The sequence below is a fragment of the Solanum dulcamara genome, chromosome 7 (genome assembly GCF_947179165.1).
Source record: "Solanum dulcamara chromosome 7, daSolDulc1.2, whole genome shotgun sequence".
In the NCBI taxonomy this organism is placed as follows: Eukaryota; Viridiplantae; Streptophyta; class Magnoliopsida; order Solanales; family Solanaceae; genus Solanum; species Solanum dulcamara.
The window spans coordinates 15,330,366-15,474,544 of NC_077243.1; the positions used below are offsets into that span (position 1 = coordinate 15,330,366).

General features: G+C 34.1%; 9 protein-coding genes, 2 long non-coding RNA genes, 2 other non-coding genes and 5 pseudogenes across 20 annotated transcripts; 13 read left to right on the forward strand and 5 right to left on the reverse strand.

Moving 5' to 3' along the window:
• The first annotated feature begins 6,548 nt into the window (after positions 1-6,548).
• Positions 6,549-7,716, forward strand: LOC129894974 (homeobox-leucine zipper protein ATHB-7-like). Its single transcript, XM_055970578.1, has 2 exons — positions 6,549-6,965; positions 7,186-7,716. The coding sequence occupies exons 1-2, from the start codon at positions 6,633-6,635 to the stop codon at positions 7,507-7,509; spliced, it is 657 nt and encodes a 218-aa protein (XP_055826553.1). The 5' UTR covers positions 6,549-6,632; the 3' UTR covers positions 7,510-7,716.
• Positions 7,717-11,106: 3,390 nt separating this feature from the next.
• TRNAL-UAG (transfer RNA leucine (anticodon UAG)) lies at positions 11,107-11,186 on the forward strand. Its single transcript has one exon. It is a non-coding gene; the product is annotated as a tRNA-Leu (tRNA).
• A 29-nt stretch (positions 11,187-11,215) lies between these two features.
• Positions 11,216-15,870, forward strand: LOC129895361 (pyridoxal reductase, chloroplastic-like). Of its 3 annotated transcripts, XR_008767769.1 has the most exons (9): positions 11,217-11,459; positions 11,544-11,772; positions 12,373-12,466; positions 12,703-12,826; positions 12,983-13,084; positions 13,526-13,677; positions 13,784-13,877; positions 14,900-15,216; positions 15,717-15,870. XR_008767769.1 is itself a non-coding variant. In XM_055971074.1 (8 exons), the coding sequence occupies exons 1-8, from the start codon at positions 11,331-11,333 to the stop codon at positions 15,083-15,085; spliced, it is 1,098 nt and encodes a 365-aa protein (XP_055827049.1). In that variant the 5' UTR covers positions 11,216-11,330; the 3' UTR covers positions 15,086-15,284. The 3 variants fall into 3 exon arrangements, 2 of the variants coding, with proteins under 2 accessions (XP_055827049.1, XP_055827048.1); XM_055971074.1 differs by lacking the exon at positions 15,717-15,870 and having other exon boundaries at positions 11,216-11,459; positions 11,544-11,760; positions 14,900-15,284; XM_055971073.1 differs by lacking the exon at positions 15,717-15,870 and having other exon boundaries at positions 14,900-15,284.
• Positions 15,871-18,652: 2,782 nt separating this feature from the next.
• On the forward strand, positions 18,653-22,201 carry LOC129895366 (uncharacterized). Its single transcript, XR_008767772.1, has 2 exons — positions 18,653-19,275; positions 21,964-22,201. It is a non-coding gene; the product is annotated as an uncharacterized LOC129895366 (long non-coding RNA).
• Positions 22,202-32,285: 10,084 nt separating this feature from the next.
• LOC129895367 (uncharacterized) lies at positions 32,286-34,560 on the reverse strand. Its single transcript, XR_008767773.1, has 4 exons — positions 34,446-34,560; positions 34,260-34,351; positions 33,595-33,641; positions 32,286-32,508 (listed from the first exon to the last, which is right to left on the reverse strand). It is a non-coding gene; the product is annotated as an uncharacterized LOC129895367 (long non-coding RNA).
• A 15,035-nt stretch (positions 34,561-49,595) lies between these two features.
• LOC129895365 (probable 6-phosphogluconolactonase 4, chloroplastic) lies at positions 49,596-54,291 on the forward strand (annotated as a pseudogene). Its single transcript, XR_008767771.1, has 3 exons — positions 49,596-49,932; positions 49,998-50,133; positions 53,606-54,291. The product of XR_008767771.1 is annotated as a probable 6-phosphogluconolactonase 4, chloroplastic (transcript).
• A 217-nt stretch (positions 54,292-54,508) lies between these two features.
• Positions 54,509-76,325, forward strand: LOC129894545 (pyridoxal reductase, chloroplastic-like). The gene is made up of 8 exons (XM_055970246.1): positions 54,509-54,611; positions 54,755-54,790; positions 54,951-55,009; positions 73,270-73,498; positions 74,088-74,181; positions 74,412-74,535; positions 74,755-74,856; positions 76,206-76,325. The coding sequence occupies exons 1-8, from the start codon at positions 54,509-54,511 to the stop codon at positions 76,272-76,274; spliced, it is 816 nt and encodes a 271-aa protein (XP_055826221.1). The 3' UTR covers positions 76,275-76,325.
• On the forward strand, positions 55,747-63,722 carry LOC129895364 (pyridoxal reductase, chloroplastic-like; annotated as a pseudogene). The gene is made up of 6 exons (XR_008767770.1): positions 55,747-56,322; positions 58,113-58,264; positions 58,368-58,461; positions 59,552-60,713; positions 60,780-60,915; positions 63,255-63,722. The product of XR_008767770.1 is annotated as a pyridoxal reductase, chloroplastic-like (transcript).
• LOC129895360 (F-box protein CPR1-like) lies at positions 64,424-66,264 on the reverse strand. Its single transcript, XM_055971072.1, has one exon. It carries the CDS (start codon positions 66,097-66,099, stop codon positions 64,903-64,905), a length of 1,197 nt encoding a protein of 398 aa, XP_055827047.1. The 5' UTR covers positions 66,100-66,264; the 3' UTR covers positions 64,424-64,902.
• Positions 66,516-72,069, forward strand: LOC129895363 (probable 6-phosphogluconolactonase 4, chloroplastic; annotated as a pseudogene).
• A 391-nt stretch (positions 76,326-76,716) lies between the features above and the next one.
• On the forward strand, positions 76,717-81,236 carry LOC129895359 (probable 6-phosphogluconolactonase 4, chloroplastic). The gene is made up of 3 exons (XM_055971071.1): positions 76,717-77,367; positions 77,434-77,569; positions 80,606-81,236. Exons 1-3 carry the CDS (start codon positions 76,730-76,732, stop codon positions 81,068-81,070), a joined length of 1,239 nt encoding a protein of 412 aa, XP_055827046.1. The 5' UTR covers positions 76,717-76,729; the 3' UTR covers positions 81,071-81,236.
• Positions 81,237-82,030: 794 nt separating this feature from the next.
• LOC129898105 (small nucleolar RNA U3) lies at positions 82,031-82,242 on the reverse strand. Its single transcript, XR_008769021.1, has one exon. It is a non-coding gene; the product is annotated as a small nucleolar RNA U3 (small nucleolar RNA).
• Positions 82,243-87,871: 5,629 nt separating this feature from the next.
• LOC129896770 (ubiquitin-conjugating enzyme E2 5-like) lies at positions 87,872-90,740 on the forward strand (annotated as a pseudogene).
• Positions 90,741-99,696: 8,956 nt separating this feature from the next.
• On the forward strand, positions 99,697-107,533 carry LOC129893868 (rab GTPase-activating protein 22-like). Of its 3 annotated transcripts, none has more exons than XM_055969290.1 (5): positions 99,699-100,504; positions 102,210-102,345; positions 103,050-103,099; positions 105,423-105,476; positions 105,686-107,533. In XM_055969290.1, exons 1-5 carry the CDS (start codon positions 100,350-100,352, stop codon positions 106,908-106,910), a joined length of 1,620 nt encoding a protein of 539 aa, XP_055825265.1. In that variant the 5' UTR covers positions 99,699-100,349; the 3' UTR covers positions 106,911-107,533. The 3 variants fall into 3 exon arrangements, with proteins under 3 accessions (XP_055825264.1, XP_055825265.1, XP_055825263.1); XM_055969288.1 differs by having other exon boundaries at positions 99,699-100,223; XM_055969289.1 differs by lacking the exon at positions 105,423-105,476 and having other exon boundaries at positions 99,697-100,223.
• A 740-nt stretch (positions 107,534-108,273) lies between these two features.
• Positions 108,274-111,136, reverse strand: LOC129894486 (cytochrome b5-like). 2 transcript variants are annotated; one of them, XM_055970203.1, is made up of 4 exons: positions 110,964-111,136; positions 110,747-110,845; positions 108,856-108,922; positions 108,274-108,754 (listed from the first exon to the last, which is right to left on the reverse strand). In XM_055970203.1, the coding sequence occupies exons 2-4, from the start codon at positions 110,831-110,833 to the stop codon at positions 108,504-108,506; spliced, it is 405 nt and encodes a 134-aa protein (XP_055826178.1). In that variant the 5' UTR covers positions 110,834-110,845; positions 110,964-111,136; the 3' UTR covers positions 108,274-108,503. The 2 variants fall into 2 exon arrangements, with proteins under 2 accessions (XP_055826178.1, XP_055826177.1); XM_055970202.1 differs by having other exon boundaries at positions 110,747-110,865; positions 110,964-111,060.
• A 7,513-nt stretch (positions 111,137-118,649) lies between these two features.
• On the forward strand, positions 118,650-119,807 carry LOC129894484 (protein S40-7-like). The gene has a single exon (XM_055970201.1). It carries the CDS (start codon positions 118,793-118,795, stop codon positions 119,414-119,416), a length of 624 nt encoding a protein of 207 aa, XP_055826176.1. The 5' UTR covers positions 118,650-118,792; the 3' UTR covers positions 119,417-119,807.
• Positions 119,808-121,818: 2,011 nt separating this feature from the next.
• LOC129894483 (metal-nicotianamine transporter YSL3-like) lies at positions 121,819-125,717 on the reverse strand. The gene is made up of 8 exons (XM_055970200.1): positions 125,434-125,717; positions 124,994-125,353; positions 124,489-124,661; positions 123,958-124,055; positions 123,732-123,866; positions 123,457-123,646; positions 123,243-123,357; positions 121,819-122,998 (listed from the first exon to the last, which is right to left on the reverse strand). The coding sequence occupies exons 2-8, from the start codon at positions 125,346-125,348 to the stop codon at positions 122,061-122,063; spliced, it is 2,004 nt and encodes a 667-aa protein (XP_055826175.1). The 5' UTR covers positions 125,349-125,353; positions 125,434-125,717; the 3' UTR covers positions 121,819-122,060.
• An 11,307-nt stretch (positions 125,718-137,024) lies between these two features.
• The window catches only part of LOC129895821 (uncharacterized), a 7,774-nt pseudogene continuing 619 nt past the window's right edge, over positions 137,025-144,179 (forward strand).

Consider the following 144,179-nt stretch of genomic DNA (forward strand, 5'->3'; position numbering starts at 1 on the left):
TTTTAATTTTATAAATTAAATAAATATTATTAAATATCTATTTTTAGTACAGTAAAAAATAAAAATGGACGGAGCTGTCAATCCTAATAACAATTTGTTTGTCCGCTCCAAATTGAGCGTTTTGTCCCTTTTGGTCAATCCCTAAATTCGTTTTTTTTTTTTAAAAAAAAAATCAGTTTAAAAAATATGGCCTTTTTCTCCGGAAGTCAAGTTCATTTTTTAATTTCGAAATAATGCCTATTTTCTTAAGCACGAAATCCCTCTATTTTTGTACGAGCAATAAAAGCTTGAAGAGGAATAGATTATGTAAGATATATATATTCTTTACAAAAGTTTTAACATGTGTCGCTCCAAGAAAAATGAAAGTAGAAAACTATTAATTAGGCAATACCTTGCTATAATTGAAAAGGAAAGTCTAATCATGGCCGTTTAGGACAAATTTGGTTGTCATTTTCAGCGTGTTGGTATTTGATATAAGGTGCAATGCACCAGCAAAATTTGCAAGAGTATGGATTCCCACAAGCTAAAAACTACTACAACAGCAATTCAGTGAAATCCCATAATTTGAGGTCTAAATAAGGTAAGATGTACGCAGATCTTACTCCTATCAAGGTAAGACGGATATTTCCGAGAGACCCTCGGCTCAAAAAAAGCATAAACAGAGTCAGATAGGGCTAAGAAGTTCAAAACATTATGAAAAAACAAATAACGCAAATAACGAAAGCGACAAAGATAAAATAGAGTAATAAAAGTACAGAAAGTAATAGAAAGATAATAACAAAAGTCAGAGCACAAGAAATTATAATGCGCTAATACGCCTACTAATACGAAAGAATAACGAGACTATGTACTAGCCTTCTACCCTAATATGGGTCCTCCACACCCTCCTATCTAAGGTCATGTCCTCGGTAAGATGTAACTGCGCCATGTCTTGTCTAATCACCTCTCTCCAATATTTATTCGGCCTACCCCTACCTCTTCTGAAACTATCCATGGCCAACCTCTCACATCTCCGCATTGTGGCATTTGTGTCTCTCCTCTTCACATGCCCAAACTATCTCAGTCGTATTTCCCGCATCTTGTCTTCCACCGAGGCCACTCCTACCTTATCCCGAATAGCCTCATTTCTAAATCTGTCGCTCCTAGTATGCCCACACATTCATCTCAATATTCTCATCTCGGCTACTTTCATCTTTTGAATGTGAGAGACCTTAACTGGCCAACACTCCGTCCCATATAACATAGCCGGTCTAACCACCACTTTGTAGAACTTGCCCTTAAGTTGTGGTGGCACCTTCTTGTCACATAGCACACCGAAAGCGAGCCTCCATTTCATCCACCCTGCCCCAATACGACGTGTGACATCATCGTCAATCTCCCTGCTGGCTTGCATGATAGACCCAAGGTACTTGAAACTACTTTTCTTTTGGATGGCCTGGTCACCAAGCTTAACTTTCGCGCCAACCTCCTGAGGTGTCTCACTAAACTTGCACTCTAAGTACTCTGTCTTGGTCCTACTCAGCTTAAACCCTTTAGACTCCAAGGTATGTCTCCAATCTTACAGTTTAGCGTTAACTCCGCTACGAGTCTCATCGATCAGGACTATGTCCTCTACAAAAATCATACACCATGGCACCTCACCTTGAATTTGTCGCGTCAATCCATCCATCACTAAGGCAAAATAAAAATGGACTAAGGGCATATCCTTGATCCAACCCGATCACAACTGGGAAGTGCTCTGAGTCCCCTCCTACTGTCCTTACCCTGGATTTGACACTCTCATACATGTCCTTGATCACCCTAATATACGCCACAGGTACACTTTTAGCCTCCAAATATCTCCATAGTATCTCTCGTGGAACTTTATCGTAAGCTTTTTCTAGATCGATGAATACCATATGCAAGTCCTTCTTTCTCTCCCTATACTACTCCACCAGTCTCCTCATAAGATGGATGGCTTCTGTAGTTGAGCATCCCGACATAAATCCAAACTTCTCTGAAATAGACATGCCTCTCCTAACCCTCATCTCCACCACTCTTTCCCACACTTTCATAGTATGGCTTATAAGCTTGATACCTTTATAGTTGTTGCAGTTCTGGATATCCCCCTTGTTTTTGTATAGAGGGATCATTAGCTTGACCTCCATTCTTCGGGCATCGTTGCTGTCTTAAAGATGATATTAAATAACATAGTCAGCCACTCCAAAACTACTGAGCTCACGCTCTTCCAAAATTCCCCAGGAATCTCGTCAGGTCCGGTCGCTCTTCCCCAGCGCATCCTACGCACAACACCCTTAACCTCTTTGATCAAAATACTCCTGCAACACTCAAAATCGTGAAGCCTCCCTGTATGTTCCAAATCTCCCACAAGCTAAAAACTACTATCACAAAACTCATCTCGCCGTCAAAATTGCAGGTGGAATGAATAGAATCGCTTTGTTATTATTAATTAGATATTTTAGATTTGAGTTTTATGAAAAAAAAATCTTGATAAAAAGTATTTATGTTTACCTCATAATCGGTGATTCAGATTAGCACTGTATTTATGAATGTGGTTCAAGAATAGGAGTGTGTATCGGTCGATTCGATTTAATTTTATGTATTATCGATTAGGTTTATCAATTTTTGATTTTGAAATACGCTAAATCAATAACAAACCAATAAGATAATTTTTATCGATTTTTGATTTATCGATTTTTTGGTCGTTAACGAACAATTTACCCAATAAGAAAATGCTAATAATATAAATATATGACTTCTCATTTCTCTAACAATTTGGCGCTATACAATGAAACAAACAAATCAGCTGCAAGCCTGCAAATGCTTTGATATACTGAAACAAGAAAGATAATGAGAAATTATATCAATAAGAGCAGATGTAGTATGAAGGCTACAATTACATGTTATATACAATCAAAACATAATAAGAATTTTTTTATGTTAATCAAATTACAGACGTTTACGAACTTGAAAAAGCTACAATTACAAGTAAAATTAATTAAAACTAAAACCAAGCAGTCCAACAAGACAATCTTGAGCAATTCTTAGTTCTTACTTTAATCTTTAGGTTTTGAGTAAAGACTAAAGCGGCCTAGTGCGAAGAAGAAGTACTGTGAATACTGTAGCGTACTGATATAGTGTCTAGTTATATTAAATTATTACTAATATTTAATATTTATGAAGGATAAAGTAGTAATTACTACCGTATTAATGGGTTATCGGTTTACTCAATAACCCAATACTAAAAACGGATACTGAACCGATAACTCGATAATTTTTTATTATAAAAGCAATCAAAAAAAAATAATAACCCAATAACTTTTTTTCGATTTATTGGTCGGTTCGATTTTTGCACACCCCAAATACACAAATTGAGACAACTAAATAACAATATTATTAATTAACGCTAAATTGATTCTCAAACATGATTAAAGTTGATTGACGAAATCAATATAGAAGTATTGACCCAGCAAACAAAGATACAAGTAATCACGGATGTTATTAGCCTGATTTTTCGCATAATTGTCCGGCTATGTCACGAGAAAGTTGTGGAGTGTGTATAAGAACTTCAATATAATGGCTAGTGAGTAATGAAAAGAGCTATATATATTTGACCCTAAATCTTAGGTAACGCCTTGAGTGAATCTCACCACATAACGACCCATATTATTGTGTAACTGATGGAGAGGATTCTGGACTATTCAAAAATGATTGCACTCTTGAGCAGCTTGAACACCCATTACATTTTGAAGCCAACACTATTATTTATATAGAAAATCTAGTAATTTATACAATTATGTAAATTGAGCATCCAATTTTAGTAGCAATTTCAAATTAGAAATAGTTGAGCACCCATAACTAAAAATTCTGAATCTGCCACTGCTTTTGAGCTTTTCTTGACTTGTCATTGGAATGTGTCTGGATCTCGTGACTTCAAAAATAGTCTAACAAAAATAGATGGTTCGAATCTTCAGAGAGGATGTATAATGATATCAAATACATTGTGGCCGGTGCTACCTTTGTTGCATCATCCACTCATGTCTAAACTGTCTTCAATCTTCACGTGTCACCATCAAATACATCCAGCTATCAAGTCTGAATTTTGACACATATAGCTTCCTATTTAGTTGGCCTTATATAACGCGAGTTCAAATTAATCGAAGTTCTAAAAGGAGTATTGAACATCGAATGAAAAAAATCAAAAGTTTGGAATAAAATACTAACGCAATGCCTCTCTTTCGAGAAATTTCTTATAGATTTAAGTCATTTAACATTATATTCATCGATGGACTCAAAAAAACACAGGACATGGTATGTAAGAAACTAGCAGCTATATTATGCTCTTTATGGGTTAATTAATATACAAATACACAAATAATTCAAAAGTCACTCAAAAAGTCAAAAGAGAGGTGAAGTCCCCACTAAAGAAACATGCATGACTTATGAGGTGTCCTTTTCTATCTTATTTATTTGTATTTATTTTTGCCTATTGAATTTCAAAGAATTTCATGAAACTACTAACAAATACTAGTTCTCTCCTTATCAAGAAATAGTTGAATTCCATATAAAACTTACACTCTTAATTTTTTACTTCAAACATATAAAATTTAAATTTTGAATTTGTAATGCTTCTTACTTACCTAACACACACCACAAAAATTAATAGAGAAATCCATCAAGCACGTTTCTAACAAGTAACGAATAGCAACTTCACCTACCACAAAACCATAGCTTCTTCCTCACTAAATTAATAGTTGTCAAGCTTATCACAATTTTGACAACATTGTCGAGAAGGACAAATTTTCAACATTCACGGCTACAAAAAAGATACAATAAAGAAAAGATACCATAAAACATATGACACCTGTATATAGTATAGGAGACGCTTCAAATCTAATAACAACAAATAACCACATCAAAGATCAAACAAACAATTCAAGTAAACGAGGGCAGCACCATTTAGTGTAGGTGATATTAGATTAATTTTAAAATTTAAATTTTAGTGAAGATAAAAATGAAAAATAATTTCTTTTTATTTGTTTAATGATAAAATTATCCGATACTTATTTTGATGAGAGCTACCAATGCCATAATTATTATTATTTTTTTTAAAAAAAGAAGGTGAAGGAGGACCACTTTAAGAAATCAATAGCATACGTGGTATGCTTAAAATCAGAAGAATTGGGAATCTTGAGTCGAAGCTAAAGTCCTAAAATTGGCTCTTTCTTCCTCCTTATGATTATTAATAATACAAGAAACAAAAAGCTATCTTTTTGTTTTTGTAGCTATTAGGCTATCTTATATATCCATTATCTTACTGTCTTTATGTACAGTATAGGACATCTTACTTCCAAAACATCTGTATTTACATTTAAAACAGGATCAAAATTTCCAATTTTTTTGTGTATAGAGATTTCTACATTTAAATTTCAGAATTGCCATACAATACCCCTACAGGTTACCTTAATCAAACTGATATCTCCAAGTAATCTTACAAAAGCCCCGTTTAGTGTAAAGGTTCCATATATTTTTGACATGTTATTCTTAGGAGAAATTTTGATGAAATTGCACTATGCGTTTAGCTCCAAGTTTTTTCAAGTTTTGATGAAATTTCAAAAATATTAGTTTTGTACGGTAAGTTCTAAAAATTATTAAAAATACTCATAAGTTTATATTATTATTTTATAATGAACATGTTCCGTTTAAAAAAATCTTTATAACATAATTGATAACAATCAACAACAACAAAATAACATTATATACAATACATTAATCGAATTAAAAACACATTATTCTTAAATTTTATAGATAAGTTTTATTTAAGAGGGATTAATGGTATTGGTTGATCATATTAACGGAGTAAATTGATAGATAAATATTTAGTTAGAATTAATAAATGATTGGTGTTTTTATAAAATATAAAATTTTGGGGTTATTTTTAAATTTTTAGAACTTCCCAAGTTCTACTTTTTTCTAGAACTTGGGAACTTGGAGATTTTGCCAAAAATATTTGTCAACAAATTGTATGAACAAACACAAATTCCTAAATATTTTTCAAGTTTTTCTCAAAAACTACTTAAGGCCAAATGCTATCAAAATCATTTAACTTTATTTTATAACACAGAAATTACTCAACTACTGTTATTTCACCTACAAAATCAATCAATCAGTTGTATAATTCTTTATCTTAATTAGACAGGTATAATTCTTATCTTAATTAGACAGTTACAATGGAGCTACATCTAAAAATATTTTCTACGTACCCAATGTAATCTAGTTGATTGACTTTTGTGTTAAAGAGCTAAGTGACTTTTTGAGGTATAAGTTGTTAGTGAAGTGAGAGTCTGAGAAATTAACAGGTTAAAAAGCACTGCACAGATGGAAGGTATCAATAAATTTAAAGATATCAGAAATGTCCAAAAGAAATAAGTTGGAAAAAGATACACGACACCTTAGACAATTGGCAAACCACAAGTCCCCATCAAATGAAAGCAACCACAAGCGATATTTGTTACATGAATGACTATATAATAGTTGAAAGCACCTATTTCACCAATTTTTAAACATAATTTCTTGTCAATACAACAAGAACATTTAGCTTCTCTTTCTGAACCTGGAACTCAACAGAGTAAATGGAACCAGAAGTTGAAAATTCTGAGATTCCCAAATTCAAAAAACCGTTAAAGAACAAGTGTGAAAATGTTAAAAGGTTTAGTGATGAGCAAGTGAAGTTACTTGAGTCCATGTTTAAACAAGGGACAAAGATAGAGCCAAGAGAGAAGCTGAAATTGGCAAGAGATCTCGGGTTGCAACCACGCCAAGTAGCTATTTGGTTTCAGAACAAAAGGGCCAGATGGAAATCGAAGCAATTAGAACACGAATATCGGATACTTCAATCAAAATTTGACAATTTAAACATGCAATTTCAATCCTTGAAGACAGAAAAGGAGAGACTGCTCATTCAGGTATCTTTTCCTTTTCGCCGAAAAAATTACACATTATATCAAGGGTCAAAATAACTCTTTATATTTATAGTAGATGTTGAATCGTATTGCCTAGTTTGTTTGTTTACTTCTTTATATACTTAATTTCTTTAGTGAAAATTTTGGCTACGCTGCTATGTTTTACTCTTTTGCATCACCACAAAACTTATGGAAACTAATAAAATTTGTTGTTTTGAAACAGTTGGAGACATTAAATGATCAGCTAGAAAACAACGCTCAAGGCAGCAGAAGCCAAGATTCAAGAGAGAGTGAATTGCACACAAGTCCAGAAAATGGATTTACAGACTTAGAGTTGAAAGATTGTTCAGGTTGCTCCGATTCAAGATTTGGTCACAAGAGTGTAAATGAAGAGGATGATGACACAACAGAAGGAACAGATAAATACTTCACTCCTAAAGAAGAAGCAGAGTTTTGGAACCTGGAGAAATTAGGAGATAATAATTCCTTAGAACATTGGTGTGTTGGCTTAGGTAGTTTCTCCAATTCTAAGTTGTGGGACTTTTGAGCCTCACAATTGTACATACCAACTTTATCAAACTAGTAGAACAGAAGGAAGGAATATATATAAATATATAGATAGATAGATAGATAGATCTCAGTTATCTGTTTTCTTCTTTTCCATTGTGCCCAAGAATCAGAATGTAGCTTTATTAAAAACAGAGGCTTTGCTTGTGAATCCTTGAACAAGATGCTTGATTTTGTTTTATCCCAACCCTTCTTATTGTTCACAAAAAATCTTAGAAAGAGGAAAAAGGTGGTAGCCTGCACGAAGCATCCCCCAATAACGTAGGGTCTAGGAACGATTGCGAACTAAAGGTGTAATATAGGCTGCATATACTAAGGCAACCATCAATGATTGATTTACTATTATTTTTTTTATTTTTCCATTAAAATTTCTCATAAATGTTTGATAGTTATTTTCATAAATATTTTAATTGAGTCAGTGATGGTTCATTCAAAAAAGAATGATCATTGTCAATCTCAAAAATAAGATGAAAAAATGTTTGGGGTATTCCTAGAACTTCAATGAAAATTTATTTGTCACCGTGCATTTTTCAGTGAACTGTTTGATGAAAATAAATGAAAAAATTATATTTTATAGCAATAATTTCCTATTAATTTCCATGGGAGAAGTCTTATGTTTCTAATAGTGATTTCATTGCTTGAACCTGTTACGTATATAAATCATACGGAGATAACATTATCGTTGTTTCAAGACTCTTTCTATTAAAAATAAAAAAAAAGGACTGTATTTTCTTCTTGTGTGACCATAACCAAATTGCCCATCACATGGTATAATTAAACTAAGTAGGCGTTTGGACATGCGATATGAAATCAGTGTTTGGACATGCGATTTAACGCCGATTTCATAACATGATTTCATATCATGAGACGAAATCCTGAATTCTCCAAAAATCATGATTTGGGATTTTTCAAATACAAAAATTGACCCACAAGTTTATATTTTATAAAAATAAACCTACATTTATATCTACTTACCGTTCGTTTCATATGTAAATAAAATTAATTCCTATTTTACCATTTAATTCACCAAATTCATTATCTTTTATCAAATTTTTTGCTACTTCATTCAAATCAACGTTTAATAAAAAATAATTTTTCATCATTATATTGAGTGGACAAGACTCACAACAATATTGATGTATTCTTTATTTGGTAGGATTGTGTTGGTGAGATTGATGGAACATATATAGAATGGGAGGTTCTTAAAGCAGTGCAACAAGCATATCATAATAGCAAAGGAAGAACATCACAAAATGTCTTATGTGTTTGTGATTTTGATATGTGATTTCCCTTCGTTGTTGCTGGTTGGGAAGATACTACACATGATAGTAAAGTATTTGAGAATGCACTTGTTGAGCCAACGTCACAATTTTCATTTACACAACATGATAACTTTAAATTACATCCTTACTAATTTCAATCATTTAGAAAACTCATCGCTTATAATAAGTATTATTTATTTACACAATACTATCTTATTTGTTGGTAGATAAATATTATGGTATTGATGCTGATTTTTGAAACACGAAAGAATTTTTAGTTCCATACAAAGGAGTACACTGTCATTTGCAAGATTACAGAGGAAGGGAAAGAAAGCCTCAGAACGTCAAAAAATTGTTTTACTATAGGCATTCATCTCTGTGCAATGTGATTGACTGAATTTTTGGAGCTTGAAAAAATAGATTTAGAGGCATGATCCATTATGATATTGACACACAAGTGAAAATTGTCATAGCTTGTGTAGTGTTACATAATTTCTTGGGGAGAATACTAAAGGAATGATGAAACATTTACGGTCTATGAACATGAAGATATAATTACTGATGATATTGACCAACAAATGGCTCAAAGTAGCAACGTTGGTTCGTCTTCTATGTCATATGATCGAGAAATGCAAGTTCAACGTGAGGAGATTGTCCGTACAATGTAGGAAGAATATATTAAAGACTAGTACAATACAACTTATGTTTAATTCGATTTTTTGTTGAATTAATTAAGATTTGATCAATAAATATTATATTTTTTTAAGAATAGTTTTCTGATAGCATATTATGCGATTTGATAAATTTTTGTTTATATGGTAAGATTAAATAAAGAATTGGACAATTTTAATAGTTATACAACTTATGAGATTTTTATGTTAATGAGAAAACATACAACATAAAAAGTCCAAATCACATGTTCAAACAAAACTTCAACTTCATCTCATAATTTCATATCATGATTTCATATCGCATTGCCAAACGGGCCCTAAGAGTTCGTTTGGGTATGTGATATGAAATAATATGAGATGAAGTTGAAGTTTTGTTTGAACATGTAATTTAAAATTTTACGTTATATTTTTTTGCTCATAAACATAAAAAAATCATAAGTTGTGAAAACTATCAAAATTGTCACAATTCTTTATACAATCTTACCAAATAAGCAAAGTTCATAACAAAAGTTAATACACTATCACAAACTTATTTTTCTAAAAAAATACAATATTTATTGATCAAATTTTTGTTCAATAAAAAGATAAAATTAATCATGAATTATAGTGTATTACTCTTTAATAAAATTGAACATGGTCAATATCATTAGTAATTATATCATCATATTCATATTCCGTGAAGATTTCATGATTCCTTTGATATTCTCACAAAAAATTATATAGATATAAAATGATGGGTTTCTTTTTAAACTTGTGGTCAATTTTTATACTTGAAAAATGTAAAATCAAGTTTTTTGGAGAATTTGGCATGATTTGAAATTATGTGATGAAATTACATGTCCAAATACTGATTTCATCTCATAATTTCAAATCACGAGATGATATCGCATATCAAAACGCCTACTAAGTTATGTGAATGAAATTAGAGATACTTATCAAGTTTAAGACAACTTCTAATTCACCAGATTAAGAGTAACACCACTGGAGTAGAGATACATGTAGGTACCTCTAGCATATTTGAAGGCGTGTTTTTATTTAATTTCCTTTTTTATCCATCCATTAGTTAACTTTAATCTAATGAGAAGACAATTGAGTAAATTCACTCGAGAAAGATCCAACATCAAGAAACCTATAAATTCTAGCTAGTTTTGTTCCTAATGTCTAATGATGTTGTCTTAAAAAAATTGAACCTTCAATTAATTAAAATGTAATATTTTGATCCCTATATATAAGAAATATATACTCCCTCTAATTTATATTAAGTGAATTGTTGGATTTGGTACACTCCTTAAAAAAATATTTAAGTATATTAATTAAAAATTACTTTCTACTATTATCTTTTTTATTATTTCCAAACTATTCTACTGAAAAATGTAAAGTGGTTCTCATTAAATGAAGAATAATTATGAAAAAATAGGCTCAATAATTTTTTTGAACTTTGAATAATTCACTTATTTTAAATTATGAAAAAAATCTCAACAATCCACTTAATATGGACCAGAGGGAATAACAATTAGGATGTTTATAAAATTGTATTTTCCCATATATAAAACAACAATATAATTTAACATAAATACGAATAATCAAATAATATAACACTTGATGGTAAATTTCTAAAAGATCCACAAAATTAGGTTATTGTACGACGGTTTGGCCGAGTGGTCTAAGGCGCCAGATTTAGGCTCTGGTCCGAAAGGGCGTGGGTTCAAATCCCACAGCCGTCAGTTTTAATTTTTAATCTTTTTCCCTTTTTTGGGTGCTCTTTTCAGGTGAAAATCCGTCGGTCTATCTTCTTTCTTTCTTCTTGGAGTTTTTTCCAGCTGAAAATATCCGTTTTATCCAAAACTTGCCCTTTCCCACTGGAAGCAATGGCTGTCTGTCTCTCAGCTTCAAATTCCATTGCTTACATAAGATTCAGCAATTCAACAACTGATCCTGTTCCATCTTCCTCTGTTTTCAAATCCCTCAAAATTCCCCGTTTCTGGCCATGGCAAAAGGTACTTTCTTGAATGTACTTCATCTCCTTTTGCTAGGCTACACGAATTTCCAGAAAATAAAGGTTAATTGTGTTGAATTTACAGGTAAAGATGGGACCTTTGACAGTATCTCCAATGGGGTTTGGTACTTGGGCATGGGGCAATCAGCTTCTCTGGGGTTATCAAGATTCTATGGACTCTGAACTTCAGAGGACTTTCAATCTTGCTGTGGAGAATGGCATTAACCTATATGATACGGCTGATTCTTATGGGACTGGAAGGTTAAATGGACAAAGTGAGAAACTTCTTGGAAAATTCATTCGTGAGTTTCCAGGTGACATTGCTTTGTTCTTGTTTCTCATTAAAAGTAGGAACTATGTCATCAGGGAAAAGAACCAATTCTTGATTTTGAACATTTCACGGGCTAATTCATTAGGTAGTTTTGAATAGCTTATCATATACATTTTCTTTTTATAACTGTCTAATGTCGGGTATATACTATCCTCCCCATGCTACACTTGTGGGATTACATTGGTATGTTGTTGTTTTTGGTGTCTAGGCCTCCTCTAATACTTTTACGTCATTCTCTTTAGGAACTAGGAGTAGAATTACATTGGTGATTCGGGTGAGCCAGTCACAGGACACTTATGTTTCATCTTAATTGCTACACATTAATGGAAAAAATAGAGCAGCATTGAACTTAAGTTTAGATTCCCAATTTTTCATGTTTTTTTGTATGTTGTTTAGAAGAATTGTTTGCTACTCTCAGTGACTCAGAAATTATATAAATCTGTAATATTCTTTAAACTTTGAGTTACATAATACCTTCCTTTCTTGGATGAATTTCTGTCTGAGCATTTGGTGCTCAGTAAGTTTGTTAAGGTAACCAAAATTTTCTTTTGTTTTCTACGTTTTTGATTTATCATGTTTTCAGGAGACAAGCAAGTGAAGAATGACATTGTGATTGCAACAAAATTTGCAGCATACCCATGGCGCCTAACACCTGGACAATTTGTGAATGCTTGCAAGTATTGCTCATCCTCATTTCTTTTCTTTGAATATTATAACTCCAGTTTTATGGGGGGAAATACATATGTTAGAATTTTCATTTGATTCAAGTTACGTGTTTGTTAGAAGTGCACTAAATTACTCTATCTACTGTGTTATCTAGTACGACAAACTTTTAAGAAAGACATTAGGCTCATAATTTGGTTGTTCCTTATGAAGCAATAAGATGATTTTATTATATAGAACTTTGTGACAGGTCTTCTCTGGAAAGGATGCAAATTGGGCAAATTGGAATTGGACAATTGCACTGGTCAACTGCAAATTATGCACCTCTGCAGGAACGAGCTCTTTGGGATGGTTTAGTTGCCATGTATGAGAAGGTTAATAATATTTTTGGTGTTATTCTGTCGCTCTTTAAAGAAATTCTGAATCTACTTTCTCTGCTAAATCTGGTCTTCATTATCACCTATAGATAAAAATACTTGCTCGTTTCATATTGTTGCATAGAATCAATTTATTATGTTTCTCTCGTGCAGGGTTTAGTTCGTGCAGTAGGAGTGAGCAACTACGGACCAAAGCAGCTGCTGAAAATACACAAATATCTTGATGACCGAGGAGTTCCTTTGCGTTCAGTCCAGGTGCTGAGTCTTCTTCTTACTTTACTTTGTCGTACGCAGTTACCTTTCTCTTAGAAGCAAATACAATTTTCTTACATTTACAATGCTCAAGTTAGATTACATACAGTGTGGAATGCTCTGTTGTTTAAAATGGGTAAAAGCCAACAATGTATGACTTCTCTTAAGAAAATGAAGACAGTCAGCTCTAATAGAACCGACTTAGTACCTGTGCTAGTAGGACGTAGCAGGTATCCAGTAGATTCGTCGAGATCATGCTAGATAGGCTTGATAACTCTGTTATCCCAAAAAAAGAAAAGAGAGAGAGAGAGAGTCGATCATCTCTAATGTTCAAGCATTGTTAGTGGTCATCAAATACCATATGACCAGTTTGTACTTCAATTGTTTCGTATCGTTGCTTGCTTTGGTTCTGCAATTTTAAGCCAGTGACCTTTCCAACATCAGATACAATTTTCATTGCTGAGTATGGGTAGTGATCAGATGGAGATAAAAAATATATGTGATTCTCTAGGCATACGGGTCATAGCATACAGTCCTCTGGGTCTTGGTATGCTCACCGGGAAATATACGCCCTCTAATCTTCCACCTGGGCCAAGGTACACCCTCTCAATTTCTTCCCACGTTTGAATTTAACTAGTAAATGACCAAGTACAGCTCAAGCTATTATTTGATACTTGTCTCAATGTAAAACATCACTTGTAGGGGACTACTCTTTAGACAAATTCTGCCTGGATTGGAGCCTCTACTTACCTCACTGGGAGAAATAGCTCAACGACGTCGGAAAACAATACCACAGGTAAACGCTTTTTGAAATTTTAGTGTAATGCTCTTTCCATCTGTGTTACAAAAATTCTATTTGGCTCTTTTCATACCAACAAGCAGCCACTGCTGGTTCAGTATTCTCATCTAATAGGCTTTTCATATAGTTTGGTGTTTGCAATAACTCAAAACACTGCAGTGGTGTTATTTGTTACATTTATGTAGCTTCTATTTCTTAGATTTTAAGCTTGATGTTAGATCTGCTTGAGAGTATAAGATAAAATAATCTCAGCATAAAATCTACATAAAACTAATATAACATTTGATTATCAATATTTAACAAGAGAACGTGAAACAAGAATGCAAGTTACCAACACCTGGATAAGAACATCTAATACGTAAAAAGTACACGTGAAGTTAACTATTGATTTTGATACTGCCACCCCTGCATAACGAACCTCGTATTATTACTCATTGCATAGCAATGCCTGAACTATTATCCATTGTAAGTTATAACTAGTTCATAAACCAAACAGCCTATAAAAGTGAATACACTACAAGGCTACATACTTGGTATACAACAATAATTCATTTCATATGGTAAAATGGCCTTCCTTCTAGTCACCGCCAGAGTTTTCATAAATGACAGGGTGTTGTGCTAGGTTATACTGATGCTTAAATTAGTTTGATTTGCGATATCAGATGCACTTCTCAATGCTTTCTGGAGTTAACTCCACTGCAATAACTTTCCATCACCTATGTTTGCCTTGTATTGACTGTACATGAGCATTGTTCCTTGATATTTAAGACTCCATCGTTAGAACTTCCTTTAGCTTGGGTTAGTTGCTTCTCCTAGTAATAGACCTTCAGTAATTTCTAATGTTGACCTTTGCAAAGTGGAGCATATCTCTGTATTGTATTGGATTTGCAATAGAATCTTGTAGGATCTTTCTCAACTAGTTTCTCTTCACTAAAATTTACTCCCCACTACTCTGACATTTTCATTGCATGTTGGTAGTTATCCCCTTTGCGGGCAACTAACATAAAGTCACGATGCAGGTAGCTATCAACTGGTGTATATGCAAGGGTACAATTCCTATCCCTGGAGTCAAGTCTGTAAAACAAACTGAAGAGAACCTAGGAGCCCTTGGTTGGCAACTCAGTTCTGATGAATTGCTCCAATTAGAATCCACGGCTCTTGATTCTCCACAGAAGATGATCCAAAACGTATTTCAGACAAAGTGATGACTTCTTCACATAATGGATATGTTTAAGGAAGATATACTTGAAGAAGTTAATATTCGAGCTGAAGGACACCAATGTACACATTTGGATCATTTGCTATTCAGAATAGCTTTCTCTCAAATATATGCAAGGTAGCTTTGTGCACAGTGTGTAATGTATATCCTGTTCATGGAAGTAAAATTTTAGATGCTTGTCTCAAGGTTAAGAGAGTAGGACCACAACACACATACTCCTCAGCTAGTCTAGATATGTCTACTGCTGGTAAGAACAGAAAACATGACCACCAAAAAACCAACTGCCAATAATCATAACAAGCTCAAAACGAGCACTAAATTTTTGTAAATGGAACTGGAGTTGAAACAAATGTGCCACAGTTAAAAAGACAACAATAGATCCACCAATATATGAGCTAAGCAAAAGAGCTAGAAAATCATGCAATTGCCATAACATCTCGACAGGAAATGCAGCTGACTGTCTACTTAATCTTCTTCTTTGGCCTCAACTGCAAAGCAAGTTACAAAAGAAACAGTTGTGTATGGAGTCAAGTTATACATGATACAAAATCTTGCAGAAAATTCTCAAGAAGTTGTGAGTTACATGGTTGTTGTGACCGCATTTCTTCTTCCTGCAGTTCACAGCACGAGGATGCAAACGCGCATAGCACCTGCAGCGAAAATGTGATTATAAACTTGAGTTCTGGATACCTCGCATAGAAGATCGTTAGTTTGCCAGAGTTCAAGGGTGATTCAGTTTTTTCAGGCTACCAAGAGCTCATCTCTATCTTGGTATTTTTATGACTTTCGGGTTGCATCTCCTTTCCTTTAGACTTGTTGTTTGCTAGAAGTTTTGGTAAAATGACTTTCAGGTCCTAGTTGTTAAATTTCCGCATGTTTTGGGTTGATTGACTAGATTTCTGAGTTTATGAAAACTTAGTCTTTATTTCGTTAATTAAACCTACTTCAGCAACTTTAAATGCCTTGTCTCTTTAAATATGTTGAGTTTTAGGTGTAGTATCGGTTCTCCCACTAGAGGGTTAGTGTGGTTGTCAATCACGGTGGGTCAGGGTTGTGACAAAGTTAGTATCAGAGCCCTAGGTTCGTTGATCTCGTTGTACCAAAATGAGTCTAGTAGAGTTTTGTGGAACGGTACAGAGATGTCATATTCTTTTTCTTCGAGAGGCTACATGACTTTAGGAAAAATTTCCTATCTTCTTTCCTTCGTGCTATAACTTGATTCATATTGGTATCTAGTGACTCAAGTATCTAACTTCTTTCACTCTCTTGTCCACATATGGTTAACACACGCTACAATGATGCTTGGCCCGTAGTCCTCGTTGAGCCAGAAGAGGAGCTAGTTGCAACAAGACGTGGCCGAGGTGGGGCAGGAGAAGAGGATGCGGTAGAGGCCGGGGAAGAGCGGCGCCTGCCAGGGGTGAATCTCCAATTGAGGAGATGCCGAGAGAAGAAGCCTATCCCACACCCAGGAAGAGGTAGATGGGAATGTAGAGGTTGAGGAAGAAGTAGCTACGGAACAGGTGGAGGACACCCAAGCTGTGGTTGTTGGTCTTCCCCCTCTGGACCTTATATTGGCTTAGCAGATAATGGATTTATTGAGTAGATTGGATGGTACTGGAGTTATCCCCATAATGCCTGCAGCACCAGCTCCCGTTGCTCATCCATTTGCTGCTGCAACTCCTCAGACAGAGGGAGTGTTAGGCACTGATGCCTTCTTCCGTCCACTTATGAGGCTAGTGATGTCTGGCACTGAGCATGATATGCTGATCAAGTTTCTTAAGCTTAAGCCTCCAGTCTTCCACGATTCTGAGAGTGAGGATGCGTATAAGTTCATCCCTGACTGTTATGAAAGGTTGCACAAGTTGGGGATAGTTCACCTGCACAGGGTTGAATTTGTGACCTTCCAACTGTAGGGTGAAGACAAGCAGTGGTGGAGGGCCTATGTGGAGTGTCGCTCACTAGTTTTGCCTCTACTTATTTTGGTCTAGTTCTATGCTCTGTTTCTGGAAAAGTATGTACTCCGGACCGTAAGAGATCGCAAGAAGGACGAGTTTATACCATGTGTAGAACGTCTGTGTCTAATTGTTCAACTTTATACAAGTTTAGTTTTCTATGTGTGCTCATCCAAAATTGAAGGCTATAGATGTGAATCAAACAACTTAGCTTTTCGGAGGGGACGAATCTATGATTTCGTATGTCTTAACTGAGGCCAAGTTAAAGAACACGTTACTATATTATGCCTAAGAGATAAGTGAAATTTAAATATGCATGCACATAATACATATGTATGTACTTATGCATGTAGTACTAAAATAACAATCATTAAAAAATAACATTAGATTTTGCAACAAACTTATAAAAGGTTATTCTACGTAAATTAATTTAAATAACTTAAATAAAAATCTATAAATACATAGGTTAAAAATATAAATATTATATTATATATAAAAAGATGTTACATAAATGGAAGATTAAAAATGACAAGGATAAAATAGGCTTTGCATAGAATAAAGGGAGGAGAATGACTATTTTTCAAAGTTGAGAAGGATGTTTGATTTTTAAATCAAAGTTGGGGGTGTAAATAATTTTCACCAAATTATAAACTGATTTAATTTTTGAAGTGGCATTCGGGTGACTATTACATGACTAGACACTTTTATAGGTTAATTCCAATTTGCTTATTTCTGATGTCTTGCAGGTAGCTCCTCGCCTTCGACAGAAATCAGCAAGCTTTTAAGAGATATGAGTTCCTCTATTGCATAATTTGAAACACGGGTACTCCAGAACTAAGTTCTGTGCTTACACAAGTTATGCATTATTTTCTTCTCCTTACACTGTAGGAGCAAATTGTTTTCAATAGAAGTCTGCTTTAACAATTAAATTTAATAAATTAGTGTAAATTTCAAGTGTTACGTTCTTAAACATTATTCGGGTGTCATAAATTCTTACAAATGAAATAAAACTAAAGAGACATGAGGTAATTCGAGCCATTATCTAATTATCTGATACAGAACGTCTCTTATTTAACAGTTAGAAATTGGTCGTAGCTGAAATTTGAAATGTAAGATTCTCCCTTTATAACATCAATGTACAGTTTGTTGCCACAAACTGTTGTATTTTCTTTATTCATGATTTGAATTCTCTCTTTTTTTTAATCCCTTAAAGAAATACATGTTATCAGTTCCCCATCCTCTTCCTCTTCCAACACCTCAGCACTACAACAAGCTTCAAAGTGGGCAATACAAGTGTCCCTCTCAATACCTCTGCACCATTACCACTACCTTCGATCTGATGAAATTTCTAATGCATGCCACCGTTTCTCTCCACAACGTTGTATGTCACAAGATCTCTCTTCAGTCATCTACAAAGATGCCAATGAGGTTGAGCTTGAAGCCACTATAACCTGCCTTCACAGGTAATGTTCAATTACATTAGCATGTTTTGACTTTATATTATCCTAGCTGTGCATCATGGCTGATTAGTCCTCTTTTATCTGTCTGTTTATACTTAAGCTTCGCCAACTGAAAAATATTGACCAACTCTAATCTGCTAACTTTCTCATGCAACTATATCATTGAGATTACCAATTTATTTGTATGGTATTTGGTGATTGATGAAAGCTCCTTCGTAGAAAATTAATTAGCTTTTTTTATGGTGCTTTAGTTGGCTGTCTGTTTGAAAACTCCTTATTTCTCAAATCCTCGCCCGCAATCACCCTACTACAACAATTCTTGATAGAGATGTTGTTACAACTCCACCTTTTCCCTTTTAAACTTTCGTTTCTAGGATAGAAATCAAAAGACGTGGAATTTACATGTCTGTTGTTCTTTTATTTATTGGAGTAGTTTCGTTTTAGATTTATTTTACGTGAGACATATCAAAAATCAACTCTCTATATCCTTTACTCAACCCAACAAAACCCATTATCTCCACAAACACTAACACTATTGGGCTCTGCACAAACATTCAACAAACCGAAAAAGCCTCCCTCCGCCCTTATTACACATAACCTTATTTCTAGGGTTTACTAAATCATATATACTTCCTTCGTCTTCCTCTCCCTAGAGACAAACACATGTTTCCTAGCTGGAACAACCAGCTCACGCTTGTTGGCGCGTACACATAGTTTGAATATCTGCCATACGAATCAACATATAAATCGAAGCAGATTTAAAGGTATCCCTTTATCAAAAATTGACAATTTTTTTTACAATTTTGTGCAACTTTTGTCTAATACACTGCCAAGGATTCAACATAAATTGCTAAAATCAAAGCGGATTTAAAGGTATTACCTTTTCCCTTCTCGAAATAAAAAATTGACAGTCTTTTACAAATTTGTGTAACTCTAGTCTAATACATTTGTTTTGTTTCCGCATCTTCTTTAAATTCCTCTGTTTTGACTATAGTTCATTGGGGAGATTCAGAGAGTTGTCTTCTAAGTTCCAAACTGCTTCTATAGGTTGATCTAGTGCCCCTGCACTGAACTCACCATGTCCTGTCAGCATTCCTCCGAAGTTGGCCCCAACCCCAAGTCCCATAGAATTAGGTTGACTTGGTGCAGTGGCATCAAGTCCTGTAGGCAGTCCTGCACGATTGATCTTACCATGCCCCGTAGGCATCCCTCCATAGTTTGCCCCAACACCAAGTCCCATAGAATTAGATTGATGTGGTGCAGTGGCAGGCAGTCCTACACCGCTTAGCTCACCATGAGGCATTCCTCCATAGTTACTCAAGTGCTGATGTTGTCCCATAGGCATATCTACATAGTTACCCATTGAAGTATGCGGTCTCATAGGCATTCCTGCATAGTTAAATCATATTTTGATGTTGTCCTGTAGGCAGTCCTGCATTTCTTCCCGTAGGCATTCCTCCATAGTTGGTCCCAACCCCAAGTCCCATAGAATTAGGTTGACTTGGTGCAGTGGCATCAAGTCTTGTAGGCAGTCCTGCATTGTTGATCTCACCATGTCCAACACCAAGTCCCATAGAATTAGATTGATGTGGTGCAGTAGCAGGCAGTCCTGCACCGCTGATCTCACAATGAGGCATTCCTCCATAGTTACTCATGTGCTGATGCTGTCCCATAGGCATACCTACATAGTTATGTGGTTTCATAGGCATTCCTGCATAGTTAAATCATATTTTGATGTTGTCTCATAGGCATTCCTACAGTGTTACCCATAGAAGTCTGTTGATGTGGTCCCATAGGCATTCCTGCATAGTTCCAGTGTTGATTTTGTGTCCCTGCATTGCCTCCACTGGACATAATATAGTTCAAGAAACGTTAGTAAATTAGTGCTTCTACGGTTACTGGAACAGTAATGTGTATGTTCGAGATTGACAAAAGCTTAGATCCCGGGCTTGTAAAATTGTGTTCTTGCATTCATTATTTATTGTTTCTTATGGATTTTTGATCATAGATTGCACAATTGCAATTCTTGATTCTTTTCAGTTTTAAATCCTTAATTCAGTTTTAAATGAAAAAGAACAGAAAATCCTGGAAAAAAAATCTACCACTTATTGTCACAAGAGAGAACCAGTTCTGCATAATTGCCAATACAACACTAAACCACAAAGTTCATTGAACAAGTTTTTTGACAGTATTTGGCTTTTATATCAGGAAAATTAACAATTGACAGAGTTAAATGCATAAAGAAACATAGCATATCCATGAACTTTGATCAATAAGACAACCAATACTCATAATTTACATCATGAACCCTAGAAATCAAAGTGGGAGAATTCATGAAAAAACTCTTCAATTTAATTCAATAACCATCAAATTATATCAAAATAGATTTATGATCATGCTATTGTCTTTCCTATGATGTCTATGATCATATTTTATGAGAGTTCCATTGAAATATTGACTTAGCACTGAGTGGACCGGGAGGTGACAAATGTCAACTCCTAAGGGTGACACGTGTCCAGCCCCTATTGGTCCACGTATCCATGTCACGGCTCCTACGCTGCCACTTCCTTCCTTAGAGTCATTTGATAGTGTCGTAGCTTATCCGGCTCACATATTAATTTCTAAGGAACTTAAGAGAATGGAACGTAAATGATGAATTTTTGCATCTTTGTCTTTGAGTATTTGGTCTCGTTTTTCATTTTCTTCTTTCTCTTCCTTTTCTTTCTGCTGCTGTGTAATTTTTTTTCTGGCCTTAGCCAATAGGCTGGCAAATTCATCTTCTCTCTCATTTTGAGAGAGGTACTTCGTACAAACCCCCCTCAATTTTTCAAGTCCAAATTCTTGTTTAAGCTCCATGAAGGAAGAACCTAGAGTCTTGGAGAGGTTTCTAGAAGACTCTAAATTCTTATGGAATATTGTAGAGAAGTCTTGAAAGACATAGAGTACTCTAGAATTCTCTAGAATGTGTAGAGAATTCTATAATATGGACTTCTTTGTAAATATGGAAGTATTTGTATAACAATTTTTATTTATACTTGAGCCCCTAAGGAGTAGTATAAATAGAGGGGACAATTTCATTTGTAACAAACCATCTAGAAATTAAGCATTTTTCCAAGTAATACAAAGCCTTTTTCATAAAAGCTCCCCTGTCTTTCTTACAATCTAGCGTTCCCTTAGCGATGTAGTCTTAAAGACTTACTTGAGCTTGCAAGATCGTGAAAGATTCGTGAGTAAGTTGTCAAGTGTCGCACGGAGGTCTTAGTTGAAGTCTACGTCCGTGACAACGTGGTATTTCTTTTTTTCTAGAAGAAAATGTGGTGTAAGGCTGCAACCTGGACATGCTTGTTTTTTTTTCCAAGCCATGGTTGCACATGCCCCACAATTTGAGAGTGTTTCTTGTGGTTGATTAACATCTTCTTGATTAGTGGGTGCTTGTGATTCTGCCATTGCAGGTTCTATTCTTGATGACTTCACTTTCTTGATGGATTATCAGGAGCTTTGATGATTTAGGAGAGAATGTTGTAATGGATTATATTCTTGATGACTTCACTTTCTTGATGGATTATTGTAAACAAGAGTTTTGATGATTTAGGAGAGAATGTTGTAATGGATTATATTCTTGATGACTTCACTTTTTTGATGGAGCTTTGATGATTTAGGAGAGAATGTTGTAATGGATTATATTCTTGATGACTTTGTTTTCTTGATGGATTATTGTAATAGGAGCTTTGATAATTTAGGAGAGAATAGGAGCTTTGATGATTTAGGAGAGAATGTCATAATGGATTATGAGAGAGGTTCTTATAGCTATAATTTTTACAGTCTTCAATTCTTGATTAAAGGTTCTTATAGCTAATTTTCACTAAGTCTTGAATTCTTGATTCACGTGTGTTTATGTTAATCAACGACGATAAAGATCATATTTTTCTTGCTAGTAAATTGTAATCTATTAGAGAAACTTTATGAAAATACAATTTTATTCTTATTATCTCGACAGTATTAAATTACATTTATTTTTGTAATTAAATTCATTTTCTTAAATCTTTGACAACTCAAACATATTTTTATTGACTAGCGTAAAGTACGTTTGCTTTGCGTCAATTAATAAAAAATGTATAGAAAAAAATATATTTTAAAAAAATAGTTGATGTTAAAATATATATGGCATTTGTTTGAATGATTTAGTGTTTCATAACTAAATAAAGTTATATTAACTATGAAATTCTTTTCTACCCGCAAATGCATAATGCTTATGACGAACTATTTCGTCAATAAAAAATATAAAAAAATATAGTTGATATTATTTTTTTCACTAAAAAATTATTAAACTGACAAAACTATCTTCTCACTAATGTTTTAGTTTAATTAGTGACGACATCAATTGTCACTTTTTGTTTTTTATTAAAAGACTTTATTTTAGATATAATTGTATTTTCACTATTTTTCTCTCGATTATTATTAATATAATAGGGGGAAATTTGTTTTTGTACAATTTAATTTGTAGACCTAAATTATGTAGGAAGAAGGTCAATTAAATTTGTATATATTTATGATGATGTAACCATGACTCTAAAGTTATGCGGAAGCCTTTGTAAATCTAAATTGGTACGCCTATTTTTTTGTATTAAATTAAAATGTCCTAAATAATATGTAAGACTATTAGAAGAATTAATAATTAAAGAGGCCTAAAATATATGATAAAAGATATCAGAAGAATTAATAATTAAGGAGTTCTAAAATATATATTGAAGTTAATATAAAGTAAATTTATATACTATCTTTGTTTCATTTTACGTGATACCTTTTTCTTTTTACTCCGTTTCAAAAAGAATGTCGCCTTAATATTATTAGAAATATTTGAACTTTAAAATTTTTCTTTTACCTTAACGAAATAATTTACAATCACATAAATATCTAATGATTGTTTTAGATCATAAGTATCAAAAGTCTTCATTTTTTTCTTAAATACCGTGTCAAGTAAACCAATGACACATTAAATGATTGGGAGGGAATAGTAGAATAGACATTGCAAGAAAGCTAATTTAATATCATTGAGACCTTGAGTACTTTTTACTTCTTTTTTTTTTTGGGAAAACTTGCAATTTTAATGTTATGTCTTCTTGCATGTGCCTATTTTTACTTAATGTACCGAGAAAGTCTTTTATTTAAGAGTGGAAAACTTATTACTAATTTAATATTTCTATTAAAGAAGAATCTCTGGTCCAAATCCTCTCCGGCCATGATGAACCTGTGAACAGTGTTGATTGAAATCGATATTGTTGTCTTAATAGTTTCTCAGGTTCTTCTCATATATTTTAGAAGAAAACTATCAACATTAATTCTCCAATTAAGTATTTCAATATCTCTTACCATATATTTTAGAAGTCTTTTGATGGTTTAAAAGTCTTTATTTTATCAAAATTCTTCTTTTATATTTTCAGAATAATATTATAAATATAATTAAATAATAATTTGACAAAAAATGTGAAAAAAACGATTTTGTCTAAAGTGTAATCTTTTAATGAAGGACAAAAAATTTCAAACAACTTTTTAAGGACCTATATAAATCAAATAATAATAAATTTAATGCATAAAATTAATATATCAATTAAGAAAATATTCAATACGTAAAATTAGTTAATTTTGAAGTCCAAACATATCAGGCACTAATTAAAGTCCTAAATATTTGAGAATTTATAGTAAGTGTTATATAAAGTTAGCTATACATATTTATTTATTACTTAATTCATATATCTTCTTCTTTATTTTTGATCTGTGGATGTTCTTAGTTGTTAGAAGCTTTTCGATACTGTGGATAATGGCCGGAGTTGATCTAAGGCCACTTTCATAGAATAGATCAAAACCAAGCAGTTTGAGGATGTATCCTTAAATGAAATTAGAGGAAAGGTGTTGATGGGCAAGGCTCTAGAGTCAACACTAGATGCAGGTGGGGTGCTTCATTTTAGGGGAAGGATTTGTGTTCTCCGGGTATATGGACTAATTCAAAAGATCTTGTTTGAATCTCATGGTTTACAATACTCTATTCACCTTGGAGTGACTAAGATGTATCAAGACTTGAAACGACTATATTGGTGGTCGGGTATGAAGAAAGACATAGCTGAATATATAGCCAAGTGTCAGAACTGCCAATAGGTGAAGTATGAGCACCAAAGACCTGTAGGTTTGTTGCAAAGAATACTCATTCCTGAATGGAAGTGACAGAGAATAGCCATGGATTTCGTGGTGGAACTTTTCAAGACATTGGGAAAGCATGACTCTATTTGGAGGTTAACTAAGTCTGCACACTTCATTCCAGTTAAGGTGACTTATAATGAAGAAAAGTTAGCCAAACTCTATAATCGCGAGATTGTTCGATTGCATAGAGTTTCGATTTCCACCATATCAGATAGAGGTACGCAATTTATTTCTTAACTTTTGGAGGACCATGCAGGTTGAGTTAGATAATAGATTGGATCTTAGTATTTCATCCTCAGACCGATGGGCAGTCTGAGAGGACAATTTAAGTGCTAGAGGATATGCTTCGTGAGTGCGTGATAGATTTTGGTGGTCACTGAAATCAACTCCGGCCATTATTCCCCCAAATTGAAGGAATCGACTATAATCCTAAATTTATAGGTTTATCATTCAAATAAAAGTTCTACATATCAAGATTTAACAGTTAACTATAACCTTATATCTCAAATTCAACAAATAAGTTTAATTAAAGATAATTATAATACTAACGAATAATATACCAAAATATAGCTAAATAACACAATTAAAACTAATTCACAATTTAACAAATGAAGAAAAAAGAAAAGCGATAGACCTTTAAAAAAAATCGACAACTTCATTTTGTGGCAACATGCTTGTTTTCGTCCAATTTTTCTATCAAAAATTTCCAACTAAAAGAGAAACACGAGAAATTATCAAAATAGGAGAATTTATTATTAATTTTTTAATATGCATAATTCATATATAATATTTAAAATTATTAACTAAAAAAAATAAAGAAAAGTAGAAAGAATGACGATAATCAATACAAGAATATGACTTTAATCAAAATCCTCAAAATAAGAACAAAACATAGAAGTAAGAAGAAGAAGTAGAAGGTATGTTTCTAATAATTTTTTGATCCAAAAATATTACTTAAATAGTTATAGATTTTTTTTATATAAGATGAAGTTCTAATTGATTTAAAAGTGCTAAATATTATAATTTCTTACCTAAATTAAATAATCAAACCTAAAAATGTTACAAATTAAATTAATTGTGAAAGAATTTTTGTCCAAAAGCCTAAAGGACACGTGAGAAACGAAATCAGTGCTGCAATCTTTACCAATCTACTTGTTATCTGCGATCAGACCTACTGCTACAACTATCAATCAGATTAAAAGCCTCATAGCTAACTTTTTCTGGGGGTGGGACAAAGAGAAGAAGAAATATCATTGGGCATCATGGGAGACTCTCAGCTATCCTGTGGAGGAAGGGGGTATTGGCATGAAAAATATACAAGATGTGTGCTTAGCCTTACAGTACAAACAATGGTGGACTTTCAGATCCAAAAAGACACTATGGGGAGAGTTTCTGAAGGCTAAGTACTGCCAAAGAGCTAATCCTGTTATAAAAAAATGGAACAACGGTCAGTCTATTATGTGGAAGCACATGATGGCTAATAAAAGTGATATTGAGCCGCATATACACTGGCACATCAACTCTGGTACATGCAGCTTCTGGTGGGATGATTGGCTGGGTATTGGCCCCCTAGCTTATCATAACAACCATCTACCTAGACTCAACAATAGTAGAGTATCTGATTACATGGAGAATGGGGAGTGGAATGTGCAAAAAATCAGAAAATACGCCCCTCCTCAACTGGTGCAGCAGATACTAAGTACTGAGGTAGACCATCATTCTAACACAGATGATCAAGCTTGCTGGAAGTTGACTTCACATGGTAACTTCACTTCTAAATCAGCTTGGGAAATAGTTAGGAAGAAAAGAGCCAAGACCCTGATTGATAGATGCACTTGGCATGCTAACATTCCCTTCAAAGCATCTTTCTTACTATGGAGAGCTGTGAGACAGAAACTCCCTACTAATGATAAAATTGTCCAGTTTGGAGCAGCACCAGCAGCATGTTCTTGTTGTTACAGACCAGGATTGGACAATGTAGATCACATATTTGTTTCTGGAAATTTTGCCAAGCATATTTGGCAACAATTCTCTAGCTCATGGGGAATAATCCAAGGGACCTGCTCACTGAGAAGCATACTGATGAAGTGGTGGACTGCCAAGTCCAGTAATGAGGCTCAGAAGCTCATATTGCAGGCCACTCCTATCTTTGTATGTTGGCACTTATGGAAGAATAGATGTGCAAATAAGTATGGAGGAAAGAATTCTAGTACTAAGAGAGTTAAATTCTCCATAGTCAAGGACCTTTACATGCTGATGCACACTGCTTTCCCCTACATTAAGTGGCCACAGAGCTGGAAGGAACTGGTTCCTATGTTAGAACAGTGTCAACAAGACATGAGAGTGACCAAAGTTATGTGGATCAGACCTCCATCTTCCATTGTGAAATTGAATACTGATGGGAGTGCATTAGGCAACCCTGGGAAAATTGGAGCAGGGGGAATATTAAGAGACCACAATGGTAACTTAATATATGCCTTTGCAACTCCACTAGGACTGGGTACTAATAACCAAGCAGAGGTGCAGGCAGCAACTATTGGTCTCACTTGGTGTCTTCAACATGGACATAATAGAGTGATATTGGAAGTTGACTCTGAATTATTGACTAAGTGGCTGAAACAAGACCTTAAGCCACCTTGGAGCATCCATAGATATGTTACAAAGTTACAATTCCAGGTCCAACAATTGGAATTTTTTCAGTGCAAACATATATTCAGAGAAGCAAACCATCCTGCAGATACCTTATCAAAATGCAGCCACATGTTCAATGATACACAACACTTCTACAACCTCCAGCAGCTACCACAGGAAACAAAAGGTTACATCAAGATGGACAAGCTAGGAATGGCAAGTTTCAGAAGGAAAACTCTGAAAAGAATCAAACTATCCTATTGACTGATCTCATCCCCAATGCGTAATAGACTAAGTAACTGTATTTTGTTTTACTTCTTCATATTCCACCTAGTTATTTCTTATTGTAAGGGGAGAGTCTCCCTTGTTTATTGCTTCAGTAGAAATAATATCACAATGCTAGAAGTAAAAGATAGAGTAGGAGTGCCCTCTGCACATCTGCACCCTCAAAGAACAAGAACTTCCACCTATCACAACACTCAAGAGCATACAGCAACAACAACCCAGACCAGCAACACAACATCACACACATGGATCCACACTCAACAACCATCAAAAAGGAAGCTTAAGTTCCAATTATGTTTACTGTTGGGTGCCTCATTGTTCAGGTATCATGCAACTTTGAGCCATGGGGTGGAGTTGCAGCAGCTGAGCAACAACACATGGAGCAACTACAGTACATCAACAGCAGGTGGAGGCTCATTCAACTCTAGGAGTTCCCTTCTTGTTGGTTTTAATTTTGCAGGAACAATGTTTAAGGACCAACAACCCACTATAGACCTGCATCAACTAAACAACATCAATTGCAAAAGCTCCATTACATCAGCAGAAGTGAATGTCACTAATCATCAGCAGCAGCAACCTAACATCAACAACATAAGTCAGAGGAAACCTCCAACACTAAACAAGTACATCAGGCAACACCAAGAGAACCCCAAATTGGGCAAGATTACAGCAAATACACCTCCTGTAGAGCCCAAGAAGTTTCAACTCAAATGGATAAATAGAGACGTTAGTCGAGCGACCTTGAAAAAGTTGGCCGACTTAACTCTCAAGATGGAGCAAGTCTCAATTTGGAACTTCCAACTTGTGGAAAAGGCCTCCAAAAGTTGCAGGACAACAGAAAATACAGTAATTGCAAAGCCCAAGAAGTTTCAACTCCAACGAACAATCAAAGACGTTAGTCGAGCGACCTTGAAAAAGTTAGCCGATTTAAGGTTTGTGCATGTTTGTTTTTGGTACTGCAGGCTTGGTTCTATGCATTTGCAGATAGCTGGAGGTACACTAAAACATGGAACACTAGGAAACATGTTCACAAGCCACAACACACAACAACTCCAACAACATGCAGCATACAAGGAGAAACTACATGCCTACAATGGACATTCAGAACTACAGCACAGTTTTAGCTGTGCAGAAGTCCTGGAGGTAGTTTTCCTCTGGTTGTTTTACTTGTGCAGGTTCAATACACAATTGAAATCTCCAAGAACAAGGTCTACAGCAGGGCATGTTAGGACCTCTCTTCAGCCTCCCATTCAAGCCAACTTCTTCCCTGCAACACCTGTAACTAAGCTACAGCAGAGAATGGAGCAAGTCTCAATTTGGAACTTCCAACTTGTGGAAAAGGCCTCCAAAAGTTGCAGGACAACAGAAAATACAGTAATTGCAAAGCCCAAGAAGTTTCAACTCCAACGAACAATCAAAGACGTTAGTCGAGCGACCTTGAAAAAGTTAGCCGATTTAAGGTTTGTGCATGTTTGTTTTTGGTATTGCAGGCTTGGTTCTATGCATTTGCAGATAGCTGGAGGTACACTAAAACATGGAACACTAGGAAACATGTTCACAAGCCACAACACACAACAACTCCAACAACATGCAGCATACAAGGAGAAACTACATGCCTACAATGGACATTCAGAACTACAGCACAGTTTTAGCTGTGCAGAAGTCCTGGAGGTAGTTTTCCTCTGGTTGTTTTACTTGTGCAGGTTCAATACACAATTGAAATCTCCAAGAACAAGGTCTACAGCAGGGCATGTTAGGACCTCTCTTCAGCCTCCCATTCAAGCCAACTTCTTCCCTGCAACACCTGTAACTAAGCTACAGCAGAGAATGAAGTGCAGGGTGAGTTGCACCATGTGGACCTGTCCAAAGGCCTCCAAACTTTGCAGGATGGCAGAAAATAAGGTAGGGACAAGTCCCAAGAAGTTTCAGCACAAACGGACAATTGGAGACGTTAGGCGAGCGACTTTGAAAAAGTCAGTTGCCTTAGGCCTTGAGAGGGTGCCTTTTTCCCAACTTGTGCAAAAAATCACCAAATCTTGCAGAACTAAAGAAAGGACTGTTTGTGCATATCTCAAGAAGTTTCAACTCAATCGGATAATTGGAGACGTTAGTCGAGCGACGTTGAAAATCCTAACAGACTCCAAAGCACTCTTGGAGGTCCTTTCCTTGTTGCTAGCTGGTGCAAGTTCTTTCTTGCCTTTGGTTATTTGTTGTATTGTTGTAGGTTGCTGGATTGATTCATCAACATACACTAACAACAACTACATAGAAGACACCACAGATACAACCATCAACTCCAAGACCCCTGTCTGTCTGGTTGGTTTTTTGTTTTTCTGTTATGGTGCAGGTACAACAACTGATGGGAAACCCTGGCAGATGAAAAGCATCAACAGAGAGACAACATCCTTCCAAGATAGGACCTCACCAACACAGCATCCCTACACCCATACACATTCCATTCCTGCAAAACCTGTAGCAGATCCACTGCTTCCAAAAACTCTTGAACCTCCTTGCTCCTTTAATTGTTATGTGCAGGCACATAAGATAACCTCAAAGGAGTTGCTCAATCCTTCTTTGAAGACAACAAGAAGCTGCCTACAGGTTTGCAACAAACACCACAACTATCACACTTGGTTGTCTATTTGTTTGCTTGTTTGTGCAGGTAAACAAAGTCACAGACAAAGGGACATAACAACCACAATTGCAAGGGCCTCACCTACTCCCACCAACTCTCCATGCATACATGTTTTATACCTTCAACACCTGCAGCAGCCTCCTTTCATCCAAGTATTTTGGAACTCCTTGACTGCTTTCATTGTTGAGAAGACAAGAAGATGGAGCACCAACAGACACAGCACCTTCAGACATACATTTAAGTTAGGGATTCAACACATACTCTGTCTCTCAGCTTCCTTAACTACAACCCCAAGAAAGCTGGCTGCTATGGCTCCATTTATTTCCTATCATTTCACCCCCCTTAGCTGCTATTGTTGTTGCTACATAACTCCTTGGACCTACTTGGTACGATATGACTAAAAAGGGCAAAGATGAAAAGAATTTCCTCAACCCATGCGAGATAGAAGGTTCGTATACTTGTTCTTCTCAATGTAGCTATGCCTGAGTCGTAGCATAATTGAATAGGACTAGTGTAAGTTACTTTCTTGTATTCTCATGGAAGGGGAGAGTCTCCCTCATTTATGCTTTCTTAGTCGACTTGTATCAGGAGGAGTCCTCTCATAGGTTTACTGCTTTCTAGTTATAGTTAGCCCTTTTTGTATTGGGGATGAGTTAGCCGACCTTAATAGGTTAGCCGACTTATGAACCACCATAGGATCGGAGGTAAGGTTTATGTCCCCCTCCTTGTATTTTTATTTTTGATTATTTATGTTAAGGCTTGGGGGTGTTGCTTAACCCCTGACTGTGCACGAGAGGTGGGAGCCTCGTGTAGGGTCTCTTCCCAAAAAAAAAAAAAAAAAAAAGAAACGAATATATGAGGTAAAAAGTTTTAAAATCCTAGAAGTCTCTCCCTATATAGTTAGGACTCATGTACTTTTCTACTATATTATATTATAGGATACCTTAATGTAACTTTATTACCTTATAGAGACCAAAATTTCCGTATACTTAAAGAGTCTTCCAATTATTTTAGGATTGCTATTATAATCAATATTAAATATATTAAAAAGAATGAAATAATAGTTAGAGGAAAATAGAAAAAGATGATTTTGTTCAAAGAAGGGTCTTTTAATGGAGGAAAAAAAGTTTAAGTAATATTTTTAGGGTCTTCATACTTTTAATATAGTATAGATTAATTAAAGAGCTTCTAATATAGAAAAATAAGAGAAGATCATAAGCAATAAAAGTTTATGTCCTTGCCCACATTAACCTACAAGTAACCCCTTACTCTCACCTTTACAATGCTTCACCCACCTACTAACCACGGTTTCACTACCAACTTTGCTTGTTGAGGTTGAGGGCTCGATTTATGCCCCTCAAGATCCTCAAGAACGCCCTAACATCAAAGCACCATGTTACCTTACTCACACACAAGGCAACACAACCACCACCAGCCTTAACCCGTTTACCTTACTAGACATAACCTAATCCTCCCACAACCACACCTCTTAACTAACTCTGGCCTCACGTATCAAGTACAACGATCACTACCACTTGATCAACCCTAAGGGAAACAACTCTCTGCTAACACGCAACCTCCACCCTTAAACATGAAGGTATAGAATGTTACACACATCTCAACGTGGCCTAACAAGGTCCACAATCTTACCCAAGAATGAGTCTATACGAACTCACAGTCCTCAACTAATAACAAACACAAAATCAATGGGGCTCTTTTATAAAGTCTTATTCCCTAGCCAATTAACAGTTATACTCACTATTCCACAAAATAACATATTATATCGGGTCCTCTCATTGGACCATCCACACACATACTTGGCTCTCTCATAGGACCCAAGCTCAATTATATATGTCACGATCCAACTCCGTAGGCCATGACTGGTGCCCGATTTGGGCACCCATACGTACCCTTAGCCCCACTTAGTACATTAATCGAATAAACATAGGTGATGATCAGAAAGGATCTTTAAACGGATCATAAAATAGATATAACGCACGAGGGCCGATAGGCCATAACAAAACACACAAAACCCAAAACATATATACAAAACCCACATCCATGTCTACAGACCTCTACGGAATGATATCCTAGTCATATGATGGGACAGGGCCCCGCCGTACCCTGAACAACGTATATATATATACAACAGAAGGTGTCAGTACCAAAATAGAACTCCGGACAAAGGAGCACTGTCGACCAACATGGTGGATGTCCTAAGCGAGCGGATCAGCAAACCAATCATCTGTACCTACGGACATGTAACGCAGCCCCCGAAGAAAGGGGGTCAGTACGGAAAATGTACTGAGTATGTAAAGCATGGACTGAAATCAGTAAAGTCATTACTAGAGCAAAATGTACAAAAATGAGCAAAATATCCAAAAATATCAAATGTTTATCAAACCACATATAATGGGTTATAATAAGTAAAGTCATTACCGCGATAGAATGTACAAAAGTGAGCAAAATGTTCGAAGATATCAAATGCTGATCAAAACCTCAGATAATGTATACAGAAAAACATATGTCATATCCGACCCCATTATGGGACTCGGTGAACAAAGTGTGATCGCCCTCCCATCATCGGCGCCACGGCACAGCATAACACCAGAGTAGGGAATATCTCCGTAACAAATCATATCATATCAGATGGCCATATCAAATCATATCATATCATATCACAAACATATATGTACATGGCACAGCATAACTCCGTGGCATAATATTTACCACCCCATGTACATGTCATACCTGCCCCCTCACGTCAGGACACAGCGAACAATGCAGAGAAGTATGCACGATAACATATCTTGGCCCAGGCTCAGTGAAGGAAGCATTGAGGCATCCACGAGTGGAGTAGTGAGAAACTATATGCAATTTAAATCATATTTAAGACTCAATGGAATAATCAGAATGAGCTATCATTTAAAAATCGAGACGAGACTCATGTCAAGTACCTTTCGAAAGTTACCCTGGATTATATCAGAATAAATCTTCTGGAATCATATAGACGTATCGAAGCATAATAAAATACCTTTTGGAAATCAAGGAATTGGCCATCCTAATGGCTCTAGGAATAGGAACCTCTTTGAAATTATATAAAAGTCATATTTTTGTTTCATAAATACCATACCAAAACAAAGATTAGCTTTACATACTTATGTCAAAACATGAAAATCGAAAAAATATGCTTTACATACTTATGTGAAAAAACATACCAAAATAAATAAAGGTTTTACATACTTATAACAAATACATGCCAAAAGAAGAGAAAGTATAAGATTTACGTACTTATGACAAAGACATGCCAAAAGAAAGAAAGGTTCGCTTTACGTACCTCTTACGGATTACTCTTAACTATGCTCGCCTCGTCGTCTCTTGAACCTATTTAACATGAAATTAATACTAAGGTTAATAAACTTTCACTTTCCAATTTCTAACTCTACACCCAAGTAACCATAGGAATCATTTCCTTATCTATGTCTCTCGACTAGTTTATTACTAGCTCCGAATCTACCGAAAATCGGGCAGCATCTCCCCTGTAACTTGAACATCCCCGAGTTTTCAACTCGGCCACCATGTCAACAACCATACCAAAAACAACAGCCAGCAGCATGTATACAAATAAATCACTTCAACTTTACACAATACAAGCTCTATACAACTCATTCCAAACTACGGTACCAAATTAGAGTTTTTAACCTTTATTTCGTAAAATATGTAGTCATACCAAACGGAGGGTTGTGTGGCTGCAACCAGCAGCACCCACATCCATTTTTGAGTACTTTACAGTCCTGCAACACGCAATTAAACCACCACCAAACTGCAGCACCACAACAACAACACACTACGCGACTTTGATTTAACTACTACGACTTCCATTTAGTTTGTTTCCAACGTCAAACATCCTTATACATTTTTTTCCACTTCCAGCATATTTTAAGACTTGTAATATACTTCATAAAATCATCATAAATTCCAGTTCAAAATAGAAATCTTTACCTTTCCCGAAATTCACCAAAACTCGCCAAAACTTGCCTCGGAATTTCCTTTAGCGCAGCTGAAACTTATTGGCTGTTTGGTAACGTTTTGGGCTGCCTCAAACCATAAAATTTCATTACTAACATCTTAATAACATCTTGGTATAGCTCATATAATTAATTCTTGGAACGGAATCGGAGAACTTACCTTTTTCTCCTCCCAAAATCGTAGCTCTTTCCTTGTTTCTAGCCTAAGTTTCTCTTCTCTTCTCTTCTTTCTTCCTCTTGTTATTTCGTTTTGTTTCTCTTGAAACCTCTAGATGATTATGGAAATTAATGAGTCATAAGACTCATATATATATATATATATATATATATATATACAACTTTAGGGGTGACACATGTCATCCCCTAAGTGGTGACACATGTCAAGCTCTAAGTGGTGACAAATGTCAAGATCTAAGTGGTGACACATGTCAAGGTTTCATTGGTCCAACACACCCCTCTTCTCCAATCATGGGCTGCCATGTGGCATGTGGGTCCCACATGAGTCTTCTTGAAGACTTTGTGAAATTCCCATTTTACCCCTAGCCTTCCACAATATTACCATAGGCCACTTTGCGAATTTTCCTTTTTGCCCTTTGCCTTTTCTAATATTTCCACACTATTAATGATCATAAATAATATTCATATCCAACATGTATATTAAATAAATTTTAGAAGATGTTCATTCCCTTAACTTTACCACGGCTACCTTAAAACATTCAATCGTATAAAATACGGGATATAACATCCTCCATGAGAAATTCCAATTTTTGCCCCTTACTTTTTCTAATATTTCCAAGTTGAAATTCCAATTTAGTCATAAGAATTTTGTATCCAACAAGATCAACAATAGCCTTGCCCTTGACTTATTACCGTTATCCCGAAATGCCCTAATGTGCAAAATACGGGTTATAACAATATATGTGTCTGTTATATCGAAAAAAGACGGTTTAAAATTAATTTCAACTTTTTAGAGACAAAATCAATTTTAGAAAAAAGGAGTCGCCACTTATTTTTTTAAAGAAATTAAGAAAACTTAATTTAAAAGACTCTAACAGATTTAAGTCTTAAAAATTTAGAGAAAAAGGGTACGAGGTTCATATTACTATTTTAAGAAGGTTTTAGCACTTAAAATAGCCGCTAACATGCGGTTATCCAATGATTTGAAATTTATTTGACTAATTTTGAAAAATATTAATTTAAAAGAAAACGAAGACTTTGAAATTATTTTTTAGAAAAAAAAATAAAAAATAAATAACAAAATTGATAAAACTTAAACATTTGATTATAATATACATGTATATATATATATAAAGAAGTAAAAGTTTATCAATGACTAAGTAAATATAGAAAATTATTTTAAGAATAAATTAACATGAATTGGTTTATCTTTAGGGGAATCTAATTAGGTTAAAACAAATTAAAATTAATAGCTAAGGAAATCATGACCGACATAAATAAATTAATTATTACAAACCGAATCAATAAAATAATAAATAAAAATAAGTAATGAACATATAAAGATATGGCCCGACACTTAGTTTCTGTACGCCTGGACTAAGCTGTTGGGCCACCTGCATTTTGGGCTTTTGGGCCAATTCTGATGTATATCATAACTGTATATACAGTGTATATTAGTGCATACAACCAACAGTTTTCTTGTATATCAGATATATATAAAATTGCATATCAATCAATTTTGCTCCAGCGCCTATAGAAATACTTAGTAAACATGTTAATAATAAATAATATGAATAGTAATAATAAAAATAAAAATAATAACAATAATAATAATAATAATAATACAAAAATAAAACTCGTCTTATGAACATGGGAGACCTTGGAAAGCAACGGTAATTTCTTCATCGGCCAATTTCAACTTGTAATATATAATATATAATGTAAACTTAAATTAAAATTTCCGTCTTTAAAATGGAGAGGCCTCAAAATCCGACGGAGAGATTTTTTCATTGGCCAAAATAAAGTCTGTTACATAAGTAGTAGACATGTAATCATCCCTCCAAATAATAATAATAAAAAAACTATTTAAAACTTATTTTAAAGAAGTGGGTACTAACTTTATTTAAAGTAGTGGTGAATTAACTTTATTTAAAGTAGTAGGGTAATAACTTTATTTAAAGTAGTAGGGTAACAACTTTATTTAAAGTAGTAGGGTAATAACTTTATTTAAAGTAGTAGGATAATAACTTTATTTAAAGTTGTAGGGTAATAACTTTATTTAAAGTAGTGGTGAAATAACTTTATTTAAAGTAGTAGGGTAATAACTTTATTTAAAGTAGTAGGGTAATAACTTTATTTAAAGTAGTAGGGTAACGACTTTATTTAAAGTTATGGAGTAATAACTTTATTTCAAATTTAATAAAGGGAGACAAGATTAATTGTGATAAATGCCAAAATAATTACTACATGCTAGCAAATTTTATAAAAAAAAAATACTATAATTATTTCCTAACAGTCAAATATTTCAATCAACAAATTATGTCTGATTAGCAAAATATTAAACATTTCCCAAATCTAAATCAAGAAAATAAAATATATGTTATCAATTAGCTAATCAAATAGATACTCAAATTAAAAGATATGCATTTAGACAATAGCAAATAATAACAATCTCACCGTAAAAAACTTAATTAAATACAAGAATATAAACATGAACATAATTAAAATGTAAGAACATGAAACCTTAATTAAATACAAGAATATAAACATGAACATAATTAAAGTGTAAGAACATAAATATGAACATGAACATAAACATAAACATAAACATAAACATGAACATGAATTAAAGTGTAAGAATATAAACATAAACATAAACATAAACATGAACATGAACATGAACATGAACATGAACATGAACATGAACATGAACATGAACATGAACATGAACATGAACATGAACATGAATATGAACATGAACATGATCATGAACATGAACATAAACATAAACAACAACAACAACAAAAATAACATAAATATGCTTTGCAATCTTAATCAATTATGAATGAACAAAAAATCTTTGAATCTCGAGTTTATCAAATCATTTGGAGCAAAAAATAAAGAACTAAAGTGATGTAGTAACATGTGAACAATATGAATCTTATAAGCAATAAAATAACAATAATGGTTAGAGTAATTGATCAGCCCAACATTTGTTATGAAAACAAAATCAGTAAAAGGAATCTAACATGAGAAAGATCTAAATCTTCTAAGCAAGAAAACTTATCAAGAACATCAAACACAAGATGTAATCAACCCAACATATACACAATAACAAAAAAAAATGAACTTTTAGATCTAAAAGAACACAACATATATAGTAAAATAAAGTTAAACGAAACCATACTAAGACGAATTTGCAAAAAAATTCATCTTAGACCTCTCGTCTTGTTAGTCTAGCGGCGGCTTGGTGGCTTTTCCTGCGTGGTTCGTCGGAGCTCTCGCCGGAGACGAGTATTCGGTGGTGTGTAAGAGGAGAGAGATTGAGAGATGAGGGGAGAGAATGGTGAGGTTGGTCACCTTGTCTTGTTTTCTCTTTTTGAGAAGATGAAGAGAGTGTAGAGAGAGAGAGAGTGAAGAAGAGAGTTTTTTTTGAGAGAGAGAGATAGTGAAGAAGAGAGTTTAGAGAGAGGGATAGTTGTTTGATAATGGAAAGAGAAAAGAAAAGATATTTTTTATTTATTTATTTTTATTTTTAGAAAAAACTAAAATTTTCAAAAATACAAACCATAATTAAACTAACCTAAATAAAATTTATTTAGTAAAAAATAAAATCTTTTGAGATAATTTTTGAATAATCACATAAATAGTAATCAAAGATATAGTTATATAGAAATATGTATGTTATACTAAAATTTATATAAAGATAAAAATAGTTAAGAATAATATGAATATATATATATATATATATATATATATATATATATATATACATATATATATATATATATATATACATATATTATTTTTTTTTATAAAAGCTAATTATTTCAAAATGTTCGAATTCAAAAAAAATTCGATAGCTAATTTGCGTTGTGGATGGTCAAAATTGGGTGTCAACAGTGTCGGAATGTGACATTCGATCCAAGAATGTGGCGAAATGTGACACCCAATTCAATGACGTGTCGGAACGTGACACCCAATTAAAAAATGTATCGAAACGTAACACCCGATCCTCACAACCACAACAATCCACATTCACAGTTACAATAAGCAACATAATCTATGCTTGTACAACTACTCAGTATCTTGACCTCAATTAAGATAGATAATTAATCTATAGTGCTTATCACAATACTACTCATTTTTGTTTCTACTAGTAAACATACAATTAGTGTAGTTACGAACAGACCATTCTAAATACTAGAATACCACTACCAATTTCCCCAAATTCATCATACAGCTTCCTTACCCAGATCACATCAAGATTGACCACTGAAAACATCATATAATTCCGCCCGTGTCTAGTAACCAAGAGCTTAATTACGAACCCTTTCATTAAATCCCTTTATACTACACAATAAAAAAGCCTAGTCTACCTGGGCGCCAAGTAGCAGTGGAAAGATACATTGGCTCCAATCCTTGGTTCTAGATGTTAGACGGGCAAGACAGACTTGAAATCTATCGGTTGAAAATTCTTCGGGGCTGAGATTCCTTCTTCCCTCCTTTCCAAGTCTTGAACAACCTTTTTGAGGGTTTTTGCAGTAACCGTCGCCCTTCATTTACCCATTGAAAAAAGTGGGGAAATAAGAAATCGCGACTTTAGTTCTGTCCCACTATTTCCTGCTCTGGTGGCAGGAATTCCGCTGGAGCGGCCCCGCTGTGGCTTATTTTTCTTGCGATTTCTCTTGGTCTTAATTAATGACAATTCGGGTTGTTACAATGTGGAGGATTGTTGGGTTCATTGTATAATGTGTGAATGGATAATTGTACATAGAATAAAGGATAGGTGAATTAAAAATGTGAAAGTGCTGCAAGTATGAATGGAGTTATTCCATTGAGATGAATGCAACCTTTCGTATTTCTAGACTACCTTTTCACATATCATGTGTGAATCATTGTACTCACCTATAGGCGATAAATATATGAATCTTTGTCAGATAAAGAGACAAGGTTTTTTGAAAGAATTTCAAAAGAAGAAAAAATACTACATAGTAAGAAAAAGTTTCTACTTTTTCGAAACTTCAAGTGTGATTACAAGCCATTGAGTGGTTCGCTGGACAACTAATTTAAGGTACCTCTATTAGTTTGTCATGATTCATTTTATTCTGGAAGAATATATTCCATAACTTCGGATACTTACGGGGGAATAATTTCCTTAAGAAAACTTTTTGAATTAAGAGGACTTGACTCTTCTTCCTTTCCATCTACTTCTTTTTCATAATTTATATGAAATTTATTTGAAGTTATTTTGTTGGGAAAACGGATTTTGCACAAATAAGCATTAACATAAGATTGTATGTATTTCAATGACATCTTCTGCAACTTGTTAATGTGTCTAATAATATTTATGATATTCTTGTTTCTATGTTTCATGCGTTGGAAGTGTTTCCATTTTTTTCAAATGGCGCTAAGTGTAATATTATTTAATTTTGGCTTTCACTTTCAGCCCAATGGTGATCACTTTTACGACAACTATTTCTAAACAATCTACAATTTCCAAGCTAATCACTTCTTTTTTATGTGACAATGTGTCTGGTTTTCCACTAGTTCAGATAGGTTGAGATAGATTTTAATTTTTAATTTTGACTTTAGATTTTCCTTGAAAGGTTTTGGGTGAAGAGCCTCGAAGTAGGGGTGGGCATTCAGTATTTGGTTCGAAATTTTTCAATTTCGGATTGAGCAATTTGAATCGGTAGTTAAAAGTAGATACCAAATATCAAATTTATAAATTTCGGTTCACTAATCGTTAAATCTAACTTTGGTTCGATATGATAATCGGTAATACCATATTGAAGTTGTAACCGTATTACAGAGGTAATACTATTGGTTCAATTATTTCTATTTTTCTATGTGGAGGCACGATATAAATCAAGAAAAGCAAATTGACACAACTAAAAGATATATGTATTTGGATTGTTATATATAGAGAAAGATAGATAAATAAATATAGATTGAAATAATAACGAATTATTCAGAAATTATTGAGGTTAATTAAACGTGAGCATTCCTATTTGAATGTGGAAAGGAATCCTTTTACAATGACAAAACCAATTAAAAAAAGTAGTCCTATCCTATTAGGAAACAAATTTTGTTTTAACTAGGAGAATCTAATACAGTAGTTATAAATAAAATCACTGGATGTATGTTTTTTCTTTCCATTGAGCAAGCATAGTTAGTTATAAGCTTTCTTCTTCCGTCTTAATTAATTTGCTCTTCGTTTTTTTGCATATCTGTCTGGTTCATGGAGGAGATACTTATGGACATTCTGAGCAGGCTACCTGTGAAGTCACTTGTTCGTTTCAATTGCGTCTCAAAATTTTGGAATACATTAATCTCTCAACCTTATTTTAAAAGAAGCATCTCAATCATGATAAAAACCAACTCAGTTCCCAAAAATTACTTTCTCTCCCGTGGCCACCTAAGGATGTAGATCATAAACATCTTCACTTTTATTCGTCTTCTTTATCCTTGGTTCAACTTCTTAAGGATATCCGCATATTTGATTGCCCTTCAAATTCTAATCCAAGAGATGGTATAAAAGTCTATTGTAGTTGTGATGGCTTATTTCTTATCGGAATTTGGAGTGAACCTCATGTTGAACAACCTTCAATATTATTGATATGGAATCCCTCCACAAGAGAATCTATACTACTTCCCCATTCCAAATTCATGTCACTACAGTTGGCACACTCTAGTAGTGATTATGATTATGATTATGATTATGATTATGAAGATGGTAGTGATGTGGGATCTACTTACAAATTGGGTTATGACCCGTGGCGGACCCAGGATTTTAAATAAGGGGGTTCAAAATCTAAATAAGTAGACACATGAGCTAGTCGAAGGGGGTTCGACATCTATTTTATATACATAAAAAATTATTTTAACCATATATAAATAGTATAATTTTCCGCCGATGAAACCCCTCGGCACAAGGTAGGTCCGCCCCTGGATTTATGACTCTATTAATAATGACTACAAAGTCTTTAGGATGGACATATCTGTGGATGGCGAAAACGAAATTCTCTCACTGAAAAATGGTTCATGGAGAATTATTGAGGAAACCTCCTCGTCAGGTAGGACAGATTGTTCTATGTTGTCTGGTGGGGAATTTTTGGCATTTGTAGATAGAGCATTTCATTGGCTTGGTATCTTATCAAAGTTGTGTGTGGTTTCATTCAATATTTCATCTGAGGTGTACAGAGAGATACCATTGCCAAAGATCGTGTGCTCCCTCACTCTATCCAGGTCCCGAGTTGAAGTTGAAGTTGATGTGGGCGTATAAGTGTTGGGGGGAATGCTTGGTGTTTATTATAAGGATGACAAAGCTTTTAATTTATGGGTAATGAAAGACGTTAAAGATTCTTGGATGAAATTGTTCATTATACCAACCATCGGAATTTATAGAGTCATACCGGTGTATATGTTCTCAGATGATCAAGTGTTGCCCTATTTTCAATTAGATGCGATAACAATGTCAAAATTTGTATATAGGATAATATCTGTTGGATCATTTGGATTGAGCAGTCAAATATGGCCTCTAGATTGTGATGATATTGATGCTGTTACCATTAACGAGGATGGTATTGTTTATACGGAAAGTCTCATCTCTCTGAAATTGGGTAAGTAAATTGGGTGTGTAATCTCATTACTTACTATATTGTTATTTGGTTGAACATACTTCTTTCATGATAGTTTTTTTGAAATTTTACAAAACTAGAGTTATACAAAATGGATTTGTTTTACATTATGAACTTGGCAGAGTTATACATCTGGAATACTTCGACGGTTACTAGCTAGTTAATAAAGCGCACAGCTACCATACAAAATGGATTTGTTGCTCAACCAAACTCACAATCAAACTTCTATCATCTATATTACCTTAAAAGATAAGTGTCATAAACACATCTAAACTATCTCAATTTTTTGAGTTTGATACCTAAACTATTGAAAGTGTGATATTCATACCTAAACTATCACTTATTAGTTTAAGAAACACATTTCAGTAGTATTTATAATATACTCTCTCTACTCTCCCTATCTTTTAAAAATATCCTGCTACACGGATAAAATGTTCCACCTTACAAATATTAACTAAACTATTAATATTAGTTAAAAATTAAGGACTAAAGTATTTCTATCCCAAAAAAAGAAATTATCTTTTTATAAAAGAAATTAATTTTTAAAAAAGGCATTATTTTTTAAAATATAAAATATAAAATATTTTGCTCACGCCCTTCACCACCTCCCCCACCCCACAATCCCTGTCCTTTAATTTTTTTTTTAATTTTTTAAAATTTCTTTTATAAAAATTTAAAAAAAAATTCATACTTCACCCCCTTCCCCGCTCCTTCTTAAAAAATATTATTATTTTTATTTTTTAAAAAAATAAAATTATGCCCACCCATCTAACCCTCTGCTATTAATTTATATTTATTTTTTATATATATATTTTTAATTTTATGTTAGATATATACATATATTTTTAGAAAAATATTTTTTCCTACTTGCGTATAGAATATAACAGAAATAAAAAAAATATTTTAAGAAAAGTCTTGTGGAAAGTAAAAAAATACTTTTCTAAAATCATATGTGTATATCTAACACAAAACGAGAAAAATTTTAAAAGCGGAGGGTTAGGCGTGGCGAAGTAGAATTTTGTTTTAAAAAAAAATATCTAAATTATTATATGAAGGGGGGAGATAAAGTAAGATTTTTAAAAAAAATCTTTTATAAAAGAAAATTAATAAATAAAAATAAAACTAAAAAATTGAATTTGGGTGGGTGGTATGGAGAGAGAAAGTGGTAGAGTGAGCTAAGAAAAATATTTTATATTTTATTTTATAATTTTTTTGGGAGAAGAGATATTAATACTGATTTTAACTAATTCTAATAATTTATTTAATTTGCTAAGGAGAAATATGTTGTTCATGTCGAGTGTGATGTGATGAAATTTCTTAAATCAAAGAGAGAGTGCAGTACACACCCCATGATGAGAGTGAAATAAAAGAGATATGTGTGTTTATCAAACTAATAAGTGATAGTTTAGGTATGAAACCCACACTCCCAATAATTTAGTTATGAAACTAAAAAAATGATAATATAGGTGTATTTTTGACACTTAAAATCCCTAATTTAAATGTTAAATTACCCCAAATATCCTTTTAAGTAATTTAAATATTTTTTTTTTAAAAAAAAGAATAAATAACTCCCAAATGGCCGTGCACACTAAAAGATCTTTTCAGAAAGGGATCACACCGATTAACCAAAAGTTGTCATTTCATTCTCTTTTAAAACCTAACTTTTGTCATTAAAGAAATACAGTGCACCGATTAACCAAATGTTTGCCATTTCTCTTTTAGATTAAATTTTTTAAAACATTACATTTAACTTTGATTGCAAAAACTACGTTTCACATGGCCTATAATGACACATTTTATGACAACAATTGTTTCCATTATAACTCTTCTTCGAAGGTGAATAGCAAAGTCAAAAGACACCATTTTCTCATTTTCCTAAGGTTTGTGCTTAATGAAATTTTTGTAATGATACGACCAATATGATTCTCCTTATACTCCATTTTAATTTTCACTTTAGTTCATTTCATGTTTCTTAGAAAATAATAAATACAAGTTATAGCTCACTAAGTTATCTCTTATTTAATAAAATTAGACTGATTTATTTAATTTAATACTATGCAATTAAATGTATTATTTGGAACAACAACAATAAATATTCAGTGTAGAGCGTATGCAGACCTTAATTTTGATTTCCAAAAGTGACAATTACTTTAAATCATTTTCTAAAGTTAAAATAACTGTTAATTTTAGACATAGGAACAAAGTATATCATATTTTTTTGTGCATTGAAATGATCAAATGCAACCTTAGTAACTCTAATTCAAATATTTTCTTCAATGTTTATCAATGTGGATTTGAATAGTGATATAGAAGTTGTCTTTTTAGTACTTCAGCAACATTTCAATACGTGTTTTGTTAAAATTGACAACATTCTAGGTAAAAGTTTGGTAAACTTTGATATTTTGATACATATTGATGTCATGGATAACATCAAGAACAAGAATGTGATGTCATGAATGACATCAAGAACAAGAATGTGATGCCATGGATGACATCAAGATCAAAATTTATTCCTATAACTATTTAGCTTTTGATTCATTTGAAACACACCTCTCATCACATCTCTCACTTATCTTCTCATACTCTAAGGCATTAGCAAAATGCATTAGAAGAGTAGAGAATTGATAGAGCAATTCTCTTAAATGTATTTGGGATCTTTTCTCTTTCTTTTTTAATATAAAGACAGTTGTTTTCTGGACATAGGATCATTCTGATCTGAACCACGTTAAATATTATTGTTCTTCCTTATTCTTTATATTTTTACGTTTCCGCTAACAATTGGTAATAGAGCCAAAGTTCTGTCTAAGTATGCTTTGTGGTTGCAGCACAGTCTGAACTTCCACATCAAAAAAGAATAACTTTGGTTTCCTGTATTTCCAAATACTTTCTAGTAGAAGAGGAAGAACAAGGAACAATGAGTTCCATGAAATTTAAAATTGATAGATTTAATGGACGTATCAACTTCAGTATAGGGAAAATCCATATGATGGAGTTACTGCGGAGGTAAGGTTCAATCTATGCTATTGACGGAAAGTACCCCGATACCACATCAGTTTCCGAAAAGGAGAAGATTAAAGAAGATACATTGAGTGTATCCAACTTTCCCTTGCACCTAACGTACTTTGTGAAATGAGTACAAGTACCGAGAAGACGGCCAAACAGTTATGGAAAAGACTGGAAGGGCTTTACCAGGACTGGCCAATTACAACAAGGATGTTGTTACAATGGCTTCTTCACACATTTAAGATGGAGTCAGGTACTTTGCTGCAAGACTATCTAGATGCGTTCAATAAACTTGTAATGGACTTACAAATTGCCAGAAATAAAAAGGATGAGGATACATTTGTACATGCTTTTATATTTTCATTGATTTTAAAATATCGTGATATTAAAAATTCAAAGATGTATATTAAGGAGCCTATCACTCTTAAGCAAGTGCGGCAAGCACTTAACTCTTGTGATGTGCGGAGGCATTTTGAAGGAGACAAAGATGACGAATCTAGTGGGCTCTTTGTTAGAGGTCGTACTAGCTAACAGGAAAGGAGCAATTCAAAGCATAGATCAAAGTCTCGTGTGAACAAGAAGAATGTAGAGTGATGGGGCTTTCACAGGAAGGGACATTTTGAATGAGATTATCCTATGTTAAAGTTCAAAGAAAAAGCGAGTGCATCAATTGTTGAGAAGTTACATAATTTTGATGATGAGTATGTACTAACAACATCATGCAATAGTGGAGACTATGACAACAAATGGGTGTTAAACTCCGGTTGTATTCTACATATGATATTTTGAAGAGATTGGTTAAGCAACTATGAGAGAAGTGGAGGAAGCGTAGTAATAGGCAATAATGCGACTTGTAAAATAGTTGGCATTGGTTCAGTTCGGGTTCGTTGCCATGATGGAATCGTGAGGACTATTACAGAAATCCTTTATGATCCTGATCTGAAGAAGAATTTGATCTCCTTGGTACTCTAGATAAACAAGGCTACAAGTACATGAGCGAAAGAGGTACTATAAAAGTGACTAAAGGGTCTTTAGTCATGCTGAAGGCCAAGTTAGAGGATGGCCTCTTCAAACTAGCAGAAAGCACCATTGTTGGCTCTATTAATATATCTACAGTGCAGTTATCTAATGATGACAAGGCAAGATTATGGCACATGAGACTGGGCCATATGAGCGCATGATGACTAGAGATGTTGAGTAAATACAACCTTTTGAATGGTGAAAAAATCAACAAACTTGAATTTTGTGAGCATCGCGTCCCAGGGAAGTAAAAGAAGGTCAACTTCAGCACTGGCAAGCACAAGATGGAAGGGGTTGTAAACTACATCCATTCAGATTTATAGGGTCCCTCTCAGCTTCCATTGAAGGGATAAAAGAGGTATCTCCTCACATTCATTGATGATTTTTTACGAAAGATTTGGGTGCGTTTCTTGAAGGCAAAATGTGATGTTTTTGAAACATTTAAAGAATAGAAGATTTTGGTTGAGAATCAAATGGAGAGAAAAATCAAGTATCTTCGCACAAACAATGGCTTTGATTTTTATAGTGAAGAGTTCAATAATTTTTGCAAGGTTCATGGGATCACAAGACATAAGATGATCAGACACACACCACAACAAAATGGAGTTCCCAAGAGAATGAACAGAACTCTTCTTAAGAAGGCTTGTTGTATGCTCTTACAAGTCAAAATTTCCAAAGTGTTTTGGGCTGAAGTAGTTCATATTGCTTCTCATGTTGTCAATTGATCTCCAGTATCAGCGATTGATTTTAAGACTCCGAATGAGGTATGGTAAGGTGAATCCTCTAACTATTCATTTTGCGAATATTTTGGTGTCAGCTTATTATCATGTTAATGAAGAAAAGCTTGAACCAAGGGCTAAGAAGGTCATATTTGTAGGGTATGTAGATGGAGTAAAAGAGTACAAGCTTTGGTGTTTGTCTTTACTCAAATTTGTAGTTAGTAAAGATGTTACCTTTGATGAATCTTCTATACTTGATCCTCGTAAAGTTTTTGTGGAGTTATTAAGAAACAAGAACAACGAGCAGGTGGAGCTACCAGTGGAGCTTACCAAAGAAAAGGATCAAAAGACTCAAGTTGATAAGTCAAAAGACGCAGATCTTGAAGAACTTCTTGTTAATGAACCATACACAATTGCGAAGAGATGGGACAAAAAGCAAATATGAAAATCAGAACGTCTTATAGAGCAAGCAAAATCTGACTGCATATGCGTTATGAATTGTTTAGTAGTCCGATTTTGTGAGAAATTATGGATGAAAACAAGAAGATTGAGGAACTGGTAACTCAATAACTTTTGTTTTGATGGAAAATATATTTTCTTATTTATCATCTATTGAACTATTTAAGGTGTTTTCTTTAAAGTCTTTTACATAACTGATTTTCTTGCTAGTTTATTGATAAGCAAGAAATTTTGTATAGTGCATCCGAAAAATACATTGCATATGTTATATTTATAATTATTGACGTACATGGTTGATTTTGAATGTTATATATTATGTTGTTTACTATTTGAATTCTTCCTCATATTTTTTGGTGTTTCATTTTCTATTGAACTTTGAATTATTGAATTTAATTTTTAATTGACCAAATTCTATCACATGATAATTAATATGTTATTATTTTTTCATTGGGGTGGGTGGGGGCTGGGATGGGTGAGTGGTTTAAATTTTATTTTATTTTAGCAAGGAAAGTATCAATTTATTCATTTAAGTACCAATCATAATTTGTATTTTTGTGTGTGAGTTTTTTACGCCACAGGTATTACAAGAAGAATTATTATACCAAAAATAACAAAATACACCAGAGACAAAAAAAAGTACATAAAGTACTTGAATTGAAAGTTCCTTGGCATATAAATTATTTACATATTAAGATAGATTTATTATTTGTATAGTTTCACCGAATTTAAGAAAATAGTTTCAAAAACTAAACTTTTGATACAATTGTCAACCTAAATATATAAAAATTATATGTATGATAATTGAATTTGAATTGAGATAAAGTTTTATTTGATAAATATCATTAATTGAAATGGAGACTCTTACTGAAAACTAGAAAATTCAGTTAAGACTACGAATATTCATATCTTTCTGATGTTAAGTGTGTTTGGAAATTATTTATCTCGTATTTATTTAATAAATAAAATTTATTTTTTTGTAAGTATAGATAAGTCCATTATATATAGAGAAAAATATAATAGAAAATGATATCTAAATACTTTAACTGATATGAGTAGTAGTAGTATAATAATTATTTAAAAAATCATTATTATTATTTGATTATCTTTAAATACTTATCTTGATTCAAATATATAGATTATAAGATAAACACGTTATATTTGAAAGAAAAAAATGCAAGGATGAAGAAGAATAACGAACAAATCTTCTTTTAACAAATTAATATGATAATATTTGTATTTAAATTTGAATTTAAATGGAAAAGATTAAATAAAATAATTTTAAAAGTATATGAGAGTAAGCCATAACATTGAATATTAAATCATAGTCTAAAAATATAACTTAGATAATGACGTAACTTAGAGTATAATTAAACACAATATACACAAGTTACATATTAAAATTCTTTATTCATGACTCTACTTTTTCCTTTAAAATTCATATTGAAATTTTATGTGCATTATGAAATTTCTTTTAATTCTTATGATAAGTTAATAATTTTATGAATCTGAAGATTTTTTCCCCCTAAAAAATAAAATATAAGATAAAATTTTATAAATACATTTTTAGAAAGTGTTTAGCTTAAGTTTTAAATTATACACACTTCTAAAATAGTATATTATTTTGGAGTCTTTTTCTAACCTATATTTTTTATTGTGCATAATAAAATTATCTATTCTAATTTATATATTTTGATATAAGAGAAAAGAAAACTGAACTGCTTATCCTTTGAACACAAAATAATAATTATTTTCAAAATTAAATTAGAAAAAAATAAAGTAATTAAAATACAATAGACAAAATGTAAATGGGGGGTTGGGGGGATAAACTATTTTTGATAATATAACGATGTAATTAGATAATATACATATTATTATTTATAAATTTTAAACGAAAGAAATGGGAGAAAAGTAGGATAAAAATTTAAATTGTTTTTGCTAATAAAAAATCTTTATATTATAAATAATATAATAAAAAAAAATATTAAACGCAAAAGCTTTATTGTTAATTACATAATTATTTTCATTCATATTAATTTAGATTAGAGGTAGGGGAAGGGAGGAGGGGGGGAGGAGACAATATTTAGATTTTAAATAATATCATTAAAAAATATGAAGAATACAAGTATTTTCTTTTTACGATTGCATGAATATTTTTTTCATATAAATTGAATCAGAGGTTGGGGTATTAGAGTTATGGGATGGTGGAGGGGTCGTGGGGCAGAGGTACGGAGAGAGTAGAATATTTTTTTAAAAAATAAAAAAAATTGACGGGGGGAGGGAGGGATTTAGGAGGGAGCGTAGACCTTTTTCTTCCGTATTTTCACCTCTCCAACGTTCTCTTCCATTGACCTCTCCGTCCGTTGCTGGAAAACCAGTTTTCTGCTCCCACCCGCATTGGAGAATCTCAGTGTTGTGTACAAATTCCTCGAGATCTCAGTTCAGAACAAAAGCATCAATGGCTGAGAGAGTGACGGGGAAAAGTAGAGGGGAAGTGAAAGTGTTTGATTCTGAAGAGGAACTTGCTGTGTCTCTAGCGAAGTACACTGCCGATTTGTCGGAGAAATTTTGCAAAGAAAGAGACTTTTACTGTGGTTGTTTCTGGTGGTTCACTTATCAAGTCTCTCAGGTAATGATTAATTTTCTTCGTTTCTACTAGTATTATTTTGGGGGTATTGCTAATGTTTGTTGCAGGAAATTGGTGGAGCCACCATATATTGATTCAATAGACTGGTCCAAATGGCACGTTTTCTGGGTGGATGAGAGAGTGGTTCCAAAGGATCATCCTGACAGCAATTATTTGCTTGCTTATGATGGTTTTCTATCCAAGGTATATTTGATTTTATTTTTAATGCTGCCACAGTGTGTAGTTTCTTCATTAGATTTCTACTCATTATATTTCACTGCCGCCTCTGTTTATTTGTTGTTTTCCCCAACTGTTGTGATCTTTTACTTTTTTGGCCGATCAAAATGTGTGACGCAGTAGGTTTATTACACTAATGATTTCTTATAATTTGTTCAATCAGGTACCCCATAGTTTTCTTCTCATTTGTTCAATCAGGTACCCCATAGTATTAGTAGAGTTGCCCAGACACAACGGTTATAAAAAGGGTTTTTTTCCCCCTTTTTCTAGTTACTAGCTATGCCTATGCTAATGGTTTCAATCTCCTAAGAAATAAGTTTTAGGGGAAACATGAACAGAGATTAAAGTACTGAGTATTGATGGAGAATACATGTAGCACTATGTTTGGATGGTTGTTATGTATTGTTTCATAATGTGTCCTATTGTATTGTATTTTATTGTGTGGTATCGTATCGTACTGTATTGTTTTAGTGATATACAATGTTTGGATAAATTGTATCATTCTCTGTCATTTCATAATGTCACATATCCATAATTTGAATGAAAACCTACAAGAAATTGTAGGTTACGGAACAGAACTACTATGAAAGGGTAGGATCAATGATAAAATAGAATTATAAATAATAAGTAAAGACAAAATGTAAAGAAAATAGTGAGGTAACGACTATGACACCAAATCGGTCATTACACAAAGTGGGTCTTTTCGTCGTTACCTAATGATGGATTTAAACGATAGAATACAATAGAATTTAAGTAACAATCAAAACAAACATTGTATTTAGACTAATAATACAATACAACGGGTAAAAACCACCCAAACAAGGTGCTGGAGACTCGAGCTATTAAGCTTCTCATTCATCAACTCCAGATGAAACACTTGGGAAAATCAGATGAGAAAGTAATTATGTTAGGCCAGTGGTAACAAGCAATGCAAGTTATGCTGTTTCTTATATTAAGAAGCTAAGTAAGATAAGCCTGCTAATGATCAGCAAGAACTAAAAAATGTTCTGATGGTCCCTATTAATATGAAATTCACATTAGATTGATGAGATCTATGATTCAGTTTAATGATCTTGAGAGGTGCTTCCCTGCAAGTTTCTTCCTCTCAAGATTCAGTTTAATGATCTACAAACTTTACTTTTCCAAAATCTTAAGGAAGTAAAGATCCTTGTGGTAAGCTGCAACCAAAGTCAGCTGCCTGTTCTTGGATAGAGCAAAGGCAGTTGATGTTGTTTGATTGAATGTGTGGTGACTCAGGTGCAGAAAGGAAGACGGCTTCCCCTTTCTTCTTCTATTTACTTGGGTCAGGGGTGGGGTGTACGATATTTGCTTTCTCACGTTTACCTTTTAGAATTACACAATTTCTGTTGTGATTTGAGAGAAACATATGCTTTGCAATGGGCTAAAATGACAGGAGAAGCCTTCAGTAGTAATTAGATTGCATAAGTAGGAGAAAGGAAAAAACAATTGTCATATGAGACTAAATGAGTGCTTGCCAAAAGCTTTTTGATAAATTATGGGTAAGCAGAACCTACCATTGAGGTGAGGTGGTATACGTAAAAACCTTAAGCCCAGCAACCGATACCCCTATTCACCCCCTTGGGATGTCGCCATTTGGCTTTAGCTCCTTGTTGTTTGACCCTATCTTCTGGCACACTCGATCAATAATGTGCAAAGCTATTGTGCAAAATTAACCAATTTATCAGTTTTAGTTTTTTGACTTGGAAGGGGTGAGTGAAGAAAAGCCCATCTTCCCTTCCTACAAAAAGCTAATCCCTTCTCTTTTTGTTTGATAGAAAATAACACTACCATACATTATGAAACCATGGGAAACCACCATCCAAACATAGTGTTAGTGTCACCCAGCAAGCCACCCCGACCCTACATCCAAAAAAGGTATGCGCCTAGCTCGAGCCTTATGTATTAGTTTAGCAAAGTCAAGCTTTGACTCCCTAAAGACTAAAGAAATGGATTAAAAAGGGGGGACTTATGCAACGGGCTATGCCACCCAAACTAGCTGAGGGAAATCACATCCGTCCCATCGCAAGTACCTACAATGTCATGATCACATTGGTTTACCCTAGTTTCTTTGGTAGTTTAACGTACGGTCCCCCTCCAACCAGAAAAGGTATAAATATGGAAACTTCTCTTCTATTTGGATCGGAGAATTTACGGAGGAAATCGGGTTTTAAATTCCCAGAAACCGCACGACGATATAGCCAAAGGGAATAGGCCACGCCTAAAATCATCCCAAGCGCTGCTAATGTGGCTACTAAGCTATTTCTTTGGAAAGCTCCAACTAAGATGAGAAATTCCTCAATAAAGCTGCTAGTACCAGGTGAACTCATATAGAGAGATTCCGCATGGTGCTCACTAAACCTCCGTAATATCTAATAAGTCAAGTCTTATGTCGGTCATATAGAACACCAACACATAGAAAATGGCTGAAGAAACCAGTCCATAACTTGACATTGAGCATATCTGTCATGGAACCAACTGTGCGGAGAAGCTGTATGTTAAATAAGTTATAGATTCCATTTTCTTAAAATATGCGATGATGTTATGTAATTCATGTAAAAACAACAAAAATAAAAAGAAAATCTTCACACGGTAGAAAATGCTGGAATAAACAGCATTAAATTTTGCTTTTGGTTCACAAAATTCTGATATAAAATTACTTCTTAGAGAACCTGTCAACCCCTGAAGGCCTCCTTAAACAATGACTGAGGTCCCTTTTTTCTTTTGTGCTGGGTGGGTGGGGTGGGGGTGGGGTTGTATTATGAAAAAAGATGGTTATTAGCAAAATACTTCAAACATTTACAATTGTAGAGATTACTTAATGAGAAATGATTTGGAGATTTTTGTAGCTAGAAGAGTTTAGTTAGGTTGAGGTTTAGAGGATCAACTGAAAAGTAATTGTAGCTTAAGCACAATTGTCAATTGTGCATGTTGGGAAACTTAAAGAGCAAGATTGCCCAACTCAATACCATGTGGAGCTGCTGATAAGATCAGCTGGACAATTTATGTTGACTTCACTGAATTCCAGCTAATATAAGGATGAATAAGCAGGTTTGAATTGCACCCTCAATGTTGATCCACTCACTTTCAGTTAAGGCTCTTCGATAACTCTAACAAGTGGGGTTGACGTGACATCTTATTTGGCAGTCTGACTAGCTCTTAAGCATAGACTATTTAAATGAAGATGGTTGTGAAGTAAATTATCAAATTCGTATCAGAAAAAAACGTTTAGTGATGCATGGCTACGAAGGGCATCTTTTTGGATTTCAAATTTCTCATAATACTTGCTTCACATGTGAACTGCCTACATTGTTTGATCTTATTATGAATGATGATAGCTGTTACTTCATCATTATTCTCAGTTGACATCTTTAATTCTGTCTACCAAACATCTAACCTCACCTTTACTTCTCTTAGGCAGATACCTATTCCTGCTGGTCATGTGTATGCCATAAATGATGCATTATCAGCAGAGGCTGCGGCAGATGATTATGAAACTTGTCTAAGGCACTTAGTTAAGAGCAAGATTCTAGACATCTCTAAAGAGAGTGGATTTCCAAAATTTGATGTAATGCTATTGGGTATGGGTCCAGACGGACATGTAGCTTCCTTGTTTCCCGGGCATCCTCTTGTCCATGAGAAAGAGAAGTGGGTCACCTTCATCACGGACTCTCCAAAACCTCCGCCGGACAGGATTGCATTGACATTTCCTGTAATAAACTCATCTGCAAATATCGCACTTGCTGTAGCAGGCGCTGGGAAGGCAGATGTAGTGCATAAATCGCTAGGTGATAGTAAAAGTTCTGATTTGTTGCCTGTGCAGATGGTTTCACCTGAAGGAGAATTGGTTTGGTTTTTAGACAAGGCTGCAGCTTCAAAGCTGTAAGGACAAAGATATGTGAGTTGCATATTAGTGCTTCACTGCTGTGTGTATTATGTTATTCTAATACATTCTCAAGAAGAAGGGTTGTTTTTCCCAGTATTGTCTGTGAGATGTTGAGGTTTCATATGCCATGATCCACTTTTTGGTAGTTTTTTCCTCACTTTATGTAATGATCCTTGACTATCAGAAAGTCGGTAATAAAACTGCAGTTTATGCTGTTATTATATTTTATCTACAAGTTAGGCATGTGAACAGATTGTTTGTATCAATAACAGGGTGTGATATGCCAAGTGCAAAGCAAAGCTAAATTGATCATAAAGTTTAGTAGGTGCTGCCTTTCCTTTTTTTTCCAAGTGATTTTCATTGTTAAAAAGATCTTTCCCCCAGCAAAAACCTAAGCCCAAAGCCCCATTTGCGAAAGTGTAGCATCAAAGAGATAAGATGCAGATCTTCGTGAAAACCCTAACAGGGAAGACCATAACTCTTGAAGTTGAATCCAGCGATACCATCGACAATGTCAACGCCAAGATTCAGGACAAGGAAGGTATTCACCTGTTAAAAATTCCATCTTTTTTGCTTTAGTTTCTTCGCATATTTGAGCTGTGGAACTGAAATGGCGAACAAATGAACTGTTCTCAACTAGTTAGGACTGTATCTCTTATATGAATTTATGGGTTCTATATTTAGGTATTCCATCGGACCAGCAGCGACTGATCTTTGCCGGTAAATAGTTTGAAGATGGGCGTGCACTGGCTGATTATAATATCCAAAAAGGTTTGTATTCGCAATATTAATGATTGTTTTAATGTTTAGTTTGCTTTTTAATTTTTATAAAACAGAATCGACTCTGCATCTTGTCCTGAGGCTCCGAGGTGGGATTATTGAACTGTCTCTTATGGCCTTGGCCAGGAAATACAACCAAGAGAAGATGATTTGCCGCAAGTGAGTTATCCACTTAGCATTTTCCTTTACTTCTTATCTTTATCATTTGATGAACTCTACATGTCAGAAATCATCATGTGGTTGGTTCTTTGTTCCTTTAGAGCTTGTGAAACTTTTAAATTATTGTGGAAAGAAAGATGATTTGCCGCAAGTAAGTTATCCACTTAGCATTTTCCTTTACTTCTTATCTTTATCATTTGATGAACTCTACATGTCAGAAATTATCATGTGGTTGGTTCTTTGTTCCTTTAGATCTTGTGAAACTTTTAAATTATTGTGGAAAGATGTAATTAAACATCAAATCTTTGAGATGGCCCGATCAATAATATTTTTGTGGTAAAATCTGAGTCCTATGTGAATGCAAGATTAGATGGCATTTTCTTGAATGTACTTCATCTCCTTTTGCTAGGCTACACGAATTTCGAGAAAATGAAGTTTAACTGAGTTGAATTTACAGGTAAACCTGGGACTTTTGACAGTATCTCCAATGGAGTTTGGTACTTGGGCATGGGGCAATCAGCTTCTCTGGGGTTATGAAGATTCTATGGACTCTGAACTTCAGCGGACTTTCAATCTTGCTGTGGAGAGTGGCATTAACCAATTTGATACGGCTGATTCTTATGGGACTGGAAAGTTAAATGGACAAAGTGAGAAACTTCTTGGAAAATTCATTCACGAGTTTCCAGGTGACATTGCTTCATTAAAAGTAGTATATTCATGTTTGAAACTATGTCATCAAGGAAAAGAACAAATTCTTTCTTTTGAATATTTCACGGGCTAATTCATTAGGTAGTTTTGAATAGCCTATCATATACATTTTCTTTTTATATCCATGTCTGTGTATATACTATACTCCCTAGACCCCACTTATGGGATTACATTGGTATGTTGTCGTTTTTGGTGTCTAGGCCTCCTCTAATACTTTTAAGTCGCTCTCTTTAGGAACTAGGAGTAGAATTACATTAGTGATTAGGGTGAGCCAGTCACAGGACACTTGTGTTTCATCTTAATTGCTTCACATTAATGGAAAAATAGAGCAGCATTGAACTTGAGTTTAGATTCCCAACTTTTCACAAATTTACAGTTCCTACAGTTCCATTCACAAATTTAGTGCTTCGAGAGAGGTTACGATGGAAGTAGATGCTAAGAGTGCATTTTCTGAAGAGCAGAGAGTTGACAAACTGGAAATAAAGATGGAAGGGAAAGTGGATGCACATGGCACAGAAACGGATAGGACTACAGATACCTCCAATATTGATGGAGTTTCAGTACCTCCAATTAAGAGAAGCACTGAAATTGTTCTTGATGAAATGGTGAGTGAATTTTTTTTGATTAACAAAACTTTTATTAATAAAAAATTGAGCCATTACAAATCAGGTAGAAGCTGACCATCTACCATCTCATATAGTTACCACTAGTCTATTCTAGTAAAGGTCTGAGCCGAGGGTCTTTTGGAAACAGCCGTCCTACCGTGGTAGGAGTCAGGTCTGCGTATACTTTACCCTCCCCGGACCCCACGTTGTGGGATTTCACTGGGTCGTTGTTGTTGTTGTTGTAGTCTATTCTAGTAAAGCATATAACTTGACAGATCCTAGACTAGTCATATAAACAAAACAATTCCTACAAGCTTTAATCTATACTAAGGAAAAGGATTCAGCATGTTCAAAACAGTTTGCCATGCTGCAGTGTTCCTTCCTTGTATGTGCAGATGCATTGCTATGTCCTTACAGGTTCTTGTGACTGTTACTTGGCCCTTCCTGAGTCTCAAAGTGTTCCTATCTCTCCATATGTTATATACAACCGTTGCAAAAGTGCAGCATGTGATTTCAGCATGAGCATTTTTCTTCTTTGCTACCTTACACATCCAGTCTAGTTCTTGTTTCCATGAACCTATACTTCTATGAATTCCCAGCCACTTCAGAGATCTGGACCAGACCTGCTTGCTATAAGGACAGTTGAAGAACAGATGATGAAAGTACTCCTCCTCCTGATTACAGAAAATGCAGTTCATTGGTACTTGAATTCCAATCTTCTGAAGTCTTTCCACTGTAGCTAACCTGTGTTGCACTGCTAGCAACACATCCAGTCTTTCAGCATGAGCATTTTTCTTCTTTGCTACCTTACACATCCAGTTTAGTTCTTGTTGCCATGAACCTATACTTATATGAATTCCCAGCCACTTCAGAGATCTGGACCAGACCTGCTTGCTATAATGACAGTTGAAGAACAGATGATCAAAGTATTCCTCCTCCTGATTACAGAAAATGCAGTTCATTGGTACTTGAATTCCAATCTTCTGAAGAGGAGAGACACAGATGACCCAGTGAGGAGGTGTGAGAGGTTGGCCATGGATGGTTACAGAAGAGGTAGGGGTAGGCCGAAGAAGTATTGGGGAGAGGTGATTAGACAGGACATGGCTCAGTTACAGCTTACCGAGAACATGACCTTAGATAGGAGGGTGTGGAAGACCCACATTAGGATAGAAGGCTAGTACATAGTCTCGTTTTTCTTTCCTATTCATAGGCGCACTAGCACATTACAATTCCTTGTGCTCTCATTTCTGCTATTTCTGTTACTATTTATTACTTTCAGTACTTTTGATTACTCTATTTTATCTGTGATGCCTTCGTTATTTATTTTCATATAACGCTTTGAATTTCTTAACCTTATCTGACCCCCTTTTATGCCTTTTTTGAGCCGATACAATTTTAGAAGCAAATACAATTTTCTTACATGTACAATGCTCAAGTTAGATTACATACAGTGTGGAATGCTCTGTTGTTTAAAAGAGGTAAAAGCCAACAATGTACGAATTCTCTAAAGAAAATGAAGACAGTCAGCTCTGATAGAACCAACTTACCTAGTACCTGTGCTAGTAGGACGTAGCAGGTATCCAGTAAATTCGTCGAGATCATGCTAGATAGGCTTGATATCTCTGTTATCCCAAAAAAAGAAAAGAGAGAGAGAGAGAGTCAATCATCTCTAATGTTCAAGCATTGTTAGTGGTCATCAAAAACCATATGACCAGTTTGTACTTCAATTGTTTTGTATCGTTGATTGCTTTGGTTCCACAATTTTAAGCCAGTGACCTTTCCAACATCAGGTACAATTTTCATTGCTGAGTATGGGTAGTGATCAGATGGAGATAAAATATATATGTGATTCTCTAGGCATACGGGTCATAGCATACAGTCCTCTGGGTCTTGGTATGCTGACCAGGAAATATACGCCCTCTAATCTTCCACCTGGGCCAAGGTACACCCTCTCAATTTCTTCCCACGTTTGAATTCCAGTAAATGACCAAGTACAGCTCAAGCTATTATTTGATACTTGTCTCAACGTAAAACATCACTTGTAGGGGACTACTCTTTAGACAAATTCTGCCTGGATTGGAGCCTCTACTTACCTCACTGGGAGAAATAGCTCAACGACGTCGGAAAACAATACCACAGGTAAACGCTTTTTGAAATTTTAGTGTAATGCTCTTTCCATCTGTGTTACAAAAAAAATTATATTTGGCTCTTTTCATACCAACAAGAAGCCACTGCTGGTTCAGTATTCTCATCTAATAGGCTTTTCATATAGTTTGGTGTTTGCGATAACTCAAGGCACTGCAGTGGTGTTATTTGTTACATCTATGTAGCTTCTATTTCTTAGATTTTAAGCTTGATGTTAGATCTGCTTGAGAGTATAAGATAAAATAATCTCAGCATAAAATCTACATATAACTACTAATATAACATTTGATTATCAATATTTAAAGAGAGAACGTGAAACAAGAATGCAAGTTACCAACACCTGGATAAGAACACCTAATACGTAAAAAGTACATGTGAAGTTAACTATATATTTTGATACTGCCACCCCTGCATAACGAACCTCGTATTATTACTCATTGCATAGCAATGCTTGAACTATTATCCATTGTAAGTTATAACTAGTTCATAAACCAAACAACCTATAAAAGTGAATACACTACAAGGCTACATAGTATACAACAATAATTCATTTCATATGGTAAAACGGCCTTCCTTCTAGTCACCGTCAGAGCTTTCATAAATGATAGGCAGGGTGTTGTGCTAGATTACACCAATGCTTGTATTAGTTTGATTTGCCATACCAGATGCACTTCTCAAAGCTTTCTGGTGTTAACTCCACTACAATAGCCTTCCATCACCTATGTTTGCCTTGTATTGACTGTGTACGAGCATTGTTCCTTGATATTTAAGACTCCGTCATTAGAACTTCCTTTAGCTTGGGTTAGTTGCTTCTCGTAGTTATAGACCTTCAGTAATTTCTATTGTTGATGTTTGCATGTCTGCGTATTGTATTGGATTTGCAATACAATGTTGTATCTCAACCTTTTGAAGTAGCTTCTCTTTACTAAAATGTACTCCCTTTGAACTTGGCACTTTGAAATCACCGGGTAAGAGGTATACTTAATCCATTCATATTATTCACAAACTCGTACTACTCTGACATTATCATTGCATGTTGGTAGTTATTCCCTTTGCGGGCTATTAACATAAAGTCACAATGCAGGTAGCTATCAACTGGTGTGTATGCAAGGGTACAATTCCTATCCCTGGAGTCGTCTGTAAAACAAGCTGAAGAGAATCTAGGAGCCCTTGGTTGACAACTCACTTCTGATGAACTGCTCCAATTAGAATACGCAACACTTGATTCTCCACAGAAGATGATCCAAAACGTATTTCAGACAGAGTGATAACATCACATAATAATAGATACATTTAGGAAGATATAATTGGAGAAGGCAATGAAATCGAGTGAAAAAATACAAATATACACATTTGGATCATTTTCATAGATAATTTGCTCTTTAAGAAGGCATTTTCTCAAATATCTGCAAGGTAGCTTTGTGCACAGGCTAAGAGTGTAGGATCACAACACATAACAATATTCCCTCAACTGTCGTCTAATGTTGCTAAGAACAGAACACATGACCACCAAAGAATCAACTGCAAACTTTGTTGAGAAGATAAAAGAATAAAAACAAAGCTCATAATCATACCAAACTCCAAGCGAGCACTAAATTCTTCTTATAAATGGAACTGGAATTGAAACAAATGTGTGTTGCAGTTAAACAGACAACAACAGATCCACCAAAATATGAGCTAAGTAAAAGTTTGTTTTTTAAATTAATGAGTGATAGTTTGGTTCCTATAAAAAGAAAAAGAACAGGGATGTATTTAAGGCCTTTTCTCCCAATTAACTCAAATATATTTTACAAAAACAATGGCCACGCCCCAGCTATTTTCGTAGTCGCCGGTGGACCAGTCTCTTCATTCTTATATGACATGACAGAGTGCGCACTGCGCCTAGCCTCCTCTCCTCGCGCTCTCTATGCTAACCTTCGCATCTCACCTACTCGATTCTTTCCTCTCCGCCGATCTCTTCCGTTGACCTCTCCGTCCGTTGCTGGAAAATCACTTTTTTCCTCCCACCCGAATCGGAGAAACTCAGTGTTGAGAACAAATTCCTCGATATCTCAGTTCAGAACAAAAGCATCAATGGCTGAGACAGTGACGGGGAAAAGTAGAGGGGAAGTGAAAGTGTTCGATTCTGAAGAAGAGCTTGCTGTGTCTCTGGCGAAGTACACTGCCGATTTATCGGAGAAATATTGCAAAGAGAGAGACGCTTTTACTGTGGTTGTTTCTGGTGGTTCACTTATCAAGTCTCTCAGGTAATGATTGATTAATTCTCTTCGTCTTCTTTTTGAGTATTTTGGATTGCTAAATATTTGTTGCAGGAAATTGGTGGAGCCACCATATATTGATTCAATAGACTGGTCCAAATGACATGTTTTCTGGGTGGATGAGAGAGTGGTTCCAAAGGATCATCCTGACAGCAATTATTTGCTTGTTTATGATACTTTTCTATCCAAGGTATATTTTTGCAGCCCTTCCTACATTATATTGATTTTTATCTATTGCTGCCACAGTGTGTAGTTTCTTCATTAGCCTTTTACCCATTGCATTTCAACTTTCCTCTGTTTATTTGTTGTTTTCCCCAACTGTTGTGCCGGTCAAAATGTGGGACGCAGTAGGTTTATTGCACTACTGATTTGTTCTCATCGGTTCAAATTTAATCAGGTAAGTTTCTGTTTTTCTAATTACGAGCTATGCTAATGGTCTCAATCTCCTTAACAAATAAGTTTAGGAGGAAATGTGAACAGAGATTAAGTGCACTTTATCCAAGTATTGATGGAGAATGCACCTGTATAGTTATGCATACTGTAAACAGATAATTTTCTGCAGTGTCTTAGCTTAAGAAACTAAGATAGATAAGCCGGTTAATGTATCATTTTGGACTAAAATGATATGTGAGACATTGTAGAAGATAACAATGCAAAAATAAAGATGGTCGCCCCGCTATCTCCTTCTATTTACTTGTGGCAGGGGGTGGAGATGTAGGTGTAGGCTGTTTCTCACAGAGATTTGAGAATTTCATAACTTCTATAGGGATTTGCAGAGAAACATATGCTTTGCAATGGACTAAAATGATTGGAGACACCCTCAGTAGTAATTATATTATAGAAGTAGGAGAAGGAAAAATCAATTATCATACGAGGCAAAATGAGTGCTCACGAAAAACTTAAGGTTATGGGAAGCGGAACCTACCGCTAAGGCGTAGGGGTGAGCCATTTGATAGACTTAAAGACCTTGAGCCCTGCAATCGATACCCCTATTCACCCCCTTGTGATATGGCCATTTGGCTTTAGCTTCTTATAGCTTGACCTTATTTTCTGGCACTCTCGATTAATCATGTGCAAATCTATTGTGCATAATTAACCATTTATCAGTTTTAGTTTTTCCATTTTGAAGAGGGAGGTAAAATAACCCATCTTCTGTTCCAAAAAAATAAAGCTAATCCCCTCTCTTTTTATTTGATAGAAAAGCAACACTAGTTAGCTAGATCAAGTTATATGCTTCTGGGCAGCCCAATTCGCAAGCATCCCACGTTCACGCAGGATCCGGAAAAGGGTTGCACCCCAAGGGGTGTGATGGAGACTGTCTACCCTAATGCAAGCATTAATGGTTGCTTGCATGGCTCAAACCCGTGACCTATAGGTCACAGGGAGACAACTTTACCATTACTCCAAGGCCCCTTCTATGGTCACTAAAGCTGTAAAGCATCCTTGCAAATAAGTGCAGTAAGGCCTCACTTGGAAGTGGACCTTAGACTTTCTGTGTAGAGGGGCGGGGGGAGGAATCGACTCTTCATAATGCACCAAAAAGACAAGCAACTAATATACATGACTATATCTATCATGAAACCAACTGTGCTGATATGATGTATGTGTCAATTAAGTTTTAGATAACATCTTCAGAGGTAGGTGATGACATTACTTCACCACAATTTTTTTTTAAAAAAAATACTCACTGTAGAAAACAGAAATGAAGTTGTTACAAACATCATTAAAACTTACTTTTGGTTTGCACAGCATATACATAAAATCCTGATATAAAGAACTTGTCAACCCCGAAGCTCTTCAATGAATGACTTCAAACTATTACTTAGGTCCCCACTTTCTTTTGTGGGGGATTTGTATTATGAAAAAATTATGTAGTATTAGCAAAATACTGCATACATCTATAATTGTGAAGATTGCTTAATGAGAATGATTTGGAGATTTTTGTAGCTAGAGGAGTTTAGCTGGGGTTAAGGTTTAAGACGATCAACTGAAAATTATTTCAATATAGCTTAAGCACAATTGCCAATTTTGCTTGTTGGAAATTTAATGAGCAAGATTTCCCAACCCAATACCATGTAGAGCTGCTGATAAGATTAGTTGGACACATGAACTCATGTTGACTTTGCTTAATTGCAGCTAAGTATGATATAAGCGAGTTTGAATTGCACCTTCAATCTTGACCTACTCGCCTTATTGAACGCCGTTTGTGAACACTATCGTGTTGAATGGGCTTGCCGTGACATCTTATTTGGCAGTCTGACTAGCTCTTAAGCATAGACTATTTAAATGAAGATGGTTGTGAAGTAAATTATCAAATTCGTATCAGAAAAAAACGTTTAGTGATGCATGGCTACGAAGGGCATCTTTTTGGATTTCAAATTGCTCATAATACTTGCTTCACATGTGAACTGCCTACATTGTTTGATCTTATTATGAATGATGATAGCTGTTACTTCATCATTATTCTCAGTTGACATCTTTAATTCTGTCTACCAAACATCTAACCTCACCTTTACTTCTCTTGGGCAGATACCTATTCCTGCTGGTCATGTGTATGCCATAAATGATGCATTATCAGCAGAGGCTGCGGCTGATGATTATGAGACTTGTCTAAGGCACTTAGTTAAGAGCAAGACTGTAGACATCTCTAATGAGAGTGGATTGCCAAAATTTGATGTAATGCTATTGGGTATGGGTCCAGACGGACATGTTGCTTCCTTGTTTCCCGGGCATCCTCTTGTCCATGAGAAAGAGAAGTGGGTCACCTTCATCAAGGACTCTCCAAAACCTCCGTCGGATAGGATTACATTTACATTTCCTGTGATAAACGCATCTGCAAATATCGCACTTGTAGTAGCAGGTGCTGGGAAGGCAGATGTAGTGTATAAATCGCTAGGTGATAATAAGAGTTCTGATTTGCTGCCTGTGCAGATGGTTTCACCCGAAGGAGAATTGGTTTGGTTTTTAGACAAGGCTGCAGCTTCAAAGCTGTAAGGATTAAGCTGTAAGGAAGAAAAAAAAGTTCAAATTTGAAATTTTTATTTAGTTCTCGGCACGTAGATTTTTGGTGATATTCTGATTATTAATTAGATGATTTTGTTGTCTGGTTATTAGTATTCCTGGTAATTTTTCGAAACGAAGAAGAGATGAAGTTCAAAGATGAAATTTTTATTTAGTTCGTGGCACACAATATCTAGTGATTTACTGTTTCTTAATTAGATGATTTTGTTGTCTGGTTACTATTGTTATTGTTAATTTTTTGAATGAAGGAAGAAAAACAAAGAAAAGGTTAAGTTCAAAGATTAAATTTTTATGTAGTTCTTGTCAAATTTCAATTGATTTTTCGATATCTCTAACTAATTCGAAATTAGCATTTAGAGAACTTTCTGTTGCATATTTTTCATCTCAAGTAAATACACAGCTGAATGGATATAGAGAATTCATAAAGGATTAATTTGGTATTGAGGGTAGAGTCTATTAACTGAAGATCATATTATTGGAGAATTCTCTGTAGTTATCTTCCTTTGTTAATATTTGTGTTATTTTTGTCAACTAAGCTAACTAGCAATTCTGTTTTTTCCAACTAGCAATGGCGATTAGTGAGTAATTAGTCAATTGCCAAATTGGATATTAACTTTGCTAAGTTATTTATCTAATGTTTTTTACATAATTGCAGGTCTTTCTCTGCCGTCAATTCGACGTCGTCGTCACCTGCAAAAAACGTCGATTTTACTAAACAAGCGAGAAAGGCTTCAATTTGAAAATTCATGTGAAACACCAATTTCACATGACTAATAAGTGATAGTTTTGGTATGAAACTTACTCTTTCAATAGTTTAGGTATCAAACTCAAAAAATTGAGATAGTTTAGGTGTGTTTATGACACTTATCTTTTAAGGTAATATAGATGATAGAAGTTTGATTGTGAATTTAGTTGAGCAACAAATCCATTTTGTATGGTAGTTGTGCGCTTTATTAACTAGCTAGTAACCGTCGAAGTATTTCAGATATATCTCTGCCAAGTTCATAATGTAAAACAAATCCATTTTGTATAACTCTAGTTTTGTAAAATTTCAAAAAAAACTAACATGAAAGAAGTATGTTCAACCAAATAACAATATAGTAAGTAGTGAGAGCCAGAATTGTTTAATATTTAGATGGCCAATTACACACCCAATTTACTTACCCAATTTCGGAGAGACGAGACTTTCCGTATAAACAATACCATCCTCGTTAATGGTAACAACATCAATATCATCACAATCTAGAGGCCATATTTGACTGCTCAATCCAAATGATCCAACAGATATTATCCTATATACAAATCTTGACGTTGTTATCGCATCTAATTGAAAATAGAGTAACACTTGATCATCTGAGAACATATACACCGGTATGACTCTATAAATTTCGATGGTTGGTATAGTGAACAATTTCGTCCAAGAATCTTTAACGTCTTTCATTACCCATAAATTAAAAGCTCCGTCATCCTTATAATAAACACCAAGCGTTCCCCCCAACACTGATACGCCCACATCAACTTCAACTTCAACTCGGGACCTAGATAGAATGAGGGAGCACACGATCTCTGGCAATGGTATCTCTCTGTACACCTCAGATGAAATATTGAATGAAACCACACACAACTTTGATAAGATACCAAGCCAATGAAATGCTCTATCTACAAATGCCAAAAATTCCCCACCAGACAACATAGAACAATCTGTCCTACCTGATGAGGAGGTTTCCTCAATAATTCTCCATGAACCATTTTTCAGTGAGAGAATTTCATTTTTGCCATCCACAGACATGTCCATTCTAAAGACTTTGTAGTCATTATTAATAGAGTCATAGCCCAATCCGTAAGTAGATCCCACATCACTACCATCTTCATAATCATAATCATAATCATAATCACTACTAGAGTGTGCCAACTGTAGTGACATGAATTTTGAATGGGGAAGTAGTGTAGATTCTCTTGTGGAGGGATTCCATATCAATAATATTGAAGGTTGTTCGACATGAGGTTCAGTCCAAATTCCGATAAGAAACAAGCCATCACAACTACAATAGACTTTTATACCTTCTCTTGGATTAGAATTTGAAGGGCAATCAAATATGCGGATATCCTTAACAAGTTGAACCAAGGATAAAGAAGACGAATAGAAGTGAAGATGATTATGATCTGCATCGTTAGGGGGCCACGGGAGAGAAAGCAATTTTTGGGAACTGAGTTGGTTTTTAGCATGATTGAGATGCTTCTTTTTAAAATAAGGTTGAGAGATTAATGTATTCCAAAATTTTGAGACGCAATTGAAACGAACAAGTGACTTCACAGGTAGCCTGCTCAGAATGTCCATAAGTATCTCCTCCATGAATCAGACAGATATGCAAAAAACAAAGAGCAAATTAATTAAGACGGAAGAAGAAAGCTTATAACTAATGCTTGCTCAATGAAAAGAAAAAAACATACATCAAGTGATTTTATTTATAACTATTGTATTAGATTCTCCTAGTTAAACCAAAATTTGTTTCCTAATAGGATAGGACTACCTTTTTTTTTTTTGGTCATTGTAAAAGGATTTCTTTCCACATTCAAATAGGAATGCTCATGTTTAATTAACCTCAACAATTTTTGAATAATTCATTATTATTTCAATCTATATTTATTTATCTATCTATCTATCTCTATATATAACAATCCAAATACATAAAAAAAAAATAGAAATAATCGGTGTTTGACATAAATTTTCTCCAATTAACTCAAATATATTTTACAAGAACAACCACATTAGACCGACAGTAGCACAGCTACTCACTCACGTTAACATCTTTCTTTCGTAGTCACCGGTGGACCAGTCTCTCATCGCGCTCTCTTTGCTAACTTGCGCATCCCACCTACCCAATTTTCACCTCTCCAACGATCTCTTCCATTGACCTCTCCGTCCGTTGCTGGAAAACCAGTTTTCTGCTCCCACCCGCATTGGAGAATCTCAGTGTTGTGTACAAATTCCTCGAGATCTCAGTTCAGAACAAAAGCATCAATGGCTGAGACAGTGACGGGGAAAAGTAGAGGGGAAGTGAAAGTGTTTGGTTCTGAAGAGGAACTTGCTGTGTCTCTAGCGAAGTACACTGCCGATTTGTCGGAGAAATTTTGCAAAGAAAGAGACTTTTACTGTGGTTGTTTCTGGTGGTTCACTTATCAAGTCTCTCAGGTAATGATTATTTTTCTTCGTTTCTACTAGTATTATTATGGGGGTATTGCTAATGTGTGTTGCAGGAAATTGGTGGAGCCACCATATATTGATTCAATTGACTGGTCCAAATGGCACGTTTTCTGGGTGGATGAGAGAGTGGTTCCAAAGGATCATCCTGACAGCAATTATTTGCTTGCTTATGATGGTTTTCTATCCAAGGTATATTTGATTTTATTTTTAATGCTGCCACAGTGTGTAGTTTCTTCATTAGCTTTCTACTCAGCATATTTCACTGCCGCCTCTGTTTATTAGTTGTTTTCCCCAACTGTTGTGATCTTTTACTTGTTTGGCCGATCAAAATGTGGGACGCAGTAGGTTTATTACACTAGTGATTTCTTATAATTTGTTCAATCAGGTACCCCATAGTTTTCTTCTCATTTGTTCAATCAGGTGACCCATAGTATTAGTAGAGGTGCCCAGACACAACGGTTATAAAAAAGTTTTTTTTTTCTTCCTTTTTCTAGTTACTAGTTATGCCTATGCTAATGGTTTCAATCTCCTAAGAAATAAGTTTTAGGGGAAACATGAACATAGATTAAAGTACTGAGTATTGATGGAGAATACATGTAGCACTATGTTTGGATGGTTGTTATGTATTGTTTCATAATGTGTCTTATTGTATTGTATTGTGTGGTATCGTATCGTACTGTATTGTTTTAGTGATATACAATGTTTGGATAGATTGTATCATTCTCTGTCTGTTTCATAATGTCACATATCCATAATTTGAATGAAAACCTACAATTTGTTCATCGTAACAGAGCTACTATGAAAGGGTAGGATCAATGATAGAATAGAATTATAAATAATAAGTAAAGACAAAATGAAAAGAAAATAGTGAGGTAACGACTATGACACCAAATCGGTCATTACACAAAGTGGATCTTTTCATCGTTACCTAATGATAATTTAAACGATAGAATGCAATAGAATTTAATAACAATCAAAACAAACATTGTATTTAGACTAATAATACAATATAACGGGTAAAAACCACCCAAACAAGGTGCTGGAGACTCGAGTTATTAAGCTTCTCATTCATCAACTCCAGATGAAACACTTGGGAAAATCAGATGTGAAAGTAATTATGTTAGGCCAGTGGTAACAAGCAATGCAAGTTATGCGGTTTCTTATATTAAGAAGCTAAGTAAGATAAGCCAGCTAATGTATCAGCGAGAACTAAAAAATGTTTTGATGGTCCATATTAATATGAAATTCACATTAGATTGATGAGTTCTATGATTCAGTTTAATGATCCCGAGAGGTGCTTCCCTGCAAGTTTCTTCCTCTCAAGATTCAGTTTAATGATCTACAAACTTTACTTTTCCAAAACCTTAAGGAAGTAAAGATCCTTGTGGTAAGCTGCAACCAAAGTCAGCTGCCTGTTCTTGGATAGAGCAAAGGCAGTTGACGTTGTTTGATTGAATGTGTGGTGATTCAGGTGCTTGGCTGGTATTTGACATTGTAGAATATGGCAATGCAGAAAGAAAGATGGCTACCCCTTTCTTCTTCTATTTACTTGGGTCAGGGGTGGGGTGTACGATATTTGCTTTCTCACGTTTACCTTTTATAATTACACAATTTCTGTTGTGATTTGAGAGAAACATATGCTTTGCAATGGGTTAAAATGACATGAGAAGCCTTCAGTAGTAATTAGATTGCATAAGTAGGAGAAAGGGAAAAAACAATTGTCATATGAGACTAAATGAGTGCTTGCCAAATGCTTTTTGATAAATTATGGGTAAGCAGAACCTACCATTGAGGTGAGGTGGTATACGTAAAAACCTTAAGCCCAGCAACTGATACCCTTATTCACCCCCTTGGGATGTCGCCATTTGGCTTTAGCTCCTTGTTGTTTGACCCTATCTTCTGGCACACTCGATCAATAATGTGCAAAGCTATTGTGCAAAATTAACCAATTTATCAGTTTTAGCTTTTTGACTTGGAAGGGGGAAGTGAAGATAAGCCCATCTTCCCTTCCTACAAAAAGCTAATCCCCTCTTTTTTTATTTGATAGAAAATAACACTAGTTAGCTAGATCAAATTTTATACTTCTACGATCTCTAAAACATCCTTGTAAGTAAAGTGTGGTAAGTGCACACTTGGAAGTGGATTTTAGACCTTTTGGGTGTGGGGTGGGTGGGTTGTCATTTGAATAGTCTTGTCATGATGGATGAAAGAAACAATACCTATGTGGATTCTCTCTCTCTCTCTTTTGGCGGGTGGGTGGGGGTTGGTCATATGTGACAAAGACAAGCAATTGGTATGCATGAACTTGGAGTCCGTATCATGGTGAAGATAAGGTAAGGCTGTGATTCTTGCTGAAAAAACAGGCCAAACTCCTTCTAGTTATTGGCTCGTCCAACCCGGAAGCATTCATGAGTCGCTAGTTCAATTGTCCTTGACAGAGTCGAGAATTACCATGCATGGTTGCCTCCCGTCCTTTCTTTCTATTACAGCTTGTTTGGATGGTGGTATTCTGTGGCATGGTATGGTATGGTTAGTAAGAGAACCACGTTTGTTTTGATTGTTTCTTTAATTGCATGGTATGGTATGGTTTGGTTTCATGGTTTTGTAAGCATGAAACCCTTACATTTTGAAACCACCAATTTGGTGGTATCGGTTTACTTTTTTTTGCCCAATTATACCCTTACTTAATTTTAAATAATTCTAATTTACCCTTTATTAAGGGTATTTTCATAAATTTATCAGTTACGATATAGTACTATGCAATCAAATCAAACAACAAAATTATCATTAAACAATAGCAAATCATATAGTCTATCCAAACACAGTATTGTACTATACAATAACATATCATATCATACAATACCGTACATTATGAAATCATGGGAAATCACCATCCAAACAGAGTGTTAGTGTCACCCAGCAAGCCACCTCGACCCTACATCCAAAATAGGCAAGCGCCTAGCTCGAGCCTTATGTATTAGTTTAGCAAAGTCAAGCTTTGGCTCCCTAAAGACTAAAGAAATGGATTAAAAAGGGGGGACTTATGCAACGGGCTATGCCACCCAAACTAGCTGAGGGAAATCACATCCGTCCCATCGCAAGTACCTACAATGTCATGATCACATTGGTTTACCCTAGTTTCTTTGGTAGTTTAACGTACGGTCCCCCTCCAACCAGAAAAGGTATAAATATGGAAACTTCTCTTCTATTTGGATCGGAGAATTTACGGAGGAAATCGGGTTTTAAATTCCCAGAAACCGCACGACGATATAGCCAAAGGGAATAGGCCACGCCTAAAATCATCCCAAGCGCTGCTAATGTGGCTACTAAGCTATTTCTTTGGAAAGCTCCAACTAAGATGAGAAATTCCTCAATAAAGCTGCTAGTACCAGGTGAACTCATATAGAGAGATTCCGCATGGTGCTCACTAAACCTCCGTAATATCTAATAAGTCAAGTCTTATGTCGGTCATATAGAACACCAACACATAGAAAAGGGCTGAAGAAACCAGTCCGTGACTTGACATTGATCATATCTGTCATGGAACCAACTGTGCGGAGAAGTTGTATTGTAAATAAGTTATAGATTCCATTTTCTTAAAATATGCGATGATGTTACGTAATTCATGTAAAAACAACAAAAATAAAAAGAAAATCTTCACACGGTAGAAAATGTTGGAATAAACAACATTAAAATTTGCTTTTGGTTCACAAAATTCTAATATAAAATTACTTCTTATAGAACCTGTCAACCCCTGAAGGCCTCCTTAAACACTGACTGAGGTCCCTTTTTTCTTTTGTGCGGGTGGGTGGGTTGGGGGTGGGGGTGGGGTGGGGTTGTATTATGAAAAAAGATGGTTATTAGCAAAATACTTCAAACATTTACAATTGTAGAAATTACTTAATGAGAAATGATTTGGAGATTTTTGTAGCTAGAAGAGTTTAGTTGGGTTGAGGTTTAGAGGATCAACTGAAAAGTAATTATAGCTTAAGCACAATTGTCAATTGTGCATGTTGGGAAACTTAAAGAGCAAGATTGCCCAACTCAATACCATGTGGAGCTGCTGATAAGATCAGTTGGACAATTTATGTTGACTTCACTGAATTCCAGCTAATATAAGGATGAATAAGCGGGTTTGAATTGCACCCTCAATGTTGATCCACTCACTTGCAGTTAAGGCTCTTCGTTAACTCTAAGAAGTGGGGTTGACGTGACATCTTATTTGGCAGTCTGACTAGCTCTTAAGCATAGACTATTTAAATGAAGATGGTTGTGAAGTAAATTATCAAATTCGTATCAGAAAAAAACGTTTAGTGATGCATGGCTACGAAGGGCATCTTTTTGGATTTCAAATTGCTCATAATACTTGCTTCATCATTATTCTCAGTTGACATCTTTAATTCTGTCTACCAAACATCTAACCTCACCTTTATTTCTCTTGGGCAGATACCTATTCCTGCTGGTCATGTGTATGCCATAAATGATGCATTATCAGCAGAGGCTGCGGCAGATGATTATGAAACTTGTCTAAGGCACTTAGTTAAGAGCAAGATTCTAGACATCTCTAAAGAGACTGGATTTCCAAAATTTGATGTAATGCTATTGGGTATGGGTCCAGAAGGACATGTAGCTTCCTTGTTTCCCGGGCATCCTCTTGTCCATAAGAAAGAGAAGTGGGTCACCTTCATCATGGACTCTCCAAAACCTCCGCCGGACAGGATTACATTGACATTTCCTGTAATAAACTCATCTGCAAATATCGCAGTTGCTGTAGCAGGCGCTGGGAAGGCAGATGTAGTGCATAAATAGCTAGGTGATAGTAGAAGTTCTGATTTATTGCCTGTGCAGATGGTTTCACCTGAAGGAGAATTGGTTTGGTTTTTAGACAAGGCTGCAGCTTCAAAGCTGTAATATGTGAGTTGCATATTAGTGCTTCACTGCTGTGTGTATTATGTAATTCTAATACATTCTCGAAAAGAAGGATTGTTTTTCCCAGTATTGTCTGTGAGATGCAGGTTTCATATGCCATGATCCACTTTTTGGTAGTTTTTTCCTCACTTTATGTAATGATCCTTGACTATCAGAAAGTCGGTAATAAAACTGCAGTTTATGCTGTTATTATATTTTATCTACAAGTTAGGCATGTGAACAGATTGTTTGTATCAATAACAGGGTGTGATATGCCAAGTGCAAAGCAAAGCTAAATTGATCATAAAGTTTAGTAGGTGCTGCCTTTCTTTTTTCTTTCCAAGTGATTTTAATTGTTAAAAAGATCTTTCCCCCAGCAAAAACCTAAACCCTAAGCCCCATTTGTGAAAGTGTAGCGTCAAAGAGATAAGATGCAGATCTTCGTGAAAACCCTAACAGGGAAGACCATAACTCTTGAAGTTGAATCCAGCGATACCATCGACAATGTCAAGGCCAAGATTCAGGACAAGGAAGGTATTCCACCTGTTAAAAATTCCATCTTTTTTGCTTTAGTTTCTTCGCATATTTGAGCTGTGGAACTGAAATGGCGAACAAATGAACTGATCTCAACTAGTTAGGACTGTATCTCTTATATGAATTTATGGGTTCTATATTTAGGTATTCCATCGGACCAGCAGCGACTGATCTTTGCCTGTAAATAGTTTGAAGATGGGCGTACACTGGCTGATAATAATATCCAAAACGGTTTGTGTTGGATGTGAAGTTCGCAATATTAATGATTGTTTTAATGTTTAGTTTGCTTTTTAATGAATTTAATTTGTATAAAACAGAATAGACTCTGCATCTTGTCCTGAGGCTCCGAGGTGGGATTATTGAACCGTCTCTTATGGCCTTGGCCAGGAAATACAACCAAGAGAAGATGATTTGCCGCACGTGAGTTATCCACTTGGCATTTTCCTTTACTTCTTATCTTTATCATTTGATGAACTCTACATGTCAGAAGTTATCATGTGGTTGGTTCTTTGTTCCTTTAGAGCTTGTGAAACTTTTAAATTATTGTGGAAAGAAAGATGATTTGCCGCAAGTAAGTTATCCACTTAGCATTTTCCTTTACTTCTTATCTTTATCATTTGATGAACTCTACATGTCAGAAATTATCATGTGGTTGGTTCTTTGTTCCTTTAGAGCTTGTGAAACTTTTAAATTATTGTGGAAAGATGTAATTAAACATCAAATCTTTGAGATGGCCCAATCAATAATATTTTTGTGGTAAAATCTGAGTCCTATGTGAATGCAAGATTAGATGGCATTTCTTGAATGTACTTCATCTCCTTTTGCTAGGCTACACGAATTTCGAGAAAATGAAGTTTAATTGAGTTGAATTTACAGGTAAAGCTGGGACTTTTGACAGTATCTCCAATGGGGTTTGGTACTTGGGCATGGGGCAATCAGCTTCTCTGGGGTTATGAAGATTCTATGGACTCTGAACTTCAGCGGACTTTCAATCTTTCTGTGGAGAATGGCATTAACCAATTTGATACGGCTGATTCTTATGGGACTGGAAAGTTAAATGGACAAAGTGAGAAACTTCTTGGAAAATTCATTCGCGAGTTTCCAGGTGACATTGCTTCATTAAAAGTAGTATATTCATGTTTGAAACTATGTCATTAAGGAAAAGAACAAATTCTTGCTTTTGAACATTTCACGGGCTAATTCAATAGGTAGTTTTGAATAGCCTATCTTAATACATTTTCTTTTTATAACCATGTTTGTGTATATACTATCCTCCCTAGACCCCACTTATGGGATTACATTGGTATGTTGTCATTTTTGGTGTCTAGGCCTCCTCTAATACTTTTAAGTCGCTCTCTTTAGGAACTAGGAGTAGAATTACATTAGTGATTTGGTTGAGCCAGTCACAGGACACTTGTGTTTCATCTTAATTGCTTCACATTAATGGAAAAATAGAGCAGCATTGAACTTGAGTTTAGATTCCCAACTTTTCATTTTTCTTTGTATGTTGTTTTGAAGAATTGTTTGCTACTCTCAGCAATTATGTAAATCTGTAACATTCTTTAAACTTCGAGTTACATAATACCTTCCGTTCTTGGTTGAATTTCTGTCTGAGCATTTGGTGCTCAGTAAGTTTGTGAAGGTAACCAAAATTCGCTTTTGTTTTCTAAGTTTTTGACTTATCATGTTTTCAGGAGACAAGCAAGTACAGAATGACATTGTGATTGCAACAAAATTTGCAGCATACCCATGGCGCCTAACACCTGGACAATTTGTGAATGCTTGCAAGTATTGCTCTTTTGAACATACTGGTAATCTGAATATTATAACTCCAGTTTTATGGGGGAAAATACATATTTTCATTTGATTCAAGTTATGTGTTTGTGAGAAGTGCACTAAATTACTCTAGCTACTGTGTTATCTGGTACGACAAACTTTTAAAAAAGACAGTAGGCTCATAATTTGGTTGTTCCTTATGAAGCAACAAGATGATTTTATTATATAGAACTTTGTGACAGGTCTTCTCTGGAAAGGATTCAAATTGAGCAAATTGGAATTGGACAATTGCACTGGTCAACTGCAAATTATGCACCTCTGCAAGAACGAGCTCTTTGGGATGGTTTAGTTTCAATGTACGAGAAGGTTACTAATAACTCAAAGTTTTTATTTGGAATCGCGTGCATTTTTTGACCATTTAGTGTGAGGGAGATTAATGTTTTTGGTGTTAGTCTGTCGCTCTTAAAAGAAATTCTGAATCTACTTTCTCTGCTAAATCTGGTCTTCATTATCACCTATAGATTAAAATACTTACTCGTTTCATATTGTTGCATAGAATCAATTTATTATGCTTCTCTCGTGCAGGGTTTAGTTCGTGCAGTAGGAGTGAGCAACTACGGACCAAAGAAGCTGCTGAAAATACACACATATCTTGATGACCGAGGAGTTCCTTTGCGTTCAGCCCAGGTGCTGAGTCTTCTTCTTACTTTACTATGCTGTATACAGTTGCCTTTCTTTTTAGAAGCAAATACAATTTTCTTACATGTACAATGCTCAAGTTAGATTACATACAGTGTGGAATGCTCTGTTGTTTAAAAGAGGTAAAAGCCAACAATGTACGAATTCTCTAAAGAAAATGAAGACAGTCAGCTCTGATAGAACCAACTTACCTAGTACCTGTGCTAGTAAGACGTAGCAGGTATCCAGTAAATTCGTCGAGATCATTCTAGATGGGCTTGATATCTCTGTTATCCCAAAAAAAGAAATGAGAGAGAGAGAGAGAGTTGATCATCTCTAATGTTCAAGCATTGTTAGTGGTCATCAAAAACCATATGACCAGTTTGAACTTCAATTGTTTCGTATCGTTGCTTGCTTTGGTTCTACAATTTTAAGCCAGTGACCTTTCCAACATCAAGTACAATTTTCATTGCTGAGTATGGGTAGTGATCAGATGGAGATAAAAAATATATGTGATTCTGTAGGCATACGGGTCATAGCATACAGTCCTCTGGGTCTTGGTATGCTCACCGGGAAATATACGGCCTCTAATAAGAATGCAAGTTACCAACACCTGGATAAGAACACCTAATACGTAAAAAGTACACGTGAAGTTAACTATTGATTTTGATACTGCCACCCCTGCATAACGAACCTCATATTATTACTCATTGCATAGCAATGCTTGAACTATTATCCATTGTAAGTTATGACTAGTTCATAAACCAAACAACCTATAAAAGTGAATACACTACAAGGCTACATAGTAGACAACAATAATTCATTTCATATGGTAAAACGGCCTTCCTTCTGGTCACCACCAGAGCTTTCATAAATGATACGCAGGGTGTTGTGCTAGTTTACACTGATGCTTATATTAGTTTGATTTGCCATACCAGATGCACTTCTCAAAGCTTTCTGGTGTTAAGTCCACTACAGTAGCCTTCCATCACCTATGTTTGCCCTGTATTGACTGTGTATGAGCATTGTTCCTTGATATTTAAGACTCCGTCATTAGAGCTTCCTTTAGCTTGGGTTAATTGCTTCTCATAGTTATAGACCTTCAGTAATTTCTATTGTTGATGTTTGCATTGTCTGCGTATTGTATTGGATTTGCAATACAATGTTGTATCTCAACCTTTTGAAGTAGCTTCTCTTTACTAAAATGTACTCCCTTTGAACTTAGCACTTTGAAATCACCGGGTAAGAGGTATACTTAATCCATTCATATTATTCACAAACTCGTACTACTCTGACATTATCATTGCATGTTGGTAGTTATTCCCTTTGCGGGCTATTAACATAAAGTCACAATGCAGGTAGCTATCAACTGGTGTGTATGCAAGGGTACAATTCCTATCCCTGGAGTCGTCTGTAAAACAAGCTGAAGAGAATCTAGGAGCCCTTGGTTGACAACTCACTTCTGATGAACTGCTCCAATTAGAATACGCAACACTTGATTCTCCACAGAAGATGATCCAAAACGTATTTCAGACAGAGTGATAACATCACATAATAATAGATACATTTAGGAAGATATAATTGGAGAAGGCAATGAAATCGAGTGAAAAAATACAAATATACACATTTGGATCATTTTCATAGATAATTTGCTCTTTAAGAAGGCATTTTCTCAAATATCTGCAAGGTAGCTTTGTGCACAGGCTAAGAGTGTAGGATCACAACACATAACAATATTCCCTCAACTGTCGTCTAATGTTGCTAAGAACAGAACACATGACCACCAAAGAATCAACTGCAAACTTTGTTGAGAAGATAAAAGAATAAAAACAAAGCTCATAATCATACCAAACTCCAAGCGAGCACTAAATTCTTCTTATAAATGGAACTGGAATTGAAACAAATGTGTGTTGCAGTTAAACAGACAACAACAGATCCACCAAAATATGAGCTAAGTAAAAGTTTGTTTTTTAAATTAATGAGTGATAGTTTGGTTCCTATAAAAAGAAAAAGAACAGGGATGTATTTAAGGCCTTTTCTCCCAATTAACTCAAATATATTTTACAAAAACAATGGCCACGCCCCAGCTATTTTCGTAGTCGCCGGTGGACCAGTCTCTTCATTCTTATATGACATGACAGAGTGCGCACTGCGCCTAGCCTCCTCTCCTCGCGCTCTCTATGCTAACCTTCGCATCTCACCTACTCGATTCTTTCCTCTCCGCCGATCTCTTCCGTTGACCTCTCCGTCCGTTGCTGGAAAATCACTTTTTTCCTCCCACCCGAATCGGAGAAACTCAGTGTTGAGAACAAATTCCTCGATATCTCAGTTCAGAACAAAAGCATCAATGGCTGAGACAGTGACGGGGAAAAGTAGAGGGGAAGTGAAAGTGTTCGATTCTGAAGAAGAGCTTGCTGTGTCTCTGGCGAAGTACACTGCCGATTTATCGGAGAAATATTGCAAAGAGAGAGACGCTTTTACTGTGGTTGTTTCTGGTGGTTCACTTATCAAGTCTCTCAGGTAATGATTGATTAATTCTCCTCGTCTTCTTTTTGAGTATTTTGGATTGCTAAATATTTGTTGCAGGAAATTGGTGGAGCCACCATATATTGATTCAATAGACTGGTCCAAATGGCATGTTTTCTGGGTGGATGAGAGAGTGGTTCCAAAGGATCATCCTGACAGCAATTATTTGCTTGTTTATGATACTTTTCTATCCAAGGTATATTTTTACAGCCCTTCCTACATTATATTGATTTTTATCTATTGCTGCCACAGTGTGTAGTTTCTTCATTAGCCTTTTACCCATTGCATTTCAACTTTCCTCTGTTTATTTGTTGTTTTCCCCAACTGTTGTGCCGGTCAAAATGTGGGACGCAGTAGGTTTATTGCACTACTGATTTGTTCTCATCGGTTCAAATTTAATCAGGTAAGTTTCTGTTTTTCTAATTACGAGCTATGCTAATGGTCTCAATCTCCTTAACAAATAAGTTTAGGAGGAAATGTGAACAGAGATTAAGTGCACTTTATCCAAGTATTGATGGAGAATGCACCTGTATAGTTATGCATACTGTAAACAGATAATTTTCTGCAGTGTCTTAGCTTAAGAAACTAAGATAGATAAGCCGGTTAATGTATCATTTTGGACTAAAATGATATGTGAGACATTGTAGAAGATAACAATGCAAAAATAAAGATGGTCGTCCCGCTATCTCCTTCTATTTACTTGGGGCAGGGGGTGGAGGTGTAGGTGTAGGCTGTTCCTCACATAGATTTGAGAATTTCACAACTTCTATAGGGATTTGCAGAGAAACATATGCTTTGCAATGGACTAAAATGATTGGAGACACCCTCAGTAGTAATTATATTATAGAAGTTGGAGAAGGAAAAATCAATTATCATACGAGGCAAAATGAGTGCTCACGAAAAACTTAAGGTTATGGGAAGTGGAACCTACCACTAAGGTGTAGGGGTGAACCATTTGATAGACTTAAAGACCTTGAGCCCTGCAATCGATACTCCTATTCACCCCCTTGTGATAAGGCCATTTGGCTTTAGCTTCTTATAGCTTGACCTTATTTTCTGGCACTGTCGATTAATCATGTGCAAATCTATTGTGCATAATTAACCATTTATCAGTTTTAGTTTTTCCATTTTGAAGAGGGAGGTAAAATAACCCCATCTTCTGTTCCAAAAAAAAAGCTAATCCCCTCTCTTTTTATTTGATAGAAAAGCAACGCTAGTTAGCTAGATCAAGTTATATGCTTCTGGGCAGCCCGATTCGCAAGCATCCCACGTTCACGCAGGGTCCGAAAAAGGGCAGCACCCCAAGGGGTGTGATGGAGACTGTCTACCCTAATGCAAGTATTAATGGTTGTCTGCATGGCTCAAACCCATGACCTATAGGTCACAGGGAGACAACTTTACCATTACTCCAAGGCCCCTTCTATGGTCACTAAAGCTATAAAGCATCCTTGCAAATAAGTGCAGTAAGGCCTCACTTGGAAGTGGACTTTAGACTTTCTGTGTAGAGGGGCGAGGGCAGGAATTGACTCTTCATAATGTACCAAAAAGACAAGCAACTAATATACATGACTATATCTATCATGAAACCAACTGTGCTGATATGATGTGTGTGTCAATTAAGTTTTAGATAACATCTTCAGAGATAGGTGATGACATTACAACAACAACAACAACCTAGTGAAATTCCACAACGTGGGGTCTGAGGAGGGTAAAGTATACGCAGATCTTACTCCTACCAAGGTAGGACGGCTGTTTTCGAGAGACCCTTGGCTCAATAGAAGCATAAAAAGAGGTCAGATAAAGCAAATAAAGCAAAGCAAATAACGAAAGCGTAATAGAAGAGTAATCAAAGTACAGAGAGTAGTAGATAGTAACAGAAATCAGCGCACAAGAAATTATAGTGCGCTAATGCGCCTACTAATAAGGAAGAATAACGAAACTTTGTACTAGCCTTCTACCTTAATATGGGTCCTCCACACCCTCCTATCTAGGGTCATGTCCTCGGTAAGCTGTAACTGCGCCATGTCCTGTCTAATCACCTCTCCCCAATATTTCTTTGGTCTATCCCTACCTCTTCTGAAATCATCCATGGCCAATCTCTCACACCTCCGCACTAGGGCATCTGTGTCTCTCCTCTTCATATGCCCAAACCATCTCAGTCGCACTTTCCGCATCTTGTCTTCCACCGAGGCCACTCCTACCTTCTCCTGGATATAGCCTCATTTCTAATCCTGTTGCTCCTGGTATGCCCACACATCCATCTCAACATTCTCATATCGGCAACTTTCATCTTTTGAACGTGAGAGACCTTAAGTGGCAAACACTCCGCCCCATATAACATAGCCGGTCTAACCACCACTTTGTAGGACTTGCCCTTAAGTTGTGGTGGCACCTTCTTGTCACATAGCACACCGGAAGCGAGCCTCCATTTCATCCACCCTGTCCCAATACGATGTGTGACATCATTGTCAATCTCCCCGCTGCCTTGCATGATAGAGCCAAGGTACTTGACACTACTTTTCTTTTGGATGGCCTGGTCACCAAGCCTAACTTCCGCGCCAACCTCCTGAGGTTTGTATAGTATCAGCAAAATACTGCATACATCTACAATTGTGAAGATTGCTTAATGAGAATGATTTGGAGATTTTTGTAGCTAGAGGAGTTTAGTTGGGGTTAAGGTTTAAGACGATCAACTGAAAATTATTTCAATATAGTTTAAGCGCAATTGCCAATTTTGCTTGTTGGAAATTTAATGAGCAAGATTTCCCAACTCAATACCATGTAGAGCTGCTGATAAGATTAGTTGGACACATGAACTCAAGTTGACTTTGCTTAATTGCAGCTAAGTATGAGATAAGCGAGTTTGAATTGCACCTTCAATCTTGACCTACTCGCCTTATTGAACGCCCTTTGTGAACACTATCGTGATAAATGGGCTTGCCGTGACATCTTATTGGCCGTCTGACCAGCTCTAAAGCAGAGTATCTTATATGAAGATGGTTGCGAACTGAACTACATAAATTCTTATCAGAAAAGACTTCTGGTGATGCATGGCTGCCAAGGGCATCCTTTTGGATTTCATAACTCATAGTACTTGCTTCAAATTTGAATTGCCTTATGTTGTTTGATCTTATTATGAATGGTGATAGTTGTTACGTCATCAGTGTTCTCATTTCAAATCTTTAGCGCTGTCTAACAAACTTCTAACCTCGCCTTTACTTTTCTTGGGCAGATACCTATTCCTGCTGGTCATGTGTATGCCATAAATGATGCATTATCAGCAGAGGCTGCGGCTGATGATTATGAGACTTGTCTAAGGCACTTAGTTAAGAGCAAGACTGTAGACATCTCTAATGAGAGTGGATTGCCAAAATTTGATGTAATGCTATTGGGTATGGGTCCAGATGGACATGTTGCTTCCTTGTTTCCCGGGCATCCTCTTGTCCATGAGAAAGAGAAGTGGGTCACCTTCATCAAGGACTCTCCAAAACCTCCGTCGGATAGGATTACATTTACATTTCCTGTGATAAATGCATCTGCAAATATCGCACTTGTAGTAGCAGGTGCTGGGAAGGCAGATGTAGTGTATAAATCGCTAGGTGATAATAAGAGTTCTGATTTGCTGCCTGTGCAGATGGTTTCACCCGAAGGAGAATTGGTTTGGTTTTTAGACAAGGCTGCAGCTTCGAAGCTGTAAGGATTAAGATATGTGGGTCGTGAATTAGTGCTTCACTGCTGTGTGTATTTTGTAATTCTAACACATTCTCGAGAAGGGTTGTTTTTCCCAGTATTGTCTGTAAAATGTTGAATGATCCTTGACTATCAGGAAGTTGGTAATAAAACTGCAGTGTATGCTGTTATTATATTTTATCTATGAGTTAGGCAAGTGAACAGATTGTTTGTATCAGTAACAGGGTGTGATATGCCAAGTGCAAAGCGAAGCTTATTTTATCATAAAGTTTAGCAGGTGCTGCCCTTCTTTGTCAAATGAAGGGGGCTTGAAAGCAATAACACAAGACTTACTTCTTCAAGTGATAGCTATTCATAGATTGTTACTTCTGTAAATTACTATTGTTCAATTTACATACGTCCAATACTTTGACAGTGCCAGTCATCCAGTTTGCATTAATTCAAGTCAGCCTTTCAGGTAGAAAATATCAATACTTTCTAGCCACTCTATTGTTATGTAAGTAAACATCTCAATGACTATCTTGTCATCTAATACTGCAATACAATCATACTATTTATAAATCATTAAGAGTTCTATAAACTTCTTCTCGCTTTAGGCCCTTGGATCACAGTTTTGACTCTACGCAAGTTGAATAGCTTTGAAAACTGTCCTTGATCACTTCTTAAACACTAGCTTTCTTACTCGTTCGACGAGCCTTTATTATTCTTTTTGGGACCAAGACCTCTCTACATGTAGTTTGTATGTTTCTAAAATTGCACTCAAGAATTATCACACACTAGCGAACGAGCCTTTATTATTCTTTTTGGGACCAAGACCTCTCTCTGTGTAGTTTGTAGGTGGTTTCTAAAATTGCACCCAGGAAGTATCACTGGAACATAGCTGAACATGGCAACTCAAAATGGAAGCAAACAGTGGTGAAATAGAAGCACGACGAGAATGAAAGAGGAACACAAAAAAAGCTTGAGAAGTCTGTCAGACAGCCATGAGACCATCTCAAACCATCAAGGTTCAAGAACGATCATCTACTGCTCCACAGCTCAAGGAACCATGGAAGGCTGTTAATCACGCTCTGGTCACATGGCCATGCTTCATCAACCAGACTTGGTTTCCTGTCTCCTTAGGAATCAAGGATACAGTGGTACGAGCCTATAGAACAGATCCTGTTCAAGTAAGGTCGTGACATGTAGTTGTAGTTTTTCACTATAAAAACAACAGACAGATGGGTTGCGGCACCGATGTGGGACGACTCATACCGCAAACTAGTTATATTTTCCTCTCTAGCAAAGTGATAAAAATTTAGTAACGAAAACAGAGATCTACTCTGGGATTTTGATTTATGTTTAAAGGAAAAGAAAAAAGGTATTTGATGAAGGACGGAGCATAAATTTCACGAGAACAAAAAAAAATCTGCCTCCCTGACATTTTTCCATTGAATTCCCAACTTCCCCTACAGCATGTACCTTGAACCAAAACGATCTTAGCTCAAGTGGTGATTTCTATGATATCTCAACTAGTGACAGAGAAAGCCTAGTTTCCTTCTCCGGTAGTCTACTGCACCGAAGTTCCTTTTTAGGGGCAAAGAAAGGGGGCGTTGGCGAGTTTTGACGAATTATTTTCCTCTTTAGTTTTTCAAGACAAACGTTTCCCCTTGAAATTTGAATATTTTTTAGGAGCAGAAGAATGTTCAAAATGTAAAAGAAATTAATAAACGAATAAAGTCGGAGGGGATTTTAACATTTATTTCATATAAAATCGTGTAATTTTCTGTTTAAAAAATTGGGTAAATTTTCTCAATTCTACTCCATCCTACTTGTGGGAAAGGAATGAAGACAATTTAAAGAAAACCTAATAAGAATCTTAATTCTATCTCAATAAATATATAGTACAAAGTATCTTGACATTCTCACTGCTACGAAAAATGGAGTTGTGATATCTTAGCTTAAATAATTGAGTAATAATTAGGGGTGGACGTTCTAACCATTCAATGAAAAAGTTCACTTTGAATTCTCAATTTTAAATTTAAGAGATAGCAATCCAAATTCAAACAATAAAGTTTGGATTAGCTCTACTTCTTAAAATATCATTTCAAACTAATCGATTTGGTTATTTCAAATTTTTAATTGAACCTATAAATTGAAATTCTTCTTCTTATAAAAATGAATTTTCAATAGTGAATAATATTGAGAAATTATTTTCATCGGTGATCCTAGCTATTTCGCTTATGATTCTGTTTGTAAAATTCTTACGATTTATTCACCATTCAATTAAATTTTTAGTTCTAGCAGTCCGTTTGAATTTTGTGGGCAATTGTATAAAATTCTGTCATGGTCCCTTCAACTAAATTGCAACATGAATTGGTCCGGAAAAAAATTAATTATAACTATAGTTGAATGTTACAATAATAATTCATGTAAAAGTTCAGTTATAAACAAATTCAAAATTAACAATTAGAAAATTCACTTAATTTTAATATGAACTTGACCGAAATCTACTGAATTTGAATTATGTAACAAAAATTAGTTTAGATGATATATGTCTCCAATAGTATAGTAATTCAAGCAAATTCAATGATTTCAACTGATTTTGATTGTGAAATACACTGAATTTGAATGTGAAATGTTCAAAATCTGAAATCTTCAAATTTTGTTCGATGTGAAGTATTTGTATTGGATTCAAATCTTCCAATTTTGCTATCAAGCTCCATGTTTGTTTTGTGTAGAGAATGGCTTGTGTCGCATTTTTTGGTTAAAAGTTATTTTCGTTTAAATATTGTTCATTAAATTTATCTGAATTATTCCTTTTTTTTTGAGTTTCATACCTAAATTATTGAGAGTATGAGTTTCATACCTAAACTATCAGGTCCCGTTTGGTTGCTGGTTAGAGTTATGCAGGTATTAGTAATACATGTATTAGTTATGCAGGTATTAGTAATACATATATTAGTTATGCAGGTATTAGTAATGTAGAATTTATTTATGCAGAATTTAGTTATGCAGGGTTTAATATATTTCTTGCAGTTTTAAAAGCTAAAAAACTAAGGCAGAATTATTAGAAACTACGACAAGTTAGTATAAAACGAAAATAAATTTCCTTACTTGAGAAGCGAAGGGCAAGTTCATAGAAATTAAATATCAATAAAGTCGCACCAATATAAAACCTGATGTCGTTTAGCTTAAGAGTATTCGCCGTGCAAGGAAGCCATTGTTAACCAAAAAAGCATTCAAGTTTTCATAAATCGAAGCTCGTAGAAGTAGCGATGTCGATGGAGAATGAACCAACAAAGCTTCGTTTACCTTATCTTCAACGCGCCGATGAGTTGTAGAAACACGAACCTCTCATTGCTTACTATTGTAACTTTTATTCCTCCTAAACCTTATTTTCCTTTCATCGTGTTCAATTTGGCTGAATGTTTTCTAAAAAGATGTGGACTATATTTGATTGACAGTGAAGAGTAAAATTGTCCATTTGTATTTTTATATTGGTATTAGTTATTTATGTAAACTTATTTCATCTTCTACCCCTCATAAAATAATACATAGATTGACTCATAATTTATACAAGTATTAATTATGTGATTTTCTAATTTTCTAACCAAATATAGTATTATGTGTTGAATTTTATACCTGGCATAAAATTTTTACCAAACAAGGTAAAACTTATGCAACATTTTATACATGAATAACCCAACCCTTATCCAATAACCAAACGGCCCCTCACTTATTAATTTGAGAAACACATTTCTCTTTTTTTATTTCACTATCATCATGGTGTATGTACTACACTATCTCTTTCATTTAAAAAAAAAATTGTCATAGCACACTCCACATGAACAAAACATTCCACTTTAACAAAAATTAAATAAATTATTAGAATTAGTTTAAAATAAAGATTAAAATATTACTACCTCCCGTCCAAAAAAAAATAAAAATAAAATGTAAAATATTTTTATCACTTCACTCCACCACTTTCTCTCACCATAACACCCCCCCTCCCAATTTTTTAATTTTATTTTTATTTATTATAATTCTTTTTTATAAAATAAATTCTTACTTCATCCCCCTCCCCCCTTCAAATAATAATTTAAATATTTTTTAAAAAAAAAATATTCTACCCCGACTCACCTAACCTTCCGCTTTCAAATTTTTTTCTCGTTTTGTGTTAGATATATACATATGATTTTTGGAAAGTATTTTTTACTTGCAGCAAGACTTTTCTTAAAATAAAATTTTATTTTTGTTATATTCGATACACAAGTAGGAAAAAATATTTTCCTAAAAAATATATGTACATGTGTAACAGAAAATGATAAAAATATATTTAAATATAATATAAATTAAGAGTGGAGGGTTAGATGGGGTGGGTATAATTTTATTTTTTTAAAAAAATAAAAATACTAACATTTTTCAAGAAGGATGGAAAAGGGAGTGAAGTATGAATTTTTTTAAAAAATATTTTATAAAAGAACTATAAAAAAATTTAAAATAAAAAGAAGGGGATTATGGGGGGAGGGGAGGTGGTGGAGTGAGTGAGCAAAATTTTAAATTTTAATTTTTTTAAAAATAATATCTTTTCTAAAAAGTAATTTTTTTTATAAAAAAATAATTTCTTTTTTGGGGGATAGAAATACTTTAGTCTTTAACTTTAACTAATATTAATAGTTTATTTAATTTTGTCAAGGTGAAATATTTTATCCATGTGAAATGTCATGTGGCAAGATTTTTTAAAAAAATAGAGAGAGTGTATTACAAATACCTTTGAGGTGTGTTTGTCAAACTAATAAGTGATAATTTAGGTATGAAGCTCACACTTTCAATAGATTAGGTACAAAACTCAAAAAAATAGATAGTTTAAATGTATTTTTGACACTTATCTCACTTAAAATCTCTACTTCCGTAGAAATTTGGTTACCAAAAACAAAAGTTATATATTAACATTAAAACATCATATTATTCCTAATTTAGTCAATACGAGCTACGGAGCAAGGTTGAGTAAATTTTGTAAATAACGTTATTTGTGTTCAAATTGTGAAAAATAGCGAGATTTGCTCAATTATGAAACATAGCAAATTACATGGTATCCGCACGTAGAAAATATGCCTATAGCGAAATATATTGCATTCATCTACTGAACAAGTGTATTTGCGTGTATATAATATCTCTTCCTAATTTTATCCGTACAGATAATAAGCATATCCGTGCTCCGTGCATATCTACGGTAAAATCTCAAACTATCGTTGTATGCTGTAAATTGTAATATAACTATCACTGTTTTGAATAATTAGATGAACTTGGTTTAGTCACGTTATTTATGGCAGTCACCATACGAGCCGCAGCTTCTTCAAGGCCTTTTTTTTTAAAAAAAAAAAACAAAAAAAAACACAAAGACGAGTCCAAGGACTCAATTGATAAAAAGTATAAACTACAGAAACCTAATACAATTTGGGAGTTTATTACATTCTATCCTGAAGGTTTTTCTAATTAAAAAAATCTCAAATGTTTCATTGCTCTCGGATATATCTCTTGGTTGTTTGATACATTGCAAATGATATATTACTTAATGGGAGGAATATATTCAAGAGGCAGTAGAGATATATCCGATAAGGAATTTTTGTAATTTTTTAATAATAGATGTAAGAATTTTTGGATTATGGATCGCTCATGTAAACCGATCCGATCCAATCTTATCCGACCCTGAAAGGATAAAGCTGATTTTGAAATAAAAAATGGAACAGTTATATTATAATTGTTAACCTTATCCTTTTAGGATAAGCCTGAACAGTTGTTGTTGAACTCCAACTCTTTTTTCGGAGAGGGAACAGTTAATTATCTGTTCAACTACTCCTTATTTTAAGGGGACATGATGTTTTCTTTTGGGGGAAGTCAGTAACTTGAAAAAGTAAAGTTACGTGAAAAGAAAAACAAAAAAGAGAGAAAAAGGAGAAAAGCCAAGAAAAAAAAATTTACCTAAATTTTTTATATGTGTCAACACACGCGAAATAGGGAGATATTTAGTTTGTGGATTTCAAACTTGATTTCCTAGTGAAATCAAAGTAGATATGTGGCAAAATCACTTGGTGGCAATAACAACAATTTGTTGCGTATAACAGATACACAATCCGATTGTTCTTGCTCCATTTTTTCCTTCAATAGAAAATTTTAAAGATTATGATATGTTAGTTGTGTATTTATGTAGTTTTTCATTTCTGCTATATTAGAAAAACCTTAGTTTCAACCTGTGTGCTTCTTGTCATTTTAAAATAGTTAAAGGGTAAAGTAGTCATTAAATACTACATCACATATGGCATAAAATGGATGTACAAGCTAAGATGAGATTAGTTATGATAAAATAAGTTAAGTTGAGATCAGTTATGATGGGATAAGTTATTCTGAGATTATTTCTTATAGAATGTTTGGATTGTTGTATTTAAAATAATATGCATTGCATAAATTTTAAGAATATGATGTTTGTTTACAAAAATATCCTTCACTTTATTTAGTTTTTTATATTTTATTTGTAAGTTTTAGTTATTCACTATTCATTCTTAAAAGAAAACTTCCATCTTCTTTGCCTTAAATATTTTTATGTATGCATTTTCATGATGTTCGTATGTATTTAAAAATAAAATTTTCTTCTTATTTAATTTAAAAATAAAATTTCCATTTTAAATTTGTTAAAGTAAAAAAAAAATTATGAGAAATCAAAAATAAATAAACATAAGAATTAGTCAAGTAAATTTATAAATAAAATTTATATTATATAGTGTAATTTTTTAATAGCAAAAAAATATGAAGAATTATCCTACCTTATATCAGCTTCATGTCAATTAATTTCAAGATAAGAGTATAGTGGATATCACACCTTTCTCTGTCTACATCTTTCATGGCCTTCTCTATATGCTCTAATTTTACCTGCTAAATAATTTCCCAATTGCAGTGCATCACTATTATTTCAATCGATAAAAGCAAAAAAGAGGACAAAAAGAAGAAGAAAAAAGGAAGAAAGAATAAGGAAGTAATCGGAATCATGTCTTCCCCTAGCAAACACAGACAGATGGACTTGATGAAACTGTAAATTGAAACTCAAATTTACTCAAATTTTAGTTTTTTTTTCTTGAGGGGTTGTTTTAGTTTTATTTATGTTTAAGTGGGTATTCATTTTCTTGGAAAAATTTAGGATGATGAGTGATGAAACTGTGAATTGGAACTCAAATTTTTGATTTTTATGTTGATGGGTTGTTTTAGTTTTGTTTGTATCTAAGTGGATATTGATTTCCTTGGAAAAATTTAGGATGATGAGTGACTACAAAGTGGAGATGATCAATGATGGAATGCAAGAATTTTTGTGGAATTTCATGAACCCAAAGAGAGTAAAAATCTTTTTCTTATACCCATTTCTGATTTTTTTTTTTGCTTATTGTTGTGATTTTGTGTGTACTTTATTAATATATATGTGATGGGTTTTGTTTTCTTGTTTCTAGCTTTGATCCTTTCTTGGTCAGCTGTGTTTAGTTTATATGTTCCTGATTTAGCTGTAAAGATAGGGACTTTCACTTAAAAGAAGATCAATTTTGCACCCAAAGAGTTGCTTTTGTATGAATAGTTTGGTTCATGTAGAAGAGCACTGTCAATTCATCAACTATGCTTCAATTCCAGTTGAGCTCAGCTATATGAATCCGTTATATTTGTTCCAGTCTATTCATATCATTTCATTCATGTTGTAGAGAACTGATCACATTAATGTGTGTTCACTTGCGAAGTAGTGTTTTGGACAACATCTGAAAAAAACATTTGGGAGCTGTTCTTGCTGCTACTCAAGTTAGATTATGTTCAGATTGCAAAATAAGAACCCTGTTCTTGGTATGAATCTTTGTAATAGCTTCAGCCTTCATGTATTTCATAGTTTACTAGCCTATACTTATAATATGCAAGAGTTGATTTTTTCTGAATTAGGATGTAGTGATAGCTTCTTGCTTTTTGAGATTTATTTTTGGAAGTTTGATCACAAAATGACTATCTTTGATTGTTTCTAACAATCTTGTTTCTTGATGGTTACAATAGGTCCTTACCTGGGAGGTATGTGGAAAGTGAGGGTAGAGCTCCCAGATGGCTATCCTTAAAAGTCACCATCCATTGGTTTGGTTAACAAGATTTACCATCCGAATGTCAATGAGATGTGAGTGGTGATGCAACTATCTTGCTTATTTATTTCATATTTTGGCATGGAATTTGACACCTATGAAAGACTTCTCTAAAACTACATTTTCATGTTCTTCGAATTCCAGGTTAGGTTCAGTCTGCTTAGATGTTATCAATCAAACCTGCAGCCCCATGTTTGGTAGTTTGGCGTTCTTCAGTTTCCCATGCTTTTGAGTTTCTTCTACTCCTTGCTTGAGTGATACTTCTGGGTTCAACAGTTTATGCTTATCTTTTCCATTTTTGCAGATCTTGTAAATGTTTTTGAAGTGTTCCTTCCCCAACTTCTTTTATATCCTAACCCATCAGATCCCCTGAATGGAGAGGCTGCAGCTCTCATGATGCGTGATCATACTACTTATGATCAAAGGGTGAAAGGTAAAAACCTCCAAATTGTTAATTATCGTTAATTTTTCTAGAATTAATTTTTTGTTTCTACATGAGTTTAGATACATAAGTTGGTTTTACTTTGTATCTGGGCTTAACTCTTAATTCAGGTAAGTTTATTCATATTCAATCTCGCTTATTACACTCATTTGCTGGCAATTTCTTTTAGAATTTTTCGAACCGCCTCCTCAATAATAATCTAACATGTACAAGGAAAGAGGTAAGATTGATGAAATGCAATTATTGGTTCACCAGATTGTGTTTCCATCTCTACTTTTATGAAACATGACAACATTGCACCCATATATCTTTTATCCAATTTTGCCCCTTTTTATGATTTGATTATCGGTACTAAAATAATCTGCTAATATGCACCCGAATTATTTGATACTATTACGTACAGATTGTTCATTTGGAGTGAGTTATCTTAATATGATTTTGGTGATTGTAGGAAAAAGTTTTATTCGATGTTATTGATAATTTGGGACTAACAGAATCTTATGGGGATGTTTTAAAACAGGTACATTATATACCATGGCTGAAATTGTGGAATTTGTGAATGAATCCGGAGAGTTTGAAGGTGAATATACAGCATATATGGTTGATGCTGGATCAACAATAATTGTATCAACTCTAGGAGTGTCACCTGTAGCTACATTTGTAGAATTATCAGCAGGGATCAGAGAAGGTCGATGGACGAAAATAAGGGTTTTATTTCCTGTTGTCTTTGTTCTTCACACCTTTGATTGCTAGTGTGTCACCATGGGCTATTGGTCCATCTTTGGTTATGGTTGAGGTGTTGATGATGAAAGTTGTTAAGGATATTGATTGGAACAATATTAAGCATGCAGTGCCTGCATTTGTGACTATGGTGCTAATGCCTTTGACATACTCAATTGCCAATGGTATTATTGGTGGAATTGGGGTGTATGTCGCTCTAAGTTTGTATGACAACATGGTGTGTTGGGTGAAGAGGTTGATGAGAATGAAAAAAATGATGGTGAAAGGAGCAAAATCAGGTGTCAGCCACTGCAGATCAGAGTATTGAAATAGTTCAATCACTGAAGACTAATTAGAAGTTATGATTTCTAAGGCCATTAGCTAACCTTATTCCACTTTGAACCTAAACCCGTTTTTCCTCTTCTTCTGCAGGTACTAACACTGAAAAGTAACCAGAATGCATCACTAGGTAAATAGTATAGGATATAAATATCCAATATTAAATAATGTAGCCACAAACAATTGCCAACCATAGATATAATATAATATCTGTGTGTGTATGTGCGTGTGTATTACTTATGTGTGTGCGTACGAGCGCATTGACGTTGCAAAAATGATTCAGTGTTGGGCCTGTGCTTGCACGGGCTATCTCTGCCTAGTAATAAAAAAATAAAAAATAAAAAGGTCTTACATCTTCAGCTTGTTCCCAAATAGGCCCAAGTCTGAAGTCCAAAAATTAAAGAAACAAAAAATATCAAGATCTAAAATAAGACAAAAGCCTAATATATCAGATTAGGAAATGTAAAAAGACAAGTGGAAGAATCTGGAAAAGCATATTTGGGGTGTGTTCGATCGGTACTATGGAAAATATTTTTTAGGAAAGTAAGGTTTCCTACTATTTTTTCTGTTAAGGTATGCAAGTAAAAATATTATCTTAAAAATATTTGTATATAATTTAAACTAATAATATGAGAGGTAGGGGTGAGGATAAAATGAGGTGTATTGTAGACGAAAGGAAGACATGATTCCAACTAAATTATATAGTTGAGTCGAGTCGATCAGATTCGTTCTATCTATAGATAAGTGAGATCGAGTACTTATGACCTCGTGGATATCAGAAAATACAACAAGGAGATTGCAAATAGTTGAGTTGGAGCAAATCAGTTAGTTAATTAAACTATTGTTAGTCAGTTAAGCTTAAAAGATGACCTGGTTGTTAGATTAAGCAGGTTAGTTAGAAGTTTGTTACAATTCTGTTAGAAGATCTTTTCCATTGTGTACTTAGATTAGATCGTGAATGTAGATATAAGGTGAACCAACTCAATAGCAGATTAAATTTCTTCAGTGTAATGTTTCAGAACACTTTCTTTGTACAAATTTCTCCGAGAGCATGAGATGGAGATTTAAGCATTTTCAATGATTCATCCTTGAATGGATGTTCAATGTTCAGTTTAACAGCAGATGGAGAGTGATTTGAACTGCCGATATTTCTAAAAATACTTCAATTTTCAAGACCAACTATTTCTAATAATTTTTTTTTGTCCATTCTATTTCTGGTGCGTCCCATTTGCACAAGTAGACCAAAGTACAAGATATATAATACGCAAGACAAAGTGGTTCTTATAGATAGGATATGTCTCTCTATACGTATTCTTATTTTATTTAGTAGCTACACTCGCAGTTGTTGGGATCTCTAAAATAAAGAGTTGAAATAATTTTAAAAAAATTGCATACCTTGTCGTTAAAGCAATTGCTGCTTGTCCCCAAAAATATATACTACTATACATATACAATTCTTAATGTGATTCAATAAGATCTTTTCTTATCCTTTTTATGTCTTTCTTGGTGCCTGGACCAAGCACCTCAATTGTAAAGTTTCTTATCGAACTTATTTCTGTCTGTTTCATATTATTTGGCCTCATGTTGATTTGACACTCTATACAAAATTATTATAATTGTCAGAATAACAATGACGGAAAATTTTGTATTTTGATTAATCATTTTTACTCATTGCAAGACTTGTTCATTGATCTTGTCCACATATATAATGCATGTATACTAAAAGAGAGATCCAAGTTTGCACATTGGTTGAATCTACTTTTCAATCATATAATTAATGTAACTTCAACTTGCACAATTGTCACGTAGTACTCCACTTTCCCGTGATGAAATGTTGTTCTCTAAGGAAAATTCCTCAACTTGGTTAGAGTTCATTAATGTTTATTAAGAAAGTGAGTGTTGTAAATAAACTATATACTATAAAAAAATAAACTGAACGGCTTTGGTTCTTTATAGTTTGTTGAGATTGTAAATATAAATAAATTACGGCTTCATGCTACAATTCCAATTCCCTAAATATGCTCTCTTTTTTTCCCCACAATTGATCAAGATTCAAGTGGAGGTAGACAAAAGTGGAGGTAGAGTAGATCATACAGACTCAACAGAATTTAATAACTTTACTCAAAATTTTATTTTATCTAACTTAAACTCCATTAAATTAAAAAAAATCCATTCAAAATTTAAAATATTTTCAAAAATAAATCTTTACATTTTTTTGTGGGCCGGGGGAGGCTGTGAGGGTGGGGGTAGGGGGCTAGTAGAGGTAAAGGTGGAGTAAAAAAATGAATTTTTTTTAAAAAAAAATTCTCTGTGTTTGGAGAGAGGGGGACTGGTGGGGTAGGAGGCTCTTAGGGGGTCGGGTTAGGGAGTGGGGTAAAAAAATAAAATTTTCAACATTTAAAATATTTTTCAAAAATAAATTCTTAATTTTTTATGGATTGGGAGGCGGGGATGAGGGTGGGGGAGGATAGAGGAGGGGTAAAAAAATGAAAATTTTAAATTTTGAAATATTTTCAAAAAAGTAAAGTTTTTAAAAAAAAAAATAGGTAAGGTGGTCGGGGTAGGGATGGATAAAAAAAATGAAATTTTGAAAATGTGAAATATTTTTCAAAAATAATAATTTTTTTTGGTGGGAGGGGGGTCGTGGTAGGTGTAGGGTAAGAAGAAGACATTGTAATTTGAGGTTGGAGGGGAATTTTGAAAAATATTTTCGTTAGTTTTTTAAAGAAAGTCATTTTCCTCAAATTTAAGAAAAATAAATTAATTTAAAAAATATTTTCCGAAATATTTAAACCAACCAAATATGAGGAAATTGAAAAACATTTTCTCCTCATACCAAACACACTCTTATAAATCTAAACTTTCTAATTCTAAATTCGCATTTGAAAACACACTGTTATAAATCTAATTTTTCTTGTTCGAAATTCGGCTTTTGAAACTCAGGCAAGAAAAAGAAGAGTAGTCCGAGAAATCTAGAAAGTAAAAGGATAAAAATCCCCCCCCCCCCCCCCCCCCCGTAATTGTGCTTTTGTTGAAATTTTTATGTATAATAGTGCTTAATAATTGGGTATATACATATATGGACCAAACATCATTATTGGATGTGTTTGGCCATGATAATTTTACTTTCTCTAGATACTTTTAAAATTTTAATTTTTAAATACAACTTAAAATTTTATTTCTTAATCATATTATTAAAAAAATAATTATTATCATGAAGTTTTGAATTTATGCTTTGACATGTTTAAACATATACAAATTTATTCCTCGTGGACCAATGAATAAAATAAGTCAAAACATCTTCTCCTATCAAATCATTGCTTTGAGTACTTCGTTTTTTAGAGTTTGCAAAATGTAAAATGATCTATATGAATACATGAACAGCGTGGTTACATTCACTATTTGAAAATATAATCGTAATTTGTTTACTCTACATTAAATATTATTTTACATAACTATCTAGAAATTTTGAAAGGGACATTTTTTCTATTTGTAAAGAGGAAACCATTGATCTTTAACTCAATGATGGATTCAGAATTTTCATTAAAAGAGTTTGAAAAAAATATAGTACATAAGATTTGAACAAAAAATTCTAATAGTGAATTTTGAACTCGTAAGTCCTAAACTACTGAGACAAACTCTAGTCATATATTTAGAGGACTCAAAATCAATATATATATATATATATAAATTGTAATTTCTTGTCGAGAGGATTTGGGTGAACACCCTCTCCCCTACCCTACTATTATATAACTTTTATTTCAAGAAAATAAATATTATTTTGAATGAACTAAAAAGAAAAAATCATGGAGTTCAAGGAGGACATTTTATATTTTAATATACAACAATAACAACAATTCAGTGAAATCCCACAACGTAGTTCTGGAGAGGGTAAAGTGTACACAGACCTTACTCCTACCAAAGTAGGACGACTGTTTCCGAGAGACCCTCGGCTCAATAGAAGCATAAAAAGAGGTCAGATAAGGCTAAGAAGTTCAAAGCGATATGGGAAAACAAATAATTAAAACGACACAGATAAAATACAGTAATCAAAGTACAGAAAGTAATAGATAGATAATAACAAAAGTTAGAGCACAACAAATTATAGTGCGCTAATGCGCCTACTAATACATGTCTAGAAAAGATAAGTTCTGTTTTTTTATCCCTATTTCTATTTTTTTACTCTTTTGATAGCTTAAACCTGCAATCTTAAAATTGAAAATGAAAAATGCTTATGATTTGAATGATTCTCTCTTATCGTAAAAAAAGAAAAAAAGAAAGAAAGAAGCTGCTCACTTTGTTTGTATTACTTCATTCTTTTTCATTTGCTTCTCACTAGTTATTATTATGCTAGAAATTTTTATGGAGATTCGATATTTACATAAATTAATGACATATATAAAAATATTCGATAAATAATGTAAACATGAAATGTAAGTAAGCTTCTTTGTTACTCCTAATTAATATCCTATCCAATTTTTGGTCCTCTTTAATTAATTTGGTTTACACTTTAAATGATTTTTTGTGTTTTTTTCATAAGATGTCTGGAGTCTATATTGAAGCTTTAATTAAATTTGAATTATACATTACAGGACCATGATGACGCCTCCAACATTTTTTTTATATCCAAAATTTAAATTTAAAATTTTTGTGTTGGTAAGAATATGCAGCGGATTATTTTGACTCACAATTGCATTCTTTTTCATTGTCCAAATCGAGATGAATCTAAACAATGGCTTTTTCATTTTCTTATTTTTTATTTTTTATTTTTTGTGGCCTTTTGCTTTTGATGAGATATGATGGTGTTCCCCTTTGCTTTTTTATTTTTGGTACCATTCCTAACTTTATTGAGACCCAATTCTTGAAATCAACGCCTATTCCTCCAAAGAAAAGAAAATTTGGGTCTTTGATTCAATTTTGTCGTTAAATTATACACTTCTCGATCAACAACAAAAAAAGCAAAAAAAAAAATATACACACGTTTCAATATCTTTTTAAAGATAAAACAAGTTTCTTTTCTGTTTTTTTTTTCAAAAAAAAAAGAAAGAAAAAAAGAAAGCAAGCTTTACTAAAAAAAAAAAAAGAAATATGCTAAAATTAAAACAATTAATTATTTAAATCCAAAAATATGTTTAAACAAATCATGATGGATGAGTAATCAACCGACGAGTGTCTTTGGCATTTTAATGTGTTTTATTCATTTCCAACTGACTCTCTTATATATAATTAATTAATACTATCAACTAATCAGTTATCAAGATTCCAAAAATATGATCTTGGTGACGTACGTAGCTTAATTAATTTGTCAAAAAAAAATACAAATAATTGCAATATAAGAAGTGAAATATGCTACCAATTTTAAAATTGTCCGTTTTTGTTTCTTTCTTTCTACTACTAACAAATAATGATTAACTGTAGTATTAAAAATTTATAAATGTTCGCATTTGTTGAATCATCCAGCTATGATCATAGCTACAGGAATCATTTTGATGATGATAATTAATTTAAATTCTATATATGGTGGATCAGTGACTTACAAATATTGCAATAATGTAATAAATAGAGGCCTTTTGATTTGTTCAATACTTTAATTCTCCTAAGTACTTTTTTTTATATAAAAAAATATTAAATGCTTTTGACTTTTGAAGAAGTTCGGCCAAATAAACTATAAGATTGGTGGATGGAGCAATAGTTTTTGGCTTCGTGTCCCTTATCTACAAATTAGTTAGACTTTGAAGCAAATACTAGTAATTGATACTAACTAGTACTACAAAATGGACATTATCCTCTTTTGGCTTTCAATTTTTTGACCTATAATGTATACGTGTTGCACCACAAAATTGCTTTACTACAAAACCTATTTATGCACGTCTGCAAATCCTAAAACCCATAATGCATAAATTGGTCAATTAATTAATTATTTTCCGGGTTTTGATTCACTAATTCGCATTGGATCCTGACTAATTTGAATCGTGTATTACAGAATTGAAAGCTTGCAATTCTTGATGATCAGTAACAAAAAGTTTCAACCCAAAATTGAATATGGTGCAATAAAACTTGCATTGTCTGGTGAAAAATAAAAAGTTAAGTTCTGATGAACATTGATATTTATGAACCATTACTACTAATATCAGTATCATATAATAAGACGTTCTTTTGTTTTCTTTTTTATTTCCCACCCCGTAGTTTGTTTTCCCTCTTGAGATTTGATTAACTGGATTAAAACGATTTTACACTTAAAATTGAGGATATCAAATTAAAAATAAAAAAATATATATTTATTATTCCACTGATGACAAAATATTTTACATTTCCCAGAGTCACCAATTAAGCCTGATTTTTTTTCTCCCTTTGATGCACTTTTTTTCTTTTTTTGCCTCACTCAATTAACTTTTTTTCTTTAAATACACAGAAGACAGAGATATATGAATGACAGTGATACTGATTTCTAATATTTTACTTTTTACTGTCAAAATTAATAATTCAAATGATGATCATTTCATATGCTTTAGTCTTGTTTTTTTTTATATGAAATGTAAGGATCCACGTATATAGGAAAACCAGAACAATTCTACTAGAGGAGAGAAATAGAGAGAAGATGGTAACAAAACTAGATCGTGAAAAAACAACAATTTCCTGGTCAATATACAATACAAACAGAATATGTAGCAACTATGCACTTTAAAAAATAATTTAAATAAATCTTAATAAAGGTGTGTCAAGTTAAATATGAACAACAAGACATATAAAAATGGACGAAGAGAGTATATTTAAGATAGTATATACTGAGCAAGGGCGTAATCAATGAATAGCAACTAACAGCTACTCAGTGGCGGAACCAGGAATTTTATGAAGGGGGTTCAAAAAAATTAAACACGCTAATTAGAAAAAAAATGTGCTTACTCGGATTCAAATCCGCGAGCTAAGATAAGCTAAGGTGAAATATTGAACCCCGTTTGCCACTAAGCTAGTCCTTTGGCTTATGCTTAGGGGGGTCAATGTTAAATATATACACATAAATTAAAAAATTTATCTTATATATACAGTGTATTTTTTTAACGAAGGGGGTTTGGATGAACCCCTGAACTGGCTATGGGTCCGCCCCTGCAATTACTATATGAATTCACCACCAAAGGATGTAGTGCAATGAATAATGTTGTTCCTTTCTTAATTAGAGATCTCGAGTTCGAGCCCAGAGTATGAAAGAATTCTTGATAGGGAGCGCTTCCTCCCACAATCCAAAGTAGTTGGAATTCAAGTGTACCGGACATTAAATAAATAAATAAATAAATAAACTATTATATGTACTCACCCAATACATAGAAGTTTGGCCTGTCTGACTAGAGATCCATGCACCTGCAAGATTAGGAGGAATACATTTTATTTGAGTCGTATCATTTACGTTAGAAATGATCAAAATTTAATTATTCAATTTTATTAAGAAATTATAGATTTAATGAAATTTGGATTATGTTAGAAAATTATGAGATTAAAAAGGATAACAAGGGATGATTACAATGTAATTGTCCATCTATCGACAAAATCATCTTTTAAAAAAATAAAAGATGAGAAAAAAAATTAATTATCCAAACAATAAAAAAAAATAAAGAACATAATTTTTATTATCTTTTTGTCGTGTAATGTATTTTACAAGTTTAATGTAACGTCTAAGTTTTCACAAAATTGGTCTAGTAGTTGAAGATGTGGAGTGAAAATTTTAACAATTATGATATAAATCACAGTAGCAGAGCAGAGGCACACTTTTACAATGAAGATTACTTACACTACTTCATCAAATATTTAAATATTATATGTATTTTCATTTTTAAAATATGTCTATGTATATATTTTAATTAACATTATATTCACCAAATATTCATTTAAATGTTATACTTTCATATATAAAATGTGTGTATGCATGTAATATTTATTATAAATATAAAAAAAAACTTAATATATACATTACCTGAAATAATACAAATTAAATGCTATTTTTGGACAAGAAATAATTAAAGCGTTTAGATCTCCATAATCACATACGCATGCCCATGTGCTACAAACACATGTATTGATTGATAAATTAATGACATAAATTGAACTTAAATGAAGAAATATAATCCGTGAAAATTAATGTTATATATCACAATTTATTATAGTAGGATTGAAATCAATTATTTTATGTATCTGATCAGAGGAATGATCAAGTAATTAACATCACTATAACAAATTACCACGACTCCACGAGTTTCATCAAAACGTGCAATTTAATTTTAATATTTGAAAATTTAAGTAAATATACATATCATTATAATATGATAGACACATATATTAATTACGAGTGCTGATAAAATTTTTACTCGATTTGAGAGTAAATAAAATTTAAAAAACTAAATAACGAAAAATATTAGGTAAGTGATTTGTAATGTTACATGATTAAATGAAAATTTTAAGCTTATTCAACCTAAATTCGATTGACAGCAACAGATGAATCCAATACGTATTCTATGAATTTATTCAAATTTAATATTTTTTATTCATGACATATAAATAATAAATTGTGAATCTAATTAATAAAATATATTTTGTGTTGAACTTAAATTTATAAGATTCAAATTTAGATCGACAGATTCATGAAACAAAGCATCTTTGCGATATAGCCGGGTATTCATAATGATATCTTAACATACGTACAATATGAAATATGTTTACAAGTTTAAGAAGTTAGTCATGTAGTAAGCCATTAACGCATTGTTTGGTTGGTTCTTACCCGTAGTATTATATCATATTATTAATTTAAATATAATATCTGTTTTAATTCATTTTATGTTATGATTAATTTGTGTGATCGTATTATTATCTTAATATTTAATTATTTTATTTTATTTTTTATTCTATCCTTTTCATAATAATTCTATCTGTACTCTACTTTTTTTTATACATTTATCATTTTAAATTATTAAGGTGTGATAAAAAAGCCTAAAGGGAAACCCGCGGTAACAAAAGCAAAAGTGCATTGTTTTCTCTCTCTAGTCCCACTACTAAAATAAAAAAGAGAAATAGACGCACAACAAAAACCACTAGGACGCTCTCGCAGTGATCAAAGAAAGAAAGAAAGAAAAAGAGGACACTGATTAGAAAGAGACTCATGAGAAGAAGAGCTAAACCAAAGTAAAAAAAAGAAAAAGAAGAAAGCAGTTGAGAAGGGAAGGTTGGGTTGGTTATGGTGGAAAATCTAGTCGGCACGGTGCAGCTCAGGGGCAGAATCGTCATTCTAGATTCCTTTCTCTCTCCATCTCCATCTCCATCTCCATGCTCCATCTCTTCTTCACCTCCGTCGCTTCTAATGTTGTTGAATCCATCGGCACCAGAATCAGTAAGCTCGGTGGAGTATTCATCGGCGTTAGCGGTGGAAACGGTGGTGCTTTCTGGATGGAACGTCAACCTTCGAATGTCGGTATAGCTTTTGCTGTCACGGCCTTGGCCGGTCTCGCCTTGGCCGTCGCCGTTTTCTACACTACTAGGTAAAACAACAAAAAGAACATATTGTAAGCAAAAAGGAATTATTGAACTGGAATCATTGAAACCCTAGAAATCTGTAGAGTAGATCTTTTTTTTTTCCACAGTTAAAACAGTCAGTGTAGAAGTAGATGAGAGCTCTCAGACGAAGTCAGACTTCGTCATCTTCAAATTCCTCTTCACCGTCTTCATCATCACCATCATCATCGACATCGTCGTGGATTCATTTGAGATCAGTTCTATTCATTGTTGCCTCCTCACCAGCTTCTTCTTCTTCCTCTAATCGGTGAGTCTTTCCTGTCTTTCACACTCTAAAACTGTTTCGATCTGCTTCTCAGTTTCTATAAAATTCATCTGCCTTTTTTTTATAAGCATAGTTATTCTTTTCAGATCCGATCTCAGGTCCTCTTTTTTTTTTTGGCCTAGGATATGCCCCAGTGCTAAAGTTTAATCCTTCAACCCATCTCAGTCTCTACTATGTTTTGTTAAATTATTCGTTGTGCTGCTATAATTGAGTCTAAATTTGATATTTGTGGCAGTTCTGTTGGATTTCTTTTTTAATAACAGTATTTTAGTTTGTTTGGATTTCTTATTGTCAATAACATGTTGGATTTATTCCTTGAGCTAAACTTTGAACAAGTCATGGTAATGTATTTGATTTATATTAGATAAGGGTGGCGATTGTCATTAGGTGATAACATTTTTTTATTGAATGTATGTGGACTATAATTTCTATATTTGTATGCTTACTTGATAAAAAATTCTGAAAGCTACGAATTTTTCAACCTCTTGCTGATTTCTCCTCCTGTACTTTGTCACAGTGACACAAGTAGGTTGACCTCGTGTTTTAAGTTTCACAAAGTCTTTCAACTTTGTGTTTTTGATGATAAACTAAGTCTACAAAAGAAATGTCAATTTGATATGATATGTGACTCTCTCCAACTTCCCCAGGACAGGGATGCTATATATTTTTATCTGGAGGCTTTTGGGACGTAGATTGGGGTGAGGTTTCACTAGTTGAGAAAAGGGAATTTCTAATGTAGGTAGTATCGTGGTGTTGATGTCAGTTTTAAGTTTCTATTCCAGGGTCTCACTCTTAAGTTACTGTCCGTGTATTGTGGTTTTTCGATATTGTTTGAACGGTTTGGCTAGTTAACAGCTTAAGTTACTGTCTGTGTAATTTAGTTATTGTTTGAATGGGCTGGCTTGTTAACAGTGGGATGGGATGTTTAGCAGTGTTCCTAAGTGGTCTTTTCCGTATATTTTGCTTACATTTAATGTTTCCGATGGTGAAAGTTTTTCTTAATTAAGTTGTTTTGGTAAATGTTTAGCATATTGTGATGATTTAGCATGAAGGCGCCACAGTCCTATGAGATTGAGATTTAAGTAGCAACATAGTACGACTCTTCATGGTGCAGTCTAACCCTTAGATTCTGCAGGTTTCTTAGTGAGGTGTTATTTGGAGGTAATTAGGAGTGCTTTGTTTTGGGGTATTCTGATTGAACAGTGAATCATGAATAGGTCTTCCTATACGGCTGCTAAATCACATCTGTCAGAGATAGGCTGATGGATAGATTATGTTCTTATATTTAGCAGTTAAGTGATGTGCTAATTTCTGGTTGAACTCTATGTATCTTGCAACTGCTTCCTTCTTTCAAGTTGTTTTAAGTTCATTACCTTCAACACATTATGTTGTGGTTGTGGACTTGTGGTCTTGCCGGTTTATTTTCTTTTATCATTCTCGGCTGCAGTTTCCCTACTACTATTTTCTTCTTGTTATGATGGTTAACCTTTGCAAATCTCTCATTTTCTAGAGTTAGTTGGTTTTAAAGTTATGTGAAATTGCTGATCATGCTGAATATCAATCTTGTCTGATGGATCTTATTTGAGTTGCTGATGTTGTTACCTTGACACTTAACACAAACAATGAATATACTGTTACCCACTTCTTGTTTACCAAAATGCTTAATCATGCGTATGATTTATTTCAGAGGTCATCTCAAATCACCATGGTCTCGTAGAAAAAGAAAACGTGCTCTTGCACCCCAACAGTGGAGAAGCTTTTTCACACCAGAAGGAAAACTTCGCGATGGTGGAATTAAATTTCTAAAGAAAGTCCGAAGTGGGGTGAGTTTCTGGCCCTCCTTAAATTTTTAGAATTGTATCTTTCTTATTTCAATGTACACAGAGATTATCAGGCCAACTAAACCTCAGAATGTTGATTTGGGAAGTTAGGAATAAGAATATACAAAGACAAAATGATTTCATTTCCTTTGCTTGGTTAAAGGGAATGCATAAGATTGAGTTGAGAAAACCCATTCTCCCTGCTTTGGACATAAGAACGTGAAGAGAAGTCGTAGATTTGCCAACCATCATTAAATTTTAATCTAGAATTTTCTAAAGGGGAAAAAGAAGAAAATTGTCTGTTTACCTTGTGTGGTTAAGGGATAATGGAAGATGTAGAAAAATCATTCTGTCTTGCTTGGTATCCAAAAAAAAAGAGTGAAAGGAAGTCGTGAATTACCCAACTTTTTTCAAAATTTTCAGATCTTTTTTTTTTGGTGCCCTAGTGAGAAAGCCATTCAACTCTTCCCTTTTTACAACTGAAGAAGGAACTGGAAAGTTTTAACATCACAGTTTCTCTTCCTTGCTTTCCAAACAATCTAAGTTGAGTGGCCTCTTCACTTTCGATGCTGCACCCCTGTCGGATTCTCCAAAAACACACTATTTTTGAAGAAACCGACACGCATCCGCTTACATTTTTTAAGAGTCCGAGCAACACAGCAAACAAGAGTAAGTATGTTGACTAATCTATTTGCCCTTTCCTGTAGGGTGTTGATCCTAGTATCAGGGCTGAGGTTTGGCCATTCCTCCTGGGAGTGTAAGTATTTCTTTCTCATGTAATAATTATCTTGCTAAGATTGATAATCTGAGTTTTGATTGTTTTCTTCTCCTTTTTTCAATGATAAATTAGATATTTGCTTCTTTTCTCTTGTCCTCTTCTGCTTTGATTAGCCAATTGTAGCTCTGCTTAATTTCCACAGGAGATGGCAGGGGAGTTCTATTACATTTTGAATAATAATTTATCATCTGGACATTTACTTCTTAGTGACTGCTGAAAATTATATCCATATGCTTCCCCTTAATTTTATATAATAACTACCTCCCATGGCTTCATTCAGATTTGGGACCAGTAATCTCATGCTTTGTCACTCTTTCAAAACATCCTTTTACTGGACAGTCAGTTATGTTAGGGTCACTGGCTCTGTCTCAATTATGTGACGATTTTTTTCTGTAGAAGATTGTATCAAAGTTTATCTCTGCTCTTGGAGTGCTAAGAGTACTTTTTATGGTGACAATCTAGGTTCTGGATCCTTTTACCCTTACCATGTAGATGTCTTCACCTTTTGAAGTGAGAGATTGGCATTGTTTTGGGGGGGTTTTAGTTCCCTTTGGGAGTGGAGTAGTGTTTACAACAACAACAACATACCCAATGTAATCACACAAGTGGGTCTGGGGAGGGTAGAATATACGCAAACCTGACCCCTACCTTAGGAGGTAGAGAGATTGTTTCGGATAGACCCTCGGCTCAAGAAAAAATATTTTAAAGTATGTCGAATAAAGAAATAACAGGAGTGAAGAAGTCATGGCGAGTGCAGTAGTAAGAATTTCCTGTATAGTATTCACAGGAAAAGTACTACCTTAAAATTTCGTATAATTTGAAAATAATATATCAGAACATCATCACGTGTTTGTTTGTTGCAGTTATATTTCAAATTATGCGTAGTATTTGGTTAACCAAGTAAACGTCAAAGAGGAACTTAATAGTTTGCTTTGGTAGGTTGAGCAAGTGTTTTAAAGGCACTTAAATTGTAGGCCCAAATCTTAGATTTTGCCAAAAAAGTGCTTATTAGTCAAAGTAATGCATAAACTGCAAGACTTTTGGAACATCTTGGTGAAGAATGTCATATGTTGGCTAGACCACACCTGTCTTTTTCCCTATAAGGGTTACTTTTTTCTTTGCAATTTTCAACATTTTTTTGCTATTCTAATGTTGAAAAGATATTTGGAAGTCAGTATTCTCTTCTGTTAAAGTTAAGCCCACTTTTACCATAATCAGGGCTCGAAACTTGTAATGGAATCCCACATAATGAACTTTTTATGGCGTGAACGTGTTCCGGACACCAGATGGTAAACCAAAAAAGATAAAAGTATAAAATCCAAATTAATGAAATTTTTTATCTTTACTGTTTAGAGTTACTTTATTAAAATGTACGTAATAAATTGCAACATTTACCTGAATACTTGTGTCTAAAATCTAAATAAACTGAGATACTTCAATTGGCAAAAAATGAGCACCTTTGTATGGTTTGTCATTTATTCTTTAATCAATGCATTTGTCACCAAAATGAAACCTTAAGAGCAGTTTCCAGGCTTCTGCATCAGTGTAATTACTTTGTTGCAAGTTTGTTTCTATTTTTTATTTTTATGTTGCAAGGGTATTTCATTAAAAGGCATCAAGATGATGCATAGCAAAAGTTGCAACAAAAAGAGTGTGTCTGCTCCTATACAAAAACTTTCGGAACAACAAAGGAGCAGACAAAGTCCATAAAAAGTTCAGTAGGCGTCTGATTGAACCAACTAAATAAGTTATATAAACATTTCGGTTTAAGAGTATGGTTAGGATTCAAAATCCCATCAAAACATCTACGGTTCCTTTTATTCCAGATGCACCAAAAAATAGAACCAGACACCATTGCCCATGTCTTTTTGATGGATATCCCAATTCTCCATGAACAATAGCTTTCATAAGCTTCCTTGATATTGTTTGATGTGACCCAGTCAATTCTAAAAAGCTGACAAAAAAATACTCCAAATGTCAGCTGCTGCCGTGAAATGCAGAAATAGATGCTTCACACTCTCAGACTCCTGGCACATATAACAATTATTCATATTTTGAATACTTCTTCTGCTGAGATTATCCCAAGTCCGGCAAGATTCATACAAGGTTGTCCAGATAAAAACCAATTACTTTGAGTTTGGTTTTCCATATATGTGTCACGTTCTGTGACAAAATGAAAACATGGTGACATCTCTTTATTTGTCAAAAAAAGTTCTGTGACTGCAATTGCTGTTTTTCGTTATTTCTATACAGAGAATGCTTTGATTACAGTTAAATCGACTTACTTTATGTCTCTCTGCAGCTACGAGTTGAACAGCTCTAAAGAAGAAAGAGATTGTATAAGAAATCAGAAGAGGTAGTGTAACCAGATAATTGATCCTCCCTAGCCCCAAAAAAGGATTGAGATACAAGAAAGTCTCTTTATTTTTATCTTGTAAAAATGTAGAGGGTTCGTGTGTATTCAGTTGACAGGTCATAGTTATCCTTGTGTTAATATTTGTTCCAATTACCTTTTGACTGCATGATTCATACTCCCTTACCAGTGTATTTAATCTGTGATTGCAGGAGGGAATATGAGAGCTATTGTAGAGAATGTCGTCGACTGCTGAAACGCAATGGGACCTTTAATATGAGGGAAACTGGTGGAATGGGAAGCGATGGTGAAGGAAATATCACTGAAGGGTTGGATTCCCCTGACTATGATGATGTTGTTACTGCCCGGGAATCTCTCTCCAGTGAGGACAGGAGCACATATGTTGAGGATTCTGATAATCCTGGTGGTACAATGTCAGATGATTTTTCCAGTTCCAAACAAGTGACGGAGCCAAATGATGTCTCTGACTCCGAGTCATCAGACTCAGATTCCTCTGCAGATCCTGATATCAGTCAAACTGTCCCCTCTGCAGAAAGCATGGATGAGAATACTGGTGAAGTGACCTCTAAGGAGGACTCTTCTCCTTCAAAGACAGAAGTCCAGTCACGTCCCTGCAGTGCAGAAGATTTTGCTACATGGCAACGAATAATTCGGCTTGATGCGATTCGTGCTAATGCCGAATGGATAGCATACTCCCCATCTCAAGCTGTAGTATCAGAAAGCAAGGCACACCGTTTTGCAGAGGCTGTTGGGTTGAAGGACTATGAACATCTAGAGCCCCCTAGGATCCTTCATGCTGCTCGGCTAGTCTCCATTCTTGAAGCCTATGCGCTATATGACCCTGAAATTGGTTATTGCCAGGGGATGAGCGATTTGCTTTCACCCATAATTTCTGTTATGACAGAGGACCATGAAGCTTTTTGGTGCTTTGTTGGTTTCATGACAAAGGCTCGGCATAACTTCAGGCTTGATGAGGTTGGAATCAGGAGGCAGCTGAACATTATTTCTAAGATCATCAAACAAAAGGATTCACATCTCTATCGGCACTTGGAGAAGCTCCAAGCAGAGGATTGCTTTTTTGTGTACAGAATGGTGGTAGTTCTTTTCAGGAGGGAATTATCTTTTGAGCAAACGCTCTGCCTATGGGAAGTAATGTGGGCAGACCAGGCTGCTATTAGGGCTGGGATTGGCAAGTCTGCCTGGAGTAGGATTAGGCTTCGTGCCCCACCAACAGATGATCTCTTGCTTTATGCAATTGCAGCATCTGTATTGCAACGGAGGAAACAGATCATAGAGAAGTATAGTAGCATGGATGAAATTTTAAGGGAGTGTCAGAGCATGGCTGGTCAACTGGATGTATGGAAGCTTCTAGATGATGCCCATGACTTGGTGGTTACTCTCCATGACAAGATGTAGACACCTTTGTTATGGTGCTTTCCAAGATTTTACACTAATTTATTCTCTTTGCTGCTCCAACGTTATTTTGTGGGATGATGCTACTAACACTGCATGCATCTCTGGTACACACGAAGAACTGCTCTACCTGAAGACAGTTTATGGTCAAGTACTGCCGCTCCTTTTCTTTTGCTAAAGAACATGCAAATGTCAAAAGAATCTGCACTTGGGAAATAACTTGTGACTATCTCCTACGTTGAGACTTGCAAATTGCTTGAATTCAGTGTAGCAATTGGTGATTGGTGTACCATGCTTGATATTGAATTTTTAACTTAGTTCTCTTGTTAACCTAAGGTGGCTTTTATTTGGAGTATTTATCTCCTATTGCCCCAACCTCCCCAAGGTAAATGGGTTTCATTTGGAGTGTTCTCTTTGATATGGAGCTGGGATTGTGGATGATAGAATAGCATACCTTGCCACGCACCGTGGTTGGTTTGTAATTTTATCATCAAAGCAATAGCTATATCACAAGCATTACAACCTTAAATGATATTTTTTTTAATGAAATGTGAAGCTCGAATGCAGCTGCAGAATATTTATGCTCTTCCGAACTATTGAAGCGCTATTTTAAAACATCACCATAACACGAGTTCTTAAATCTGCGCAGTATTGCATTTGGAATAATTTCTTATCTTAGAGTCTTTCAGAATCTCCAGAAAGATAACTTCAGGTAAGGTATCAAATGTGAAATGTTACTAGACTATAAAAAAAGAGAATATCCAGAACATAACTCTTGGCTTGTGCTTAAACTCCGTTGACATTGGGCTACCACCTAGCATTTGCTATCCTAGTAGTACTAGCAGAACGCATAAGTAGGGGTATTCACTTAATTATTCGATTTGACAAAATATCATCCAATCCAAACCAAAATAAATTTGGTGTGAAGACTTTTTTTCCTCCTATAATTACAAAAATAAATTTAGACCATAAATTTCAGAAATCTTCCTTTTTCTCTTAAATTAATCATGCCTAGACAAACTGTCAAATGAATACTTCATGTGATTGTAATCAGTAATAATAATATGGCAATGCATGAGGGAGCGGAGCAGTCCTCTCTCCATTAATGTATAATGGGAGAAGCCAACAAGCTAGTAATAAAAAGTCTGCCAGAGAACTGAAAGCAGCTGAATTTATATTTTTAAAGAAGACAATTCTATATCCAGTGCCCAGTATAGTGGTAAAAGCGGGCAAGCAAGGGCAAGATTTGTCATCTCCAAGGGCACGAGCAAAATCAAGATCTAAGAGACTAATAGATGCCCCCAAATTCAGTAAAGCTAGTCGCAACTAAATTAACCAGTACAGACCAGAAGAAAACACAAAAATCTAAACATGAAGCATATATATTCTCAAGTATCTAATAAACACAAACCAAGTCAAGTATAGTGTTCCCACGAAGGCATCAGACATAGCAATTGTGAAGCACAGTACAAAATTGACGACCACATTCAGTTGTTGCAGATCAAAAATGAACTAAAACAAGATAAACCAAGTGTTCTTTCAACAACTACATAAATCAAGAAAAAGTGGCCCAACAGGGACTGGAATTCAGAAGAATTACTTCTCCTTGGTGTAGTGTCGTACTGCAAAGGCCAAGCCCAAGATCAAGATGGGTACAAGGAACTGTAGAATTTTGATAATGAATTCTGGAGTCTTGTCTGGATTGTATGTGGTTTGTTCAGATGGAATATAAGCGCGTTTTAGGGGAACTGTTGACATGTCGATTTCCCCAATGTAATACTTATCCATCATCTCTCTAGCAGAATCACTGTGGCCAACATCTTCAAAGTCATTTGTTGCATCTTTCCCTTTTGGTAATAGAACAAACATCAGAATTCATGCCACACAAAAACCATCAACACTTATTACCCAAATAAACAAACCGTAAGTGAACAAAACCAAGTATTACCAGTTGCTGAAAGCAAAACTTCATCACCACCTGGATGATCATCCATGAACGGAGTTACATCATAGACCTGAGATCATTTTAATAAGCAGGCATAAATTCATATTTCATTGTAGGGAAGGAAAAACATAAAACTCTTAAAACTTTAAAGGAAAATCATCTGAGATGAGATATAAGTTGGTCTACACTGACTTGAACACGGTTTATTATTATAACAATGAGATATATCACTTCATAGCAAAGATAAGCATCCCAAGGCAAATAATCTTTTATGGGATTGTTAAGGCAGTTCCCCCAATTGAACAACTTATACCATCAGATGAGTAACACGTCCTTTTTCCGTACCATAGCACCTTTCATATTTATTTAAGGTTTTTCTCCATAAGCTATTTCAACAAAATTCACATGTTAGGACAAATGACTAGAAGAGATATGAAAACAAACGAGATGCATAACCAAAACATGTTTCCTAGCTCTAGACATTTCCTTCAAGCCATAGCATTTGATATATTTTACTTTATTGTCCTTAATATACAAACCATTAAACACTTCATGAAGAACAATCAACTTGAGAAGAAAAGAGAGCAAACATCAGTTGAAGAAAACGGATGACTCAATCACACCAGAAGGTTCAAAATAACGATCTCTAACAGAAATCAGATCCCTGAGCTGTAGAGGTGTATATACACATAACGGATACTTTTATATACTTCAAGATTGAGGATCTACTTTAGGTTAAGTCATATAAATTTTTAAAAAGCACTCTGATCTGCAGTTTGTGTTTCAATTTTCCAACAAATTCCTTCTTCATGAGTTCATGTTAGTTCGATTGAATTAGGAAAAAGAAAAGAGCATTTGAAGTTAAAGTTTGAAACAGAAAGTTGAAATTCAGTTCGCACATGAATTTCACTTGAAGTTAGAAGTTCCGTGAGCGAAAACCATTACTCTACTTGAAATACTCCTCAATTTGCAAATATTGAACTTCAAATTGCAAGTTCAGTGTACATGCTTGTTTTCATATCTCCCCAACGTAGCAAAAGTATTTGGCAAACGAACTGACTGGTCAGCTCGGATCCAAGGAAAAGGGGGGGAAATAATTCAGCTGTCCTTTTTCTCAACTAAATAAATTAAATTAAATTAAATTTCTTTCTTTCTACTTTCCTTTCCCATATCCAAGCGCTAACCTCTCTGCATCAATTCTCTAAGATAAACAACTAACCTGTTCTCCAGGATGAAAGACTAAAATGTCAAAGTGTATTTCACTATTAGCTTCCACAAATACATTCATATTTACCAACATGACCTTCATCAACACACCGAAAAGATAGTTACTCTGTTCACAGACCACCAAACTCCTTTATTTAGTAGGGAAAGTCAAATTCCTAATTCCTTTTCCGAGATGAGATGGATCTACCATTTAAACTTTCTAGGACTTGAGTTCGGGACTCTACCACGGTCTATTAGATTTACAGGGTTCAAAATGTATTATTTGTATTTTCCAGTGGAGTCTAAGGATAGTTACTGAATCCACATATGCCAAGTTTTTAAGTTAGTCACTTCAACTGAACACCACCAGGTAGGTACAAAGAAGACTCCAAAAACAGAACTCGAAACGGCAATTAGTACGTTAACTGCTGAAATTGCAACAAAAATAAAAATCCAATTGGAACTGTAAAAATAACTAACTAGATCAAATCAAAGCTATCACCAAAATCCCCAATCACTATTAATTCTATAATTCCAATGTGATAGCAACTTCAACCACTCAGGCATCTAATGAGAAAACTAATAAAAACAAACAGATTCAAAAAAATTCCACAACCGGTACACCACCTACATCATCTAATAACTAAAATCAAATTGATACAAAAAAAAAACAGATGAAGATTACAACCTTTCCGCTGATGATAAGCCAGCAATCTTTGGTCTTGTTGTGCTTTGCGACCTCCTCAAAGGCATGAAGTTTCCGATCTGGCGCCATTTTTTCCTGCTACTGCAACACCGGCAAGATCACTTTAAAACAGAAAATAAGCACCATTAAGAATCGAAGATTCTGCATCCAAAAAACAAAATAAAATTGTGAATCTGTATGAACTTTTACATATACTCACGAGAGAGAGTTTTTTTTATTCTCTTTCTCTCTCCAATTGTGCACCCCCCAACACCTATTTTGCGTGTGGAGGCGGAAGTACAGGGTCAATATTATAGAAATCCACATACGGAATTGCCCTTCAAATTTTATTCAAATTACGCCCCCCCTTTTGGATTCCGGACTTTGTTTACCAACTCTTGTACAACTGTACCACCACCTCCCTCACTTTTTACTCTTGTTTTTATATATTTTACGGGAAAAAGTTAAATTGAAGAGAAATAATTTCCTAGCCATTTATAAATATTATTTTCTAATTTTTTATAAAATAAAATTTTAGTTTTTATATATTAGATATTTTCATTTTTACTCTATATGATTTATTATTTAATATAAAAATTGAAATACAATAATTTTAAATTTATTTTTAATATTTATAATTAAACACAAATAAAATTATTTTATATTTTATTTTAAAATTACTATTTTTATCTTATGTACCAAACGATCTCTCAAAATATATATAGCTCATCCTTAGCGAAGTATTTAGTTGTACCTCTCCTTTTAACAGTGCTTTAGCTGGAAGTCTGGAACTAGGGGTGGTAAAATTCCTAATTTGTTCAATTAGTTTATGTTTAAGCGAGTTATTGACTCATTTATTTATTAATTTAATTTATTTTAATTTAATCAAATTCAATTTATTAAAAATTGAATTAATATGTAATTTAAATTGGTTTAAAAAATATCTTGTCAAAATATTTTTAATTTTTTTAAAATTTTATATGTAATATTTAATCACAATAAAGAAACAAATAATTTTATTAATTACTAAAATATTGTAAAAGAAAAATATAAAATAATTAAAATTTAGTAAAAATTGAATTGAGTTGGATTATAACACGTTCTATAATTCATTTTGATCTAACCCGTTTTGGCCCAAGCAAATTTGAGTTGAGTTGAGTTGAGTTAAGTTGGATTTGACATATTTATTATCTTGATACATTATGATTCATTCAAATTTGACCCAACCCGCCTAATTATCACATCGAAGTGGGAGGCTGTGATACTTCAATATAGCTGGGACTGGAGTAGGGGTGGCAAAATTACCGCCCAATCCGTTTAAGTTTTAGCTCAACCCATTTCAACACATTCAAATTTGGATTGATATGTAATCCAACTTGACTTAAGAAAAATGTTGCAAAAATATTTTAAAATAATTGTTTTGTTAATTTGATAGGATATATAGCCATAATAAAGAAAATAAATTATTAGGTACTAAAATATTATAAAAAAAACAAATAAAACTTTATAAAAATCGGATTGAGTTAAGTCTTGACCTATTTTAAAATTATTACCTAATCTATTTTGACCCAGCTCATTTTAACCCAAGCAAATTTAAATTGAATTGAGTCTTCACTCATTTATTATCTTGATCTATTATTATCCTCTCAAATTTACTTTAACCCGCCCAATTATCACCTCCAAACCGTTGGCTGTGATCCATCTATTAAAAAAATCTCACATGAATGTCACATGCGTATTACCATTTTTATTTTTGTTCATTATTCTGATATGTGCCTGACTGCCAGCCAGCCAGCCCACCCACCACTGCCCCAGAAAACCAATGCCCAGCTAGAGAAAATAACCTTTTTTTGTCTTCTTTCGTTTAGGGCATTTCCGATCCATTTCAACTTTTACATTAAATATTACATTTAACGTAAAATTTAGTATAAAGTTGCTCCAATTTATTTCAAATTTTACATCAAATTTGGTATATAAATATTATAACACTAAATTTGGTGTTACACTATTCATCACACCAAATATATTTTTTAATATTTTATTATTATTTTATTATATAATACTTTTAATTAAACATTATCTAAATTGTATGTTTTAATTAAAATATTTTATTATTTTTACGTAATATATTTATAATATTAATTTTAGATTAAATTTTTTTATTTTTTATACATTATTTTGCTTTACTTGAATTTTTTTCAAATTAAATTTATGGGAACACCGTAGTGATCTTGAAAGTTGAATATTGACGTAGAACTTAAAATAAAATTTTTAATTGTGTAATGTTTATTTAATTATATTTCTCTAATGATTTCACTTTTATTTGTGTTATCCATTTATGTATAATATGTAATATTTGCTAGCAATTTATATTATTTAAAAAATTATAATATAAAATAATTTTATATTAAACGACTATAATTTGAAACAATATGAAAATTATATATAGTGATTGTGTTTTTGAAAGAATTTTGTTTTACAAAATAAGAAATAATATAATAATAATGAAAAAAGAGAAAAATATTTTTTTTGATATAAATTTTAGTATAGTGAATTAGAGTTGATTTACACCAAATTCGATATTAACATTAAATTTGATTTAAAATTTGATGTTAGGAGGGAAGATGCCTGGGTTTGACTATTAATTAATGTAATCGCTCTCTTTTTGACTATTAATTAATGTAACCGCTCTCTTTTCGACTAATTACGAGTGACAAACATTTGCTCAGTGGGTGTTTGGATTTATTTTCTGTCTTATTTTAATTATCATGATAAGATTTTATACAATTCTTAAAAAAAATATTAATTTGGAGTGTTATTTGACTAATATACTTCTTATTAATTCTTTGATCTTTATTTTTTTATGTGCCTCTCTTAATTCTAAAATAATTAATTTTAAGAGTAAAATTGAAAAAATATAATTAATTATCTCTTGATTGATTAAATTAATAATTTTTTTGAACAACTATTTTTAATATATATGACAACTAATATGAGACAGAAGAAGTACTTATTTTTAGTAATTTTTGACTTTTAAAATTTTTTTTAAGCTAAAAAAAGTCTCCAAAAAAATCAAAAGACAAGCTGAGTGTTTCAACTTAGAATTTTTTGCTTTTAATTTATAAGTTATTTTTAAAAAGTCAATCAAAACGCACTTTTTTTTTCCATCTTCAAATTTCAAAAGATTGAACTTTCCAAGTTATTCTTGTTTTCTACAGTTTGAATTGCCTGCCTAAAAAATATTTGACTTTCTCCTTTCCTGCGTTTATTCTGCTTTCACAACATGTAAAAGTAGGAAAATGCTCTAAATTAATAAGAAATGTTGGTGTATATGTATTTTATTATTAAAATAAAATATTAAGTGTATATTTTTTTGAATATAAATTGACAAGAATGTGCTTAATTATTTTTGATGAAATTTATGTAACCACTAAGCCATGTTCTACCTCATTATGCATTGTAACATATGTAACATGTTATCTCTTTTGTATTAAGTTTAGCAAACCAGAAACAATAAATATGAAAATAAAAAAATTAGTTTCCTTAAGGAATTTAATTTCATCATTGTACCCGAGGTTAAGAATTATTTTCTCCCAAGATAAAATGGATAAACTATTAAAGAAGTAGCGGTACCTCAAACTTCAATAATTTCAGCGAACTCAAAAGCCAGCAACAAAATCACACAAAGACTCAACTTTGTTTGTAAGAAAATATATGCAGAAGAAAGAGAATTCAATAAATTAAAATGAGAGAAAAATCCTCTATTTATAGACAACAAAGGGTAGTGTGAATAAGTGTTTATTGTGGCTTATCAGAAAAATCACAGTCCTTCACAAAAGTCGCAACTCTTTAAAAAAGTCACAATTTTTTGGAAAAGTCACCACTTTTCGAAAAGGTGACAACCTTTTATTTTTCATTCACACCTTTAAAACCCAACATAACCTCCAAGACATGATTCCTCCATTCACCTACATTATTGTCCACTTTATTCTTATTCAAGACAGAGAAGAATTGTTCACCTATAAATAGTGGTATTTCTTCCTTTGAGAAGTGTATGTAAAAAAGAGAAAAGAGTGTACGAAAAGATGAGAAGTCTATATTGTGTTTATATTAAAATTAATGTAGTGAAAGGTAGAGTTGAGACAAAGAAATTATTCCAAGTGTTCAACTATATTCACTATACAAAAGAGAGTAATTATATGTTGAAGGAATGTGTTCTTATGTGGAGCTTTGGATTCTTCAATTAATTCGGAGTTGTTTGAGTTATGCACGTCGTTTGGCTGTTGTACCCTGGAGGGGACAAGTCAAGAGTATTACTGTTGGATCGGTGTAATTACGCCGCAATGGATTTGAATCTCCTTAAAGGAAGCGAGATATTCGCGCCTAGCCTAAATGAATTATTTATTCATTTTTGTCATTTTATTTTTCAACTGTAATTTATTATAATTATGGTATATTACACCAACAAGAAATTATAGTGAAATTAATAGTTAGTGATTTTTCTTCAAGATTTCTAGTTCCTTTCATTGGGAATTTCTGAAGTAACTTTCTTGGCTTTCATATGAAATTTCGATTGAGCTTAACTTTGTTCATGTGGGAAGTCTAATTTATTGGCCAAGGAAAGAAGAAAACTTTTAAAAGAGGTGATTTAGTTTATAAAATAAAGGACAAATATATGGATTTTATATATTTAAGAATAATAGTATTTTTTTTTAGATAAACAAAATTAGATTATCGTCTAATATGATCAAATTTTAGATCATATCTAATATTTTCTCACAAAATTTCAATTGAATCAAAAGAGATCTATGAATTATGATCTAGGGGTCATGAGTTGCACAAAAAAATTAAAAATTAATAATTTATTAAATAACTATCCCAAAAAAAATAAAATAAACTTTAACATCTCCAACTCTGTGATGGAGAGAGAAACTAACAGATCAGGCCATGAACTTCACTTGGGCCTTTCATTAGATGATTATTTTGGGCTTGAAAGTGTAGAGATAACTAGGACCAAAAGGAACTTCTTACTTTTTTTTTTTTTTGAACGAAAACCACCAAAACAAATTTGGTAGTGATTTATTAGAATAAAAGGATCCGTACAAACTATTCTAAGAAGATAAACAAATGCAGAAAATTAAAGTGATGATTTACAGCCAAACTACCAAGTGGAATTATCTGCTGCGACCTCCAGCCTTACCTCAATACCATTTCGGACACCAACAAGCTCTCACCAGGTGCTATGGTTCAAAGTCAAAAGAATAATAATTCAGGCTTGAAAGATGTAGTAGAAATTCTCTATGTTCCTTCAGTTGTAGCTGTCGTTATGTTGAAGATGAAAATGATTGTCGTCGAATCAGCTTCGAAGTTCTTATTTTTCTCATGAATTGTTGTGATGCATAAATATTTGCTGCAGCTCTCCTGGTAGTTGTTAATCTCCGGGTATGTGGTGATCTTTAGCTCGCCTAATCCTCAGATATGGTATTTATGACTTTTCTGTGTTTAGCATCTTCCTTGCTGTCACAGGAAGTGAACAAAAATTATCAAAGTGATGGTTACCTGCAAAATCAAGAGCATAGTTTGTTAAGAAATCAGCCAGCCCATTTCCTTCTCTCAAGATATGTTCCACCCTCACTTCCTTATCCCTCCTCAGTCTGGAGATATCATTTGTGATCACTGATATGCTCCATGGAGTCTCCCACTGTCCAGTCAATATCATTTTCATTGTCATTAAGTCTGTTTCCAACACCATTGGTAGGAGTCTGTGTGTAACACAGTGCTGAAGTCCCTCATGTAATGCCCTCGCTTCTGCTATCAAATTTGATCCATCTGGTATCCTTCTTGCTGCTGCATACTAAAGGTCTCCTACTGCATTTCTAATACAAAAGGCAACTGAGCTTGGTCCAGGGTTTCCCCTAGAAGCTCCATCAGAATTACATTTGTACCATCCCTGTTCAGGAAAATCCCATTTCACTATTCCAGTTACAAATCTTGGCCTGTATGTTTCAAATTTTTGCAGTATTTGAGGTATGCATCTTGGTAAGTTTTCCTGCCTTGTGTAGCTCATTCGAGTCAATTGATATGTAATCATGTAATCATGTAATCACTTTGTTGATGGACATCTTCCCTCCATGTAGCATTGTGTTCCTCCATTTCCATATCTGCCACATTGTGACCATTGGGATAGCTTTAAAGCTAGTTCTTAACTTTGATGGAAACTCTAAATTCCACCAAAAGGAACTTCTTACATAACTATACAGGTGTGTTAAAGAAAAAAAGGGATAATTACGGCTGATGGTCATTCAGTATATATTTGATGTATATTTTAAAAATAGAGTATATCGTAATATATATTTAATGTATAACTTATATAAGTAATTTATATTGTAGTTAGTGTATACTTTCTATGACTTTTGGCAAGTTATATTGTATAATAATTATATATTTTTTTTATGATTTTGACTATTTCTTATGTAAATAAAATATGTCTATGTTTGTTGTAAACTAATTAGTTATTGTATATATTTGAAATTGTCAAAATGGTCACGTTTTCATGTAATGTATTGATATTATATAAATTATGTAATATATCGATTTTGTATATATATATATATATATATTATATAACTATGTATTAGAGGTGTGTATACATTCATAAACACTGTTTATACAATAGTTATACATTACACTAATTTAGCTTCCTCAACGAGCATATGTTTTTCAATCCCACCCAATTAAAATCCTATAAATCGTTCTAAAATTTAGATATGAGCTTCTCTCAATGTTTTCTAGTCTTTTTATATATTATTCATATGTACGGTATGTCGAATTTTAAAATCAAACTTTAAAGAAGCGTTAATAATTGAACATGAAGCTTTTAAGGTTCATTTCACGTTTTCAATCACATAGAAGAAGGAAAGTTACCGAAGATGAACAGGAAGAAAGAGAAAAAGTGAAGAAGAAAGGAAAGTCGTAGTCGATAAATGCACTTTGCAGAAAATTAAAAGTAATTGAATGACGATTTTAAATAACTTTATAATAATTAAACTATTTTGAGTAAATTTTTTAATTTAATAAACATTTTATCTAATTTAACTCATTCTATTACAATCATGAACTAAACTTGTCGTCGCGCTTTGAAGTGCCCCAATAGCTGTATGCAAATGCAAATAAAGGGCCGGAAGATCAGATTTTTAAAAATATATTAAAGAAATATCATTTGAAACAAATGAAATACACTTCAATGAATCTAAAAAATTATACTCCTATATAAATATATTTTCTACCTGTAGGAGTATAAAATAAAAAATACCTTCTCCATTTTAATTTATTTATCTGTTTTTAATTTGACATGAAGTTTAAAATATATAAAATGCATGTCTTTTAATATTATAATACCCCTTTTAGTTCATATTAAGTAAATTATTGAGACTTTTTTCATAGTACAAGAGAATCGTTAAAATTTTTCCCCATATTTATCTTTCAAAGTTTTTAATTACTTTATATTTTTAAGAGAATAATAATAAAAAATAACAGTAACACACTGTCTTTTAGTTATGCCCTTAGTTTTTATCTTTTTAAAGAAATGTATCATACGTCAATAATTTTTTTAATATGGACTAAAGAGAGTATGAAACATGATATGCACAGCACCACCAAAGGATTTGACTGCTTTTTCTTTGAACAGAAATTTCAGATTCAAATCGTAAATATAAAAAAATTCTTTGATAAAATTATACCTTTCTTAAATAAAATGTACAAATTCAAAATAATCGAGCTTCAATATATTTACTATAGGATCAGAATTTGTTGAGGGCGGCTATTGCCATGATGCCATCATTTCTCTCGTGGACCCAACGTGTGGCTACCTGAAGCAGAATCAGTGTCCTTTAGGATCTTCTTTTCTTTTCCCATTTTTATCCGTGCCAATATCTTCTTCTCCATACTAGTAAATCTTAACAATAATACTAATAAAATAAAAAAGAAAAATTAAGTCCCCCAATTTTGTGTCTCTCTCACCATTGATCGAGACCCCTCAGTCAACACTCCATGCCTTCTCCCATCACCAATACTTCATCTTCTTCATCCTCCATCCGCTTCATGGGTCTCCTGAAACAACCCGACTCCGACCCTAACAACAACATCCTCGATGAATTCGACGAGAGCGATGTCTTCTGGTCTGAATCACCTGATTCCACTGTCGCCAATTGCTTCTCTCCCCCTACCCCTACGCCCCTCCTCCCTCAACGCCACCCTACCCTCTACAAACCTTCCAATTCCGGCCTCTCCGCTGCTCTTACCGACGACTACCACCCCCTTGTCCGCCGTAAATCCACCCTTAACCCTTCCGTATCCGCGACATCCGCTGCCAAGATGATTCCGCCGGTATTTCGTTCTGAGAATTCAAATCCCAATTCTTACCCTAAATTTCATCAATCGGCTCCGGTGAACGTGCCTGTGTGGCAGAAGAAGGATGGGCCGGTGGGTGGATTAGACCTGTTCGATGAGGTGGAAGATGAGCTGGAAGGGGAGGAAATGGTTCCTCCTCACGTGATGGTGGCTCAATCGCACGTGACCTTTTCGGTTTTCGAAGGCGTTGGCCGGACGCTGAAAGGAAGGGATTTGCGGCGTGTTCGTAACGCTGTATTTCAGAAAACAGGTTTTATTGATTGACCTTACAACCTTCCTTCCCACCCCAAATTTAAACCAAAAAAAAAGGAAGAAAAAGGTTAATCAATTTGTTATTTTTAGTGATTGAATTCTGAAGAATAATATTAATTTCGAAGGAGTCAGTTCCTCTACGTTCATTTCAAGCTCTGTATATTAGAATTTGTCCTTGTTGACATTGACATTTGGAAAATGGTTATTTAATTGTAATTATGCATTATGGTGAAGTAATGGTCGTCCCAAATACAGTTGTTTCTTTTTTTCCTGTTCAAGATAATAGCTTGATTTTTGAATGATAAAAAGCTTTCCTTTTGGGGACATTGATGATGCTCAAATTGACATTTGGTTATTATTTTGATTCATTCAAAGTGAACTTCTCATTATGTTAGCTCAATAATTCACTTCTCATATTGTTAGCTCAATAATGTAGCAGTAGGGGAATCTCTAAGTAGGCCCACCCTTGAAGAATGGTGTTCCCTTGCCTACGCAGTTAGGGATGAATTCACTAATTTTTTATTACATATATGATAATCTTCCATGATGGGGACTAGAGGTCAATTTTGGTGCGAGCTGCTTAAGAAAAATGTACAGTAAATGCTAAAAGTTGATATTATGCTGCCAATTATGCTCAGCGGAGACGAAAGGCAGAACTCTCAGGAAATTTACAAGGTATATATTTGTGGGGTTTGCTGTCGTAAACCGATATATGTAGTGACATTTGCAGCTGAAAATGTTATCCTCCCATGGCCCCTGAATCTAGAGTTCATTGTTCTATTGCAACTTTTATCATCTTCAGAAACTTGATTTGGCATTTTGGATTATAGTTCATTTAAGCGTGCTTTTACTAATGATCCCAAGGGATTCTGCAAACCCGTTAAGTTAAATTTACAGTCTAGTTCTGGGGCTCTAAGCAATATGGCGAAAATGTTAATTAATTGAGATACCAGCAGAATTTGTTACCTGATTTGTGTTTAAGTTTATTATTATTCGTATGCTGTACGCTGTTTTTTGTCAAGACAAGTCTATCCAATTTTCTTTGATGTTCACTGTCAAAGTTTATTCTATTGTAAAAGTAAAGCTCATTTTATATATTCCTCATTGCTTGTAAAGTTTCATTAACTGTTCTGCGGATCCAGGTGACTGCCTCTAACTGCCTCTGGTAGAGGCTGAAAGCTGACTCGCTTAAGTGTAAACTCTATTACACTCTGATGAATGACATTCATCTGTGAATATTTAGTTTCCGAGTGTTTGATAGCCTCAAGGCACTGGTTAAAGCATTGTCTGTAGATGTTTACATGGATCATATTCTGCCTGCATTTTTTGGGCTGTGTGGAAAGAAAGAAATGCGAGATGTTTTAAGGACAAATGTACATCCATCATTTGTTTCAAATGTATATGTTTGCAGTTGTTAAAATCCTGGTGTAATTTCTCTTTTATATTGATGTTAACTCTAATATTGATTCAATATACAACTTCCTGCCAGTTTAAAGAGAGGGAGGCTGAATTTTTTTGCTGTACATATTTGTTAACAAAAAAGTCTTTATCTTATAAAAAAAGAGGATAAATTCATGTCTATTGTCAATTAGCTGTTCACTTCTTGTTCTTCTTCTTATTAGGTCTCTGTTTATGTAGTGATAACTAGGCAAAGAATTGTATATTGTCTTGTGCTTAAAAAGATGCTTTCTTCGGACGATTCCAGAAGGTGAATTTTTCAGTTGAAAGTGACTTTTTTTTTTGGAATGTATGATAAAGAAACATTTCAATTCAGTTCCAATAAAAGCACTTTTTATTCTGTGGATGTAAGTGATCTCAGTAGGACCCAAATACGGATACTTTCTTTGGGTAGTACCTATCATTGGTCGAATCTTTTAGATACGTAGTTTGTTGATGCAATAATACAAAGTGGTTAGTTTCGTGGAGAAATAAAAATCTTTCAGATCTATGATCAGTCCTCTGGAATCCATTCTGATGGGTCAGAATTTTTTTCATCATTTCGATTTGATGTAATGGTCGAAATTTCAAAATTCAGGGTTCACAAAAATTATTCTAGCTTCTCAAATTCGCAAACCTAGCAAGTCAACTCCAATTTTAAATCAAAACAAAAAGAGGATTCTGTTTCCGCTCAAAAACAAGCGTCATTTAGTTCTTCTGCGTACCATGCTTTAAATGTGTGTTTGGTTATGTTTCATTGTGAAATTTGAAAAAGGAAATTATTTTAAAACGGGTGTTTGGTCATGTTTCATTGTGAAATTTGAAAAAAAGGAAAAAAAATGATTTTTGAAAATTGATTGTGTTTAGTCATGAATACAAATTAAAATTATTTTTGACTTTTTTCGAGTAATTTGAAATGTTGAAAATAAACACGAATTGAACGCCGGGAAAAAGTGAAATATTTTTTTGGTCATATCACATAACATTTTGATCATTTTGTGGAAAGTATGAGCCGAAGAAATGACTTATCGGATTATAGGCTATCCGAAGTTTCCTTTATGAGAGAAAGAAAGACAACTGTTTGTAAGGTATTTTCCTAATGCTGCCTTTTGGGTAATATCCTTAAAATACGTTTCTAAGCTATATCTCATTTCTATGCTTCTAACATGTTTTTTTTTGGGGCAAACACCTACTCCTTAGTTTCAAGAATCAGGAAATTTCACTGTGTTTGTCCGACTTTAAAAGCCATACAAATTGGAGGCCTAACTTTGATTAAAGCAAGTAGTGCTGATGGAAGAATCCATAATCCATCACCACAAATCAATCCTGAAGCCACTGCAGGAATCATCAAATCTGCCTTCTTGCTGTTTAGCTTATGCCATACGCATACAATCAAACTGCCCGCAGCCATATCAATTGCAAAGGAAGCACCAACAAGGAAAGGCACAGCCATAGCCATTGGGAGAGGAACCCATTTCCCGACTCTTTCCGGGGCTATGTCTCTCACCAAGTTGACAACTATGGCAAAGGCGAAAAAACCATAACAAAGCTGCAAGCAATGCCTAGGCAGAGCTGAGAATCCTTCAACACCTAAGATTGCCATGTTTCTATAGATGAGTGCATAAGGAGCTTTGTACTCCCCATTCGGGTCCCCTATGTTAAAAGATATGTAGAATAGGAAAAATGTAAGAGGTGCTACAACACATCCAATGGCAGTCCCAATAGCTTGGCTAAGTAACATGGAACGCGGGGATGTGAGGGTCAGATAGCTCGTCTTGAAATCATGCATCAGGTCAGAGGATATAGAAACCATGGATTTAATCAGTCCACATCCGATAAGTCCAGCAACAACACCGTTCTCTTTACCGGATAATGCAGCAAGCACAAAGAGAGCCACTTTCCCGTAATTGTATGCCATATTCAAGTCTGTTAGACCAGCACCATAAGCATTGCAGAAGCTCAAGGCTGGTGCAAAAACGTAGGCAACGAGTACGTAATACCACTTCAATGCAGGAAACATAATTGGAATGACAATGATGGAGATAATGCAAAAAATCAAGTATCCAATACAAGCTAGCCAGAAGGGAATGCTCTCTCTGATGAATATCTCGTTTCTCTGCAGCTCATCAAGTGGAAGATTCTTGTCTTCTGAGGATGCTGCCAGAAAAAGATTGAGACAATGGTGTTAATAATAGAATTTCAACAGAAGGAGACAATGTTTCGCCCCTCTTCTCATTAGCTAACAGAAAATTCATTCAATATTCAACTTCTTTGTTGGAGCACACAGCTTTGACACTCGACGTTACCATCAAATATCATTACTATTGGAGGAGAGCTGTGAGGGGGAATAATTCATATAGTACTGGCACGAAGGAAAAGACGTATAACAGTTTCAACTTACATGATTCCGGCCTTTTTGTTTTCAGCGTGGCATATATGTTTCTAAAAGTGAAATAAAGTGTCCTGACAAAATTGTAAAGGCCATCTCCCAGGAGGAGAGCAATGGAGATAAAAACCTGCATGCAAATTTTATGGTCTGATGAGAAAAAAGTTGAATGCTTATTTGATTCTCGGTTAAATTAAGCACCTAGCTTATTTAATCTTTTTTCACAAACCTTGTAACCCATTAGACTCTTCATACTGCTCTGTGGTAAACTTGAAGGGAACCAAGCGCCTTTGCGTTCAGTAATTAGAGGCCACATGATACCCCAAGAGAGCACAGCTCCAAGAAGCAAAGACAAGTTAACAATGTGGGAACAAATCATTCCAGCTCCCACATAAGTCATGTTGAAATCGAAGAAAAACCTGGAAATATTCAATGGTATAAAATAGTGCTAGTTGTATTGGAGAAATCATTCATGAGTCACTAAAAAATATATCAAGTACATACGAATTCTTAAAAGCTTTCAAACCGAATGTGGGGAAGTTGGCAAATCCACATTGATCTCCACCAGAATAGAACCACTGAAAGAAACTCCATATGAAGCTGAATGAGAAAACTTTCATGAACCCTTTAACCTGTTTCCTGAAAATTTGAAGAACACAGTTTTCATTCTCAAGAAAGACTAGTTTCGCAAGGCAAGTTAGTCCTAACTCCTAACTATGATCTTGCATACTTGGCCATTTTATCTCCCTTAGGTGTATGGAATCCATTGATTAGAACAGCAGTCGCAGTTCCACTTGGATAAGGTAATTTATAGTCAATTATCATGATCTGCACCACAACCAATAAATAAAAATTCAAGAGTCAGTTGAAGGTGTACCTAGAAGATGTATTTGTAAGATTTGATTACGAGTAATCGCGATGAATCATCACTAATGTGTGAAACAATAATTGGAGATTATTTAAAATAAGCATTTGCTCAATATAAAAAAAAAAATAAGAATTTGCTTTATCAAATGGACCCATTATTTCAACTTCAACCTTGAAATACGGAATTTGAAATTTGAGAAAATGATTCTAGAAGTTTTTCATGTTTTCATTCACAACTTTTTTCATATCTAGACACAACTTCAACTTCCAAATATCCTTTTCAACTTAACTTCAAATACTATTTTTTTCAAATATCAATCAATTCACGTCCAAGTGCCTACAAAGTCTTTTAACAAGCGAACAAGAAGAAGATAGCTGCAAGATTGGAAAATACCTTTCTAAGAGGAACCAAGGCTAATAGACCAACAAAACTAATAACAAAGAGAAAACCAATCATCCAATCAAGCCCAGGTTCCTTGTGGCTCCCTGGCGTATTCCCCTTTGTATCAACCCCTGCCTGCTCATATGTGTTCTTGTTCAGTCCCAAAAGATACGATCCAAAGCCACCTAAATTAACACAAACAAACAGAACCGGAAAATTGAATGAATCCCAATTTTGAATGCCTCAAGCAAGCCGACTAAAGAGGCACACAGAAGTATATATCTGCTAGAACAATAATTACGCCTCAGTTCAAAAACAAGTTCCGTCGAATCTTCACTTCTTCATTTAAGCTATTTCATATCATCATAACTACGCTTCAGTTCCAAACAAGTAATCGGGGTCGGCTCTATGAATCCTCATTTCTTAATTTAAGCTCATTTCATATCGTCATCATACTAAACGAATGATATATATATGCTAAAAAAAAATACAAAATGAAAAGAAAAAAGAATCTTACCTCCAACAGCAATGCTGTAACATGCAACAGCACAAGTCTGAATAATAGTATTCTCCTGTTTAGTAAAGGGAGTGGATGTAAAATTCGCTTTTTTTAGAATCTTTGTCCATGACTGTAAAATCACATAAGCAAGCAGAGCAGCTGAGACATTGAGATTTGGTACAAGTCCAGTAGTGAGATTAAGCTTCGTTACAATCACACTGTAAATTGTTCCAATCAAAACACTCGCAACAATTCCTCGTAATGTAATTTGTTTAGTCCAAGGAGGAATTCTCTTCAATTCTTCAGCATCATCTCTCATTTCTTCTGTTTCTTCTCTTTCAATCTCCATTAATTCTACACCAACTCTACTCATTTTCCCTGTCCATGTTCAATCACTACAAATCAGAAAAACGAAAAAAAAACAAACACGATGGGCTTAAAAAGATAGAAAAGGGTACCTAAAAATGTAAAAAAGATAGTCTTTTTGGTCAGGGAAGAGAGATTCTTGAGAAGCGTGCCGAAAATGGATTTGTCAGTTGTTGTTGGTGGTGAGTTATTGCGATCGATCTCATCCACCACGAGAAACGGTGAAATTGTAAAAGATTTACAAAGAAATTCAAATTGAAGATAAATATTACACCCACAGAATGTGGAGGTTGTTGGAATGAAGAATTTGAATAGCGATACGAATCAGAAGAGGCAAAAAACTTATTTAGTGCTGGGAGGATGTACTGTAAAACATTAGTAGTACAAGAACCCAAAAATATATTGGTGCAGTACAAAATATTGACCAAAATCCCAACAACAGAGGTCTCAAATAAATGTAGTGATTCTTATGTAACAGGTGGTTGGCTTACATGAGCATGCTTCTCAACTCTTATTTGTCTCTATTTCGAAAACCAACTTATAAGTCAATATAAATATACAAAAGTTATTTAATCCGCACGTGATATAAAGGTGTTATAATCTCAAAATAAAATCATAAGGTTAAAATTGAAAAGAAAACTTATATTTTTTGGTAACTACATATACTACATATATTTATTAAATATATAATTATTATTTAATCACCATATTGCTAACTACTATTGACGTTACGCTGCATCCGCCGCGGTTGACCATTTCTTCACTGTACAGTACAGTAAATAAATTCTTCAGGTGGAAGTTTTTACTAATATTTATATTAGCAGATGTAGTACAATTTGGATTTTAATGAACCTTTTTACTTGGAAAAAGAGCGCACCTGTAACTTTTTATCTTTATCAATGATCAATTTATGATTAATAATTTGCAAAATATATTAGATGGAGGAGTCAATCACCGACTGATCATTTCATACTGTGAACAAATTTTCTTGTTTTATCCCCACCCACCCCCACTATCTCCAAAATCAAAAAAGTAAGAAACTAATTGAATATTAGTCTAGTCAATATTAAGTAAATTTTTTTTTAAAATTACTTAATTTAAAATAAGTAAATTTTTTGAAGAAAAATTTTGATTTTTTTTACCGTTTTACTTCTTTTTTAATAAGGTTCTTAACTACTTTCTTTTGCTAAGAAAATAGTTTGGAAATAATCAAAAGAATAATAGTGTGAATTAGCCTCTTAAATATTTTTTTAAAAAAGTGTGTACCGTGTCATACCTAAAGGTGATAAAATCAAACCCAACCCTCCATCCTGTCCAAATTATTTAAGTTTGGGCGGATTATTAAGCTCCCATTTAGTAGATTAACCCATTTTAACTCATTAAAAGTTGGATTTGATACGTAACCCAATTGTCTTGAGAGAAATCTTGTCAATTTTTTTTTTTTTAAATTGATATGTTATATATAACCATAATAAATAAAACTAATAATTTTATTAGGTACTAAAAAATTGTACAAGAATAAATAAAACAATTAAAACTTAGTAAAAATTAGATTGGATTGGGTCTTGATCCGTTCTATAATCCATTAACTAATCTGTTTTGATCCAAGCAAATTTCGATAGGGTTGAGTCTTGATTCGTTTATTATCTTGACCCATTATAACCCGCCCCATTGTCATCCCTAATCAGACCTCAACACACTTAACATGAATTAAGACTTTAGAGAGAGTAATGTACTACCAAGCCATGCAATAGCCAATTAATGGTCATTTTTGGTAATTATTTTAGCCCAAATAGATCATATCTTAATCCCTGAAGATTATGTACAGATTAATAAATGATTGAAAAAAATTAATGTCATGATTTTTATGAAATAAACAATCAATTTTTACTGATCAATCAAATGTTTTATCACATGGCGTGAGGAAGAAGATTTTTTTTTTCCACTTGACATAAATGGATATCAATAATCAAATAAGCATATTTAAAAGGGGAATACAAATTATAAAGTCATGGCTCTGAGACTCTAAATAAGTCATGCAGGTACTAATTAAAGAGACATTGTTAAGTACATTCATGCATCATCCACACAAGATAAGGTAACTTTGAACTTTCTTTAGTATTAAAAATTAGAATAAAATGATAATTAGAATTATTCTTTATATTTTTAAGCATCAACACTGTAAGTTTGTAACCGTATGTACGTATGACACGGTCAGTATAATAAAAATTTGAAAAGATGATTTAAGATCACCAATTTCTCTAACTAACATAGATTACGAATAAATGAAAAAAAAAATATTGTAATGAATCCTGAAATAAAAGAAAAAAACTCATCTAGACTATTGCAATTTGCAACAACTTTAAAAATGGATACAACTACTAAAATATATCACACTGTTAAAATCAAATTAACTAACTAGATACTGCAATCAATCCAAGAAAAGAAAAAGAAAAATCTCATCTCTAATAAATTATTACGACAATTGATACAATATCTTAAGCATAAAACAGTAAATGAATTAAAGAAAAAAGATTACTCGAAATAGTAGTACCTTAAGCTTGGATCCAAAAAGCTTCTTCCAAGTATTTTATGAGAACCTCCTTTCTCTGTTTTTGGTTAGGGCTAAAATCTCCTCTATATTATAAAATAAACTAGCTTATCAAATTAATGTGGAGAGAACAAAAAAAAAAAAGAGGAGCAGAAGAGTTTTGCCGTGTGTGTCTTTTGCTTCTTTTTGTAACTCAATTTTACCATTGCAACTTTGGGCTATATTTATAGCCAAAGAAAAATTTGAAATAACAAGTGGGAGAAAACTAATCAAATGGGCAGTGGGCTCCACTTACAATAAAAAAATTATCAAGTGGACAAACACTTGCACACTTGCCCTTTAACACTCTCTCTTGGATGTCCACGTGAAATGTGTCTCGTTAAAATCTTACTACAAACAATATTCATAGTTATCCTGAACTCCCATAGATGTTGTGCCTCGTTAAAACCTTACTAGGAAAAATCCAGTGAGAAAAAGCCTAGTGAAGGAAAAGAGTATACACATATGATAATACGCCTTGATTGCTGCCTCATTAAAAACCTTACCAGGAAAACCCAGTGGGATAAAATCTTGGTTAAGAAAAAAAGAGTGCAACACGTATTTTACTCTCCCTTCATTTGATATTTTGGAAACGACGCATTTCAATCTTATATCTTAGCTTCTCAAAAGTTGATGTTGGTAATGCCTTTGTGAATAAATCTACAAGATTATCACTTGAACGAACTTGTTGTACATCAGTATCACCATTCTTTTCGAGATCATATGTGGAGAATAATTTTGGTGAAATATATTTCGTTCTGTCTCCTTTTATAAAGCCACCTTTCAATTGAGCTATGCATGCGACATTGTCTTCGAATATAAGTGTGGTTACTTTGACGTCATTTTCCAAGCTGCATCTTTCTTTAATGAACTGTATCATCAATCTCAACCACACACATTCTCTACTTGCTTCATGAATTACTATTATTTCAGCATGATTTGAAGAAGTAGCAACAATAGACTGTTTTATAGATCGCCATGATATAACAGTTCCTCCGTGTGTAAATAGATAGCCTGTCTGAGATCGAGCTTTATGTGAACCTGCATCTGCATAACTAATAAGGTCTGCACAATTTTTATTAGTATAAAACAAATCCATATCAATTGTACTTTTTAGGTATCGCAACATATGTTTGATACCGTTCCAATGCCTTCGCGTTGGGGATGAACTATACCTTGCCAGCAAATTAAAAATATATATGTTATATCATGTCTGGTTGCGTTAGCAAGATACATAAGTGCACCAAGTGCACTGAGATATGGTACTTCAGGATCAAGAAGTTCTTCATCCTCTTCTGGAGGTCACAATAGATCTTTTTCCACTTCAAGTGATCGAACAACCATTGGAGTACTTAATGGATGTGCTTTGTCCATGTAAAATCATTTTAAGATTTTCTCTCTGTAGGTAGATTGGTGGACAAAGACTCCGTCTGCTAAATGTTCAATTTGTAGACCTAGACAAAGTTTTGTCATTCCAAGATTTTTCATCTCAAATTCTTTTTTTAGATATTCAATCGCCTTTTGGACCTCTTCAGGGGTTCCAATAAGATTTATGTCATCAACATAAACAACGAATATAACAAACTCTGATTCCGTTTTCTTAATAAAAATACATGGACAAATGACATCATTTATTTAACATTCATTTATCAAGTACTCACTAAGGCGATTATATCACATGCGCCTTGATTGTTTCAGACCATATAATGATCTTTGTAATTTCATTAAGTACATCTTCTGAAACTTAGTACATGCTTCAGGTAATTTTAATCCTTCCTGAATTTTCATGTAAATTTCATTATCAAGTAAACCAAAAAGGTAAGCTGTAACTACATCCATGAGATGTATTTTAAGATTTTTATGTACAGCTAAACTGATGAGATATTGAAAAGTTATTTCATCCATAATAGGTGAATATGTTTCTTTATAGTTGACACCGGGTCTTTGAGAGAATCCTTGTGCTACAAGGCGTGCCTTGTATCTTACAATTTCATTTCTCTCATTTCGTTTTTCTACAAAAACTCATTTATAGCCAATTGATTTCACAACTTCAGGGGTTCGGACTACATTTCTAAAAACCTCATATTTAGCAAGTGAGTCTAATTCTGATTGAATTGCATTTTGCCATTCTTGCCAATCACATCTACGTCGACACTCTTCGACTGATTTAGGCTCAATACTTTCACTATCTTGTATGAGGTTAAGTGCAACATTATATGCAAAAACATTATCAACCGTGATTTTCAATCGATCTAAATTTATCTCATCACTGGTAGAACTTATTGAAAGTTCTTTATTCACTTGAATCTCGGCTTCACTAATTTCTTTAGGAATATCAGGATTACTCAAATCTTGACCTTCTTCGGGAGGTTCTTTTGTAGTATCATTTTTGTTATTCCTCAAGCTTTTTTTTAGGATTTTTATCCTTTGAACCCAATGGTCTACCATGCTTCAGGCGTGTTTAGAATTTAGAAGCTACGATACTAGTAGGTAGTCCTTTTGGGACATCAATTCGGATAGACACATTCACTGCAGGGATATGTGACTTAGTTATCCGTTTTAAATTAGTAAATGCATCTGGCATTTGATTTGCTATTTTCAGTAAGTAGATGATCTTCTGGATCTCCTGCTCACATGTGCGGGTACGTGGATCAAAATGAGATAGTGATGAACCTTTTCATGCAATTTCTCTTGCGGGTTTCTTTATCTCTCTCCTAATGGCGGTAAAGGTTTTTCATCAAACCGACAATCTACAAATCGAGCAGTGAATAAGTCTCCAGTCAACGGTTTAAGGTATCGAATTATGAAGGGTGAGTCAAACCCAATATAGATGCCCAACCTTCGTTGATGGCCCATCTTTGTACATTGTGGTGGTGCTACTGGCACATATACGTCACAACTAAAAATTCGTAAATGAGCTATATTTGGCTAATGACCAAATACTAATTGTGACGAAAAGTATTTATTATAATATGTCGGTTTGAGACGTACAAGTGCTACTGCATGTAAGATAGCATGACCCCAAACAGTAATTGACAATTTTATTTTCATTAGTAGAGGTCTTGCTATCAATTGTAGGTGCTTTATAAATGACTCTGCAAGGCCATTTTGAGTATGAACATAAACAACAGAATGTTCAATTTTTATCCAATTGATAAGCAATAATCATCAAAAGCTTGAAATGTAAATTCTCCAGCATTATCAAGGATAATGGCCTTAATTGGATAATCTGAAAATTACGCCCTTAATCTTATTATTTGTGCTAACAACTTCGCAAATGCCAGGTTGCGAGATGATAAGAGGCACACATGAGACCATCTAGATGATGCATCTATTAGAACCATAAAATATCTAAACAATCTACTAGGTGGATGAATAGGTCCACATATATCTCCATGTATACGCTCTAAAAAGCCAGGAGATTCGATGCCAACCTTCAGGGTCAATGGTCTAGCAATTAATTTGCTTTGATAACAAGCAACACATGAAAATTCATCATTCGTAAGAATCTTTTGATTCTTTAATGGATGTCCAGTTGAATTTTCAAGGATTCGTCTCATCATTATTGATCCAGGATGACCTATTCGATCATTCCATATCACAAATGTATTTTAATCAGTAAACTTCTGGTTTACGATCATATGTGCTTCAATTGCACTGATTTTAACATAATATAGGCCAGACGACAAAATTGATAATTTTTCAAAAATATATTTCTGGCTTGAGATACTCTTGGTTATACCAAGACATTCAATATTCATTTCATTTAGTGTCTCAACATGATATCCATTTCTGCGGATATCTTTAAAACTTAACAAGTTTCTTAGGGATTTAGAAGAGAATAGTGCATCTTCTATAACAATCTTTGTCCCCTTAGGCAGAAATATAGTAGCTCTTCCGGAGCCTTCAATTATTTTTGAATTATCAAAAATTGAAGTAATATTTGCTTTTCTTCTAATCAAGTTGGAAAAATATTTTCATCTTTAAAAATGGCATGAGTTATTCCATTATCAATTACACAAATATCCTCGTGATTGATCATTGATCCAAACAAAATTTGAGGCATATCCATATATTTTTTCAAAAAGAAATAAGATAAATATTATAATTAAAACATGGCTCATTACACAAATTTTATTTATTTATATGGACTAGAAAAATACAAACATAATATTTAATACAGAAAAATAAAAAAAAGAAATTATTTAAATATTATCTGAGTTATCGATATTCATATTTCCTTCTGGGAAATTAAAGAAATTAGTTACATCTAGGTGTATAGGCTTAATATTATCTTTAGAGATAAAATTTGTATCTGGATTATTTTCTGCCCTCTTCAAGAATGCTTGATATAGCTGAACCAGACGTTTTGATGAACGGCAAATACGCGACCAGTGCCCCACACCTCCACATCTGTGACATATACTTTCTGAATTTTTTTTTGGTAAAGCTTCTGACTTTTCACTCTTTCTTTTATATTGCTGATCATTTCTCGGTGCCAGCCGAGTATCATGATTATAATTTCTTCTTCGACCACGACCACGACTGGGGCCATGACCTCTTTCTCATTGGTTATAGTTTGTTTGATTCACTTCAGGGAGTGACAAAGAACCAACGGACCGATTATCATAATTTTTCATTAATAGTTCATTGTGACGTTCAGCAATCAGAAGGTGAGAAAGTAATTCAGTATATTTCTTAAAACTCTTTTCGCTATATTGCTGCTACAGGAGCATATTAGAAGGTGGAAATGTGGAGTATATTTTTTCAAGTTTATCTTGCTCAGTGATTTATTCTCCGCATAAATTCAACTGAGTTATAATTCTAAACAAGGCAAAATTATATTCAGTTATATTTTTAAAATCCATTAATCTCAGATTCAGCCAATCATGACGTGCCTGTTGAAGGATGACCAACTTCAAGTGGTCATATCTTTCTTTAAGATTCTTTCACAGTTTAAGGGGGTCTTTTAATGTGAGGTATTGTAATTTTAACCCCTCGTCAAGATGGTGGCGGAGAAATATCATGGATTTGGCACGATCTTGACTAGATGTCGTATTGTCATCTTTGACGGTGTCTGTCATATCCATCGATTTTAGATGTATTTCGGCATCTAGTGCCCATGATGAGTAGCCTTTTCCAGATACGTCAAGAGCAACAAATTCAAGTTTAGAGATATTAGATATTTTAAAAAAATAAAATTCTTATCCTTTTTATTACCTTCTAAAAATAGCTCAAAGTGATGAAGACTCGTGCTGATAACGTATTATAAAATAAATTAGCTTAGCAAATTAATGCGGAGAGAATAAAAAAAATAAGAGGAGCAGAAGAGTTTTGCAGGGTTTGTCTTTTGCTTCTTTTTGTATCTCAATTTTACCATTACAATTTTGGGCTATATTTATAGCTAAAGAAAAGATTGAAATAACAAGTGAGAGAACACTAATCAAATGGATAATGAACTCCACTTACAATAAAAAAAATGATCAAAGTGGACAACCACGCACACTTGCCCTTTTAACACTATCTATTTTATGAAAAAAAGAAATAAGTACTAGGCTTGAGTGAAAAGGAAATCCAAAGAACAAATATATTCTTTTTTTATTATTTGCAATGTAAATGAGATCATATTAGTTCACATGAAAGAGAAATACATTGCAATAATTAAAAGAATGTGTCATCATTATGTAAGTACTACAGTCTACATACCAACAAACAGTTACTACATTATCTATTTATACTGAATAAATGTGTCATAATGTGAACATGCATGGAGGAAGAGCTAGGAAAGTTGAATGGGTCTAACTTGACCAAGTAATGACAAAATTGGGATTTCCTCATAATGTTCACTGCTTGGGTGCTGACTTGTGTTAACATAGTTGCCTATTTTATTATATTTCAATTGGGAATCTAACGTAAAATTTGATTGAATTTGGACGAATTAAAAATGAATTGAGTTAAAATGAATTGTATTATAACTTATCCATATAAATATTAATAAATTTTGGATAAATTAAAAATGAATTGAGTTAAAATGAATTGTATTGCAATTCATCCCTATAAATATGGATGAATTATATACCCAGGCTCTTTTGTAGCAACTAAAGGTTCCAGGTTGAGTGATTCAATGTCCCAATTATTATTTTTTTGCAATTGTCATGAAATATCTTAGCAAAATTGTTACATTCCTGTATTTGAATAAAACAGAAAATAGATTACATAGAAACCTTTTTTTTTACCCAACAATTTATTTGTGTTTTTTTAAGAAATTTAATCTTCTCATTGATATTCTGGATTTTTACGAATCGATTTATTTCTCTCTGGATATAAAACGAAAATCTATTCCTTAAAAGGTACTTCAATTTACAAAACTTCAGCGAACTCATATACTTATATTTTTTCTTTTGAAAACAATGTAGAATAATGCAGTGAAGAGACATGAGAGTTGTTTCGAGTATTTTCAGTGTTGTGAAACGGAGGTGAAGCATCGAAATTTATAGCAAGAGTTTTGGTTCTCAACAGGTGTATGTAGACATGCTTGTTCGTAAAGGCGGTGTCCGTTCATAATGGTAATTACCGTTCGAAAAAATAAATTAAATTCTAGGGAGGAAAATATCATAATTAGAAGGGACAGCTCGATGCACTAAGCTCTCACTATGCGCAGTGTTCGGGGAAGGACCCGACCACAAGGATCTATTGTACGCAGCCTTACCTTACATTTCTGCCAGACAATTAATCCATAATATCACCCATCGTTGGCATTATTGGAAAAAAATGCTGTATTTTGTAGATGACCTTTTGTTGTTCTCTAAAGGTGATTCGAACTGTGTACTAGCAATGCAACAGTGTTTCCACAACTCCCACAGTAGTGCTGTAATCTGTTTAGTCCAAGGAGGAATTCTCTTCACTTCTTCAGCATCATCTCTCATTTCTTCCGTTTCTTCTCTTTCAAAATCGGTCGATTCTACACCAACGATATTCATTTTCTCTGTCCATGTTCAATCGCTACGGTTGGTGTTTATGTATTTTAATATTAAATTAAAATATTAAGCGCATATGTTAGGTGATATTAATTGATAAGAATGCACTCTTACCAAGATCTATTTAGTATAGTGAAAGAGAGAGTTTAGACACAGATTTTTTTTTCTAAGTCTTCAACTTATTCACTATAAAAGAGAGAATTTCTACATGGAAGGAACGTGTCCCTTTGGTGAAGCTTCGAACTCTTCAACTAATCCATTTGAGACATATGATGTTTTTGGACTGTTATATCCTAGAAGGAGCAAGTCAAGAGTTATACCGCTGGAAAAATGTAGATTTTGCCGCATTGAGCTTAAATATTCTTAAAGAGCGAGATATTTATGTCTGAATATATTTTTTAATTCATTTTTATCATTTTGTTTTAACTATAATTTATTGTAATTATTGTATATACACCAACAACTACAAATCAAAAAGACGAAAAATAAAACACAATGAACTTAAAAAGACAGAAAATGGTGTTGGAAACTATGAAAAATCACCATAATAATATACTTATTTATTTAGCAAAATAATAGTACTAAAAATTAGATAAATATTACTACTATAAAATTGAAAGTATCACAATTAATATTTGAGTTGTGCTGAAACTAAATTTTTTACCAGAATTAAACAAATTCTCAATTAAAGAATACAAAGAAATAATGAAAGTCACAAGAAAGGGAAGAGAAGAACGAGAAGAGGAAGGCTAGTAACATTTGCTAATTCTTGGGTTTTCATTTTTTTTGCTTGGTCTTTTGCATAAGCAAAAAGGAGATATTTATAGTTGAAAACATGACAAGGTCACAAGTGTCATTAACTACTTAATAAGCTAGTAGATGCCATAAATTTTAGCTCCTCAATTACACTTCTTGATGGCTTTTTAAATACGGAAAAGGGTTATTTTTGCTTTTGTACTCTTAAAAAAAGATTTTATTTATTCTTGATCATATTTTTTTGATATATTTGCTTTTACGATTTAACTTTAGACATATATTTATTCTTTGAATGTGAAGTGTCATGTCCTTCTTTTTTATCATCCTACGTGGCGCTTACATATGCATACATAAATATTTATTTATTCTACTTATAATTTCCTCTTAATTTAATTATTATATCCAACCCAATATCATATCCACCCATTTAACTCATAAAATTTACTCCTAATACCCTTATTTCATTTCACTTTCATTTTCTCACGACAAAATAAGCTAGAGTTGTTCATCCAATTGAGCCTTTAGTTTGTTGATTATCCCCCCGTTCTCTCACACAGCCCCCCCTTTTGGTGCATTCATCATATATAGGTAATTAAACTTTCAACGTTATTTATGTTTATATGAAGAAATAACCGTCCAAAATTATGAAAAAGCCCAAATGCATCGAGTTGGATGCACAAACCTTAATTCAAAGTTTGTGATCTTAATTAAACATAGTCGACGTATAATATTTTTTTACATGACATAATATCTCAATAGAATTTACCATAAACAATAATTCTAGTCTTTATGTTTTATATTATATAGCAAGTATATCAAGGTTGTTATGATTAAAGTTCTTTTTAGTCTAAATGGATTGACTAAAAATGTTAATATCCCAACATATAAGTTGAGAGTGGATTTATTAAATGATAACTCAACTAAGTATCAATATGGATTGTGATGCAGTCAGTGACAGAGCTATGACTTTGATTAATAAGGTTCAAAATTTGAAGAAGTAGAAACACAACAATTGAATGTGGTCCAACATCTGTTATGTATACATTAAAAAATATTTTAACCATATATAAATAATATAATTTTTTATCGAAGGAAGTTCGACTGACTCCCACCCCTCTAACACAAGGTGGCTCACCCTGGGTGCAGTGGTAGAATTGCTCCATCCTTAATCATAGATTTCGATTCGAACCTTATGAAAAAAATTTTATTGAAAGCTTTTCCAATGAATCTAATTATGACCAAAATTTAATCGAAATTTCAATATAAGTACCACAAACGGCAATAGAAAAAAAAAATAAAACCTCAACTAAGTAATACTGTAGACGGTAGTAGTAGTTATTATGAAAATTAATATGAGAAAGAAACCTTGTAAAATTGAGACACTTATGGCCCAGACTTGACGTGTTCGAAACGCCATTGTATTTCTGTGAATCAAACTGAGAAGAAAGATGAAGAGACGTTCATCGGAGACGAAGTTGTTGAAAGAACTGGTCTTGTATGCGGCGAGCGCCGCTCTCAGCAGCCTTGTTTTGTTTGTGGGGCTCCGACAACTTGACCCGAATCGACATGCGTCCAAAAAGGCTCTTGAACACAAGAAGGAACTTGCTAAGCGCCTTGGTCGACCTATCATTCAAACCAATTCCTACGAGGTTATTCTCCAATCTCCTCTCTGTATTTCCCCCCTTTTTAATTTTCCAAGTATGAAAGTTAAGAGTGCTTAGTTTTCTTAACCAGATATCTCGGTTGCGTTCACTTGGGTATGGTGCAAATCCGTATTTAGTCGGGTCAATACTTTTTTTTTTGCCTTAGACTTCCATTATTGATCACTATGGTCTATTGTGTAGTATTGTTTAGAATGAAACAAGCATGCTAGGTAGCTGAAATTGAAAATTGCCGGTGAAAGCTTGCATGTTCAACTTTCTTTCTATAATTTTGGTTTTATATTTTAGACCTTGGTAAATTTGATTATTATTTTTTTCGCTTTGTTTGCTGGAGGAGCTAATTATTTTTAATAAGAAGATAGTGTGTGTCATGGATGCATTGTTGTGAGATGGAAGGAGCAATGCCATGACACTCACTGGAGAAAGTTTGTAAAAAAGCAGCAGTAGTTCTTTCAATCATGATAAAGTGATAAAGTGTTAAGAGATATTACCCATATTTGAGGGGCATCAGGTGATCCATGCCAAGAGATACTTCAGAAGTTGTTCTAGCATGCTGGAACAAAGAGGGGAATATGTCAGGTCATAATGGAAGATTGCCTCTGCCTTAATTTGGTGGACAATATGGAAGGAAAAGGATCAGAGATGCTTTGAAAACAAGAGCATCCCTTTCCAGAGTTTGAAGATGAACTGCTTAGTGACCTTTTATTTTGGTGTATCCATGTTCTCCCCAAAGAGGTGGAGGATATTACCCATATTTTAGACAGTTTAGGAGGGGTGTAAGTAATAGATTTTTTTTTTGTTTGTTCTCTTTATCCTACTGCTGTAATTACTACTGAAATACATTATTGGTGTATTTCTTGTTTATAAAAATGTTAACTTTCTTAAAAGAATAAATAAAGTGTTAATAGAAAAGTTTGAGTCTCCATGGTAAGATATGCTACTATTAATTAGTATTAAGTTGAGTAGACCATCCTTTATTCAGTGAATAATCTGTTGGTCGAGCAATAATCATGGCATTGTGCTTGTCAAACGGACAGACTCTTTAGAATGGAGGATAGTGTTTCCAATCATTTTCAAGTATTTTGTCTGACTTGTATCCAAAGTAAACGTTTTCGTCAAAATGGGAAGACTTTCCTCACTTATGGGAGGAAATCGCTTTTCTTTAGAAATATCTTAACTCTCAACTTTTTTTTTTTCACTTGGTTCCTTTCAAAAAATCACTTGTTTCAACCAACAATTCGGTACTGTTTCAGATTTTACTAAAACACTATCTGTTTCCCATACCCTCAATGATTATCATATCTATATATTCAACCAAACACGGAAAACTTATAGAAACTAATTTCCAAAACCTTCCATGGAGAACATTTCCATACATACCAAATGCACCTGAACCCAAAGTTCCTAAAACTTGCACTGCTTATTTCATCCTCTGTGTCACTCAGTCTGATTTACATGATGATCGTATATTTCATTTTAATTTAATATTCTTGATGAGCTGGGATCAAATTTGTGTGCTGGTTGATTGTGATCACTTCCCTACTGGTCTATGAGAGGTTTTCCCCTTGAAATAATTTGGTTCACAGGGATGTTATGATAACCAATTATTACCTACATGCTTTATTAATTTGGTATGCTATATTTCCTTGTTGGTATGCTTGGTAACGTGCAGTCAAAAGCAATCATTTTCATATTGAATTATTTAAGCCCCCTTGTACTTTGTCAACAGGATGTAATAGCCTGTGATGTAATCAACCCTGATCATATAGATGTGGAATTTGATTCCATTGGTGGATTGGAATCTATTAAGCAAGCTCTATTTGAATTGGTAATTCTTCCCTTGAGGAGGTCTGAACTCTTTTCTGGGAAGCTTCTGGGTCCTCAAAAAGGAGTTTTGCTCTATGGACCCCTGGAACTGGAAAGACGATGCTTGCCAAAGCAATTGCTAAGGAATCAAGTGCTGTTTTTATTAATGTGAGAACATCGAATTTGATGAGCAAATGGTTTGGTGATACCCAAAAACTCGGTGAGTTGGATCTTGTCCTTACTCTTTCAAGATTCTTTCAGCATTATCTTTCCTTGTTTTGATTGTTCAAATTTGCTTGGCCCTTGTTTTACTTGTGAATCTTGTCTTGATTGTTATTCAGGCTCGACAAGCATTGTTCCACAGTGAATAAGATATCCAAGAGACCCTAGTGTTTTGCAATTTTATTAGTATATTATTTTTGAGGGGATTAAAATTCATCATCAAAGGAGTTGCTTAGTTTTGGCAAGTCTATAACAATTGTGTAGTTATCATTCTTTATGGAATTATCTCATTCAAACAAAGTTTTTTAGGGCATAAACAAACACATGATTTCAAGTCTCTCTTGCTAAGTTTTGATTGCATTCTTTCCATATTTATGTGCACAATAGGAAGGACAAGTCATGATCTGCACTTTTAGATACATCTCTCTTTCAGTTGAAATTTTTCTTTTGTGATAATATGGTGTTCTTGTTGAGTAGGATAAAGAGTAGAGCGCGCTTGGTTCTTCTCTGGGTGTTCTTTGCATAAAATCTCAAATGGAACCGTCATTGGTAGTTTTTGAAATCAAAACTTCATAGTGAACATATTCTACTAGGATTTGCAACTGCATTGGTTTGAGCTGTTTGGCTGTTTAAAAGTAGTTCTTTCAGTGCTGTAACCTGTGATCCACAAAGTAACCTGTTCAGTTGCTAACAAATTTCAAACAAGTTTCTTGCTGCAAAATCCAAGAATCGGCATGGAAAGTCCAAACTTGCGCAACATGAGGATATGAAACACAAGTATAATGATTATTGCGATAAGAGACAATTTCAAGTGCATGCTTCATAGATATCAAAAATAGGATAAAGAATCATAGATTATCAAAACAAAAATTAAATAAGTGAAGAGGGAGAAAGGGTTGGGACATCAAAAAAGCAATTATTAGATTTCTTGTCCTACATTTCTTATAGGACTGTTTGTATAGACATTGTAGGTATGGTCCCATTCATCTTTGGGTTGGAAGAATTCTACTACAATGGTTGCAAGAAGCTGATGACAGATTTCTATCTACCACAATGAAGTGCAAACTGCAAACCCCATCAGATCTACCAATCCTTTTATTCTTTTCTGGGCTTAGTTAAATCTTGAGACTACACAGTCCTCAGGCTTTGGTCTAGTGATATGAGCACAGTGCTAATGTGTGGGTCAGGTGCAAGTCACAAGTTCGAAACTTACTGCAGAGAAAAACCTAAAATTTAAGTGATGAAGAATTAGAGTGATGGGCCCATTATCCACCGTGTTTTGGACTGTGCTCCAATACCCTCAGAGGTTTCTTTGTTATTAAAAAATAATCTTGAGCCTCCACTTTAGTTGGAAAGAGGGCGAGGTGAGACAGCGTGATGTTAGAGGGGGAGATGAAAATGAAACACGAGGAGAGTGTGGATTGCATAGCACGGAGTAGTGTTTGCTGGTGACCTCAACACTGAGATACTTTGGAAAAGAGGGAAGGATGAAGGGAAAATATTGTAAGGAGAGGTTAGTGGCAAATGAAAGCACTTGATAAGTAAAGAAGATTGTTATAGGTTGTCAGTTGGTGCAAAATGTAGTTAAAGATGCTCTATTTAGTATTGGAATGGAATGGACTTGAATAGAGTAGAGGGATACAAAGGATGCATATAACTGACTACAACTAATTTGGATGGATGTTGATTGACCAGTGTTGTCAAAGGCGCGCTTAAAGCATGCTTAAGCCCTGAAGTGATGCTCAAAACGTGTTGAACCCTTTGCCTTTCTTAAGGGTGCTTTTGTATCGTCATCAAGGTTCTAAGGCCTACTTTTCCTTGACAATGAGCCTCTTCTAAATAGGCGACACTAAACAATTGATATTTCACTTCATAGTAATTATTTTTCAATTTCTTTGTTCATATATTTGACATTCATGCTTATGATTATTAGTCTTGGACTTAACATATATATTTGTATTTTTCTCCCTTTGTGTCTTTTTTATTAAAGCTCGCGTTTTATTTGCACTTAAAGCTTCAATGGACCTCAGAGCTTTTTTGCGCTTTTTTGCTTTTGATAACACTGTGATTGACACATATAAGCTTAGGGTTATGGTCTGGTTTTCAGTAGCATCTTGCCATTTATATCAAAGCTGATAAAAGATCATTATCGATCAGTTCATGTGGAAAACTGCTGGTTTATCTCCAGCTTAATTTGCTTTTTTTTTTCTTTTTCTGAAAGGCAATTGAGGGAGTTCTTTTGCTTACGCATGTTTAGTTAAGGAAATTGAATTGTTATGTTTTTGCTCGATGAAGGAGCTGTTACTTTATTTCTGTGCCAACAGATTTTGAAATCAGGAAAAAGAACGACATATTACTAATTCTAAACTCATGAACCTAGTTATTATCCAGCTTAGATACATTTCAAAGCTAGTGAAATTATATTTAAAATGATTTTCATTAAGCATGTGTTGGGAAACCTTCTTGTGCGACTATATGTTGTAGCTTGTGCAAATTGTATGTGGCAACTGATATTGCGCTATCTTTCAGCTTCGTTTTGAAGAATGAAGAGATTTTTGAGTTTTGTGTAGGTATAGTTAAAAAAATTATGTTTGTATACAAGGATTCTGTAAATGTAGGAATAAACTTGAAGGTAGTTTGGTTCACTTACTAGTTATGTGCAGGGTTTATAATGCAAGAAATGTTTCACATATACCTAGTGTAGTACCACCAGTGTTTTGGACGGCGAAAGCCGACAAGGGTCTGCCTCGCCTTGAGGCGAGGCGAGCGGCGGGGTGCTCACCTTTTTGAATTGAGGCGCCAATTAATATCAAAAACTTAAAATATTAATTGCATATATAAATATCCAAAATCTCAATAGCAATAACATATTAGCAAATATCTCAATTCAAAAACTAATAGTAGATGGTAGATGCTAAAGTCTAGAACTTGAATGAATCAATAATTCATAAGACAATTGAGAAGCAATACTAGAACTCTTAAAACAGAGATCCTGCACATGAAGAAGAGAAGAAGAAGAGGAAGAAAAAAAGTGCTGAAAACGTACCTGCTGAAGGTCGCGAAGCAGAGGATAAAGAAGAACTGAAGATCAGAGAAGAAGAAGTACCCTCTGAAGGTTGCGAAGCTGGAGAAGAGAGTCGCGACTGCGAACCGGAGAGAAAAAAGGGAGAAGAGAGTCTGCCTATGGACTTCCATACCATAGGCAGACCCATTGCACTGAAGCCAAGGAGCAAAAGGTGTTTTTGCAACATGAGGTTTGATTCCAGTTTGAACACTGGTGGCTAGTGTTCATTGTCTTAATAACAAAAGTGATTTTGATGTTTCTCGGGAGAAACTTTGATTATGCTATAGAAATAAATGCATAAAAATTTCACCTTTGAAATCTTACAAATACCCCCACCCCCAAAAGAGCAAGATGAGGTTGTATAAAGTGTTGAAGGATCTTATTGTAGTCTTAGTTGTTCTTAGAATTCTATTTGTGATTGCCTGTGTTACTGATTTGGATTAAGTGACTCAAAAAAGTGGTTTGTATAGGGTTTGTTATTCAACTTGATGTTAAGACTTCTCCATTGATTTCTCCTCCTATATTTTATACAGTTGCTGCAGTGTTTAGTTTAGCACATAAACTTCAGCCTGCAATTATTTTCATTGACGAAGTGGATAGCTTTTTGGGTCAGCGCAAATCTACTGACAATGAGGCGTCAACAAACATGAAGACTGAATTCATGGCTTTATGGGATGGTTTTACCACAGATCGTAGGTGCACTCCTTAGTGAGATGATTCTTTGTCAGTTGCTTTCATCACCGTCACATATATTGCAAACTTTCCCCAAGATATTATGCAATTTGAGATGGTTGTCTTTTATCTAATTAATGATTTAGCGAAGGAAGTTCTGGTGACTTTATTTACTGCAGTTATGTTTATGTAGAAAATGCACAGGTTATGGTTCTTGCTGCTACTAATCTGCCATCTGAGCTTGATGAAGCAATTCTTCGACATCTTCCTCAGGCCTTTGAGATTGGAATACCTGACCGCAGAGAGAGAGCTGAGATTTTGAAGGTGATCCTGAGGAGCGAGAAGGTAGAAGATAACATCAACTATGACGGCATTGCTAGTCTCTGTGATGGATACACTGGTTCTGATCTTCTTAAGCTATGTAAAAAAGCTGTCTACTTCCCCATCCGGGACTTGCTTAATGATGAGAAGAGTGGAAAGCGAACTGCGGTTAGATAGTATTCTTTTTCTCAAATTTCTATTTTGAAGTTGTACTCTCCTTCAGGAAAAGTTGCTAAGTGATAGTTACAGACACAAATGTAGTTTTAGGGACTTTGCCTTATATGTTGAATGCACATTAAAAAAAGGATAGATAAGGAGAATTTAAGATGGAAGTACAGCTTTTTGGGCTACAAGGAACAGCTAGTCCGCTTGAACTGCTTCGACCTCCTCCGAAGCTTTAACATGATACTGCAGACAGTGTTGCCTTTCTTCCTAGAAAGGGAACCTTCTCAGATGTCTTCCCCGATACTGAACGATTAAGTCTCCTTTATACATGCGACCCTTTTGAATTTTCTGGATATCAAATAGATTTAGGAGTCTGATTCAACTATGTAACAGGCACCATAGGAAAAATAAATATAGGAACAGAACGACCAGTCAAGGATCTTGTTGTTTTTTCTTATTTTCTTTCTAAACGAACACTGCATCTGCAACTGCCATCTAGTTATTGCTACGCATGGTGTTTATAGAGCCAAGCTGTTAAGCTATCGAATTAGAGTATCAAGGTTGCTTAAATAGAGAGGGGGACATTAGCAATTTATCTGGTTTA

Bases quoted from the DNA above. Each gene is read 5' to 3' on its own strand.
- LOC129894974 (XM_055970578.1), top strand. From the start codon at position 6,633: ATGGAACCAGAAGTTGAAAATTCTGAGATTCCCAAATTCAAAAAACCG. The intron at 6,966-7,185 runs GTATCTTTTCCT...GTTTTGAAACAG, and splicing joins AGGAGAGACTGCTCATTCAG to TTGGAGACATTAAATGATCA.
- LOC129895361 (XM_055971073.1), top strand. From the start codon at position 11,331: ATGGCTGTCTGTCTCTCAGCTTCAAATTCCATTGCTTACATAAGATTC. The intron at 11,460-11,543 runs GTACTTTCTTGA...TTGAATTTACAG, and splicing joins GTTTCTGGCCATGGCAAAAG to GTAAAGATGGGACCTTTGAC. The intron at 11,773-12,372 runs GTGACATTGCTT...TCATGTTTTCAG, and splicing joins ATTCATTCGTGAGTTTCCAG to GAGACAAGCAAGTGAAGAAT.
- LOC129894545 (XM_055970246.1), top strand. From the start codon at position 54,509: ATGCAGATCTTCGTGAAAACCCTAACAGGGAAGACCATAACTCTTGAA. The intron at 54,612-54,754 runs GTATTCACCTGT...TTCTATATTTAG, and splicing joins CAAGATTCAGGACAAGGAAG to GTATTCCATCGGACCAGCAG. The intron at 55,010-73,269 runs GTGAGTTATCCA...TTGAATTTACAG, and splicing joins GAGAAGATGATTTGCCGCAA to GTAAAGCTGGGACTTTTGAC.
- LOC129895360 (XM_055971072.1), bottom strand. From the start codon at position 66,099: ATGGAGGAGATACTTATGGACATTCTGAGCAGGCTACCTGTGAAGTCA.
- LOC129895359 (XM_055971071.1), top strand. From the start codon at position 76,730: ATGGAACTGGAATTGAAACAAATGTGTGTTGCAGTTAAACAGACAACA. The intron at 77,368-77,433 runs GTAATGATTGAT...TATTTGTTGCAG, and splicing joins TCACTTATCAAGTCTCTCAG to GAAATTGGTGGAGCCACCAT. The intron at 77,570-80,605 runs GTATATTTTTAC...TTTCTTGGGCAG, and splicing joins ATGATACTTTTCTATCCAAG to ATACCTATTCCTGCTGGTCA.
- LOC129893868 (XM_055969288.1), top strand. From the start codon at position 100,012: ATGCTCCATCTCTTCTTCACCTCCGTCGCTTCTAATGTTGTTGAATCC. The intron at 102,346-103,049 runs GTGAGTTTCTGG...CCTTTCCTGTAG, and splicing joins TAAAGAAAGTCCGAAGTGGG to GGTGTTGATCCTAGTATCAG. The intron at 103,100-105,422 runs GTAAGTATTTCT...GTCTCTCTGCAG, and splicing joins TGGCCATTCCTCCTGGGAGT to CTACGAGTTGAACAGCTCTA.
- LOC129894486 (XM_055970203.1), bottom strand. From the start codon at position 110,833: ATGGCGCCAGATCGGAAACTTCATGCCTTTGAGGAGGTCGCAAAGCAC. The intron at 108,923-110,746 runs GTTGTAATCTTC...AAATGATCTCAG, and splicing joins GGCTTATCATCAGCGGAAAG to GTCTATGATGTAACTCCGTT. The intron at 108,755-108,855 runs GTAATACTTGGT...TATTACCAAAAG, and splicing joins AGTTTTGCTTTCAGCAACTG to GGAAAGATGCAACAAATGAC.
- LOC129894484 (XM_055970201.1), top strand. From the start codon at position 118,793: ATGCCTTCTCCCATCACCAATACTTCATCTTCTTCATCCTCCATCCGC.
- LOC129894483 (XM_055970200.1), bottom strand. From the start codon at position 125,348: ATGAGTAGAGTTGGTGTAGAATTAATGGAGATTGAAAGAGAAGAAACA. The intron at 123,358-123,456 runs GTTTGTGAAAAA...ATTTGCATGCAG, and splicing joins AGAGTCTAATGGGTTACAAG to GTTTTTATCTCCATTGCTCT. The intron at 122,999-123,242 runs GTAAGTTGAAAC...TTTTTCTGGCAG, and splicing joins AACAAAAAGGCCGGAATCAT to CATCCTCAGAAGACAAGAAT.